Raw genomic sequence first — 112277 nt, 5'->3', positions numbered from 1 at the left:
TGAGACAAAGGCACATCCTGAGATCACACTAAATTTCCAGGGCATGTCTGTACACTAGTTAGATACAAGTGGAGAGGGAAAAAAAATCAGAGTCAGTCTAAAATTGTCCTTAGCTGTACTCATTTCTGCACCATCCAGCAGTCTCAAGGTGTGTAGGAATTTGTAAGCTGTGCCACCACCCACTGGGCTCAAGGAAATCTAGTGTGACCTCAGGATGTGCCTTTGTCTCACTCTCAGCCCATGACTGAGATATGTTTATGTTTATTGGACTTATGTACCACCCTTCTCCCGTAGGTTCACAAGGAATTTAAAATAACAATACACATTACAAAAGTTAAGAACAATTAAAATAATTAAATTTAGTCCTTGAATAAAATAAAACCCCTATATATATATTTAGGAGTCCCTATCTGCACTGCCATTAAATTAGTATTTCATGCCTTATTCTGACATTGTCCAAGGATATCTAAGATGTCTAAAGATGACTGTGTCCTCCACCAAACCGCTGCTATATCCTCGGGGAAAACTCCAAACTTTTGTTAGAAGTCCCCTGGATCCATCAAACACCTGGCACAGGCTGATCCAACAGACCATGTCTCCCGGCATAGGAAGGGTAATCCCCGTGATCCAAGTCAACTAAGAATGATTTTTCCATAGTGGTGGATCAAAGATTATGTCCTCCACTGTCAGTCACATCTCAGCTACCCTGAGACAAAACCCAGATCTAACCTGCAGCCTCTGGTATGCGTCAGGCCATTGATGACATGGGACAGATCCATGGTTGTCAAGGAAAGCTACAAACTCATGAGCTGCTCCAGACTCAACATTACTGTTGGCAAATTGAAATTTCCAAGAACTAGCAGCTACAGGATTCTGTTGCCAGGGAATCCAGTAGCTCAGACAGGGTAGCTACTGGGCAGAAGGGAGAGGGTGATTCAGTAGCAGCAATCCCAATTGTTCCTTTCAACCCAGGTTCAGACAGACCTCTCCTCTCTCCCCTGGGCTCTCAGCTGCACCAACACCTGAAACCCAGTGGGCACATTTCTGAGAGGGGATCCTCACCCTCTGAGCCAAACCAGATTCCTGTAAGATGTGCCAGGTCAGTGCCCTCCTCCAAGGTAAGGTTGTAGACAAAGACAGTTTTGTTACACAGCAACCTGACTCTTAAAAGCAATACCCACAAAAGGAAAGAAGGTGTGGCAAACATCTTCCCTAGTTTCTTGGACTGTAATGGTGAGGGGAGAGAGATGTAATATCAGGCTTGCAAGATTCTATTAACCTCACAATAAAGACAGTCCTAGTACTTCTGGAGGTGGGGCTTTTTGTCTGGAGTATCTTGCAAAACTAACATCAATCTTGCAGTTTCTCTTCCTAAGAAAAGAAGATCCTCTAGAGCACGGGTATCAAACTCACCGCATCACGTGATGTGATGTATTGTAACTTTTTTTGTATTGCCGGAGCTGGGGTGGGTGCAGCCTCCGCATGATGCAACCGGCCCTTGGGCTGGCAGTTTGACACCCTTGCTCTAGTCTAGAGTTTTAGAAATAGCCAAATTTCTGCAGCTTCTTCTCCTCCTCCTCCTCCTGTCTCAAGGACATTCTCACACACCATTACAGAACTGGGCTTTGAAGGATGCTATCTCACTTACCCACCTGCTTTCTCTGTCTAAAACCTACAGCCTAGAGTAGAGTAGAGTAGAGTAGAGTAGAGTAGAGTAGAATAGAGTAGAATAGAATAGAATAGAATAGAATAGAATAGAATAGAATAGAATAGAATAGAATAGAATAGAATATAGAATAGAATAGAATAGAATAGAATAGAATAGAATAGAATAGAATAGAATAGAATAGAATAGAATAGAATAGAATAGAATAGAATAGAATAGAATTTGGAAGGGACCTTGGAGGTCTTCTAGTCCAGCCCCCTGCTCAAGCAGCAGAACCTGCTTGAGACAGAAGACAGTCTAGCGCTAGCCTCTTCTTAAAATCTCCAGTGAGGCAGTGCTCACGATTTCTGGAGGCAAGCTCTTCCACTGGTTGATTGTCCTCACAATCAGGAAGTTTCTCCTTAATTCCAGGTTGCTTCTCTCTTTAATCAGTTTCCAACCATTGTTTTTCATTCTTTCCTCTGGTGTTCTGGTGAACAACATGACCCCCTCTTCCTTGTAGCAACCCCTCAGATACTGGAATACTGCTATCATGTCTCCCCTTTTTCTTCTTTTCTTTAGACTATCCAAACCCACGTCCCGCAGCCATTCTTCGTATGGTTTAGTCTCCAGGCCTTTGATCATCTTAGTTGCTCTTCTCTGAATTTTTTCCAAACTCTCAACATTGTTTTTGTGATATGGTGATCAAAATTGGCTGCAGTATTCCAGATGTGGTTTTACTAGGATTTTATAAAGTGGTACTAATACTTCGTGTGATCTTGATTCTATGACTCTGTTTATACAACCCAGGATTGTATTGTTTTTTTGATTGCTGCTGCACACTGCTGGCTCATAGTCAAGTGATCGTCCACTAGGACTTCAAGGTCCCTCTCACAGTTACTGTTTTTAAGCCAGGTCTCCCCAATCTGTACTCGTATCTTTGATTTTTCCTGCCTAAATGTAAAACTTTGCTTTTCTCCATATTGAAACTCATTTTGTTGTATAGGGCTCATTGTTCAAGTTTGTCTAGATCTTTTTGGATCTTGAGCTTGTCTTCTGGGGGTGTTGGCTACTCTCGTCAGTTTGGTGTCATCTGCAAATTTGATGAGTTCCCCTTCAATTCCATTATCTAAATCATTTATGAAGATATTGAAGAGTACTGGGTCTAAGACAGAACCTTGTGGTACCCCACTGCTTATTTTTCTCCATGTGAATGTAGTGCCATTAAGGACTACTCATTGAGTACAGTTTGCCAGCCAGCTACAGCTTCATCTGGTGGTGATGCTGTCTATTCCACCTTTTTCTACCTTACCAAGGAGTAGGTTGTGGTCTACTTTATCAAATGCCTTACTGAAATCTAAGTATACTACGTCCACAGCATTTCACTGGTCTAGTAGTTTAGTCACTTTATCAAAAAATGAAATAAGATTGGTTTGGCATGATCTGTTTTTAACAAACCCGTGCTGGCTACTGGTTATGACTTTGTTTGCTTCTAGTTGTTTGCAGATCTGTTTGTTTGATTATCTTTTGTAGGATCTTCCCAGGTATTGATGTTAGAAGTATCTCACTTTTCTTCTCCCTACAAAGGGGATGAGCTAGCTTCCCATTTGAGCTTCCTATTTTTACATCCTTGTTACGGCTATATTAGAAAGGTGCATTTTTTTAGGTCAAGCTTAACTCTTGGTGACTACATGGACCTGTTCTTGCAATTTCCTTAGTAGTAATATACAATTAGGTTGCCATGCTTTCTTCCAGAATTCTTAATTAAGTTAATTATCCCAACTTTTCACTTAGCATACACACCTAGGAATTTCTTAGATATTTATCAAGGATGATGTAAATGTACACTTTTCCAATATTAATCAAAATTACTAACTGTTGTAACTATTATCTTTAGCCTTGTTACTTCAGATCCTTTCGGCTTCATCACCTAAAGAAAGAGACTGAGTAAGCCATGATGCAAAGAATGAATAATCAGTCAGACGCATGACGACTGTTCACATCACATACTAACTTATGTTTAATTAAACCGTGGTTTATGGGATTAATCCAGTTGGGTAGACCTGCACAACAGTAATTGAGGCTGAGATTATCTTTATTTTATTTGTATCCCGCCTTTATCATTTTTACAAATAACTCAGGTGGTGAACTTACCCAACATACCTTCCTCCTCCTATTTTCCCCACAACAACCTTCTGAGTTGAATTGGGCTGAAAGACAATGATTGGCTTAGGGTAGCCCAGCTGGTTTCTTTAAGCCATAAACTAGCTAACTACATCTTACACTGGGATATTGTACAAAATCAAAATTCATTGGATTGAATTCCAAAGAGTTAATCAATTACTGCTTCTATCCCACATTTAACATTGATATTTAACGAAGATATGATACTTAAAAGATTTGGAACCGGGTATGTCTAGTTTAATGAAGAGAAGGATAAGGGGTGACATGATAGCAGTGTTCCAATATGTCAGGGGTTGCCACAAAGAAGAGGGAGTCAAGCTATTCTCCAAAACACCTGAAGGCAGGACAAGAACCAATGGATCAAAGAGAGAAGCAACCTAGAACTACTGGTAAGGAGAAATTTCCTGACAATTAGGACAATTAACCAGTGGAACAACCTGTCTCCAGAAGCTGTGAATGCTCCAACACTGGAGGTTTTTAAGAAGAGACTGGACAGCCATTTGTCTGAAATGGTATAGGGTTTCTTGCCTAAGCAGGGGATTGCAAGGTCCCTTCCAATTATTATTATTATTATTATTATTATTATTATTATTATTATTATTATTACATGAATATGTTTATGATTTGAAGAACATGCATGAATGAAAAATGGCTGGGTGTAAACATTGCACAAACAAGGGTTTAGCATAACCAAAGACTAAATAGTAAAATATGAGGATGAAAAAGAAGCTGCAGACTGGGAGTGTGAAATAAGTTCCCAGTTCCTGATATGTGTCCTTTGTGTTTAACAGGTAAACAGGTAAACCTAAAAATAAGAAGGTAAGATATGAATAATTAAGTCAGGGAGCAAACTTAAAAAAGTCCCAAGTTTTTGCTTGTCATGGTCTATGTAAGGGGTGTCAAACTCGCAACGTCATGTGATGTGTCAAGATGTATCGCATTTTTTTCTCCATTGCTGGCAATGAGGTGGGCCCGGTTTCTGCATGACGCATCCGGCCTGCGGGCTGGCAGTTTGACACCCCTGGTCTATTTTCTTTGAGTACAAACTTGTTGAGCCAATACAGGTCAGAATTATCATAGATTACCAGTCAGGCTTGTATTGATGGATATTTTGTCATATACATTTTTTTCTTTTTTTCTGTCTGCATACTACACCAAGAGTTGGCAATGCAACACTAGCAATAAAGATTTTGAAGGTTTATATTCTAGAAAATCTCAATAAATTACAAAATCATGATACATTTCAATCATATCACACAAAGTCTTCCAGATGTTGTTGATTTGATTTTTCGTAAGTAGGAAGGTGGATCTTTAACACTTAAGAGCACAATTTTTGTCCCTTGAGTATGGGTTTACATGGATGAAAACTGGAAACAATTTTCTTTTTTCCCCCTCAGTAAGTGTATAGCAATGAGTACACATTTGCTCTTTTTTTCACTGTCAGTCACAATCCTAAGTATCATCTTTGGTGAGGTTGCAACAGGGCACTCCATAACCAAGTTTCTTATTATTTGACCATGTTACCCCCTGGTTATGGGTTGTTTAATGGAATAAAAATGCTGCATGAGGTTTTCTTTTTCAGTGGGACCTACCATGCTGGATGTATTCCAACGGTGGCTTCAGTCTAAAGCAGGCTTTAGACTCAAAAATTGTTTTCTAATTATAATTTCATTTCTTCCATAAATTAAAATACAGCTACACTAAGCATCAGTATGAATGCTTTCAGCTTGACTTGAAGGACAGATTCTGAAATTACTAGCATGGTTTTAATTTCAGAACTGACATTTACTTGTCCAGTGTTCTGTTACCTCTGAAGTTAATGTATGAGATGGGCTCTGAGATAAATATAGCATTTCAATAGTTCTTGCTTTTGAAGGTTATATAAATCTGATACTGTATCTTACTGAAATTTTAAGCTTGTTTGTAGAAGGAAGGCAACAGATAAGACTATCAATCTTCAGACTGAATAAACACAATAAATAAATGGAATAGCAGTGTATTTCAGTATTAATGTAAAGAAACATTGAATTTTAAAAATTCTCCATTCACTGGACAGAACTACTATTTTTCAGTCTTTTTAATTTGGATCCAACCAACATGCTACAAATAATTTATATAACCAGCCTTTCTCAATCTTTTTCTATGCTCAGATTTGAAAATTTAATCATGGAAGTTATAAAAATACATATTCAATGGTGATGCCAGGATTCTGGAGACTCTATGGTTGGCAATGAAAATATTTTCATTACTGAAACTGACAACATATTCCTTTCAAACACTTTGAGAAAATATTCATTTTTCCCCTATAAATCTTATTTAATCACAAACTTACTCAAAGACTGCAATCCTATACTGTGAGCAGTGCTTTTTTTGTAAAAGAAAAAGGTGCCAGAACTCACACATGTCATACAAACCACCTTGCCTACCCTACAAGGTTCCATCCCAAAAAGGTGCCGGAACTCCGTTCTGGGTGTTCTATGAGAAAAAAAGCCCTGACTGTGAGGCTCTGTTGAATTCAACTGGGCCTTTTCAAGTAGTGACAATAAACATATTTGGATGGAAGCAGAACATTACAATATACCGGGTTCAGTGGAAAGTGAGAACAGAAGAAAAATGTAAAAAAGCCACAAAAACTGTCACAGTCATTACTTAAAACAGAGGTCTTCAGACTTGGCCCTTTTATGACTTGTGGACTTCAACTCCCAGAATTCCTCAGCCAATGTGCCTGGCTGAGGAATTCTGGGAGTTGAAGTCCACAAGTCATAAAAGGGCCAAGTCAGAAGACCCCTGACTTAAAATATAAAGGAGAAGACAATTATGAATGATCAAAGAATAGTATTTACTCTGCATAATCCCTTCATTCCAGAAGATTTCAATTAATCATCTCCCTGTTTAGGATTCTGTTATCTTCCCAGGGCTTTCAAAAATCACTGAGGAAAACTACATATCTGATCTCCAGTAACTATACTCTTAATCAACACTTCAAAACCAATACAGTTTGCTAATTAATTAAGTGCAGGTGAAGCAATTATTCTACATCTTCTGTATGATCATTTTTTCCTATTTTTTTTAAAAAAGCATCCTTTAGATTTTTAGTCAATGGAAGCCAAGATATACCTGAGTAAAAGAGTACAGAATATAAAGTATAACTAGAGTCTTCCACAGGGTGCAATAAAGGATGGGTTTATGATGCTCATAATGAAAATAGGGCTGTTACAACCATGTCCCCAATATTACTTGTGACAATAATAATTGAGTCTCAACACTGAGAAAAGAATAGCCTTTTATGGTTTATTTTATCTGTAATGGTAGACAATTTGTAAAAAGTACCGCTCTTCCAATATCATTCACTTAATGCTCTGGGTAGAAAATCAACTACCGAAATATTTGTGATCAGCATATAAACAGAAAATGTAAATGTTCTCACAACATATTTTTAAAAAATGTTTCTGCATTTCAAGATAACGTTGAATATTATGTAGTGCTGGAAATAAACAATCAGAGCATTATAAACAGATTGAACTTTATTCTTTAGATGTTTGATGTGCTGCTGCTCTTTCATAGTTGGAATCCTGAGACAGTTCATTAATTTCAGTTTCTCTTCTGCATTGTGTAGTTTCTTATCAACATTAATGAATTCATCTATTTGACATCTATGTGCCAGAGAATCTGTTCTCTGGATGCTGTTCCCAATTCCTTACCTTATCCTAAAGGTGATTTAAAAGTGTTAAAATGAATTGGATCTGCAGATTACCTATATATGGTTTCATTAAAGAATCAGAAGGCAAACATAATTTTACAGCTTTATAATTGAACTATAATAAAGCCATTTTGACAACATATGGAGCTCTGTTGGCTTCCATTTAAGTCTACATACTTTATTGTACAAACTCAGGTAATTCCAAAAGACAATAGATTGACATGAATTTTTTTGGTTGGATCAAGGCATCTACAGTTTTGGATGTGGTCATTTGAATGTTTTTAGTGAAATATGACATATAGAAAATGTATGCAGTTAGGGTTTTTAACAAAGTTCTTAACAGAATCCTATTTTTTCTAAGCAGCTGACAAGAGATCCTTCTATTCAAAGAAGTCCTCCCTAAAATTTATGATTTAGAAATATTTGTTTCAAAAAATAAAAAATAAAGCTGCTCCCAAGTTGATTTAGACTGTTGGTGGCTACATCAATGCACTATTTTAGCAGCATAATAATGGACACAAGCAGCAAGAAATTACAGTGGAATAGGTTTCTTGCTACTTGGCAGACTATTTTTCCTTTTCAGTTTGAAAGGATATGGTGGGCTGCTGAGACATTACTGTAGACATGGCATGGGGAAAACCTTTCAAAACGATTCTGAAAGAAGAATGGGAAACCTATCACTCATTGCTGATAATCTCAGGAGCCTAAGTCACCTGCTGCCTTCAACATAAATATTCCAAAAAGCACTTCTTTGAAATCCACAAAGTATGCTAGTTGGAAGATAACATGTTTTTTCCATGAACAAAATAATACCTTAATGCTAGGAAGTCGGAAAGGAAAGAGTTCCTTAAAGGAAAGAAATTTATATCTCTTGCAAAAAAAAAGGATGGGGAGAAAGAGAGAGAGAGAGAGAAAGAGAGAATAGCTACATATTTATTGTGCAATAAAATGACCACCTGGAATACTACCATAACTGACGTGAGATTTATTGAGGCTGCAACAGCACAGGTAACTGAGAAGATAGAGCAATGGAAGGATAGCTTTAATTTATTTTCTTATTCCCTAACATAAGTCTTTACTAAAGACATTTTGAAAGTAGGCACAAGCAAAATAAAACACAAATGTGGATGTTGTGCATTTGCCAGGCATGAGGGTGTTTGTCTGGGCACCTTATAAGTATGACCCTCTTGTTTCTTGTGTGTGCTTTGTTTCCAGAGTTAAGACAAAAATAAAAATAACATCCAAATTGAGTAGGTAAAGGCCTTTAAGTATCTAATTACTGATTTTCAATCCTTTATTCCATGGAAATTTCGGTCTTGAACTTTTCTCTAAACTCAAGGTTGACTCAGCCTTCCATCCTTCCGAGGTAGGTAAAATGAGGACCCAGATTGTTGGGGGCAATTAAGCTGATTTTGTAATAATGCCGCTTGGGGGGTGTATGAAAGCCCTAATAAGCAGGCATATACATAGAATGAAGGCTACTGCTAAGCTTGTAAGCCGCCCTGAGTCTTCGGAGAAGGGCGGGATATAAATGGAATGAAAATAAAATAAATAAATAAATTGAGAGACTTATTTTATACATTTCTTATGTAAATGTGGTACACGTTTTTTTGGGTTGGGTTGAGAATCTACATAGGGCACATATGATTTATTATCAAACTCCTAACTCTTCTGTCTTGCAGAGAAGTAACATATTCTTAGACTGAGAGGTGATTTTGCTGGCATGTGGTATTTGTATTTATCGGTGCTTGTTTTTTAATTTTTATGTAATGTAAGGATACGTAAGGAGTTTCTTGGAGAACTTTGTACATCTATGTTGGTTGTCTAGCCTACTGAAATGGGCAGCATTTAAGCAATATAAATAAATGAATTCTGTCTCCTTGCAAAAGATCACTTTCATATCATCTGACAGTCTACTGATTACATAGAAATACAGCCTAAGCTGAACAAACCAAACAAATTTCTTATAGCTACCAGCCTGATAGTTTACTAGCAAGAGACTGGAAAGCTAGTTCTCATTATTTCTTTATTAGGCTGTTGAAACAGAACCTGTTATTAGTGGTACAGAACTCAATATTTTCACACACAATATATCATCTTTGAACATATTGGAATTACAGGCTAAATTGTGTAGGGGTTCAAATATCTAAACACAGAGAAAAAATATCCTCAGAGAGGATTCTTTAAAATTTTAATATAGAACAAATGTCACTGCCTAGCAGTGTTCAAGATATAAAGGACTTCAGAGTTCAATAACAAATAGAGAGTTGTTATTTGAAACAAAAATGTAACTCCAGAGAACAATCAGTTCAGTCTTCTAGCTGCAGTTACATTACGTGGTCATAACCATTCTCTCTCCCTTACACAGTGGTCTCAAGGTGCACATTTTTAATGCGTTTTAACAGTTTCCAACTAATGTTTTTTATTTCTCTAGCTATTATTTTCTGTTGAAAGAAAATTAGTAAAGGTTGAATCAGGAAAGGGAAAACAAATGGGAAAAGATCAATATTAAGACTCTACAAATATTGACTTAGCAAAGTGACTTGGTTGCTTTTCTCCCACCGGAATGGGTATTGAATGGATGACTTACTTAAAAGAAATTACCTGTAAAACTTATTAGTCTAGATAACAGTCAATATTTTCAAGTAACAGTGTATATTTACCAATTAATGTCTTCTGATCTGAGCAGGCTTGAAGAAATTTGTTTCCAATTACCTTTCCTATAGATGGTTGTGATATATAATCTTTCAGGCTACTTAAGCATTTAAGGTCCTAATAAATTATTCAATGTTGAATTTCTCGGTGCAATTTTATTCAATAATGCTTTGCTTTATGGAAAGACATTTAGATTGTTCTACCGAACTTTCACACCTGCAGGACCTGAATCTGGTGAGGAAAGCAAAAACAACAACACAGCCCTTACTTGTTTCATTTGCCTCAATAAGTTTTGAGGTTTTGTTGTTCCTGGCATCCATACTAATAGAGCAGTACATGTGATCTTCACTGACTTCACTAATAACTGGTAATAAGCCTCCATCCTACATCAGCCAAGCAATACTGTAGTCAAAGTAAACAGTTACCATCTGGTTTGTATTAATAAACATTAGAATCCACATTTTGAAATCAGCATCATTATTATACTAAAGCAGGGGTGTCAAACTCAATTTCATTGAGGGCCACATCAGCATTGTGGTTGCTCTTGGGGGGCCGGGTGGGTATGGCCAGGGTGGGTGCGGCCTACTGGGTGGGCGCAGCTGGAGTGCATATGGCCTACTGGGTGGGCATGGCCAGCTCTACATCATTGGCATCAAGGGTGCCTATGGGGGCCTGGGCAGGAGTGGGACAGATCTGGGAGTCTCTGGCAGAAGGAGGGTCTCTGGGCCAGGGCCAAGGCAGTGGGGACCGTTCCCTCATTGTTTCCAGGATGGCTTCGGGGGCCACATGAAACCACTTCATGGGCCAGATCTGGCCCCCAGGCCTTGTGTTTGACATGTCTGTACTAAAGGGAGCTCTAGTTTAGTGACCATAATTGGGACTGGCAGCTTGGCTGCTAAGTGCTACAATTGCTAAGTGGAAAAATCACATGACTGACGGTCGTATGACCATACTTCCCGTTCAGTTGTTAACCGAAGCGGCATGGTTGAGAAGCAAAAAACCCCACATGACTGCAAATTATGATTTTACTTCTGCCTTCTCAAATAACTCTGCTTGTCACAAGCTGGTTGCAAAGCACGGGAGTGCTGATCATTTAACCGTGGGATGCTACAATGGCCATAAATGTGAGGATTGGTCACAAAGTTGATTTTTTCCCCTCAGGGTTCTAACTTCAAACAGTTGGCAGTAAGCAAAGACAACCTTCTCATTATGTTCATTAGCTTATGTTTTTTTCCAGATTATCAAAATAATGCCTGAATTGAATACAGCCAGAAGTAAAAAAAAAGTTTTTATCAGTTAATCAATGACTGACTTGTTATATGACTGGGTATAATGAAAGTTATTATTTGCCCAATAGCATATTTATTACTTGAATTTAGATGTAAGAACAGAGCACTGCTAGTACATAATCTTATTTGTAAGCTGTATTTGTACTATTTAAGCAAAAAAGAAATACTTATTTATGGAACTTTTATGCTATTTCTTTTGCAATTGAGGGAAGAACACAAATTAAAATACAAATCACAGCCAATGATGATATTTCAGTAGTTTTGAGTCCACCTGCTTTTAGAGGGACAATCAAGTATCTAATTAAGCTTACTGCACTACAGCCAATGGCACAGTTAAATGTTTTTTACTAGCTGCATCGCAACCAATATTTGAAGTAAAATCTACTCAATCTGTCAAATCAATGGAGTGATTCACAGATGGTTGATATACCATATTTTATGTTCAACTGTTTCTTCAATTTTTGAACGTGGTACATGAGTCAACTAATAATATACAAAGAAAAGAACTAGAATGACAGATATTACCAAGTTTTTTTAAAACTCTGTGGGAATATTGACAAATTATAATTTCTGGCATTAATGAAGCTAAAGTTATCAATGAAATAATGGAGCCAAACTGATTTTGTCCACTGTAAAATACAGTATAGTAGTGTCTAATGTTTATTACTGTAACAGACCTTTGAGATGGATTTTGCCCAGCTTGCTGAAGGACTGTACAATAAAGCAAAATATTCAGATTTGTTGAAACTGATACTTTTGGTTTTTTTTCAAAGCAATCCAAATTTGTAGGGATTTAAATTTCACTTTCTTGATTACAGTACTACTTCAATTCTACTGTGAACTATTTAAAATCCATTAGCACAATAAAGTAAAGGAGTCCTATGGATTTTATTCTGTTAGTCATTGCCAACTATAGTGGGTGGTGCTCATCTCTGTTTCATTAGCACAATACCAGAAACCAAATAAAAACTACTATTTTTGCAATCATTCTTGAACTAACAGTTTTTGCTGTAAAACTTAGGCTGACTTATCTTTTTCCAATTGCCACATTGCCCTGAGGGTCACAATTTGTTTTAAAATTACTGCTATAGTTCTGCTTTACTGGTTTCAATCCACACCTTATATGCAGGTATAACATGTGACCCACCTATTCATTGCTGATGAAATCTATTATAAAATAAATTTGTATGGAGGCTTTTGATATCTGATTCCTATCAGTTTGATCAATACATAGCAAAACAGCATATTTTGGGCATATGAAATAAAACCTGTATCAGAAACAATTTACAGCACCTATTTACATTTTAAAATCATATCTAGAAACATAGATCACAATCCATAAATTTCCTTTAGGCACTGTATTAGATTTAGATTTAGATTTTATTAGATTTATATACCGCCCTTTCCCGAAGGACTCAGGGCGGTTTACAGGGCATTTTAAAATCATATCAATATAAAATACAAAGTTAAACAGAATTAAAAGATTAAATTATCCCTGAAAATAAAACCCCAGTTAAAATTCTCAGCCTGGGTCAGAGAGCTCAAAGAGCCAGGTCTTCGGGTCCCGGTGGAATGAGCGTAGGTCAGGGGCAGTCCTGAGCTCCACGGGCAGCTGGTTCCAGATGGTAGGCGCACCCACAGAAAAGGCCCTCTCCCTGGGTGTTATCCGCCGGCAATCTTTTACCGGTGGCACCCTGAGAAGACCCTCCCTCTGCGAGCGCACTGGACGAAGGGAACTTGATGCTGGCAGCAGGTGTTCCCTCAAATATCCTGGACCCAAGCCATTTAGGGCTTTATAGGTCATCACCAGCACTTTGAATCTCACCCGGAGGGCAACCGGAAGCCAATGCAGCTCACGGAGTAGAGGTGTTACATGGGAGTATCGGGAAACCCCCATCACAACTTGCGCGGCCGCATTCTGCACCAGTTGTAGTCTCCGAATGGTTCTCAAGGGCAGCCCCATGTAGAGAGCATTGCAATAGTCTAAACGGGAGGTCACGAGCGCATGAGTGACTGTGCGTAGGGCATCTCGGTCCAGGTAGGGTCGCAACTGGCGGACCAGGCAAACCTGGGCAAAAGCTCCCCTGGTCACGGTTCGTATATGATCTTCAAAATTGAGCCGTGAGTCCAGGAGGACGCCTAAGTTGCGAGCCTTATCAACGGGGGGTAACACCTCACCCCCCATCATTAAAGGTGTAATAGTTTGGTTAGCCTGAGATGCCGGTAGGCAAAGCCATTCAGTCTTGGCAGGATTGAGACGAAGCCTGTTTCTCCCCATCCAGACCTGGACCGCCTCCAGGCAACGGGACATCACGGCGAGGGCATCGCTGGGTTGGTTCGGGGTGGAGAAAAAAAGTTGAGTATCATCAGCGTACTGATGATACCCCACCCCGAAACCACGAATGACCTCGCCCAACGGCTTCATATAGATGTTGAACAGGAGGGGCGAGAGAACTGACCCCTGAGGGACTCCACAAGCGAGAGACCTTGGGGTGGATCTCTGCCCTCCCATCAACACCGACTGTGAGCGGCCCAGGAGATAGGAGAACCACCGTAAAACGGTGCCTCCCACTCCCAGTCCCCTGAGACGTCGCAGTAGGATACCATGGTCGATGGTATCAAAAGCCGCTGAGAGATCTAATAGGACCAGGACAGAGGAACAACCCCTGTCTCGAGCCCGCCAGAGATCATTCACCAGCGCGACCAATGCCGTCTCCGTGCTGTGCCCGGGCCTGAAACCCGATTGGTACGGGTCCAGATAATCAGTTTCCTCCAGGAACAGAGGAAGCTGATGTGCCACCACGCTCTCAACAACCTTCGCCAAAAAGCGAAGGTTGGAGACTGGACGATAGTTATTTAAAACAGCTGGGTCCAGGGCAGGCTTTTTGAGGAGTGGTCTCACCACCGCCTCCTTCAAGGCGGTGGGGAAGACACCCTCCTTCAAAGAAGCAGTTATTACTGCCTGGAACCAGTCTCGAGTCCTCTCCCGAGCCGCATAAACCAGCCAGGAGGGGCACGGATCCAACAAACAAGTGGTGGAGCTCAGCCTCCCCATGATCCTGTCCACATCATCAGGGGAAACAGGATCGAACTCAGTCCAGATAACATGCTCAAGACTGTCCGATTCCTCTACGTCAGACTCCACCCAGTCAGAGTCTAGGCCGGCCCGGATCTGAGCAATTTTGTCCGTCAGATGATGACTAAACTCCTCGGCCCGTCCCTGTAAGGGATCCTCCCTCATCTCCTGGTTAAGAAGGGAGCGAGTCACCCTAAACAAGGCGGCCGGGCAATTATCTGCAGACGCGATGAGGGCGGCGAAGTAGTTAGCCCTCGCCGTCCTCATCACAGCAAGATAAGACCTTATAAAGGTTCTTAACTGCAATCGGTCAGATTCGGAACAGCTGGACCTCCAACTGCTCTCTAGACCCCGTCTCCGACGTTTCATCTTCCGGAGCTCCACAGAAAACCATGGAGCCCAACGGGATCTGCGTCGGGTCAGAGGTCGCAAGGGTACAACACAGTTGAGTGCCTCAGTGGCCGCCCTTTCCCAGGCATCCACCAAGACATCAGCTGGGCTGTGAGTGAGGGCGATAGGTATAGACCCAAGCGCCATCTGGAACCGTTCAGGGTCCATTAGGCGCCTGGGGCGGAACCATCTAGTTAGTTCCGCCGCCCAGCAGCGGGGGGTGGCATAACGGAAGACCAGTCGTAGGAGATGATGGTCGGACCATGACAGGGGAGTAACAACCGGTAAACCCCCTCCCAAATCATCCAACCATTGTCCAGACAGGAACACCAGGTCGAGAGTGTGACCCCCCCATATGAGTCGGGCCTTGAATTACCTGGGTCAGGTCCATGGTCATCATGGAGGCCATGAACTCCCTATTATTACCTAATGGCACTTTTACGGGGGGTTTTTTAACAGCAGCCTCCAATGCTAAATGATTTAACTATACAGGAATCTGAATTCTGCTAAGTTTCCAGCATAGTTTGTGAGAAGGCTGGCAGCATTTATATCTACAGTACTTTCCACTATTCATATTTTGCGATTAACGACTACATGGTGGGTTTTTTTTGCTATACAGCTATTTTAGTTTCCTGAAGAGGTTATTAGCCTTCTTCTTTGACACAATGTTCATTAAAAAAAAACCTGGGGAAACCCCAACTATCTAGAGAGATAGTGTAAAATTCTGTTACCTGCATATTGTACTTCCTGGGAACTATACTTAGCTGTGAAATGCTAACTTGCCTCCAAAGACTTTTAAAACAAGGTCTTTTACATTACTCTTTAAATGTACTTGAAAAGAACAGTTGGATACCGGTAAGTGCCTTGAGACATTTTCACCTAGTTCATAACCTTCTATTTCGGCAAGTAGTTACAATTCATTTATGTACCTCTATTTGAAAGTTTGGTGCAGTGGATAAGGCTAAGCACATTGTGCTTTAGATTGTAAGCCGCCCTGAGTCTTCGGAGAAGGGCGGGATATAAATGGGATTAAAATAAAAATAAAATAAATAAATCAGTCCAGAAACTGGAGACTGAGTTGTAGTCCTGCCTTAAGCACCTAGACCAGGGGTAGGCAACCAGGGCTCTTTTATGACTCATGGACTTCAACTCCCAGAATTCCTGAGTCAGAGCCCAGGTTGCCTACCCCTGACCTAGACAGGTTTTTTTTAATCCCATTTATATCCCGCCCTTCTCCGAAGACTCAGGGCGGCTTACAATCTAAAGCACAAATCAATGTGCTTAGCAATAGCCTTCATTCTATGTATATGCCTGCTTATTAGGGCTTTCGCCCCCCCCCCCAGCGGCATTAGTACAAAGTCAGCTTATTGCCCCCAACAATCTGGGTCCTCATTTTACCTACCTTGAGCTAGTCAGTGCTAGGAAGGAAGTAATGGCAAACCACTTCTGAAAAATCTTGTCCAGAAAACTGTAGAGATTTGTCCTGGTAGTCTCAGAGAATTGGACAAGATTGAATGGGGGAAAAAATTGAAGCATACAGGTTATACATGTTATAAATACTACAAATTATAAAGCAGAATTTATCTTATTTATCAACTATCTTACATTCTATCCCAGTCTAGTAATTTGACTCCTTATCAGTAGTTTGATATAAACTAACAGATTTTTTTCAGACATTTCTAATTATCTAAAAAGCTTGAACTCAGTACTGTCTGTATTGAATAGATCTTCAAATGGGCCTTGGCAAATATTTGTTATGTACTCAAGGGTCATTTGGACAACGATGAAAGAAACATGAGGGAAAAGTTCACATCATCTTTAATATGCAGATTAGCAAAAGCTAATGCTGATATTTGTAAAAGCCACAACTACCTACCAAGTAAGGAGACTACAAAAAAAGTTTAACACCAAAAATGTTGACACTTTTTTTGTATATTGGATAAATATACCAAAAAATTAAAAAGTATGTCCATTGTACTTCTTGTTTTCTCTATATCAGGGGTCTTCAAACTTGGCCCTTTTATGACTTGTGGACTTCAACTCCCAGAATTCTTCAGCCAGGCATGTTGACTGAGGAATTCTGGGAGCTGAAGTCCATAAGTTATAAAAGGGCCAAGTTTGAAAACCCCTGCTCTATATCAATTTCTTGCAAACTCAGCATGTTCCTGTAAATGAGAGGTAGACAACCCATGAAACCTATGACCCCCAAAAACTAGGAATACCATATGCCATTTTAATTAGTGATTTGTAACAATTTATGATTTGCAGCAAATCACTAACTTGGGCAATTGTTTTTTTTTCCCAATTTTTAAATGAAATTATCCACAGGTGTATTAACTCTATAGTGGGGTTAATATTAGTATAGTATTAGTATAGTATTAACCCTATAATGCATCTTTTTTGAGCCAAATTCTATGGTCCTCTGCATGGGGCATATCTAGCACTTGGTTAGATGGGGAAGTGGAAAGCAAACATCATCTGAAAAAGTGTTCTCTTTCTCCTTGGGCCTCATTTGCTTATCATAATTAATCCTCACAGTTGTGCTCCTGATACCTCACATTTAAGATCCACCAACACAGTATAATAACAATAGCGGGCAGATAAGGCAGAGGTAGTCAGCAGGTTGATGATCCAAAATATGCTACCATGGTTTTAAAGTGTGAATCTACGTTTCCCAGATATATTATAAGACAAAATGGTGAATTAAACACATGCTATGCACTACTGCCATTCGAACACATTTCTTAATTAAAAACACTTACCTAAATATAGCTGTTCTTTTGATTCAGTGGTTTCCAAGCTTCTTTTTGAGACAGCTAAATAAGCTTCTCTGCAATCTTTATAAAACATTTCCCCTTTATAATGCTGATTTTTTTAAGAGAATGGCATTTGCTTACAGAATGGCTATGTAGTGCTCTTTTGACTACCAGACATCCTGTGAATAATGCAAACATATTTAGAGCCCATTTCTTTTGTTTGGAAGCTTCACTACACATCACCATCTGTCCATTTCTTCTCTTTATGGGAAATACATTAAAAAATTAGCAGTGTACTGTACTTCCATTTCTGTAAAAAGAAACCTTCACAAACTTCCATGTACATTTACATTTTCATACAAAAGTGTAACGCTAGTATACTGCTATTAAACCACAGTGGTTCTGGAACAGTTCACAATAATAATGTCAAACTCATAAGTCAATTGTTCTGCCAAAACTCAGATTTTAGGTGAAGTTCCAAAATGCATTTCGTTAAAATAAATCACAGTATCATGATAACATGCAAAAAATGAAAATCCATGAATATGGTACAAGATAACGTTCTACAGCAAAGTGTTAGGTCTCCCAAGAGAGAAACCTGAAGATACCAATCTCCTTTTCTCCTGTGCTCCTACCTCTTGCTTTGGAGTAATACACAGGTAATTTCTGCTGCAACCCGTTTTCCAGATGTACAGGTAGTCCTTGATTTATGACCGCAATTGGAACTTCCATCAGTAAAAAGTTAATTGTGCTTGATTATATGAATTTTTTTGCCATGGTCATTAAGCAAATCATTGCAATTGTTAAGTGAATCATGCAGTTGTTAAGTGAATCTGGCTTGCCCTAATCTGGCTTTGCTTGTCAGAAGCCAGTTGAGAAGATTGCAAATGGTGATCGTGTGACCCTGGGATGCTGCAACCTCTGTAAACACATGCCGGTTGCCAATCAACCAATTTTTTATTACATGAGCACCGGGACACTGCAAAGGTTGTAAGTCTGAGGACTAGTCATGACTCAATTTTTTTTTCAGCACCATCATAATTTTGAATGGTTGCTATGATCATATGTCAAGGATTGTCTGTACCTCACTGATATCATTTCCCTAATCTGAGCATATGAGAGGTACGGCTCTCACACACTGCGCTGCCTTTCTGAAGATTAAACAACCAGAAAGCAAAAATTAAATACATTTCAATTTTGCCGACTGCTGGCCATGTAGCACAGATGCCTGGAGATTAGAGGATTCAACTTTTCTTCTCTACCGCAATGTCCCATCTGCAAAATAAACAGAATGCCGTCCAAAGTAGTAATTACTACGGACGAACAACTGCTAGGTTTTATCCTCCCGCTATCTAGATTTACACATTATGCTAAATCATGACTTCTTCTGACCCTGAGTGGAATAAACTCCAGTTTTGGGATCTGTGTAACTTAAGTTGTAAACCATAACTGGAAAGCTACCGTGCTAAGCTTTACATGCTAAGACCAAAACAAAATACATTTCTTTGCAATCTAATTCCATGTAATTAATTAATAATACAAACTCCACCAAGCGGAATGGAGTTTGCCTTTTAGAAAGAATGCTTAAGAGTGCAGTTATTTTTAGACCAGAACTGGCCCAGATTCAAATCGCTAAACTGCTATAAACTCACTGACTTTGGATCACTTACCATACTTATCCTATAAGCGGAAAATTCTCTAGAATTCCTCAGAGGAAAATTGAAACATAAAATAATTGTAACACCTGAACGGGAGCTATTGTGGCACATCTGGTTATCTATGTAGATCAGTGATCCCTAACCTTTACGGCTTAGCGGCCCGGCTGGGGAAAGAAAAGGGAACGGGACTGTGCAAATGGTGGCCCGTCATGGACACATATGTGCTAGCCTGCACTTGTGCAAATTGAGTTGCGTGCATGCCAGCCCCCTACTTGTGGAAGTCAACCTGCGCGCATGCACACCAGACTGCCACTTGCACATTGAGCTGCACCTGTGCGCCAGCCAGCCAGTCACGTGGCCCAGTTGCGAACAGGCCACAGCCCGCTAATGGGCTGTGGCCCAGGGATTGGGGACCCTTGATGTAGATGTTCGAATTGCTAAGCATGCATCAATGAAAATAGGTTTTGTTAAAATTATTGTAAAAGTTCTGCCAATTATTGCCTTTGGTGCAGAGCTGTGGGCTTTATTTTTTCCAGAAAAGAGTCAAGTGAACGTAAATTCATTAGGTCTATGGAAAGCAACACTACATTGTCCACTACAAGTGGCAATCCATACAGCATTTCTTTTTAAGTAATTATGATGGAGCAAGCCTTTTTCTTCTGTATAACTAGTAAATGTCAATTGTCATTTTCTTTTTTTACCAAAAGTGATTTAAGCTTTTAGAAGACCAACACAAAATGCATAAAACTGTAGTATACTGTACTGTTGGTAGAACAGCCTGTAACATCATTTTATCCATGGCTGACTTCTTAAAAATATATTCTGGTATAATAAATTGAATACATCAACTTCAGTAAGACAACAATAGGTTGGGACCCCTTCAGGACTCATTGGAGTCTTAACTTGAGAGGCCTAAATCACTTGCAACCTTTTGAATAATATATGCCTAGATAATAATCACTTATCATGGATAAAGCATCCTATTTATAACACACAGTTTGCCTTGCTTGACAGTTTCATACTATAGTGGCATAAGGAGGACTCCACGGACACAGTCCAGTTATTGCAAACTTGTGTCACTATAATAATTAAGGACCAGTGTTCGCACACACAAGGGACAGTGAGTTCTAGGCAATGAGTGAACAAAAGAATGTTAATTTTACAGTCACCCATTCCATCAAGGATGAACACGGGTTTCTGTTCATGAATTCTGTTATTATTTAGCCATTTCTCATTTGGGCAGTTATACAGTATGCATAAAGGGACGCGGTGGCTCAGTGGGTTAGGACGCTGAGCTTGTCGATCAGAAGGTCGGCAGTTTGGCGGGTCGAATCCCGAGTGCCGCGTAGCAGAGTGAGCGCCTGTTACTCGTCCCAGCTTCTGCCAACCTAGCAGTTCGAAAGCACGTAAAAAATGCAAGTAGAAAAATAGGGACCACTACAGCGGGAAGGTAACAGTGTTCTGTGTGCCTTTGGCGTCTAGTCATGCCAGCCACATGACCACGGAGATGTCCTCGGACAAACGCTGGCTCTTCGGCTTTGAAACGGAGATGAGCACCGGCCCCTAGAGTCGGAAACGACTAGCACACATGTGTGGGGGAACCTTTACCTTTACCTTTACAGTATGCATATTGAATAGCAGCCCTCCCAATATGTTATCAATGTCTCCTTGATGTACTAGGATAGTAGATCTGATTTGTACTAAAGGAAACTGTTAGTTTCTACTTTTGTTTACTCTGCAATTGAGGCTTTGCAGGATTAGGGAATAGTTGTTACTCACTTGACATGTCTTCTCTCAGATACTACCTATAATATGGCCACAACTGAATGAAAATGGCAAACAATGTAAACATAATTCTGTTATGCTTCAGATAATAGCACATGCCTCCATCTAATGAAGATCTATGCTTATAAACATATTGATTGGGAGCTGCCCAGAATTAATGTTTTAAATAAATAAACCTCAATAAAAGAAATCAATTGCATCTGACAATAAAAATATTACTCAAAAGTGATGATAATTGATAGCTGGGGGAGAGGGGGAAACCAAGGTTTATTTATTCCATAGCGTATAAGAGAGATGAACAAATCACAGGATCATTAAAGGAAAAGGGTAGTTAGAGGTATTGTTGAGTTGCTTTAATGAGAACTTGCTTGATATTAATGGAGAACTAGTTTTATGAATTGGGAAACTGCAATGTTGTATTACTGTATAGAAATGTTGATGTGCTCAACAGATAGCCAGAAATAGGTAAGATTTGGGAGGCTCAGATGCAATGACTCATTTAACATTTAATGTATATCTTAAGTTTACAAATAATTGAGAAGCAGTAACATATATGACTATTAGTACAAGCAACTATACTGCTCAAAAAAATAAAGGGAACAGAAAATAAGACATCCTACTATTAAATACAATACATTGTGTTGTTTAAGTGTTCCCTTTATTTTTTTGAGCAGTATATTTTTGTAGATTCCATGGCCATTGGCCACAGTGCCACTCTTCAAAATCTATAACATATTCCATTGGGTGTAAGGAAACGGCTAATTCCTAGGATATCACATACACTGGTTCACTTATGCAATAAAAAAAATCTTCGTTAGAAATCAATTCCAAAACCCTTTTTTACAAAATTAGTTTTATACTTGGAACTGGCAAAGTAAGTCAAAACATTTCAAGGCCTGTATAAAGAGCTTTTTTCTTTCCAGAGCACAAGCATAACTATTCTTAGAACATCTGAGATAACAACAGATAACATTCACTTTGTATTTACTACAGTATTTTCACACACCTGAAAAAAATTATAGCTAATTTTCCTTTCAGTTAGTCACGACGTTATCTATTCTAAACCTTTGTCGGTGCGCCCACATGTGTATAAGAAGAGTATTGCAATAAATTGCTTGACTGAGAACAGAATAGTTACAGAGAGCGCTAGTCTTCTAGGAACTTTTTTTAAAAAATAAAGAATGAAAGGAGAAAGAGTATTAAAATACCAGACAACAGCCTTAATTTCATCTGTGAAACACCAAAGGACCTAAAACACTGGAATTCTTTTCAGCAAAACTTATAGCTTAGCAGAATTCGTCATAACCCCTAAAGAAAAAATACCAACCCAACTCTGATTATTTTCATTGTGACTCTACTTGATCTTTAAGATGAAATTGGGAGTTTTACGACTGCCTCTTTTCTGCTTCTTGCCACTGCTCGGGAAATTTTATCTTGGTGAGAATCTGATGGTGCTTGAAAAGGGCAAGGGGAGAGCAAAACGAAAGAGGAGAAGGAGTAAGCGAGCAGAATAAGAGACTCGACCACTGATGCTAAGCCAAGCCAAGCCGTTTTCAGGCTGAGGGTTGCTGTTCCCGCCCGGCCCCTTTTGACTGGTGCACCGTTCGGACTTAGGGCGGGAGGCTCAGCGTCGCTGCAGAGGAAAGGCTTTGGAAGCGGTCCTGATGCCGCGGTAAGTCCCGAGCTGAAGCGGGAAATGGTGTGTGTGTGTCTCTGTGTGTCAGTGTCATGTCAGCGCAGAGCCGAGGTTGGGTTTGCTCGTCGCAATTCAATTGACTGTGTTCTGAGAATCCTGTTCAGTAGGTCTTGCGAACGCAGCCAAAGACAAACGGGTTCTGATAATGCCACAGTGTCAGTTAAGGGTGCCTGTTAGCCGGAGGACGGACAGAGACCTCTTTCCCTATTGCATTAATACAGGGGTCTTCAAACTTGGCCCTTTTATGACTTGTGGACTTCAACTCCCAGAATTCCTCAGCCAGACATGTTGGCTGAAGAATTCTGGGAGTTGAAGTCCACAAGTCATAAAAGGGCCAAGTTTGAAGACCCCTGCATTAATATCTGTGTTCCTTTACACCAGGGGTAGGCAACCTTGGCTCTTTTATGACTCATGGACTTCAACTCCCAGAATTCCTGAGCCAGCAGCTGGTTCAGGAATTCTGGGAGTTGAAGTCCATGAGTCATAAAAGAGCCGAGGTTGCCTACCCCTGCTTTACACTGACAGAGGAGTGTATTTAGGTGTGGCTTTTGTTGGTAAGGTGCTAATTTTTGTGTGCGTTTGCCAAGTCAGCTTTTTCACTCTTGGCAGTGCTTGGAAAAGTCGCTGCAGTTTTCTTGAGAAGGTTTTCCGGACGTTGGCTTGCCACTGCTGCTTAGGTCAGAGAGTGACTGGCCCAAGGCTGGTCCGTTGGCTTTGTGCCTAAAGGTAGGATTAGAACTCATGGTCTCCTGGTTTTTAGCCCGATACCTTAACCATTACACTAAGCCAGCGTTTCCCAACCTTAGGAACTTGAAGATGTGTGGACTTCAACTCCCAGAATTCCCCAGGGCTGGGGAATTCTGGGAGTTGAAGTCCACGCATCTTCAAGTTCCTAAGGTTGGGAAACGCTGCACTAAGCTGCCTCTCAGAGTGCTATTAATGCAGGAATATATAGAAATGACTTAGGCAGTTGTGCTTTGAAGTGTGTACAGCCCATGAGCTTCCTCTCATAATAAATATTTCTAACACTTAGCTGAACCGCCTCCACTAGTCTGGTGCCCCCAAATGTATTGCGCTAGCAGCCCAATCATTTCCAGCCCAAGTGACATCAGGTTTTTTGTTTGGGAATGAAATGAAAAGGGCACTAGATTGTGAAAAGCTGCTGTGAACTTATGAGGTAGAATATTAATAATGATAACTTTATTGTCACTTTGAATGTACACCAATCGGCATACATCAAAATGAAATTTCGTTGCATACAGTTCTCAAAGGGTCACCACCTTCGATATATACTCCTTGTTTGTGGCCTGCTCAAATTTCACATTGTCCATTTTAGTCTCTAGGGAGTGAACGATGGCAAACAGGACAGATGGAAATGGGGCTCCATGTGGATTAGCCCTCAAATTCGCTTGTATTCTGACAACCTCGCCTTCTTTCCTTTTTCTGATCCTGACTCTTCCACCTTTTCCTTAAAGAGGCCTTGCTTCTTTTCGCCCCTGGAGCACGCTGCTGGTGCCGCCACCAACTCCTCCAAAAGCCTCTCTCTCTTCCTCTGGGCCTGCCGGCAACCTCATCCAGTTCCTTTGCCCCATAAGTTCCAGGTCCTCTCCTCCTCTGCCTCCTCTGGAAACAGCCCTGATTTGCAATACAATCCATCACTGGGCCAGCAGTCAGATCTTGCTGCTGGTAGAACAAATTCAAACAGCGCCAACGACTTTTAACAGTCTCACCAACAGTTCCAAAACAACTAGCAACTCGCCATGCCAGCAAAGATTGTCGGTCGTATGTTACCTTAGTTCTACCATGTTGCTCAAACACATTAAAATCTTCCTGATCATGTGGCCTATAGCCCTTACTATCCCTCCCAAAACTATTCGCCTTCAAGAGCCAATGCAGCCACAGCCATTCCAGGCGCCGCCATCTCAGGTGAAAAGTGATTTCCATCTGCTTGTTAGAGAGCCAAATAGGTTTTAGCTTGATAAATTAGGAAAAAGTCCTGCTGAGATTTAATGTTTAGGTTGAGGATGTCCTTTCTCTTACCTGAAAAGGTAAAACAAAATGCAGTACATATACCTCACTTTGTTTCTTAGTGTGATTTGAAGCATTTTTTTTCCACCTGTCTTCATTTGATAGTACTTTAGCATTGATGAGAATTCCCATTTAAATGCTTGTCCTAAATATTTACTTTTGAGACTTTATACTATTTCAGAAAAGTTTATATATTTAACATAATAAAAGATGAGGTTACTTTGATGTGTGCACACATCACATTAAATCATGGTGGTTTAGCACAATGTTATTAGGATCTTCAGCAACCTATGATTAAATATATGATCCCAACTATTGTGTAAAGTTTTTATTTTTTAACCAAGCATTCCTCTTGACAGCTGCTGCTGCTGGAAACTCCATACAATAATGATGATCCATTTCACTGACCATTAACTATCGGGGTTGGATTCATACCACATGCTATGCTAGACTATGATTTATGGTTTAATTTGGCAGGCAAATGTAGGTAATGCTATCCTAGTAAGATATGCAATTAAAGTAAAAAGTGAGCAACATCAAACTTGGAATTTATACTAAATGCTAAACCATAGTCTGCTTGATAATTTGGTTGACCTTGGCTTTAAATATTATGTGAACCCAGCCATAATCAACATAGGTATTCATTAGCTATTGCTCTAAAAATGTTCAGGCACACGTACATATGTGATCTGACACATATGTGACGGACCTCTATTCTCCAAGTAATCAATTTTGGGTGAGTGGGAGTTCTACTTAACATGATGAAGGAGAGCTGAGGACTTACACAGGTACTTAAACAGGTAAGTAGACAAGATTTTTTTTTTGTAAAAGGTTTTATTGGTTTTTTACAATAACAACCTTAGTGCCTGGTGTACAGTGTGTTGTCTTGATTCATACATTTTTTAGAAAAGAATATACAATTAATAATAGTTAAACAATAATTAATTTTTATATTTCTATAATTAGTATATCAATTGATAATATATTTCCTTGATCTTCTCTTCACCCAGTAATATTCTCCTCCTACAACATTAAACAAATATAATTTCTAATATTTGATATTTTCCATATTTAAAGGATTAAATAAAAACATTTTCTTCTATATTTATACCAACAATAGTAGAATCCATATATAGCATTTTTTATCAGCTTATGTTATTTTCATAAGAATCATCTTTTTGATTCACCATGTATTTTATTTTCATAATCTTGTTTAAACTCATTCTCCATAATATTCAAACAATTCTTGTCAATCATATTTTTCCCAATATTTAACATCTAAATATTCAATTTTTACATTTAAATATATCACAATATTTTCATATTTCATATATTATAGATACTATACTACTTATCTATAACATCTATCCATCTTTCTAGTCAATTTATATTTCTCTTCTATTTGTAAAAATTACTTAAATCACTATATGTCCTTTTTTTTCAGAGTTCTTATTAAGCCTAATTTCCACTCAGTTTCAATTTCCTTAATCCTAAATCTTTTCAAACTTAATTTGTCTTTAAAATCCAAACTTTTCACTTACAACATCCTAATATTTTTACATTTTGTATCTTATCAAAAAATACTATATTGCTTATATCTCTTATCACACTTATTCTAAAGTCCCTTTATTATTTGTTTATTTAGCCATATTCAAACAAGTATTTACTCATATAATATTCCATCTGGTAGGGCGAATCCAGTCTCTTCAGCCTGTCTCTAATTTTCTTCCTTTGCCAAATTGTTTCCCAAATTAATATTTACAACTTGTCCAGTTCTTATATTTTTGTAATTATTGTTAGGAGTAGGGGATACATAGTAGATAGGATGTATGCTTTTTGTCTCCCAAACAATGATTCTCCTAGCAGTGTCCATTTTTGTTAAGGCTTTTTCTCAGGTTTATTTTGACATTCTAATGCATAAGGCATGATGGCAAACCTTTTAGAGATTGAGTGCCCAAATTGCAACCCAAAATCCACTTATGTATCGTCGGGTGCCGGATGGGTGTGACCCATTGGGTGGGTGTGGCCAATTGGGTGGTCATGGCCCATTGGGTGGGTGTGGCTGCAGTGGTAATGGCAGACTGGGTGGGACTAAAAAGTTCACTCAGTCAATTTCAACTTTGAGAGATCTTTCATTTTTCCTGCAAGAAGTTGAAATTGATTGATTGATCGAAACTCTTTTTTTGGCACACGGAAGTGGAGGCCTAAAGCGAAAAGGTTTTATAAAACCCAGCTGAAGTCCTAGGACTGGGGAGACGGCGCGTGTGCCCACAGAGTGGGCTCTGTGTGCCACAGGTTCGCCACCATGGGCATAAGATATCTTTTCCATATTTATTGTTGTATCCAAGTCTTGTAAGTTTTTTCTTCTTAGTATTAAGTTATAATTCTCTTCATTTGTAACTTCACCAGTTAAATAATTTTTTTCTAGTTCACATTCTGTTGTCTGGATTGTTTGTTCATTCTTTACCATTATTCTTTGGATGTTTTTTCATTGTAGATTTAAGTTAGAAATATATTCACGTATAGCAGACATGTCAAACCCACGCTTTCATGTGACATCGCACAACGTATTGGGACAGATTTGCCATTGCTAGCAATGGGGTGGGTGCAGCTTCCACGTGATATGTCCAGCCCATGGGCTGGCAGTTTGACTCCCCTTCCTTATAGTATCAAAGTTATGTTTAATCTCGTGGTTTAAGTCTTATTGTAGTTTATATCTGTCATAGCATTGCATAAATTTCATCTTGGGAAGTATTTGTCTTGTCTTGAAATGTTTCTAAAGGTCTTTAATGTTTCAGGAGTAGATAATAAGTGTGGTTTTCTATCATTTTTTCATGAGTATGTCATATCCATGTTGTCTCCCCCTTTCGAGTTGTCCATCATAAATGCCATAGTCTCTGTAATTAGCCTTGTCAAGCTAACCAAAACTCAAAATCCATACAGTCCAATTTTGTATAGTTCTTGTTTTTATATATAATTTTTTGTAATACACTGTAATTTTCAGTTGTCAGGGTTTCAGTAAAATCAAAGTTTTATAACAATTCTTTCAGGAGTCAATTGTCAATTCAATATATTTAGCGAGCTTAAATCCTTCCTGTAACTTCCCTTCTCAATAATTTATCATAGATCAACATTTTTAAACAGTTCATAAATTTAAACCACAATCAAAGTATTTCTTTTCCTTCAAACACTTTCCAATCTTATAGTTGCCCCAGTATACAATCTCTTCTCTGTTCCTTAGCAACTATCTTCTTAAAAGTTATTAGAGTTCATGGGAACAGATTTTTTTCTTTGTTTCTGGGCATTGTCTTTAATGTGCTATATTCTCATTGTCCACTTGATGTCAGCAAATATTTATTTTCCTGCTCTTTCAGACAAAAATTTCTTATTTTTCTTTTTTTATGTAATTCAGTCAAAATCCTTTAGAATATAATCTTAGCAGTTTGTTTTAGTTTCTAAGTTTTATCAGACTGTAGTATTTTGAATTTAATTTCAATAAGGTTCTTTTCTCCTTAAAGGTTAATTTGCTGCCTCTGTCTATGGGGGAATGGAAATGTAGTCCCCTCCCCTCACTTTCAGAGGTTGTTTGCTTTGGGGATCTTTCCCAGAGACTAGTTGTAAAATAAGAGAGAGAAGATCAAATACTCTCATCAGTTCCAAGCATGCTGTTCACCGGTTCTCTTGGACTTCGGCTGCAGTAGCTTGGGCTACATGCTGGCATGTGGCTAGCCTTTTCCCAGATCAAACGAAGCGATTGCCATCACTTCGTGATCAACAGGGCGCCCCTCCTTTGCGATCAACTCTCCGGGGCAACTTCAGACCCATTTAGGATCCCCCTGGCAGGGCTCTCGTGCAGCAATGCGCTATGAGCGCAAACCGGACGTCTGACAAGATTTTTTTTATTATTATATTATTTGGCCCTGATACTATGAAGAGTTTTTATTTTTAAACTATGCTGGGTCTATTTCAGGATTTGCTGTACATTTTATAGTTCTTTAAAATCAGGGATGCAGAAAATATGGTCCAAAATCTGTGGAAAATCTTGCACCAAAAGGCAAGACAAGAAACAGTGGTTGGAAACTCACCAAGGAGAGAAGCAACCTAGAGCTAAGAAGACATTTCCTAACAGTGAGAGCAATAAACCAATGGAATAGCTTACCTTCAGAAGTTGTGGGTGGTCCATCACTGGAGGCTCAAAAAGAGACTGGATGACAATTTGTCTGAAATGGTATAGGTCTCCTGCTCAAGCAGGGGGTTGAACTAGAAGACCTCCAAGGTCCCTTCCAATTCTACTATGCTATATTCTGTGTTCTGCATGTGACTCATTAATATTTCAGATTTCCCAAAATGACTTGAATCAAATTCTAGATCTTGTATTTCCATTGCTGAGAGATTATGAGGTATAGTATAATGGATATTTGAAGTATTTCAAGAAGCTTAATGTATCCATAGAAATGGTGATAGTAATAATTTATTATGGTTGACTGGGATTCTCAGAGTTGTTCATATAATTTCTACTTTGAATAAAACCAAGAACAACTTAAAGTTATAACTAGGTCACTGAGGCAACCAGGGCATGTTTAATTTATAGACAGTGTAACAAATTTTAACTACGGTACATTCAAAGAAATAAAATGTACAGGTATGATAAAAACAACTGTACCAAAAATAATTCAAAATTGGATACTTTGCGAACTAGGGAATTATGAAGCAAGAACTGGGGTTCTTATAGAGGGAGCTACAGGCCATGAGCAATGGATTCAATGATTCTTTTCCCACAAGGGTACAATCTCCACTTATAAAGAGTTTTTTTGTGTAGTATTTGCACTTGAGATCAGCTTTTGGAAGGATATTGAAATAGGTTAGTGTTCTTTTGAGTTTAAACCTTATTTGGTTTAAATATCTTGCTGGTTGAAAAAAGCAGCTGACTACTCAGAAACACTTTCTTAGGGCAAATTGGCCTGATTAGGCTTCCAATTTTTTAGGACTTTTAAAGTGTATGATTGTCATAGAAATATGAATTCTAGCTGCTTTTCATGTAATGCAGATTCTACATGTTTTTCGGGTAGACTTATTGATGTAACAGTGGTAGATTTCTTGAGGTTAAATGAGCAGAACAGCTACGGTATATGTTGCTGTTTTGGATTGCTGATTCTCAAGATGGCCAAAAAATGAATATACAATGATTCTTAACATAATGGGTTTCAGACTGCTAAGAAAGTTATAGGATTTCCTTCAGAGCAAAAAACTCTATTGCTGGAATAGGCAACTTGATGCCCTAAATTAGAAGTTCACTATGGGAAGCTATTCAAAACATGCCAATTTTCCAATATCATGTCACACCAGCTTTAATGAATGGGTATATGTGTACCTTACCTCATAAGAGCATAAGAATTCCATGCCACAACTGAGCCTATGCTCAAAAGACAAGGTTGTTAGTTCCAGGCTGTTAATCATTTATGATAGATTCTGTTGAAATCATCTGAGCAAGAGTGTTATGACTTTCACATGACTGGATTTCTTTGGAAACTAAATATAATTAAAACAGGCTTATGTATATTTACAGGGCCCTATATTTACAGGTATAGGGACGCAGTGGCTCAGTGGGTTAGGACGCTGAGCTTGTCGATCAGATGGCAGTTTGGCGGGTCGAATCCCGAGTGCCGCGTAACAGAGTGAGCGCCTGTTACTCATCCCAGCTTCTGCCAACCTAGCAGTTCGAAAGCACGTAAAAATGCAAGTAGAAAAATAGGGACCACTACGGTGGGAAGGTAACAGCGTTCCGTTTGCCTTTGACATCTAGTCATGCCGCCCACATGACCACGGAGACGTCCTCGGACAAGCGCTGGCTCTTCGGCTTTGAAACGGAGATGAGCACCGGCCCCTAGAGTCGGAAACGACTAGCACGCATGTGTGGGGGAACCTTTAAAAGGTAAAGGTAAAGGTTCCCCCGCACATGCGTGCTAGTCGTTTCCGACTCTAGGGGCCGGTGCTCATCTCCGTTTCAAAGCCGAAGAGCCAGCGCTTGTCCGAAGACGTCTCCGTGGTCATGTGGCCGGCATGACTAGACGCCAAAGGCGCACGGAACGCTGTTACCTTCCCACCGTAGTGGTCCCTATTTTTCTACTTGCATTTTTACGTGCTTTCGAACTGCTAGATTGGCAGAAGCTGGGACGGGTAACAGGCGCTCACGCTGCTATGCGGCACTCGGGATTCGACCTGCCAAACTGCCGATCTTCTGATCGACAAGCTCAGCGTCCTAACCCACTGAGCCACTGCGTCCCTTATGGGGAACCTTTACCTTTACCTTTATATTTACAGGGCCCTGTATTTTAAAAGGGAACATACTGCTAAGAATCTTGTAAAATTGTTTTAGCTTTATCAATAGAAGAAAATATATGCAGCTTAAGGTTGAATTGTGGAGTCCTTGGTGCTCTCTGAGCTTAGTTGTTTGCTCATAGATGTTTCATTACCTGACTAGGTACCATTGTGGTGTTTGCTGTGGTTTATATACAGTAGCCTGTCTTGTCAGTGTTGGTAAGGGAATGGTGTTCTCCTTGGTACCCTGATCCTGAAAGCCTGTGAAGAATTAAGGAAGCCTAATCAAGGAAGTGTAATGAGAAAACTATGCCCCCACTGACAATGGCAAGGCAAGTTGCTGTTTATAAACAAGGAGCAAACACCACACTCAGTAGCACACAGTGCACTCGGTACACTGTGCCTAGTCAGGTAATGAAATATCTGCAAAGAAAGAACCAGGTTCAGAGAACACTAAAGACTTGACTTGATTGTCCCTTGGCAAGAATACGAATGGCTCTTAACTGTGAAAACATAAATACCATATAACTTAGCTTATTCTTTTTATACACAAAAATGTTTTTTCAGTAATCCCTTTTCAAAATAATTGTAAAATCAAATCTAGCAATATAAAGTCATGCTTCAAAGATGTCCTTAAACATTTCTCAGTATGTTTCATCTCAAAGAATAAAGTGAAAATATTTTGTGGAAGATTGGCTTGAGCTTTGGCCTTCCTTACATATTTTTACATGGAAGCATGTCACATTGCATTCAGTAGGACTTACCTTTTGAGAAGATGAGGATAAGCTACCTCCCACACTGTAATACATTTCGTTCATTCACTGTCCCATTTGGCTTTTTGATCTGAATGATAAACCAGTCCTGCTTAAATAAAAGGTATTTTCTGCTCCTCTAACTGTATGATATAGAAGAGCAATACAAAAGAAATGTAATAAATGCTTCTCACATTATGCTTTCTTTTTCACAATGTAGCCTTGAATGGATGCCCCTTCGCTTTCCCATTTAAGAAATGTCATTCCTTAAATCTGCAAAGGTCTTTGCAACTGTTGAGTTTTACTATTATTGCATAGGGGAAATATGTACCTAAAACAATTGTCTAACAGAAATGTGGCAAAATGACTTTTCTTCTCACGGTAAAGTGGTAATTTCTTGGACTGAGAATGGCTAACGAGTTCAGCTATTTCCAAGTTTTCAGCATCTCCACAGGCAGAGGAAAGAAAATTTGGGTGTGCTGTAACTCTGCTGCCACCCAAAGTCTTTGACAGATTTTAAATAGTATGCTGCTTGACCAGTCTATCGTTTTTCCTAGATTTTTTTTTCAGTTTGCTATACTGTAGTTTAATGGGATTTTCATGCAATTTGCCATTTATTCTAATCATAAAGCTATCTTGGGTCCAGATTCCACTGTACTTTTGCTTCCAGCTTTCTTTGAAGTCCACCATAAAAACTTCCATCATAACATGCCTTAGTGTGGAATGCAAATGCATGCATGTCCCCTACAGCATCTTTGCAGAGTGAATGTATTAATGTACACAGTGTTTCCTTGCTGCCTCTGAGATACAGAAGATGTAATGGAGTCTGCATTCTTTAAGCAAGACAGGGCACTATATTTAAAAAGAACATGCCGTTAAGAATTTTATCCAATTCTTTCAGCTTTGATTGTATCTTGGCAAGAATGCAAGTAGCTTTTAACATGAAAAATGTAAATGCCATATACTATATAGCATTGCTTGTTTGTTTTAAAGACAAAAATGTTTTTCATTTTCATTTTAAGCTAGCAATATATAAAGTCGTACTTCAAAGATGTCCATAAACGTTTCTCATATGTTTCATCACAAAAAATAAAGTAAAAAAATATTTTGTGGGTGATTAGCTTGGTCTTTGGCTCATAAGTGTCATTTATGCCGGTAATTTTTTGTAAGGTTTACTCTTTCTAGCACTGTGGTTGTTTGGAAACAGAAAAATTGGCCTGTTTCCAATGTGATACCTGTAATGTTCTTTTCTAAAATGAAAATCCCCTGCAAATCTTATTTAATCTAAAATTATCTTATGATACATTTATTAAATGATTGTAAAGGTTCTTAGTTGTTTAGTTGCTTTACAGGAAAAAAAGTGATACCTCCTTATAAAGATTTAAGGAAGTACATTGAAAATTGGAGTTATCTCTGGGAACAATAGTCTTAATTTACCTTGACCTTTCTTTCTTTAAAGTATTTAGTCTGCATTCAATAAAATTCTGACGACCACTCTTTAGAAGACAGCTGTACAATCTAAAATATTATAAATATTCAGCTTTTCATTCCTAGTATTGCCACTAACAACTGGGCATCCAGTTCAGGAAAACAGATTTTGCAGAAGAAGCTGGCACGTTCCTGAATCAGTACAGTGAAAAATGCAAGAAAATGTTTTCTTATGGTTTAGGGACCTGTAAAGTCAGAGAGCATCTGTTCCTTAATTCAGTCATAGTCTAGCAGCACTGAATCATGTTGAGCTGAAATAAAAGAATTGCTTTTTTCACCTTGAAAAATAACAAGGTAAGTTACTATGCAATTCTGTATAGCAATGTTCATTATTAGTACTTTATAGTTAATAAATATTTTGGGTAATCTGATATTGATGTCCTGTTTGATCCAGTTGTATGCCACATGTGAGAAAACAGCACAAATGTGATCAGTTTTCAAAGCAGTATTTACCATCTTGTTCATGTATACCTGTATGAGGTTAGCTCTTATTGTAAGAAAATGTTGCTTGCATGTGGTTAGGGTTAGTTAATGGGGATTACTACTAGCTACCAGTGAAGGATGTTCTTAGATTAAAATTTCCCTTTGAGCAGTAATAACACTTGCTTTCCTTCTTTTGTAGTGCTAAAAGAGCTTTGAAGCTGGAAAATCTTATTCCAGAAAAAGTAAGAATATTTTTGTTTTTCTGTCCTGTGTTTAAATTTGTAAATTATTTTGTAGAAAATGTGTGGGTGTATAAATGAGCAACAGTTCAGAGAAATCATAACTCAATAATCAATTATAATATATATCTTAATGTATATGAAGTGATTGCTAGAGACCTTTGAAGGCAGTGCTATTTTATATAATATTCTGACTTTGTATGAAACAATTGACTATAACTAAAGAAATATAGCGCTATTCTTTGTTTTGTTATATTCAAATCTCTCCAGCGCCAAATGTTTTTTATGACATTGTTTATTAGAAATTAGCTTTATAATTGCTGAAACAAATGCACTGCTATCTGAATGTACATATAACAATATGTAATTATGATAATACTATAATCTGCATATTATAAACTGTGAAATTGAAAGCAAAACAATAAAGACATTTTTATGATGAGAATGTAATTAGTTGAGAGAAGTAGATTAACATAAAATAATATACTGTAACCTTGTAATAAATTACCCATACAGTTATCACAATAAAAATGAAATTATATTTTTTCTGGGTTTCTTTCTTGTTCTCCCTCTTTGGTAAAATGTGGCACTGTGTGTTTCTAGACACACTGTGCCATGACATATACCAGTTTATTTTCTTCCAATGCCAGTTGTGGGAGTTTCTGTGAAGCTTAGCCAGGTAGCTTGTGGAAGAGAAGAAATAATAGGAAAATGTATCAAAATGTGAATAAAATGAATCTCCAGTTTTGTCTGCACGTGCCATTTTTTTATTTTGCAGAAGATTTGCTATAGCCTTAGCTAAACTGAAAATCTGACTGTATTAAGATATGTATACTTTCTCTTTGTATTGAAACAAAAGTGACAAAATAGCAATAACAATCATTAGCAATGTAATTTGCAATTTCATTTTCTGTTATTCATTATTTGCAGTACATACAGCTGTGACTGTAATTTTGCATCTGCTTTCTAGGTCCGAAGGGTGTTTTTGGAAACAAGCGATCCAGCTTGAAATTATTTTATTCCACCCTAAAGCTGCTTTTTCTTCTGAAATGGAAATTTAAAAAGGGGGAAATATTTATTTTAAGAATAATTATTTGGCATGTTTGCTCAGTCAGACCTCTTGCTGCAGGTTTATAATTTCATTAATTTTTCAAAAATCAGAGGTAAAATTAATCGTGAAAATTGGGAGAACTACCTTTTTGCTCAAGAGTAAAAACTGTATTGCTAAATGTTGCAGGAAAGGGTTCAAATTACAAGACTGCTATAATATATCTCATACAGAGGTAACTTCTGTGGGCTGTTTTGAGAATATATGTAGGTGATAGAAAGTTTGATTTATAATCCTAAGAATTAAGTTCTGAATGTCCTTTATTTCTTATTTCATTCTACTTTTCCTCCTTCCCCTCTCACTTTCCCCTAAATTTTGAGTAGTAAAACGGGCGTTAGAAATGTCTATTTATATGACATTTATTAAATATTGAATTAATAATCATAATAAAAACTTGCGGCTATCAGGCCCAAGCCCATTAGACAGCAAAATCCAATTGACTCCAATCCTTAATGGCTTACACCTAATAGATAGAATCTTGCCAGATTAAAGCTATAACCTTCTAACCTAATAGATATACCCCTGAGAGCTTATAGCGTGTTGCTTCCTTGAATTTCTTCATCCTCCTCCCATCCAGTTCAGGACTGTTCAGTCTTACTTTGGGCTTCTCTCTGGAGTGTACCATCGCCTTCATGGTAAACCATAGTGCTTTTACCAAAATCCCCCCCCCACACACACACACACTACTTCAGGTGTACATACTATTACAAGAGCAAAGAGATTTTCAATTATAAATGAGCAATAAACATTATCAATGTTTTATACACACATACACACTATAATTTTTAGCAATATGGAGATGTGGAAAGGAACATGGAATTTTATATTAAATAGCCTCATGCTTAGTTATAATGTGATGATGGAAGAAAAAAGCAATAGTTCATTATATTCACATTCTGACTTCCATCTTTGTAATGCATCTGTTGAGGTTGAAGATTCCCTTTCTCCTGAGTCATCTATAAGCAGCATCTGAGTGTTTGGTGATGCCTGCCTCATGATTTCATTTCATGATTAGTAGCATCATCCAATTCTGAGGTGATAGTGGGTATGTAGTAGATTGATTGGGGAAGGCTAGGCTATTGTCAGCCTTTTTTTAAAGTTGAAATAACATCTGGAGTAAAATGTGAAAGGTAAGGTAGCAGCTTCCCTCTAAATAGGGCGGTGACAGGATGATTAAGAGGTTAGTTTGTATAGCACAGTCTAAATCAAAGTCAATATCAGACAAGAGAAAATCTTGCCTTTGAGGACCATGCTGCTTAACTCTTGGGTCCTACTGTAGGCTGAAGCCTATAGAAGTAATCCCATCTTCTTGGAACTGTATTGAACAGGTACATTAGGCAGTTACAATGCCCTCTAAGTCAGTGGTTCTCAACCTGTGGTCATTGGACACCTGGGGCTCCACAATGTTTTCATAGGAGGTCCACAAAAGCTTGAAGAAATGTTATGATTGAAATATTGATTTAAATCTTGGGGGTCTGTGGCCACAAAAGCTATTTAAAGGGGGTCCATGATGAAAAAAAATTAAGAACCACTGCTCTAAGTTGTTGTCAGTTAGGTCCAGCTGAGGGATAAGCTATATCACTGGGGAATTCTTGCTAAATCTGGAGTCTGTTCTTGTTCTTAAATCTGGAGTCTGTTCTAAAGATTTATTAACTGAGCATAAAGTGGATCATTGGTGTGGGGGAGAGAAGGATAGTTACATTCTCTTTGCACTGCAATGACTATTTTAAATAATAAGTGTATAGGCATTGAAAGGGAGAATGTGATGATGCTTTTTACTGCAGGAAAAATGTTCTTTGTTGTTTTTTTATTGGTCCAGGTGCCAGCAACATCATCAGTAAAAGGAAAGAAAAATGGCCCTTTTTCACCAATGACAGGAACATGTCTACTCAGTGCATTTTCAAGCCCCAGGAGTAATCATGTCAAAGAACAGAGAAATGACCTATCAAATGGTTAGTTGAACATTCTGTTCTACTTACTGTAGAACTTTTCTGGTTATTGATCAAGTCAGGTTCTTGATTTAGTAATTTATGTCTATGGTTACATAAATAACTATCATTTCTTTTTAATTCTCTTTATTTCTCTCTCACACACACCCCTCAATGAAATTGGATTATGAGGATAATATTGAAATCTCACTAATTTACTCAAGTCGATTTGCAAATATTAAGTTGTTAAAAATAATAAAACTGGAACAAAAAAAATGCAGTGGCAAAATTGTGGCCAAAAAATATCCTACATGGGTCAAGAGTTGAGCCAATTTTGAGGAAGCCTTTGTTTTGTTAGTCAAGTACAGAAAGAAAATATTCTTTGGAAATGTATGGCTTAATAAGGTGAATCTATGCCCTTTGTACATTGTATTGTAAGTTAGAGCTACTTTGTAAAAAAAACAGTTATACAAGTTGAAGAATTTATCATATTCACTCAGTAATTCCTGTCTTCTTAGCTGAATATTGATAATAGATTTATCTATATTCATAATAGTGTGATCTATAACTTCAAAACTCCAAATATTGGATTTCCTGAATCAATCTTTTATCGACAGTATACAAAGCATTTGCTTTTACCAACTCTATGATTTCTAGTTTGTGTAGCACATGTGTGTGTGACATAGAGACTGATTGAATTTTTCATATGCCTGCACTCTTGAGTGAGGAAAAAAGGAGAAATGCCTGAAGTAAAATTCCCTGAACATTAAGTGTCAAAGGCAAAGGTGAGTGTGTGCTATATTTCCATGCTGTAATTAAGTATGGGCACATGTTCTCAGCTGACATTTAGATGGATAATTATACAGCAAAGCCTCAGTAGCTTTCCTTTTTTTTTCAGATTATTCAAGCTGCAAAAATAATGCTGAGGAATTGGATGGTAAGCTGTTTCTTTATTCTTCTCTTAATGCTAAATTTAATTTCTTACAAATAGTGTGTACATAAATAAGTTATGTGTGTATTAGGATAAAGATGTCATAATGCATAGTTGGAAATTGAAACATTTTAAAAATAGTAAATGATATTTTCTTCAGTGTCTCTATATCATCTCTGTTTTGACATTTTACTTGGCCTTAAGCCTGATTTAAGGCAAGGTTTTAAATAAAAATCCCTTATTGTTCCACATACCTTCTTAATGCATGTTACGCTACAGGTAGGCCTCATATAACAACTGCAGTTGGGACCTATAACTCCGTGGTTAAGTGAAGTGGCTGTTAAGTGAAACTTCACATGACTGCACCAGACTTAGTCCACCACTTCTGCTGTGGTTGTGAAATTAATCGGCTGCGGTTGTTAAGCACAAGATCACATGGCCACAGTTTGTCACTTGTTGCCAGATTCTCCATTGACTGTTGGAAGCTGGCTCTGAAGCTTGCAAATGGTGATTCTGTGATGCAGGATTGTAAATGTGTGCCACCCAAATTGTCACATTTACCACGGGGATGCCATGATACTTGTAAGTTTGAGGACCAGTTATAAAACTACTTTTTCAGTGCCATAATAAATCTGAATGGTTGCTAGACAGGGCAGCCATTAACCAAGGACTGCCTGTATTTTCTGTTTCTGATCCCACACAGACTCTAAAATCAGATTCCCCCTAATGTCCCTGTAGCTCTCATTCCAGAAGGCCTCAAATCAGGGGTGTCAAACTCAATTTTATTGAGGGCCGCATCAGCATTGCGGTTGCCCTCAGGGGGCCGGGTGGGTATGGCCAGGGTGGGCGTGGCCTACTGGGTGGGCGTGGCTGGGGCCTGGGCAGGAGTGGGACAGATCTGAGGGTCTCTGGCAGAAGGAGGGTCTCTGGGCCAGGGCCAAGGCAGTGGGGGCCGTTCCCTCACTGTGTGCAGGATGGCTTCGCGGGCCACATGAAACCACTTTGCGGGCTGGATCTAGCCCCCGGGCCTTGTGTTTGACATGTCTGCCTTAAATAATTGGCTGTTCTCCCAGGCTTCGTGCTAGGATGGTCAGGATTTGTTTGAGAGGGTCAAAGGTTTTGTCGTTGGTTCTTAGTATTTATCACTTTCTTATTTGTTTTTGTAACTATTACATTGTGTTTACTATTATATTTTGTTTTATTATGCCTCTCCCAAAGTGATTTTGGAGTTGGATGGTGCCTAAATTGAATAAATTAAAACAAAATAAAATAAACTAATATATGATCCCATAGCTAGTATTCTGCCCATATTAGCATGACATAATAACAGGCTATTTTGCTAATTTAATTAGATTTCTAAGCAATTAATGTTTTAAAAATGGATTTGAATCCCAACAAATCCCTTTAATGGCTATACATAAATGCAGAAATCTGTGAGTGCCAAATTCAGTGACCAAATAGAAAGGTAATTAATATACTTTAACGAGAGAGAGCTTTATTTCTGTATCAAATATGGGAAAGGACCAGGTTTCTCAGACTAATAATAGTTATTCAGGAACCAGGAGGACACATTTTGCAATTGTTCAAGACTATTTTTCCAGGATGTTCAGGGCATTCAGCTTAGGTCCAGTATAAAAGGCACTGTTATTCATGAATCAAACATAAGGTCCATCTGATCGTGTTTCGAACACAATTTAAATTTGGGAACGTTGTAATCTGCAGAAAGGTTGCGTGTAGAGATCCTGCAGCCTTTCTCTACTTCAGTTCTGCAGTTAAGATATATCCCTGAAGGAATAAAATGGCAATGTTCTAGATTTTAAAATTTTAAGCCATGACTTTGACGCGCATACAATCAGTAGATCCAGCGTAGTGCAGGAAAACACTTCTAATGATATTCACATGGTACTTTGTACCTCATCCACCTCTTTTGCTTTCAGATAGCCTTTAACTCTCCCTTAGCTGGAATCATTTGGTATCCCAAGACTTGGGAGCAAGCCGTGCTCAGCGGTTCGCCACCTCCTACTCGTGCTCTGTGTGCTAAGCACTAATTTTGTTGCCTCTTCTTTTAAGCCCAGTCCATCCTGCTTCCCAGAGGGAGGCGACATAGACCACACAGTGGATTATCACTTTGCCTTATTCCTTAAGGGCAGGAGAGGAAAAATAATTGAGCCAGCCGGCTTCAGAATGGAGACTCACATGAGCCCAGTCATGTTGCCTGTATTGTCCCTTCCTGTTAATTTGAACACGATGCAGATGACGACATTTTAGTTTTCTGAATATAACTGTTGCGATTCTTTTGAGTGAATGGTCGTTGAGCTGAATTCACGTGCGAATGGACGTTTGTTGCTTGTTTTTGGCTTGATCTCCCCATCCTGTGTTAGGCTATGGGCATATACTTCTTATTCAATTTGCCACCAAGACAGACTGCAAGGATAATATTTGGCCAGAATCTCAACAGCAGCTATTTAGTTGCTCGGATTTTTATCCCAATCCTCTCCGTGACATTCTCTCTTGGCAGCTTCTGTAACTAAAAAGATAAAAGCCGTAATCCTAAAGCCCTAACCATTATTAAAATAGTGCAAATAAAATAAAGGTAATTGATAATCCATGGCAACAGCAATCCTGTTACATAAGCAAAATCCAGACCCCACCCCCACCCCTCCAAAAAATATTTTGATTTTCCTCCTGAATTTAATAGGAGGGGTCCATTCTTACATTGGTTGAAGACTTCTTGATACTCTGAGCCAGCCACAAAAGACAAATGTCCTGTCTATTTAGCATGCTTATTACTCCAAAGTGTAAGTTTCCATTCGAAACAGAGAGGCCTGAAGGTAACTAGAACTCAAACGATGAAATACTTGATAGGTGATAACCAGAATGTGCCTGGAAACATGTACATGACCAGTTCAGGACCAAAGACAGTGTTAGCTGACTTAGCTTTTGTCTGTCTGCACCCTGATTGCCACATTTGACAAGGTGAATTGAAACCTCCAAATACTCCTTAAAAGGCAACCATGTGCAGAGTGCATTACATTAACTCAAGCACAGGGTAATGAGGGCATGAGTGACTATTGCCATAGCATCGGCTCCAGAAGCAGACTGGTCGCCGAGTCAAAGCTGAACATAAGCATTCAGAAGCCTTTCACACTGCACATGTTTGTTTCCAAGCCCCCTTAAGGATTAGTTTTAAATTATGCAACCAGAGAGTAGAAAACAGTAAAGAGAGGGAAGAATCTATGGCTTGGAACCCCTCCATGCTCTTTGTAACTTTCTTGGTTAAAGGATGGATTTGGGGTTTTGAGGAAAGAAAATAATAATAATAATTATAATAATAATAATAATAAGAAGAAGAAGAAGAAGAAGAAGAAGAAGAAGAAGAAGAAGAAGAAGAAGAAGAAGAAGAAGAAGAAGAAGAAGAAGAAGTAGTTGGAAGGGACCTTGGAGGTCATCTAGTCCAACCCCCTGCTCAGGCAGGAAACCCTATACCATTTCAGACAAATGGCTGTCCAGTCTCTTCTTAAAAACCTCCAGTGTTGGAGCATTCACCACTTCTGGAGGCAGGTTGTTCCACTGGTTAATTGCTCTAACTGTCAGGAAGTTTCTCCTTAGTTCTAGGTTGCTTCTCTCCTTGACTAGTTTCCATCCGTGCTTCTTGTCCTGCTTTCTCCCCTATCTCCATGATACAAAAAGTTCTAGTTCTCTAGTTGAATTCCTTTTTCCAGATCCTTTGAGCTTTCTCTGGCTAGAGAGGAAAATACACCCCTAACGTAAAAGCCACTGTTTGGGAATTAAACCTCTGTTCTGTAGAAAAATGTTTGCCTATCTTACCCAGCTATTGCAATGAGAGTGACTGCTAAAAAGTGTCATGGTTGCTAAGGGACTGACTTTCCATAGGGTTTTCCTCACTTTGGGGTGATACTGCACATATTACATGGCACGGTGACATTGAATTAAAATCAAAGTCTGTGTGCTGTTTCCTTTCAGTGGTTTCAAAATTATTGGGATAATCTTTGCATATTCTCCGTTGAATATTTTTTCAAACCATTTCAAATTGAGTGTCTTGTTATTTCTACTTCTTTAATTCTCTTTCTAGAAATCAGAGTGTCTTCCGAAGTTCTGCCAATCCAATCCAACAGAAAGGAGCAGCATCAAATGAAAGACGATGACAAGTAAGGTTTTCTGTGGGAGTGATTATCACGATGTTCCAACTGCAGGTGATTTGGGAGTCTTCAAAGCATTAGCGCTTCTAGATGACATATGTACAAATACTTTTTTTTTGCACTAGTATTTCCTGTGCATTTCCATGTTTTAATGTTCCAAATGACACATTCATCCAAAGGATTGGCAAGGGAGAATAAGACCCTCACTTTTACCATGCGTGTCGTATTTTTCCCTTTGTATTTTATGTTATGTCATTGAAAGTTGTGAACTGGGTTAAATCATTTATTAGCTAAGGATGGTGATTGTAACCCGAATTCCCATCACAAAGTAATGTCGTGAAGCACAAAGTCCATCCCATTATTTAGTGGCAGAAATTTCAGCAGTCCCCATTGGTATGGTTAATTGAATTCCCCTGGTGGGGACCCACTCCAATCCAAGCCATTCCTGACTTGGTTCCTCCCAGCCCTGAGCCTCAGTAAAATAAGGGATTTTCTCCTCTTGGAGTCCCCCCATTTGCCTAGCTCCTCCCCCTGCTCTTTTGGACACCCTGCATAGTGACACACTTCAGCAGCAGTGGCAGCTCTGGGACTGACGTAAAAGTTCAATGCTTTCAGCAGAGTCAGCTGGCCTTGGGCCTCTACTTCAGCCCCAGCACTGCCAACACCATGGCGGAGTGCTGCCTCAAGCTCCATGCTGCAGCTAGCCACCCAGCACCACTGCACAAAGCCACAGCTGCCCCGCCACCAAGTGTCTACTCTATCTTGTGTTTCACCAGCCCTACTGCACCTAGGTGACCTTTGCTGTTTTCTCTCTCCTGCTGCTGCTGAAGCACCTCTGGCCTGGCCCTATGCAAGGCGGCCACCGGCCGCCCCAGCCTTCTTTTTTCCCCAATAAGTGTAAGTAAGGTAAAAAGGTAAAGGTTCCCCCACACATGCATGCTAGTCATTTTCGACTCTAGGGGCCGGTGCTCATCTCCATTTCAAAGCTTGTCCGAGGATGTCTCTGTGGTCATGTGGCCGACATGACTAGACGCCAAAGGCGCACGGAACGCTGTTACCTTCCCACCGTAGTGGTCCCTATTTTTCTACTTGCATTTTTACGTGCTTTCGAACTGCTAGGTTGGCAGAAGCTGAGACGAATAACAGGCGCTCACTCTGTTACGCAGCACTCGGGATTCGACCCGCCAAACTGCTGACCTTCTGATCGACAAGCTCAGCGTTCTAACCCACTGAGCCACCGCGTCCCTATTATATATATGTACTGTTCTCCAAATTGCATGTGCCCTTCTCACGATTCTTTGAAAGGCCTCAACTTCAGCCCTTGTGCAGCTGGCACTACGAGCACCACTGAAGCAGCACTCGGGCAGAGGTGGGGACACTGGAAGCGCCCCTGAAGTCATGAGTTGTTTGTGTGAGTGAACCACCATGCCTGAATTTTGAGCATGTGACCTCGACGATACTGCAACAGCCATAACTTTGGGGACCAAGCATCAATACTATTCAAATGGTCTTTGAATAGTTTCAACAGTTATACAGGATTACCTGGATTGCCTAATCCTGCAAGAAATTGTTATTCCTTCCAGTGTTGTGGAACTGGATTTGGCAGTTCAATGCCATGCGATATGGTTGATGATGAGAGAGGTTAAGAGTTGTAGCTTAGCAACATCTGTGGAATCCTCAACTTTATCCTATAATATCAGTTTGATTGTTTCAGCTGTTCGGAGCAAGCAATTGCTACTTGAGCTTTTACTTAATATATTGGTACAGTGTAGTCCTTCTGTCAAGTATCGACCTTCTAACGGCCTTCAGAATAGAGCTGTGGTTTCCATTGTTCTTTTTCTCTGTTCTTATATCCACTGTTTACTTTCTCCTTGATCTTGAGCAACCATGAATTTGGAATGGGGCTTGGTTGGAATTCTTATGTACAGCACTAACACTGGGATATCTGGGTAAGATATACAGTAGATGCTAAATTAGTATACCGAAGCATGTTTGCAATTTTAATGCAGCCAGGAAGAAACCTGATGAACTAGAAATAGTTTTTTTCAGATGCATACCATAATGTAAATAGTTGCAACTTTATATGGCTGTTATTTTAACCTTAATTGGGGTAGGGAGGGGCTGTTTGCTTAAAAACACAATCTTACATGGAAGGTCTAGTTTTTCTTGTTTGTATTTTGCTTATTCTTGTTTCATACCGTTAATATTGTATCTGTCTTTTTTTTTTTTTTGCTTAGATTCTTGGTATTGCAGTCTGAAGTTGAACATTCCCTGGAAAGATTCCTGCAAATCCGAAAAAAACTAACCAATCTGAAGGTCTACCGTTATTCTTTTCCGCTTTATCAAATGAATTCAGTTCTCTTGATCTTTTTTTCTTTATTACAGTTGAGTCTTTATGTTCTTCCTTTTCACACTGTGAGTTGAGTTCAGTAGAAATACTAAACACTCCATAGATGCATAGGTGTGCTTGTGCCATCCCTTCAAGGTAGACCAGAGTAGGGAACCAAAGTCATGCATGCTAATGCTCAATTCCTTATAAGGTTTTAGTACCAGAATTTTATAAGTCTGAGTGTGTTCCCCACTCTCTCCCTTTGTCTTTGTGAGAACGGCTGCTGGAATTGGGTATCTCTAGTTTAACGAAGAGAAGGACGAGGGAGGACATGATAGCAGTGTTCCAATATCTCAGGGGCTTCCACAAACAAGAGGGAGTCAAGCTATTCCCCAAAGCACCTGAAAGCAGGACAAGAAGCAACGGATGGAAACTAGTCAAGGAGAGAAGCAACCTAGAACTAAGGAGAAACTTCCTGACAGTTAGAACAATTAACCAGTGGAACAACCTGCCTCCAGAAGCTGTGAATGCTCCAACACTGGAAGTTTTTAAGGAGAGACTGGACAGCCATTTGTCTAAAATGGTATAGGGTTTCCTGCCTGAGCAGGGGGTTGGACTAGATGACCTCCAAGGTCCCTTCCAACTACTTCTTCTTCTTCTTCTTCTTCTTCTTCTTCTTCTTCTTCTTCTTCTTCTTCTTCTTCTTCTTCTTATTATTATTATTATTATTATTATTATTATTATTATTATTATTATTATTATTATTATTATCTGAGATGTTTGCTCAGGCTACAGTTTTGCTCTGGATTTAGATTTCTTTTCTGACTATAATCTCGGTTATGGATCTTCCTCCTCTTACTTAAGGTTTTTCTTTTTGCCCATTAGTCTTTCTAGGGGGGTCTCTACATTCTCACAAATTCTTTGCTAGCAAGTTGCCCCTTTCTGCATTCACCTGCTACTTCCACAATCTGAGAGGTGCATGTGTGTAAGAGGATTCGGGGGTGGCTTTGCTCATACTTTTAATTTTGTTTAAAGTTAGTAATCATCAAAAAAAATGTGGGGGGTCACTGTAAGTGAATGTGCTAAAATGTAACTGAAATAATTCAATTAATTATAAGTAATAATAGTAAAAACATCTTTAAAATGTGTAAGTAACCCTGTTCTTTTGCAGTGCAACCTCTGATATCCTTTTTAAAAGTCTGATGCTTCCCTTAGCACCCCTCCCAAAAAAATGTTTGAATTTTGATATAGTATCTGAATATGAATTTGGATTGGGAGACATCTGAATTGAAATCACTGTTCAACCATTTCTGCATTTTCATTGGGCTATGTTGGTGCATGATATTAAGACAGAGTTATGGGGAACCCTTCATTTGATCTGATTTGCTCTAGGAGAGATGTTAAAATAATCCAAAGATTACCCCAACAGGCAAAAACTTCAATTCATATCCAAAATGGAATTCCTGATTTTCCAGTTTTCTAACTTATCAAATATAGTCAGGAAATTAACTTTCAGCTTCATTTGGCTGATCATATTGGACCTATTTCTAATACCACATACTAGTAACATGGTATACTTGTATAGTCATTATTAATTGAAAAGAGTGGAAGATTTAAGGAATGTTGTTTTTAGGTTAAAAACCTTAGCACTGATATTAACTTTTTCCAAAAAAACCCTGTTTTTCAGGCTTTAGAGGGCACCAGAGAGCTGGAAAATATTCTGGGCACTTCAAACAAGTCTGGTAACCTAAAAATTGAAGTGAGAAAATCCAGGAAACTGAGTAAGAAGAACTGTATCTCATTCCAGGTTTTTTTGACAGAATTTAAAGTTTACGTTTTGTAGGAGGGCTTGTAGTTGTTATGGAGCTATAATTGTAATATGTACCATTTTCCCTTCATTGGTTTATTTTTTTATAACTTCTGAAGGCTCTAAAGAAACTTTACATGGAACAAAACAATGACAAAAGATAAGTGACAACAATAGTTATTTAAGGCAACCCAGCTCAATCCTGTATTTATCTAGTTAAATATAGTATTAAATTTAGCGAGACTCACTCTCATGCAAATAGGACTATACCCTTAAATAAGTGTTCTGTTGCGGAAGTTAAAAATTAGCCTACTGTTTAATTCTTCACAGATGAAACGACCCGGGTTTGGCATCCTAACTGTATTTCTCAACTTGCTAACCCATTCATATATAAGACCCAGGGTCAAGGTTCATTATCTGAGCTTGTGGGTTGGTTTCTGAACGTTTTGTTACCTGGCTAGGTAACGTCTTCAGTGGAGCTTAGGGGATGTCAGTGTCTGTGTTCTTCTGTTTATAAGGGCTTCAGGTGTGAGTGTGTCAAGTGAGGGTCACTTGATTGAAGCACTTAAAAAACAGAAGAACACTGACATCCCCTAAACTCCACTGAAGGTGTCCATATGTTAAATTAAGGTACGTTATTGGCATTTATGTAAAATGTACTAAGATTCTATTTGCTGCTCTTCTTTATGGGGATAATATAGAAGTGATATAAGGTCTAAGGGTGATTTCCCTTCTCTTTTCCTTAAGTAAGATGAGAAAACTGGAAAAAAAACCCTACAAACTGTGATAAAATATAATTTGGACAAAAGTTGCAATAGTGAAAAATAACAAAACATACAGACTGGATTATTAGGGTCTATTAAGCATAAAATCTCTGAGACCTTGGTTAGTATTTAAAATTTGATTTTTATGCCTATAGCTGGTCATGTAAATAAAATGGCTTGGTTTCCTGTCTACCTAGAACCCTCTGTTATCATTCTATGAGAAATGTCATTCCATGAAGAAATCTGCATCTAATTCAACGTTTTTTATGTAATGATTCCATTGGATGTTACATAACCACCGTTTTGTACATCAGAATCACACAAGTAGTGTTCTCGTGACATCTAAATATTGTTTCTTCTTCAGTTGAGCAAGTCAGAAAGAGAAATCTGCGAAAACTGGGTGCTGTTGGATTTTCTACTCAAGGTGATGTTTTTCCCCCCTTAATATTGTATAACATTTGCTTTGCTGGCTAACTTAATAGGGAATACCATTTCTCGACACGCTGTTTCACAAGGCACCATCCCACCCACCCCTTTGCAGTATAATATAACTTTCTTCTCTTCCCCAAGCACTTAAGCAGATATATAAAAACACATTGTCACATTTTAGGGTCTAACCCAGACATGTCAAACTCGTGATGTCACGTGACATTGCGCAACGTATCAGGAGAGTTTTGCCATTGCCGGCAATAGGGTGGGCGCAGCTTCCAGATGACACATCCAGCTCATGGGCTGGAAGTTTGACACCCCTGGTCTAACCCAAGGGCAACTTTAAGAACTGTGGAATTCAACTCCCAGAATTTCCCCAGGCAGCCATGTCTATAGATCTTAATGTTGCCAAGGTTGGAGACTCCTAGTGTAACCAAAGTGATATGGTCTAAGGAGCTGTGTTTGGTATTAGTTATTTTGCAGTTTATCAAATGCTAAGAAACTACATATCTTGGACAGATGTTTCATTTTTTAAACTTCAAATGTGATGTTGAATATGCTTATTTATATACCTTCCCCCTCTGGCTGATGAGGTGAAGGAAAATCTACAGCTCCTTGTGATATTGATGTCCTTTCTTAGGGATTGAGAACCACAGAAGCAGAAGTAGCAAACCCAGTTTTCTCCAAGCAGGTGCCTGGGCACCCCAGGAGAAAGACACATACTGCTGGTGAACTGCAAAAACCTCCTTCCCATTTTTTTCACTTTATTAACAAGCTTCCCCAATTGGCACTCTCCCTCAACTCCCAGCAATAAGTGGTATGGAGTGGTGAAGGTAAAGTCCAACACAGTTGAAGAGATCACATGAAGGAAATTGTATTTGTAACAGGGATGATTGGCTGGTGCAAAAGCAACTACTGTAGGGTATCACAAACTGAACCAATTGGTGGAATATTTATTTCATATCCGCAAATTCATTGGAAGCCCTGAGTAGGAACTCTTTAGAACACGGTTGTCCAATCTTTTGGTTTGCCTGCGCCACATAGAGTGAAGAAGAGGAATGGTCTTGGGCGCACATAAAATATAGTTAATGTACTGTATATACTTGAGTATAAGCCGACTCGAGTATAAGCCGAGACCCCCTAATTTTACCCCAAAAAACTGGAAAAAGTTATTGACTCGAGTATAAGCCGAGTATAAGTATAAGCTTGGCCCCTTCTTAGCCACATATCTATATTCTGTGCCACGACGAGCCGCTCGTTGACTCTGGCAGCATCCCGGAGCTGGCTCCGCCGCGGTTCGCAGGGTCCGCTCATCAGGCTGCCAGGCTTCCTGGCAGCACATCCCGCAGGGAAGGTCTGATAGGGAGGCGGCAGTCAAGCGTTGTTTCCCTCCTCGTGCGTGTGTGTGTGAGAGAGAGAGAGAGACCTGCGGGAACGGCTGGTAGAGGTGGCGGCAGTCCGGCGTTTCCACCCCTTATGCATGCGTGCGTGTGTCAGACCCGCGGGAATGGCTGGTAAGGAAGCGGTGGCGTCCCCCCCTCCTGTGTGTCGGGCCCACGGGGCTTGACACACAGAGAAACGCAAATGCCGGACTGCCGCCACCTTTACTAGCCATTCCTGCGGGTCTCACACACACACACACACACACACACACACTCACACGCACGAGGGGGAGAAACAACGCTGGACTGCCGCCACCTCTACCAGCTCTGCAAGCCTCTGCCGCCCCTTCTCTCCGCTGCCTGTTCCGAACGAAGGGGCGTCCCTTCGTTTGGGCCAGGCTGCTGAGAGAAGGGAGCGGCAGAGCCTTGCAGAGCTGCTCCCTTCGGCTCCTCTTTGTTCAGGCCAGGCAGCGGAGAGAAGGGGCAGCAAAGGCTTGCAGAGCTGGTAGAGGTGGCGGCAGTCCAGCGTTGTTTCTCCCCCTCGTGCATGTGTGTGTGTGTCAGACCCATGGGAATGGCTGGTAGGGAAGCGGCATTCCGGCATTCCCTCCCTTCCTGTGTGTCGGGCCCACGGGGCTTGACACACAGAGAAACGCAAATGCCGGACTGCCGCCACCTTTACTAGCCATTCCTGCGGGTCTGACACACACACACACACATGCACGAGGGGGAGAAACAACGCTGGACTGCCGCCACCTCTACCAGCCCTGCAAGCCTCTGCCGCCCCTTCGCTGCCTATTCCGAATGAAGGGGCGTCCCTTCGTTCGGGCCAGGCTGCTGAGAGAAGGGAGCGGCAGAGCCTTGCAGAGCTGCTCCCTTCGGCTCCTCTTTGTTCAGGCCAGGCAGCGGAGAGAAGGGGCAGCAAAGGTAGTGGTCCCTATTTTTCTACTTGCATTTTTACGTGCTTTCGAACTGCTAGGTTGGCAGAAGCTGGGACGAGTAACAGGCGCTCACTCTGCTATGCGGCACTCGGGATTCGACCCGCCAAACTGCCGACCTTCTGATTGACAAGCTCAGCGTCCTAACCCACTGAGCCACCACGTCCCTCCAGGTGCTTATAGCCCACCACCAGGGCTTTTTTTGTCATAGAACGCTTAGAACGGAGTTCCGGCACCTTTTTTGGATGGAACCTTGTAGGGTAGGCAAGGCGGGTTGTATGACATGTGTGAGTTCTGGCACCTTTTTCTTTTACAAAAAAAGCACTGCCCACCACTATTTTGAAACTGTTTTGCACTCCCTGGTGGCCCTTATGCAAATGTGCAGCTTACTTAGAAATCTGTCTTATGAAATTTATTTTCCTACCACAAACTTTTTCTTTGTAATGTTGAATACATGTAGAAGAACCAAACAGTATGTACGCCTTTGGGGAGTTGCTTGCTTTTTTTTTAAATGCTATCTTTATTTTATTTATTTTTTATTTTATTTTAATTCCATTTATATCCCGTCCTTCTCCGAAGACTCAGGGCGGCTTACAAGCTTAGCAGTAGCCTTCATTCTATGTATATGCCTGCTTATTAGGGCTTTCACACACACCCCAAGCGGCATTATTACAAAGTCAGCTTAATTGGCCCCAACAATCTGGGTCCTCATTTTACCTACCTCGGAAGGATGGAAGGCTGAGTCAACCTGGAAGGACTTATACAACCATGTTGTATAACTTATACAACTTATACAACCATGTTTGTGTTTCCCATTTTGAAAGAGTGGGACAAAATGCAAGATAATGTGATTCTGTGATCGTGACCAGGAAGATGTGAGAGCAGGAGTGTCCAGCATGGCCGGTTGGGGAATTCTGGGAATTCTGGTCCACAAGTCTTAAAGTTGCCACGGTTGGACTCCCCTGCTTTAGGGGCTCCATGTGATCTTAGAGCACTTTAGTTGCTATCCTTTATGGTAAGGCAGTGGTGCAGTTTTCTGCAGCAGCAGTGATATGGCCATTTTTTCATGAGGAGCACTTTGCACAAACCCCATTCTCTCTATTAGTTCATAGCTGGTGGAATCCTTGGTCTTTAATACAGATTAAGCCCCACTTAGTACTTAACTCCCTTTAAGGAAACACATGCTGCTATTTTGCCCCCCCCCTCCCCCAGGCATCTTTAATTCACTGATCTTAATAAAAGCTACCTTTTTTCCCCCAGTGCTCTTTGGGAAGCTTACAACAAATAGGAGCCAGAACATAACAATGTTTTTAGTGTTCTTGACGCCATGCAAGCAGCATATTTAAGGAGATTACAGTCTGTGGATGCCTGGATTTACACACACACATACACACTTCTGTATCTTTTCTGTCGTACCCACATCACCATTTCTTACCTTCAAATCTTTCCATGTACAGTACAACCTTGGTGCCACCCAAGGCTTTAATAATGATAATATTTCTCTAATGTCTATTACTGGGGGGGGGACTTGAGAGCACTCAACATTTATGAATACAGCCTTGCCACATTGCAGAGACAAATGAACTCTATTTTACAAAGTCCAATCTGAGCAAGGCACTTAAAAAGATGAGATGCTTAGCTGACCCACCTGAAGGTTTAAGCATATCTTATTTAAAAATAAGCACCTTATAGTTCTGTTTCATGTTATGCACTTCAGTGGCTTAAAATCAGGAGGTTATGAGCTGGTGAGATAAAATGATCTGTTTCTATGGTCTTAAGGAGTATTTCTGATCAGATTTTCACAGAGATTCTTCTTAAAGTTATCCAAGTTTGAGAGATGGAGGAAAAAGGAAATCCACCTTGAAAACGTAAATATATCATGTGTTACACTGATTCATGGAAAGATTATTTAGACCAAATCCAATTCCTTGTTAGTGCAGACTCAAAATTAAAGCACCCGTCAGATGACTGTAAGGTTTTGCTCTTAAGAAGATTTTTTTGAACATTCAATTAGGATATGACTTCTTTCATATTAAAACCACAATTCCATATCCTATACATCGAAACACTCTTTGTCTTTTGCTCTATGTCATCTTTTTATATATGGAAAATGTATTTATTTGATTTATCCTGCCTTCATTTTTTTTGGGTCAGTTCAAGACAATGCTCGTACTTAGTTCTCCCACTTCCAATTTTCCCCACAAATACAACCCTGTCACGTTGGTTGGGCTGAAACAGGGACTGGCCGGCTTTCATATCTAGGCGAGATCGAGAAGTAGCATCTTAGCCACCACAACAAACTGGCTCTCTGTCATGAAATGCAGTACCCAAGGACACTATACTCTCATCCTGATCCCTCCTGTGGTCATCTAGGAATGTGGCCAATGCCATCTCAGTTCCATAGTGAAACTCAACTGGAAGGGGATTGCATGATCCGCTTTGTCCAGGGTCCTGTGGAACTTTCCTTAAAAAGACAAGGCAAGACTTATGCCAGGACCCGAATGTGTGTTTTCTTTCACAAAGTTTGGTTAAAGGCTAGGAAGATAAGTAGTTTGTCTATCCTCACAGGCAAAGAGTGAACTGAGAAGAGAGCTAGTTCCCAATCTTGTGTCTTAAAACTCAAGGCAATACTTCTTTTTTCCTGAGCTTGAAGTCATTTCGCATTTCTATTGATATCTGAAATCTCCGTAGCTCAGCAGTGTGTTCTTGGTGCCAGACAGGCATCCACACATCTTGATCAAATAGATTAGTTTTCCCTTGTGGTTATGATTTAGTTTTTAAAAGAAACAGAATAAAGGACATTTCAGCAATGAAGACTTAGCTTGCTGGGTGTCAGATGTGTTGAGTGGAGTTTTCTCATTCTTTATTGTTAACATGTACTGAACGTATAGCATTCTAGCCTTGTTTCTCCCCCCCAAATCTTACTACGTTCTTTTATACATGCTTTGTGTCTGTATATAGAAATCTTTAGGATGGACTTTTCAGTTCTTAATCAAACATTATATTTAGTAAATGGTGTTGCTGTTTAAAATTTACTTTAATGATAGGACTACCACAGTAGCAATGAAATGTAGTTTATTAGAGAGTCCAGCTATGTAAAGCGGGAATGAGCATGGCCCAAAGATTGAACACAGCCTCCGGTTGATATATGTGGCTTGCTGAAAATCTCATAACTCTTTGTGGTTCCAGGCAAGCCACTAATGCATGGCTGGTTGGGGAATTCTGGGAGTTCTTCTTCATGCTGCCAAGGCTGAAAAATACTGCACTAATCAATTGATTGCAAAACCTGGAGCCCCATTGGTAAAAGCCAATAATGGTTTAGCTTGGATTTTCTTTCTCTGCTTTTGCTACTTGTCTTCTTTTTTTAAAAAAAATCTGCTTTTTGCTATATCTCTGCCACTAGTTGATTTGCTGGGAGCAATGGGAAGCCACGAGGACTCCCATTTATTCATAGCAGACAAGACTAAGAATCCTTTCCCTTTGCTAGCTTTTGTGTAAGGGGGTTCGTCTTCTGCAGTGTGCAAAAGCAGTTCCTAAGGTGTGACCAAGAAGATGCTGGGGACTTCAGGGCCCAAAGGTTGCTCATCTGTAGAGGATGACCAAGCTGAGCCAGAGGGCAGAGTCAAACACGTCACAAGTTTGAGTTTTGCTATGCTCCCACAAGAGACTAGGTCCAGCCCCCCCTCCTCCCCGTGAATTCCGTTGACACTTATCTACCGCCAATTTCCCCTGTATATCAGATTCTTGTGCATAGATAGCATGAAATAAACTAGTACTGCTTTTAACTCCATCCCAGCTCCTGACGTCTTCAGCCTGACATCATTCCTCATATAAATTTTACATCTACACCCAAGGTGAGAACTGTTCCCACCCTTTTCACTTTCTGGAAGGGTATTAAAACTTGGCTTTGCTGGTTGGCCTGGGCCTTGAATGGGGCACTCACCTCTGGAGGTGGTTGATGGGATAAGAAGATCTCATCCCCGTGTCATGTATTTCCTTGGTTCCAGTTTTGATATCGTTTTTAAAATTTTAATTGTTTTTAAAATCCATCTTTTTATTTTTTTTTGTAAGCCACCCAGGGCTGCCTTATCAGGGAGCTAGACAGCCTATAAATTTAATAAATAATAAATATATATGTAGTGAGACGTGTTACTATCTTTGTTTGATATGGAATAGAATGACGCAAGGGCAATTAGTTAAATCTGACTTAAGAGTTACTGTCGAAACTTCTCTTGGCCGTGGTCATTTTAGCCACCTGTACCTGTTGGATCACAGGCCTAGCTACTACTGTGTCAGTTTAACCTGGATCACTTTATTTTGTAACGTTTACTTTCATTATTATTGGTGTTCTCTTAATTTTCCTTTTTCTGATTGTGCTTCTGTTTTTTCAGTATTTCCTTAATATTTATCGTAAGTTTGAAGCTTTACTCAGAAATATGTCCCTTTTCACTAAACAAAGAACGTAATACAAAAGCTTTCCTTATTTTATAATTATAGCTAGACTTCAAACCACAGCTGGAAAACTAGGTCAAACTGTGGTTTCAACCTATGAATTCCTTAGGTCAGGAGTGTTAGAAAGAGAAACTATACAAGCTTGGAGGATAGTGCTATGTCCTTTTTCTTCTCTTTTCTCTCTTGTTCGGGTGGGGAAATCAAGCAAACATTTACTAATGTATAGCATAGCTATGAGGAAAGTAAATCTATTGTATCATCTATGGCTAACACTGAAATTTTTATGTTTTCAGAGAAATCTGAAGATCCAGTGACGACACAAGCAGATCAAAGTTGCTAGTTGAGATCAAGAATGTTAACATGATGGAAACCTTCTGGTCTTGAAATCAGACGTTATTTTAAAAAACTGGCCATTAGCTAATGAAAAGAACTAAAAAATTAAGCAGGATTGGATTCTTGGCCCATCTAGTCCAGCAGGCTGTTCTCACAGTGGCCAGCCAACTGCACCAAGAAACCCACTAGTCTTCCATGGCCTTTATGACACACTTCATTTAGGACAGGGGTTTCAAACTGGCAGCCTGCGGGCCAGATGTGTCATGTGCAGGCTCCGCAAAGGCAAAAAAACCACATCACGATACATCACATGATGTGATCGAGTTTAACACGCATGATCTAGGCCAGGGGTAGGCAACCTTGGCTCTTTTATGACTCGTGGACTTCAACTCCCAGAATTCTGGCAGTTGAAGTCCATGAGTCATAAAAGAGCCAAGGTTGCCTACCCCTGATCTAGGCCAATAGCCATTGGTCCAACCTTTTTGTGAAGCCAGTCAGGCTGTTATCCAGCACAACATCTCATGATAGTAAATTCCAAGCTTATTTATCAATATCATAGTCTCCTGAGAACCTCCTTTCAATGTAGTAGTCAATTAACACAAACACAGAACAAAGCATTGATTGTTTAAGTGTTCAAGAACAGCGATTGAAGAGATGTTGAACTGAGAAGATTTCTTCCATTTTGAATGCTAAAGGCATATTTAACACTCCTTCCCGCCCCTCAAAAGCACATAGAATTTAGCATGGTGTATGAAATTGGTTGTGGAACACAATTTTTTTTTTTAGATTTGAACAACATTGGTTTTATCTGCTGCAATGGTATATATTTTGTTGTCCTGATAAGAATGGCTGTGTCAAAAATAACAGCAAGGAGGGAAGGGCAACTGAAGAAGGAACATAGTGTTTTATTTTGCTTTTTTTACTTTTGGATGTTGTTTTCTATAATTATTTTTTAATTAGTTACGCTAAGGACATAAAACTTATGACTGTTCTTTGGCTTGGTACTGATAGAATGTCACGTTATCATCACATGGTGAGGCATGAAATTTATTTACTTTACATAAACAACCTCTACTTAAAACAACTTAATTCAGAGCATTCCTTCATCAATGGACAGCATTATGTAGATCTTAGTATATCATTTTCGCAGCATAAAAAAGCACCATTGTTTGCCCATGACTAGCATTTACAGTAAACAAAATGTTTTTTGAAGACAGTGTAAGCAAACTTGAGAGCAGCTGCCAGGAGATGAAATCGAGTTGCGTTGCTGCTGTCTAAAGCATGCCATGTCTATGTGTAGGATGGGTGCCGCATGTTTCCAAAGGGAATTTGTGTTTCGGCATTTGGAGGAGCAAATCCAAACACAATTAACCTTTATCCTGCTGAGTCCCGGATAGTACTTGATCACTTGGGAGAGGCTTGTGTCTTGTGCCAGATAGAAAAAGTGGTGCTTATCCACTGGGCAAATTCCCAATTGATTAGAAAACAGAAGGATCTGTTACAAATGGGTTTGCCATCTCCAAGACAAAGCAATGGAGTTTTGCAGTCTTTTTCTTTTTCTTTTTTTTTTGTAAAGCTGCCTTCCGAGTTTTCCAGTATTATTGTATTGCATTTAGTCTGCTTTGGATAATCCATCGAATCTAGCTTTCTGTTGTGAAAAAAATCAAGCAATGTAAAGCTAGCAGGCTTTGCTTGCTCCCCCAGTCAGTTTGCCATTTGCCACAATTGTATATTGCCTCGGTTGCAGCTGTTGATCCCAAAAAGGTAGAATGGAATCTTTGGACAGGTAAAAGGCAAATGGTGTCTAGACCTGATATTTAGAGCAAGATAAACCACAAAGACAATTGTTTGTCAACCTTGGAAGCTTTAAGGTAGGTGGACGTCAACTCCTAGAATTCCCCAGTCAGTGTTCTTGTCTTAAAAGTTGCTAATAGTGAAAAGCATTGCTTTAGACATGACATTTTCACATGAGAAGATAAAAAGTGTCATATACCAAGGTAGACCATTAATCCCTTTTGTTCAGAGTTACCTACATCAGTTGGTCATGTTCTCCCACTCAAATGCTCATGTGGCCTAAATCTGCTTGACTTCCCAATCTAACCAAGGTTGGCCAAGTCCTACATCATCTGAAAGTGTAGACCACAGACTTGCTGGTCATAGCAGTTTCCTTATACATTATTATCTTCTCCATTAAAAAAGGTATATTCTGAAATTGCTCTGTAAGGGATTCAAAGTATCATTGGCTGGAGATAATGGGCATTATAGTCCCACACACCTGAATCATGGAAAACTGGATCATAGTAAATCGTTTTGTAACTTAGTAGTGCATTTTATAAATTTAGTCAGTATAATAGGCTTTTTAAAATGTTATTTAATAACCTTTCTGCATTTCTTTCTATTAAAGTTTTTTTCAACTTGCAAATCAAACCTGCTTACCTATAAGATAGGATTTGTTGTGGTATTTGTTACAATATTTTTCTTAATTTTTTTTACAATTTTAATACATTCCTAGAGTCAATCCCATACAAGTAGTGTTGTTAGTTGCGAAGTCGTGTCCGACCCATCGTGACCCTATGGACAACGTTCCTCCAGGCCTTCCTGTCCTCTACCATCTTCTGGAGTCCATTTAAGCTCACGCCTACTGCTTCAGTGACTCCATCCAGCCACCTCATTCTCTGTCGTCCCCTTCTTCACTTGCCCCTCAACCTTTCCCAGCATTAGGCTCTTCTCCAGTGAGTCCTTCCTTCTCATTAAGTGGCCAAAGTATTTGAGTTTCAACTTGGCATGCTTTAGAAGGATCTGGCCTTCTAAGGAGCAGTCTGGATTGATCTCCTCTAGAGATCAATCCGGTTTGATCTTGCAGTCCAAGGGACTCGCAGGAGTCTTCTTCAACAGGTTCCTATGGAGAAAAAATCTTTACAGCATCAGACTCTCCTTTCACCACCAGATACATCCACAGCTGAGCGTCCTTTTGGCTTTGGCCCAGTCGCTTCATGCTTTCATACCAGTGTAGTCAAAAGTAATCCCCAGTGTGTTCAATATGGCTGATGTTGTTATTTATTTCTGAGAAATAAATTCCAATAGCATGATGTAAGACTGAAACTGCATTGCAAACCCATGCATGCCTACTCAGAGGTAAACTCAAGAGTTCAATAGGAGAACAATACTGTGGTTTCACTTTCCTTTGAAGTCTGAACCACTCCTGAAATTATTTTGTAAGAACTAAGTTTGGGCTGTATTGATTTTGTGTGGCATTTTTTGCTTTAGGTGAGATTTTAATCTGTCTAGCAGAGAAATGCTACTTAGTGGGAAGAAAAATGGTTAGTCCTCCATTATTCTTTTGACTTCTGAATATTGTAGGATATAACACTTTTTTCACTGTATAAAATGTGGTCATTTTAATCTTTGGCCTAGCAGTAGTTAAGATTTCAGTTTTAAAATACCACATTTGAAGTATGTAGCATCATAGTTTACAGTAATGTTAGATATTTTGAAAGCAAATTGAATGTTTCCAGTGTGGATTAATGTTCTATACTTTTAAGATTAAATGTTACTTATCATGTTGGCCATGATACACATTTACAGAAAATATTTACCTGAATATCTTCAGTTATATTCAAAATCAACTATGCAAATGCACCCAGACATACACTAGTTTACCAAATTGCATTTTTTATAGGCAAACCTTTCAAGATTGCCTCATGAACTTGGATCCAATTGTTGTATGCTCTTATTTCTTATAGGGTTTTTTTTCAGCGAACCTTACAATAATATAGGAATATGAATATCAAGTGAAATGAAAACTTAAATTATAAAATGTTATCAGTACTGCATTCCTTCATGACTACAAACGCTCAAAAAGAATACCTGTTTCTTTTCTTTCAGACATGTAATGGTTATTTAAAATAAAACAGGGTGTGGGAAGGCACAACGGAGGCGATTAATAGCAATTACTTTTAAAGAGGTGTAAATAACTTGCTATCCAGACATTACAAATATCCAGGTGCTCTTTATGTGCTGATGACAACAAAATTGAAAAGAAAGATGGTAATAATTCTGACTGGTTTTCTCTGCAGAAGATATTGATTATTTGTGTGTGGTGAGAGATTTGGAAAATTCAATTAAAGGAGTTGTGCAAAGGTTTCATAAATTTTCCTTGTACAGCGTGTACACAGACAATGTTGCGTATTAAATCAATGCAGCACTTCACAATATATTTTCTTTGAAACATAAAAATAAATAACATTTAAACAGTTCTGCTTACTACAGAAACAAGTTTTATTTTCTGTGAAGCATTTAGTCATGTGCTATCACTGACTCATACACATTTGCCAGCTGTAACAAATTTTATAGACATTTTCTCCAGAGACGTAGTTCATGTACTATGAATTTTTAAATGAGCAAATGGTGAAGAGGAGATGTCAGCAATATAAAAATTGATCAGTTAAAAGATAAAAGCATAAGTAAAGAGATTTGTATGGTAGTCTTAATAGGTTTTATTAAATAAAAATACTATAAAAAGAACCATAATGAATAGTCTAAAGATTTTAACTGTGGTTGAGGGTTATGGAGAAAAATTATTCTGGCACATTTAAGAAAAGAGAGGTTTTATAACTGCAGTCAAGTGACTTTTTCCCCCCCTGTCTCTGCTTTCTTTATCCATTTTGGAGTTGCACATGGCTGAAAATGCTCAAACTTTGCATGCACTTGCAAAAATCAAAGCAAACATCCAGAATAAAGTTTTAGAGAGCTTGTGAACTCTTGTGATATGGATGAGATTACTGACTACCCAATAGTTACAAATCCCACTTGAAGTAGAAGGTCCCACGTTACCTCTATCTTCCTACTTGTGAGGGGGGGAAAGGGGGGGGAGGGAAAGTGCAAAAAAAAAGTTTTAACAAAAGAGGTCCTTTTCTCTGAAATAAAAAGCAGGACAAAATGACTAATGCAATGGGAATGGAATGGGAATAATATTGGATTTTGGGTTTTGGTTATTTTTGTTCAGTTTCATAATTATAAGATACCAATAATCCTATAAAAGTAAATATCCATTCTGGCCACTGCTGTTCAGCTGAAAAATCCTCAATCTTCACATTTATTTGAATTTAGTCATAGGTTGTACTCTGTTATAGCCCATTAATAAGTGAGAAGAACTGAAACATGAGTGTGTTAAAACACCACGTTAAGAGTGAGTTGTTCTTGTTTTGCAGAGAATCTCCAACCTGACGATAGCTTTGCATTCCTGAAATCTCTCATTGGCTAAGGTGAGGAGACATTAATGCTTCTAAAGTATAATATAGAAAATCATGTAACGGGAATTTTTGCAAGAATTATAGACCTCTGATAGCATTACATTTGTAATGTAATATTTAGGAAAAAATGTTTCAAAAGTGTTCACTTGGTTTAATTAGTCAATGGAAAAATAACTCAAATGTGATCATAATTATTTTCTCTGCAAATGGGTGATTCCCAAATGGCACCAATTTGTACTGTTGCATATATGATATATTCAAAAAAGCATTCTTTATCCCAATTGTATATTCACAGGTTGTAATTCCATCCTTGCATTATTCAGAGGGAATGTACAGTTTGGTGTTTGTTTTTAGAAATGCATTTCATTCATCCTTGATCAGACGGTCATATTTCAGAACATATTCCAGAATATATTTTAGTTTGCTTTTGTAATTTTGTAAAATCATGTTGTGCTAGACCAGTGCTAGTTAGAACAAATTTTCATGAAGTAATGTTCATCAAGTTAAATGTTGTTTATTCCTTATTAAGTCAAGATAAGGTTGTACTCATTTAAGTATATAGTATTTTCAAGACCATGGTCATCTTATCGTCAAACAAAATTTACATATAATACAGAATCAGTATTGTATCATCCCAGGCTGATTTATATTGGAATTTAAGATGGCAGCCCTGTGCTTCAGCATCACTGAAAAGTGGATGATTCTGAGTTGCCTAGTGGCCTACTCACCCTCTTATTCTATGAAATAAATGTTACTCCCTTGTTTGCTACTGTTGTATCATCAGAGCAAGTGGACTGCAGTTTGCACTGCAGCCCTGATGCTTGTAACACTTATATTAATAAATATAACTTTATTGAAGAGTACAGCAGTAAGAAAAACAACAAATAGTGCTGTCTTAGGTTGTTCAGCTAGGAAGAAAAATGCACTCTGAACGGCTTAAGGGATGAAAGAAGCATACATGTTTGGAGCTGAATCAGCAGAAGTTGAGCAACAAAACTTAGTGCAGTACAGAACAAAAAACAGGTTATTTGCTGCCAGTGAGAAAGCAATATAGTTTCTTCATCCTTGGCATTTTGAAACACAATCTGAAAACTCAACAGTACAGCACAAGAGCATGCACAAAGTGCATCCTAAACACTCAATAAGCTGAGAGAGATTTGGCAATCTTAATAATACCCGGAAGCCCAGCTTTAGTAGAATGCTAGATGCTACACAGAATAGGGGTGCACCCCAAAGCTCAACAAACAAACCAAGATAGCATTAGTAACTGTGCAAAGCATAGTAATGCATGTATGAACACACAAGCACACTTTTTGCATTATTTGCCTGCAAAATGCCGCAGAGCGCATAAGCAAGAATGTATGCTTATGAACAATGTAACTTGTTCATCCATATGTACTTTTGATGCAGAAAAGATTTTTTTTAAAAGACCAAAGTGTTTTCCCAAGATGTCCAGCACGCCTGCAGCAGTCTCATTCCATTTGGCCATGTACTTATCTGTTGCTTTCCTTCCAACTCTCTCCTCCTCTTATTCCATTCAGCATAAACCAGTAGTAGCAGGAATGACTGCTATACTAGCTACATGGGGAAAAGTTTGGAAAAAGAAACTTGCACATAAATGATAGTATAACAACCCACAACATGGCATTTAAAATGGCCAGAAAGTTTAAACATGAAAAAGCCAGCGTTGTTGTTGTTTTTTTAAATTTCACTCACCACAAATGTATTTTATTGAAAGTACTATTTGATGTCAGAGCATTTTACGTATTCCTAACATGAAGCGGAGGTATGACTTTCTCAGGTGAGTCAATGACCTGCTATGAATATAACCCAGATGAGTTAATGTCTAGGAGACAGCATTCCTCTGGGCTTTGAGAGGCAAGTGGCTGCTAGGGATCTACCAATGAAAAAGCAGCCAGCCCTCAGTCCCACCACAGATCCATAGAGGCAATATTGTCTCAGGAAGCATGGATTAACTCTGCTACTAAGTCATGGAGTGTCACTACGTAACCTGTTACAGAGAATAGTCTTGCTTAGGATGCTGGTACAGAGAAACAGTTGCTGGGATCTAGTTAGATATGAGCACTGATTGCCAAAAAGTGAGTATCTTCTCATCTTGCTCAGGTAGTGCAGAGTAGAGTGTTCAGTGTTACTATTTAAGCCAACAGATGAAATCTCTCTTCTCGTTAATGCTCAGCTTTCCTCGTGCACCGAGCATGAGAATAGTAGATGTGAGTTCACCAATAAGAATCCTAGATAAAGCAGGGTCCTGGTGGAGTCAAGTGAAGCATCTGCTTAATGGCTTATGCATTCTCTTTTCCATCGGGGACGTCCCTGCAAACAGGAATGAACTCCCCAGAGGAAGATTGATTAACAGTTTGTTAATACGATTATATTTCCCGTTATTATCAGAAAATTCAAAAGGGTTCATAAACTTTTAAGTACCACTACCTAATAACAAAGGGACGCGGTGGCTCAGTGGGTTAGGACGCTGAGCTTGTCGATCAGAAGGTCGGCAGTTTGGCGGGTTGAATCCCGAGTGCCGCGTAGCAGAGTGAGCGCCTGTTACTCATCCCAGCTTCTGCCAACCTAGCAGTTCGAAAGCACATAAAAATGCAAGTAGAAAAATAGGGACCACTACGGTGGGAAGGTAACAGCGTTCCGTGCGCCTTTGGCATCCAGTCATGCCGGCCACATGACCACAGAGATGTCCTCGGACAAGCGCTGGCTCTTCGGCTTTGAAACGGAGATGAGCAGGGGCCCCTAGAGTCAGAAATGACTAGCACGCATGTGCGGGGGAACCTTTACCTTTTTTACCTAATAACAATAAAGGAGAATTCCAGTAGATTATGAGTTATTGACAGGCTGACAGTTGACTCTGGCCCCCAACAGCAGCAGCTGCAGTAGTAGTAGTAGTAGGAATGCATGTTCTCACTGTATCTCATAATCCTTGAGTTTTTATTAGCAGAGTGCATAATTAGAAAATAAAAAATAACCTCCATTTATTGTAAAAAGGGGAATTTCCTGAAGAGACATAAACTCATTTGTATTATTATAGTAATTTCCTAATACATGTTTCCGAATCCAAACCTTTGAACACTTAAGTGTTATTATTGGTTCTTGGTAGCTATAAGTTGTCTGTTACTACAGCAATTAAGAGTATTTATTTATTTGTGCAACATAGATCAAATAAACAGTATGAAAATAACAGTTTTACGTTAAACATCATCCTTTTTATTTTCTTGAAATATGAAGACATTTGGCTACGGTCCCATTTTAAATAAACTAAAACAGTAGTGAGCATTTCTATTGTAACAAATGTTTCCTTGCACATTAAGGAAAACAGGATATTTTATTTTCCAATGGTTTTTGTGTGTGCTTGTATGTTGTACCTTTTAATGGTAATTGGCAATGGTAAACTGTAACATTGGTGCTATTTCCTGTTATTTTAATCTTTTTTTTTAACCACAGGTTTTATCTTAAGAATATATCAAGCTTGGCTGCAAGATTCTACAACTGTCTGATCCTACTTAAAAGGTTAAAAAAAACCTTCCTGTAAATCTATCTCTCCAACAAATACCAGCTAAGGATTGCTCAGTGTACCAGGCAGGTGCACATCTAGATACAGTTTCTTGCATCTAATTTAAACCTTACAATCTGTACAACCAGTTAATCTCAATGTAAATAATACACTTGCCATAGCTTTTTATGCAAATATGTAATGGCACAAATTGTATTCCTTCTGTATAGTTTAAAAGCTAAGAAAACTTGCCCAGCGTTGGTAAAAATTCTTTAATGAGCTTTTCACTAAATTTTGAAAGAAGGCCTATTCTTAGAGATGGATGCTATTTCCCAGGCCTTCAAACAAACTGCAAATTTCACAGTAATTATATGCTCCATGCTGCCTCTGATGCCCTGCCAATTCTACCACAAACAATGGAGATGCCTTGCCAATTTACAGCACATTGTTTATCTTATCAGCACACACAAATTCAAGCAAATGTGCCATTTATCTTTGGATATAACCATTCATTTATTAATAAAGACAGATCCAAACACTGTATATGCAGTTACTGTTTTAGCAACATTGGTTTCCCAGTGAAGTTCAGTATTTTTTATTGCTAGTGAAACCATCTAATATCTCTTGTGTTATTGGAACTTAAACTACTTAATACATTAAAACTCAATCCTTAAAAGGTTAAGTATTTTTGTGAAATAGTATTTGCAAGCATAAAAATTAAACTAGTTCTAATATAAGGTAATCCTTGCTTAATGTCCACTTGTTCATTGACTATTTGAAATTACAGCACTGAACGAGGGGTACTTACCCATGGATCCTTGTAGTTGTGACCCTCACAGCATCCTCACGGTAGCTTTATGACCAGTCCTCAAATTTACAACCATTCCAGCATCTCTGTGATCATGTGATCAAGATCCAGGCACTGTGCAACTGGCTCACAATTATGATGCAGCATCCCACAATCATGTAATCACCAGCTGTGACCTTTGCTACCAGCATCTAACAATTAAAGTCAGCGGGGAAGCCAGAAGGTAGTTACAAATGGTGATCACATGACTGTGGGACATGACTACCTGGGATTCATCTAAACGATGACAACACTGGGACTACTGGAATTAATGCTGTCAGTCAGTGAAGTCATGACACCACCACCCATCTTATGACTGAATAACAAAATAACAGAGATGGAAGGGACCTTGGAGGTCTTCTAATCCAACCCCTTCTCGAGCAGGAGACCATGTGCCATTTCAGAGAAGTGGCTGTCCAGTCTTTTCTTAAAAACCTCCAGTGATGGAGCACCCACAACTTCTGAAGTCAAGCCGTTCCACGGATTAATTGTTATACTAATAATTATACTAATTACTGTTATACTAATTACTGTTGGTGAGGACTACCTATATATGCATGGGGACCCATAAATGATTTCACATTTCAGTTTGCATATTAGAGGCACATTTTTAAGACAGACTATTTTGAATGGAAGCAATGAAAGGTTTTGTTTGCTTTATGAAAATGTATACTTTTCCAAATTACTGATAGCTTGGTAGTTTACGAATAGCAAAGACTAGAAACTTGAAATTTACTTTCTAATTGCCTTTAGCCAGCACAGCTTTTATTATTTATTATTTCTTTCTCTTAAAAATGGAGATAGAAAATAGATGGCTTCGGAAAACTCATTACCAAGAAATTATCATAAAACAAAAGAGCAACACATCTAAGTCAAATACTTTGTGTACTTGTATAACTCAATAAAGGTATTTGGCAACCTAGAATGTGAATTAAGAATTCTCATCTTTTTTAAAAAACAACAACATAACATTTATCTGTATGACACTTAAATCTAGAAATAATTGGGGAGGAAAAAACACATCTCAGGATACCATACACAGTATGGAACACCTTATATCTGTCTCCCTAGAGCCATTGGGGCAAAGTCTCCAAGAGTAAGGAGGTTAATGAAATCAGAAGACTATTACAACAACCTTTAGGAAAGGGCCATCTATACTTACTGTTAAACTGTGTAAATAACAGAGGGCTTGCAGCAGTCTAACACTGGGTGCTAAAATTCAGGAGCATGAATGAATGCTTTACCATTGCATGGGCCTCCATAAGGATTAAGTAGCCTATATATTCAGTAGAAAGAGCAAGACTACATCATTTTTCCATACAGGTTTCATACCAACACTATTGGTAGCTATCAATCACAAAGAGAACAGGTCTGGAGATTACTGGAGCTTTAAATTTGCATTTGCTCTTTGTACATAAACCATTATATCTTATATAGTCCTTTTTTCTTGTTTTTCTTCATGTTTAGCTGTTCATGCATTTTGAAAAACCGCTCATGAGAAGGCACTATAGAAACAGCATTAAAAAAAGTAGAAAGTGCTTCTGTTTGTATAGAACTATTCTGTACCATATTGGCTTGGTTGGGAAAAGTCACCATGTGGTTTCAAAATGTATGAATTAGACTAGCTTAGTGTAGTGGGTCTGGTGCTGGACCAGGAGTGGAGAGGCCGAGCTGAAGGCCACTGAATGACCTTGGGCCAATCACACTCTCAGCTCAGCCCCTTTCACAAGATGGCTATTGGGGAAAAATGGGAGGGATGCCCTGTATGGGAAATTGTCTTCATGTGGGAAAGCAAGAGATAAATCTGATAAATTATAATAATGTTTGATTTTAATACAGTAAAACTTTTATTTGATAATTTTCCATTTATCAGTTCTTTTCATTTTGACATTTCAGTGTTAAAAAGTAGTTTTTTCCTAAAATGTATGTATGTTATATGAAAACAGACACCCACTGAAGGATAGGGTTGATCACAGTTTTAAAAGCAGGAAAAGGGAATTATTCATAAAAGGTAATTGCTAATCAAGCATATCAACATGTTTCCAAAGAGCTTAATGTATTACAGCAAGTTGTAAGTACAACTTGAGTACACAACACAGCTGGTTCTAAATTTCTTAATTACAAGTGGTCTTGCCAATTTTAATGGAATTTACTTCTCTACATGTTTCCAAAGGATTTCATCTATTAAAGCATCACAGTTACCAGTTTTAGACACTTTCCCCTTTTCAACAATAGCTGTGTAAGTGAACAATCATTTCATATTTCTATGTAAGGAATATCAGATATTTCTCCCTTACTGAAAGCCATCAGAAGGAGAAAGGAAACAATTCATATATTACTAAGATTTTTCTATGTTAATGAGCACTTACTCTTGACCTCTAATTACTGCATGGGAAAAAGGATAGCGTAGGGTAATAAAAACATCAGCCCAGTACAGGTTGCCCTTAACTTATGAGTGCCAGTTAGCAACTGTTCAAAGTTGTGATAGATCCTCCCAAATTACACCTAATATCAGATTCAATAGTACTATTTACCGTAATTGGTATGGTTTTTCCATATGTGTATTTCTAGCAGGTAGCTGAATCTAGAGAAAAAAATTATCAAAAATAGACCTATTGTGTCTGTATTTTAAAAGACTTTATCCAATATAAAAGTTTAAATATAAATCTGATAATATTTGGAATAGTCTTGAAATGCCAGTACTGGCTGAGGATGGTTATGGTACATCAATAAAAATCAGCATTGCATAAAAAGACTTGCCCACATACACAACAATCTCTCTTTCCTACCACTTCTGAATGAAACTAACCCTTTAGGAAGGAAAAGAACCACTGCAAATATACATTTACCATGACTGTACCTCAAACCAGCCCCAAATCAGTTATGTGATCACTTTTACTTGCCATTAATGCTAGGGATTCAGACTACATATGGTAGATGTCAAAGAGAACCCCATCCATTTCTTCAGAACTTGGAAGTTTACATTCATCCCAGAATCATCACTGAATGCCCTAGGGCAGGGGTAGGCAACCTCGGCTCTTTTATGACTCATGGACTTCAACTCCCAGAATTCCTGAGCCAGCGGAGTTGAAGTCCATGAGTCATAAAAGAGCCGAGGTTGCCTACCCCTGCCCTAGGGCAAGCTAACAAACAAGCTGACAAGCTAGGTAGCAAGCATGCATACATGCATACATACATACATACATACATACATACATACATACTCTAAATCTTGAGGAAAAAGGAAAGAGAAATAGAGAATAATATCCAAAGTCAATTGAACAGGGATCTTTGGCTAAGAAAGATTTACTGTACTTAGTTGCATCTCTATTGAGGATATTTATATATAACAGAAAAGCAAAACTCTTTTAAATCTTCTGTTACTCAGAATGGAAATCTGACTAATTAAAGAAATAATTTTTTTTGGTTAGGACCTTGTACTATAAAACTACCTTCAATTGTCAGCTTATGAAAAGGCAAGTCTCTTACAAGACAACATGCAAAACAACCTGATTATTTTGCAACGTGATTTGAGCTTTTCTCAGTGATCTGTTAATTAAGCATTTTAGTTTTAGTGCTGAAGTGAGGTTCTCTTTCTCTTGGCCTACTGAAGAATGAGGGCCTCTTAGTCCAGCACGTTGGTATATGGATGTTTTTCAACTTTCCAGTCAGAGGAGAAAGTGTGGCTGGCCCAAAATTGCACAACCAGCTTCCATGCCTATGAAAAGACTAAAACCCAGGTCTCCCTACTCCTAAATCAATTATCTGAATCCTAATGACCACAGTGACTCATATGCGTGTAGATCTCCAATACTATTAAGACTTACATGTTGATACGCTCTCTACATGGGGCTGCCCTTGAGGACCACTTGGAGGCTTCAGCTGGTGCAGAATGCGGCGGCGCGAGTTGTGATGGGGGTTTCCTGATACTCCCATGTAACACCTCTACTCCGCAACCTGCATTGGCTCCCGGTTGCCCTCAGGGTGAGATTCAAGGTGCTGGTGATGACCTATAAAGCCCTAAATGGCTTGGGTCCGGGTTATCTGAGGGAACACCTGCTGCCGGCATCAAGTTCCCTTCGTCCAGTGCGCTCCCACAGGGAGGGTCTTCTCAGGGTGCCACCGGTAAGAGGTTGCCGGCGGACGACACCCAGGGATAGGGCCTTCTCAGTGGGGGCGCCTGCCCTTTGGAACCAGCTGCCAGTGGAGCTGAGGAATGCCCCCGACCTCCGTTCATTCCGCCGGGACCTGAAGACCTGGCTCTTCGAGCTCTCTGGCCCAGGCTGATAATTAATCTTAATTTTAACTGGGGTTTTATTTATGCAGGGACAAATATAATTTTTTTTAAATTTGTTTTTAACTTTTGTATCTTGGTTTTTTAATCACCCTGTAAACCGCCCTGAGTCCTTCGGGAAAGGGCGGTATATAAATGTAATAAAATAAAATAAATAAATAAATAAAATATACATGGAAAGTATTAACCACAGCTACAGTATACATTGTGATTCCTGTTATGGCCTTCAGATATTATTGAGGTTAATACTGAAATTAAGACTGTCAGGAAAGCACGAACGATGACACTGAATCATGACACTGGATCTTGATGATTTTAAGCTTATAGGATACTGAAATTTAGTATAAGGCAATTTATTATATGTAATCAAATACACTGTAAGAGATAGCACTTAGCAGCAATAGACATGAGTAATTGCTGTAACATACAATCAGTAACGTCAACATGTTTTATTTTGGGAAGTGCACTAAACCAATCATAACATTATTAAATTATTGGGGTATTATATCTGTTTAAAATAAACTTGCACAGATTTTTGAGATGCTTCTTATTTTCTGGATTTATTTTGAACTTACTATCAAACTTACTGTACAGAAAAGAGCAGGTAAGCACAAGCCTCTTATGAGCAGCACATATTGACGTGTAAATATTTTAATTTGGCTTTTCTTAGAAAATATATCAAATGACAAAAAGAATTTCATTCCATTATAGAACACTTCAAGACAAAGATCTATGGAAACATTAATGGCATGTCCCAAGTAAGAGCCATTAATTTTCCAAGTTGGCACTTAAAATTAATTAATTTTTTTCTGGTTTCGACCATCTTTTGATTCCCACATTGCAATGATGTTAAAATATAGTAAGAAAAAGAGAAAGTGTAAGCAGGATACAACAGAGACAGCTACTGGAAATAAATCTGGTAGATGCTTTGGAGGTTCCATCGTAGCGCTCAGTAGAGCCAGGATGCTCATCAGAGTTACTGAGATGAAGAACTGAATGTTGGGGTAGGAGAAGAGAAAAGAGGTGATGGTTACTACAGCTTTACAATACCCAGTAAGTGTTTTCATTAGGTGGTGGCATATACATTTAATAAATATTTCAATGAATTTACTGTCTCTGCAGCACATCATATTGACCAGTTGCCAGTTGATGCTAATCAAATAACATTAAATATACATTAAATAGTAGAAAAATAATCCTACTATTGCTAATGTATATAAAGTGCTCACAGCATTACCAACATGGTAACACACTGGAATGAAGGAGTTCATTTTATTAGTCAACTTGAAGGATTATGGTTATAAGATGCTAGATGCTGCTCAGAAGTAATGCAGAACGGATACGTGTTCTAGCAGTCGTTTGATAACAGTCTTACTGAATAAATGTAATTCAATAATTCAGCTGGGGAGTTTGGCAACTTAATATAGTGGTTTGTGCTTTGGTAAGAAAAATGCAAATCATGAATGTGGTCTTGGTAAAATTAGTACACATAATATGTATATGAAACAGTTACTTACTAAACTCTTCATGACTTTTGAAAATGTCTTAAACCAAGTAATGTATTTCCTTAGATAATTGGAAAGCTTTTTTAGCTGCAGATCTTCTTCAGATGTTTTTTCAAATATTGAAAAAGACGTTGTACACACCAGGAGGAAAGCCAACATTGTGACAGTGTAAGACAAAAAAAGGCCATCCTTTAATAGAAGGGGAAGCATGCTGTAAAGGGAAACATGAATTACTGTGAATTCTAGCAAGGTTATACAAGCCAAATAATTACTATGTAAAATAAATCTTAAAATGTCTTCTTAAAATAAGAAGAATTGTTTAGAAATAACATTCAAACTCACCTGAAAGTTGAAACTAGAAGAAACCATGTAGAGATAAAAGGAATGTCATGTATAACTAAGCAGACTGGTCTAAGGAGAAAACCGAAATATAAGCTCAAAAGCATTGTTTAAGAAACATAATAACTTTTCAGCTGCTGCTTCTCTGATAATCGTAAAGTGCAGTAAAATAAACGAATTAACACTAAATACTGGATCTTTCTATAGGAGTAAGCAATACTTCATGTCTTTGATACCTTCTGCAGTAAAACAATCTGGTTGCGTGGTCATTGCTTATCAGCTACACCAGGGGTGTCAAACTCGCAACGTCATGTGACCTGTTGCGACATATCACAACTTTTTTTCCACTGCCGGCAATGGGGTGGGTGCGGTTTCAGCATGACGCATCTAGCCTGCCGGCCGGCAGTTTGACACCCCTGAGCTACACCTTCAATGCATACTCAGTATTCTGGGACCTAAGAAAAATCCATGATTTCACCTTCCTGATTCTATTGGAAAGGGAGAGCATAAATTCGTAGACACAAGTCACATGTTATGCAAATGTAGTGGTCCTGTATAGGAGCTTGAATCTTATTCTAGAACCTTTTTGCCAGCACTACAGTTTTTCTCACACATATTTCCAGGGTATCAGTTTGAAGTGTTTTAATATAATAATTAAAGTATTTTTAATATAAAATACTACTTACACCGAAACAAGAAGAATAGATTTTTCATGCACTTGGAATGAGAAGAGAAAGAAAGACAACGAACAGCAAACCTTTGAAAAAGAAAGTTAACAATGTTAAATGCTAGACAAGATCTGCTACTGAGGATTTTTGTGCTATTAATCATGGCCATCAATTCCACACTTTTATTACCAAAAGCTTTTATTTGTTTCATAAACTATGGCTACTTGGCCAAGGCTCACAATAGGATACCTCAAATTAGCTGATTAGTTGATGAGAGATGCTAGCATGAACCATCAACCAGGTAAGGGCCTCTAAACAAATGAACATAACTGACAAATCACTGATGTAAAAACTAAGTGATCTAAACAAATTGAGAAGGATTTAAAATAGGCTTCTGGTATGGTGGAGCTCTACCCGTCTCTGATCTGAAATACTAAATTTGGCTGTGAAGTTTTATGATCAGTTTTTAATCACACCTTTAAGTTTTTCAGTGTTCTGACAAATATGAGAGGTAGCAGTCCAATGTCAAGGACCACTAACAGTGCAAGAGCCTATCATTTAAGCAAGTTATTCATTAACCATGTTTACTGTTCAGTGAGATATCATGGATTATTTTATTGCCAAATAACTCCAGGGACCTTATAAATAGACTATTGTCTATGGAGTAGAATATCTCCTAACATATTGTGCATGCAGATGATGACAGATTAGAGACCATAGTTGAAGATCCTTAAAAGAATTGATAGGAAAATAGCTATCTACAACACAAGGCAATATATGTGGTTCACAGGGTTGAACTTGGAGTTCTTAATACTCTCTGATCTTGGTTTGCTTCAGGATATTTCATTAGGTAACAAGGTAACATCAAAGGTTAGGGTTAGGGTTATCATTATGTGCCATAATCATGATGTTACCCAGGTGGGTAATGAAATGTTTGCAAGCAAAAAACTAAGCTCAGAGAGCATCAAGGTCTCCACAAATCAAGCTCCCATTAGCTGCATTCTAGGATACTAAAAGAACTTGATAAAAACAAATCTTTAAATGGACAAATCATAATAATATGGTAGACAAAGCATTATAAAAGATAGATTTGGCGTATTTTCCCAACTCGGGATTTTTTAACCAAAATAACCGGTAAGATCCTTTTCATTTTATGGTGATTCCCAATGCTACGGTGTAATTTGTATCTTTGCTAAATAAATATTGCATTCCAAAATTGTTTTTATCAATTTTACTATGTTATTTTCCTTCAGTAATAGAAAATTAAAGGAATTTTTGGCAAAAGAAAAAAAAGGAACAAAATATGAAGTTTTAAGTTGCCTCTGATGGCCTCCTTTGGAAAGAAATGTTTTGTTTTGTTTATTAGATTTCTACCTCACTTTATTATTTTTTAAGTAACCCAAACAGCGAGCATACATATTAAACATAGATAATACTCCTTATTCTCTTATTTTCCCCACTACACATCCTGTGAACTGGTTTGGGCTGAGAGAGAGTGACTGGCCCAAGGTCACACAGCTGGCTTTCAGGTCTAAGGCAGGACTAGAACTCATGGTTCTTAGTTTCTAGGCCACAACCTTAACCACTACACACACACACACAAATAAATAAATAAGAGGAAGCATGCAGAAGATAATTTCTTCAATTCTTTCCAACTCCATACTAGATCACATGTTCAAATGAAGCAGGAAAGGGGAAATTAAGAATGGGGAAGTCAGCAACATTTTGCCCAACTGATTGTTTTATAGGGAATCACTGATTGGAATTGGGATTTTTTTTCACTTCTCCACATCCCTATCAGCCATAACAGAGATGAAGAAAAGAGATTATTACATATTACAAAACTATGAATTAAACTATATTTAAATATGTGTTATTAAACACTTACCAAGCCATATTTAAATCCTCTGAGTGAAGGTTGCAGAGTCAGTTTTATGCAACTGGGAAGTACAGTCAGGAATGTTAAAGCAAAACTAAAAAAATAAAGTAATAATATATTAAAACCATTGATTTCAATAACCAGATTAATTCTGAATCAAGAATCAGATGAGAATTGTTTAGGAACACTTTGGTATTGCTCAGTTTTTATAGTTACGAAGAGAAATAAGATTCCTTTCATGATGATGATGATGTCATCGATTCAGCTGAGTCACAAATTAATAAACCAACAAGCAGAGAACAGCTCCACAAAATGTTGAAATAATCTTTTTTTATCAAAGCCGTTTAACTATATAATTCTATATAGTTTTATATAACATAAATAATTCTAAATCTAAATAATTCTAAATTATGTTCTTTGAAATTCATCTTTTGCTAAAACCATAATATGAAACTGCTTGGGACTTTGATATTTACATACCTTAATTTAAGTTGTATCTCTGTTGGCAGAATTGTCTTTATTTTGAAAAGAATGCTTACAGCGCACCAAATATTGGCTACTTTATCCTGAAAATATATTTAATGTATGCATTATTTTGAAGGTAAAGCATAATTTTATATACATGGAATGGCACAAATCATCTACATGAAATTAAACGTATCTGTGTACTCTTTTTGAAGAGACCACAGACTGTCAATGCTACAAAATCACCTGTAACTATCTATTACCCAGATTTTAAAAAGCAACATGAAACATTTTTTTTCCAAATGTGAAGCCATACTACATTCTGCCACATTCTCTTACTAGTACATATTTAGCACCGCTTGCTAGCTGCCAGCAATGACAGAGTTAACCCCTAATAAATCACGAAGTCTAAAGACATTAGCAGTTGTGCTAGGATCACTTTCCAAATTAAATTTGTAACCACACAGCTAGCATACTCATGAAACTCATCCCTAAACAGCTGCTTGAATCACAGCTGTGTAGACATAACAGCAAAAAAGCTACTACAAACAACTGAACAATCTCCTTGTTCTCTTACAAGAATACAGAACGCGCACTGCAAATTTGCTGAAGGTGACAAGTGCTTGGCAGCACTACCAACATATAAGGTGCCAAACTAATAGCCAGTGAAGTTTTACAATTATCAGCACTGAAGACATGTCTGTAAATGGGAATCAATTCAAAGAACCTGTCATAGGCACCCCAGTATAAACTTACTGTGCATTGCTTAGGTAGACAGTTTCTTAGTTTACCCAGATTAATATCCCAATCAGCCATTCCTGTGCCAGCTCTAAAAATCTTTCAGTTAACACTGAATACACTGTGTGAAGTTTTTAAATCATACAGACCCATTTTATTAAAATCTACAACACATTTTTTAAAGAAGCATAAAGCGAGATTAACAGTCAGAAAAACAAACTGCTTGTCAGTCCTCTGGTTTTTGAATTTCTATTCTTCATGTCACATTTCTATTTCTATTTCATCGTGTAACATTTCAGTCAGTATATGACTGGGGAATAAGATCCTAAGTGTTTCTTACAATGTGCCATCACCAGTGCTGTGCTTCTTAATGATTTTCAGAGGCGAGTCTGCTGCAAACTGTATAACTGTTTCTCTGTCTGGTGCAAACAAATTAATAAATGTAATACCAGTGATAAAAACCACCCAGTTTATGGTCAACATCTTTAGGCTTTACCTCACCCAAGCAAAATTGTAAATTTTCCACCAGGACAAATTTAAATCATGCAAATTTGAGCATCAACCCAATATCTATTTCGGAAGATTGTTTTTTTTTAAAAAAGAAACATTGAATTCGTTTTTTTCATATGGAATTATTTTTTTAAAACCTCTAGATTGTGCAAGGACATTGTTTATTATTGTGGAATGTATTTGAAAAATGTATGCCTGAACTATAGATCTGACGATGGGATTAATTCTATTTGTATAATATCCTAGAAGATGCCAGCTGAGCTAGGGGTTAAATGCTGGATTAAATAACTGGCAAGAAATGACAGTCAGAGAAGCCAGATCATATTACTAGCCTTCTGGTGTATCTTCCACATGAAATCCCTAAGGGTCAAAGTGAAGGTTTCTCAAGGGAGCTAAAAATATAAAACATTTACAAGAAGCTTGGGAGGGGGAACATGAGGCATACCTCAAACAAACCTCGATCTACTGGAAAGAGCCTTCTGAGCACTTGCAAAATTTGTTCAGTGTCCGTACAAAATGGGAGCCAGCAGATTGCAAAAGAAAGAATGACAATAAAAGACAGTTTCATCAACAGCCACAACCTGTAAGAAAAAAGAAGGAAAAAAATATATATCAAGCCCTGAAGAAGTGGATTTTTATGTATAGTGCTTTCAAACTGAAAAGTTTACTTTCCCAAGTAGGATATCTATTAGAAAAGTTAAGAAAACTGTTAAATATGCTCTCCCTGCCACCCCCAAGAAGAAGAAGAAAACATTCTAAACTCTTATCTTCTAAATATGGGTGTACATTTGTGACCTGTGCTTAACTAATGACAGGTGTTGAAGAGAAAAGATAGTTGTGTGTATTTTGATACACTATAGACACTCTTAAAACTATTTAGTATGTTATTTAATGACTTAGGAGAAACATGCTTCTCTGGGGGGAAGGGGGATGATAATGACATGAATCCCTACTGCAAAGGCTAATCAAGAAATGAATGACATGCACAAATTCCCAAGGCAAAACAGCCTAAGTGCATTCCAGGACCATTTTCTGGATGTCAGCTTGTAAAGATACTCACCCCTTGCCCATCAGGCCTTTTTTGAAGCACTTTCCCAGCAGGTAGCAGAAGAAGGGCAAAGCGTGGTAGAGTTCCATTTGTTTGTAGTTTATAGCAAAACAAAATGCTATCGAGCCCAAAAGGTCAAAGTCATAAGAGAGAAACAGCACTCCCCACAAAGTGAGACCAAGACTCACGGAATTATATATGTTTGTTCTGTTAAGGGTAACAATCTGTAAAGAGCTTGCTGTTGAAGAATATGCAAATATAACGAGGATTCTATTGGTTGTCCGCTGCCACCAAAACCTACTTCATGCCACAGAGGTAACACAGCATCATTCTGAGATGGCAGGAAAGCAATTCTTATGTCTTAAAATAATAAAACGGGGCAGGAAAAAATGTAGCTTGCACTCTAGTGCACTTTAACCCTTCCCTTTTCTTACCCACACAGCAACAGACCTATTCCACAATATCCACGCATTACAAAAAATTCACAGAACAACAAAAAAAAAAGATACTGAAAATGTCCATAGTCAATCAGAATGAGACCTGGATAAAGCAATGTGCAGAGAGCACTAGAAATCTGAGAACAAACAAACAAACAAAAATCAACGAAACAGGTAAAATGGGAACATTCATTTTTCTTTAGAAAGATTATACTGGAACTGTCAGCCCATTGAACTTCCATCTAAAAAGATGCAAACAAAACAGTGCTAAATCTATTGTGATGCAATCTATTTTGTTTTTGATTGTTTTTTTTCAAAAGTATAACTCAATTACATGTTTAATGTTTGTTTCTTAACTTGATATTCCAACCTTTGTTCACAAACTCAAGACAGTGTAACACTCTTGCCTTCCATTTCCCCCCACAACTACCCTGTAAGGCAGGTTGGAGCCAGTGTGTGTTGGGCCCAAAGTGAGCTTCCATGGCTGAGGGTACCTTTGTGACTCAGAAACATAAAATAAAATGATCGTGACACACAGACATTTTACTATAACAAGATCTGAGATTTACTTGGCCCAAGGAATTACAAGTTACAGTGGGCTTATTTGATAGAAACACCCACTAGACAAGAATGACATGTCTCTGATGATTTTATGTATGAAATCATTCAGAGGTGCTCTGAATTAGATGCTATGTGGATAGGTATCTCATGGGATGGCAAAGGTAGTGCCTTGTGGTGTCATGGGGGAGGTTTTTCAGCCAGTGATTTACAAAGAAGTGGACAAGGTTCTCTGTAGGCTTACAACTTCCATTTTTGGACTTGACCCCTGACCCTGTTAGCTAGTCAAAACAGGATATCTTTGAGACTAGCCCATATAAAATTTCTAGTGCCAGAAATATTATATTAATTATGTTTATTATAATCATCATCATCATCATCTTACACTGGATGGTTGCTATTGCATATCATTGTTATTAAACTGGCAGTGGCTATTACTTCTGTATGCTTTTTCTAGTCATAAACAAATAAAAAGTAAATAATCTGCCCTAACTATGGGCTATATTTTCTTTATTTTTAAAAAAAGGTTCTGTCTATAAAGATTATAAGAGGTGTATATGATCTTGCTAATGGAGATGGGACCAAAACTAGTCCTTTTTTTCTCTGAGGAAAAAGGTTTGGGGAAAAGTTATAGGAATGAAACAGATACGGAACTAAATAAGTATTACAGAAGCTTAAGATATTTCTTCACTTTCTGGGAGCATAGTGAGGATTATTTGTGCAATCTGAAAATCTGGAAAAGATTTATGAGAACTGATATCTATTTCCTATATACTACATACTGCTTCATCTTTTATCAGAATAAGACTATGAATTTGGAATTCAGAAATAATATATATTTTGAGAGTAGAACAGTGCCTCTCAGGTCTAAGGATATTACAGTTCATGAAAAAGTTACATTTGATTCAGCTATCTATCCTATGTCTTGAATAAGAATCTAGAGCAGTCCTGCACAATTTTAATTCATTCAAATTTGGTTTAATATCTAGTTCTGAATCTAGGCAACCTCTAGTTTTCAGGACTCCTCGGCAGTTTTCGATACAACCAACAGTAATATTCTTCTATGTGATTTGGCTGGGCTGAACCGAGAGGTGATGTTGATCCATTCTGACAGATTAGTTTGAGATAGGATTTTGAAACATTTGCTCTTCCCAGCAGCCATTGACTTGAGGAGTAATACAAAGTTCTATTTTATCCTCGTGCTCTTGATTTTTTCACTTCTATACAATGAGGGAGGGGAAAAAGTTTGACTTGCATTGTCATTAGAAAGAAATTAAAACTAATTAATTAATTTTATTTATTTCCTGTGTTTTATTATTTTTATAAGCAACTCAAGATAGCGAACATATCCAACATAGCATCCTTCCTCTATTTTCCACACAACAACCACCCTGTGAGGTGGGTTGGGCTGAGTCATCCCATCAGGTGTCATGGCTAAGGTGGGACTAGAACTCACTGTCTCCCACTTCCTAGCCTGGTACTTTAACCACTAGAACAAACTGGCTCTATGTTAATCATATTTTATGCTACCTGTTTTAATTGTAATCCTTGTTTATTTTACATAAATAGATCAACATGTATTTTTTCTTGTGAAATACCATAATAAACACTGTTAAATTAATGTTTTTATTATAATTGGACTAATATTGTTTATCTAATTATTCACTACATTCCTTACTTTTTTCACATAGAAACATTATTTTTGTTGCAAAGAAAAATATACCAACCTTCTTTTTTACTGATGTCTCTTTTAAATAACAGCAGTATAAGATTACTGCAGGAATATAAACTAGCATATCAGCAACAAGAACTGCAAGACAGAAAATGATATACAATCATCAAACCAATATTTCTCATAATTCCCTTTTGTTTTTCCTTAATTCTTGTTTTCATTATGAACCATTGATAGAGTTTCCTTCATACTTTTCCCTGCATGTTATGGTTCAGGAATGCAACCTGATCAAATGGGCACTATCCACAGCTGTGTGGTCGCCACTTTGCCTCTTTTTTATTGAAAAAAACAACAACTAATTAAACATTCCATTGAAATTAGCTAATCAAGGTTAAACCACTATGGCCAAAATGGGGAAGGCTTATCCACATCTACATTTTCTGTCCATATTTCATACATACCTAGATGACTATAATATGTGCAAACATGGCTGTTTCTGTGTGTGTCTGCTTGTATGTTTGCTTGTGTGTGTGCAGTAATCCTAGAGAAGGAGTTCCTAGTTACAGGCACTGCTGATGCTTAAAAAGCTAGGAAAAACAACCAAAACATCCTCATGTGTCAGGTGGGCCTTTGGAACATGGAGACCACTGGAGTGCTTGATGGGACTGTTCCTGCAAGGGCTCCTCCCAATTGATGATCCTGGGTGGCTGCTTGGTTTAATGAAGAATTAAGGGAAATGAAATGACTAAAGGGACATCCACAAACAGCGGTCACAGAAAAACCAGAAATACATCAGATCATGTACTGATAAGGGTTCGTTTTTAAGCTGCACAGAGCAGCAAGAGAAGCCTAGCATGAATTCTCTGCACTTACTGCATTCACAGATTTTCTCCTAGCAGACTCAATCAAAGCCATCGGAGGTTGTTTTTTTTTTAAGAAAATATGGGTGGGTTAAAATACCGACAGGCTCAGTAAATGATTTTGTGGTTTTCTTGGCACATAACATTGCTCACGTGGGCTGGATGCCAGTGGGACAGAACCCAATAATAATAATAATAATTTAATTTCTATACTGCCCTTCTCCCAAAGGACTCAGGGCGGTGTACAGGGCAATACAATAAAAAATACAATGTACAAAATTTAAGAAGGAATTAAATAGTGTAGCCCAAAATTACAATAAAAATTAATAAAATTAATATTAAAATACCCCACTCCCATCAGACCAGGCCGGCTTGTTCAAATAAGTAAGTTTTTAGGTCACGGCGGAAGGAGCGAAGGTCAGGAGCCATCCGGAGCTCAACCGGTAAACGGTTCCAATGGTCTGGCGCGCCCACAGAGAATGCCCTCCCCCTGGGGGCCGCCAGTCGACACTCTTTGACCGACAGCACCCTGAGGAGGCCCTCTCTGTGGGAACGCACTGGACGAAGGGAAGTTGATGCCGGCAGCAGGTGCTCCCGTAGGTAGTCCGGACCCATGCTATTTAGGGCTTTATAGGTCATTACCAGCACCTTGAATCTCACCCGGAGGGCAACCGGAAGCCAATGCAGCTCGCGGAGTAGAGGTGTTACATGGGAGTATCAGGAAGCCCCCACCACCACTCGTGCAGCCGCATTCTGCACCAGCTGAAGCCTAGTGAGCAAATACAGTGAGCAAATCTGGATCCTGTACTGTTATCTGAGATATTTTTGAGATTACATTCAATGAAGTGAGCATGCTTTATTAGTAACTCAAAGAGGGAAGTGTATTGTTCTTGGTCCTTTAAACTCTCTATTGGTGTTTGTTACCATCCATCCTTGTATGAAGGCAATTCAGAAATAAACCTCCATTTGGTTAACAATGACAGACACTCGCAGATACAGAACTTTTATTATACACATGAGACAACTACAACATTACATTACGTTTTGACATAATCGCCATTCAAATTGAGGCACTTGTCATAACGTCTTACAAGGTTTGAAATTCCTTAGTAGTAGTCACTCGGTGCCAAATCTGGGTTATAGGAAGGATGATCAAAAACATCCCAACGGAACTGCTTTAAAAGTTCTTGGGGGCGTCTAGCTTGGCGAGTGTTGTCGTGAACCAACACCACATCGGAGGTGGTGCCATAGAAAATCCCACCAAATGTGAAGATGCCAAAGGAGTACTGCTAGTGAAGTTCATGGAACGTGGTTCGACCATCAGTTCAGAAGTCTACTGTGAAGCGTTACAAAAACTCAGGCGAGCCATCCATAACAAGTGTCGGGGCATGCTGACTTCTGGTGTGGTGTTGGTTCACGATAATGCTCGCCCGCACACTGGTAGATGCACCCAAGAAGTTTTTAAATAGTTCCGTTGGGATGTTTTTGATCACCCCCGCCCTATAACCCAGATTTGGCGCCAAGCTACTAAGGAATTTCAAACCTTGTACGATGTTATGACAAGTGCCTCAATTTGAAGGCGATTATGTCAAAAAGTAATGTAATGTTGTAGTTTTCTCATGTGTATAATAAAAGTTCTGTATCTGCGAGTGTCTGTCATTGATAACCAAACGGAGGTTTATTTCTGAATTGTCCTCATATTCTGTTGGGCTGCCTGCAACAGCTGGGAAGTTGGAGGCTATCAAAGTATTTGGAGACCATCAAAATCTGGACTCTATTTTATTGCCAAAAGCATCCATTTTGAAGGTGTTTACAATTTATTTATTGTTCTATATTTATGCTGTTGAAATCTACCTAGAATTCTCTGATTGAGGGAGACTATAAAAATAGAAAATAGAATTGCAGCAATTCATAGCAAAAGATACCAAAATAAAATATCAGCTGAAGCTCATATTAACCCAATGAAACTGTTGACAATTTTCTAACTCAAAAAAAGGGAGCAGTACAAGAAGTATGTGGGACAGAGGTTCATTTTCATAATACTACGTTTGATTATTGCCACTATACCACCCACTTGAATGTGTGCACTTCATGGTATAGGAAGCAGACTCATTTGTTATATAATAATTATAAAATTATTATATACATAAAGTTAGGTTTTTTTAAAAAAAAATAGAATTATACTGCCAAATTACGACACGAGTGATTTTTCAAAACATTAGGGTTTTTTTCCCAGTATATACACTCCCTAGAGGGAGAATTTTCTAAAATGGGAAAAAAATAATGGTTAACATTTAACAATATTGGATTCTGTAACCTTGATAACATTCATTTAATGGCTATTGTTAAAAAATGTCTATCCATTTGTTTGGTTTGTACATCAATGATTTATCAGGCGTGTTGACTTGAGTGTTATTAAAGACTATTTCAAGGGTAATTTGGTTCTAGTGATTTTTAAAGTGCAATCAATTACTAAAGACCAGATGGAAAGGTTTGTGGCCAACATAAGAGGTGATAAAGGGGAGTGTCTAATTCTGCCCAAGTTTATCAGCAATAAGAAGAAACTAACATAAGTTGTTTTTTGGGGTTTTTTTCTTTGCACAATTCTATTCACTGCTGGAGAACGAATAACACAAACCAATTAATTGTTTAAGCTGATTAATAAAGAAGTCATATGATATGCTGGCTTTGTTTTTCTATCATTATTAACCACCATATTAATATCAATTAATGTGTTTATGAAAACAATAATCATTTTGATTTAATTGTAAAAGTAACCACTACTTAATGTTATGATTCTGTATAGAATACTAGCAGTTTTTAAATGGCTGGGAAAAGTTATTACATAATAAGAAAAATATTGTTATACAGTAAGAAGCATTTAATTTTGTATGTGCATATTAGCATCCATTTCAGTAGCACCCTAAAAATGTTGGCTGGACCCAAATTAACAGTTCCAGCTCTACTGCAAGAAGAGCACTGGACAAGCAATACAACTGTCTCTTTTTTTCTCTTTGCTGTTCCAGTCCTCTATGGAAAATCACCAAATCCCTGACAATAACTTTTCAGGAAGCGTGGAGGGTAACATCTACTCCAGGGGTATCCAACCGTAGCAACTTTAAGACCTGCGGCTTCAAATCCAGCCTGGGAGTTGAAGTCCACAAGTCTTAAAGTTGTCAAGGCCAAACTTTCCTGATCTACTCTGTCAAAGTTTAGTCTAGTATTTCCATAAAAACTGAAAACACTTGAAGGAAGAAGACCTGTTTTATATATATATATATATATATATATATATATATATATATATCTCAGAAGGGTATGGCTGACTGATGAAAACTAATGAGTTAGAAATGCATTTCAGTCTCCCTTAATTCTTTGTTAGCAATTTACACAAAATATATGAACTGTCCGGTGTGACTACAGCCTGTTCGATGGCCTTCAAGATAGGCTGAAAACAGGAAATAAAGATTTGCCCCATGTTTGGGGCCTAGCAAGGTAATCTAAATAGTTAACATTTGACACACACACACACACACACACACACACACACACACACACACACACACACACACATATATATATATATATATATATATATATATATATATATATATATATATATATATGGATCCTTGGTTTTTCGGGTTTTTCCCCGCATAGAACTAAAGGTGTAGGCGCAACGTTTCGACGGAATCCCATCCGTCATCATCAGGCTTTAGCTTCCTTCTTCTGGGAGAAGCATGTGGCTGTTTGTTCCTCTTTTTTAAACTGCCAGAGGGGGTGTGTTCTGTGGAGGTGTGCTCTGATTGGGTAGGGGACCAAGTGTGTTCTGATTGGGTGGGAGTGTGTTTTGAATGGTGGGTGTGTTCTGATTGGGTGGGGGGGTGTTCTGAGTGGATGGGCTGGTCTCAGCTGCCAGCTCCAGACCTGAGCTGGTGAGTTGTGCTGCTTTTGTTCGGCTTCGTGTTTGTGGTGGTGCCATGTTTTTATAGTGGGTGTCAGTTTGCTTATTGTGTGGTTTGGAGGGGTTTAAAGTGGCTGATGTTGCAGCTGTAGTTAGGTTTCTGTTTTGTGGTTGTGTGTCTTTATCATTGTGGGTTCGGATTTGCTTTTTGAATGGTTGTGTGGTGGTGATGTCATGTGATGTTATCATGAGTTTGGGTCTGGTATCATTCTTGGTGGTTGGGCCTCGTCTGTCAATCAAGGCGGGTTTCCAAATGGCTGGTAGACGAGAGGTATCATCTCGTTTATTCATGCTGTGGGGGCGTTTTTCTATCTCAATGGCTTCTCTGATTATTCTGTTGTTAAAATGTTCAATTTTGGCGATAGTTTTGGTTTTTTTAAAATCAATTTCATGTCCCGTGGCTTCAAAGTGTTGGACCAGGGATGAAGTTTGTTCTCCCTTTCTGAGTGAGTTTTTGTGCTCTTCAATGCGTGCACTTATTCTTCTGTTGGTCTGTCCAGGAGGAATCTTTTTGTGTGGAGTTCGTTTGTGATTATGGCCACGAAAAACTCGAAGTACGAAGAGCTTCCATTCTGTGTGACCTCACATTCCTACGCAACTGCCGAGATCAAAATTTAATCCCCACATCCTTCCAATTGAAATTCCACTCCAACTCTGCAGCCATCAAACGCATCCTGATAAGAACAGAACTGGCCCTAATCAGAAACAAACTCCACACAAAAAGATTCCTCCTGGACCGAATCAACAGAGACCTCCTCAGACTTCACCTCAAACTCAGCAACAAGATCCACCCCACACTTTGGGACAAATTCAAACAAATCGCCGTCTGGAGAGCTGAAACAGAGACTGCCTACAAAACAGACACACACACCAATAAACTCCGAAGACTAAAGGAACGCCAGAAACAAACCCCTCCTCTCCCACAGCAACACATGAAACAAACTGTGCACAACATCTCAGATAGGATTCTCACCAAAGCCGAAACCAACGTCCTGTCTAAAGGATTTAATTTTGCAGTCGCTCCCAAACACATTCCCATGGAAACCATTATATGCGGAGTCGAATCCAGCCTGACCAAAATTAACCCTGATGACGCCAACAAAATCAGACTCGAAGTTACCAACATCCTCTGCACCAGCAAACCACCCAAAAGCAACTTACCCAAAGAGGAACAGACAGCACTACTTAATCTAAAAAAATGACACCAGCATAATCATTCTGCCAGCAGACAAAGGCAACGCCACGGTGGTAATGAACTCATCTGACTACCATACCAAATTATCCAACCTACTCCGAGACTCCACATACAAACTCCTCAAGACAGATCCCACCACCTACCTGGAAAAAACCACAAAATCAAAAATAAAAGCCACCCCCATCAGTGAAGAGATCCAGAAAACAATCATTCCCAGAGAAAAATCATCCAGATGTCCTAAGCTCTATGGTCTGCCCAAGATACACAAAGAAGGAACCCCACTCAGACCCATAGTCAGCTCCATAGGCTCACCTCTACAAAATCTAGCCAAATTTCTTGCCAAACAACTACAGCCTTATGCAAATTCCATCACCTCACACGTACAAAACTCATTCCAATTCATAGAGATCATAAGTAAACTAAACTTACAGCCCTGTGACCTACTTGTGAGCTTCGATGTTGTATCCCTCTTCACCCAAGTGCCAATCAAAGAAGCCTTGACAGCTATCCTAAATAAATACAACCCCCCAAAACACATCCTAGATCTGACCAACCACTGCCTATCTAACACATACTTCATCTACAATGGACAAAGATACAAACAAATGGAGGAGCACCCATGGGATCACCCCTCTCACCTGTCATCGCAAACCTCTACATGGAACACTTTGAAACCCTCGCTCTAGAAAAATCCAACCACAAACCCAAACTCTGGCTCAGATACGTAGATGACACCTTCGTAATCTGGCCACACGGCAAAGAAAAACTGGATGACTTCCTCATACACCTCAATAGCCTACACCCCAAAATACAATTCACCATGGAAACAGAAGCTAACAATCAACTTCCCTTCCTTGATGTCTTAGTCTACAAGAAATCCAACGGCTCCCTAGGAAACACTATCTACCATAAAAAAACACACACAAACCGCTATCTGAACGCACTCTCACACCACCACCCAGCACAGATCAACTCCGTAGCCAAGACACTCATCTCCAGAACAAAACACCTAGCTGACGAACAACACCTAAAAACCGAACTACACACTCTCACTAATGTACTAACAGCCAATGGATTCAAAAGAAACACGATTACCAACTTAATCCGAAGAGAGACACCCACAAAAACCCAAGACAGAGAACAAGAAAATGGCAAAGCCCTCCTCCCATACTTAAAAGGGACCACAGACAGAATCAGCAAGGTCCTCCAAAAACACAACATCAAAACAGCATTCTACACAGACAGAAAAATATCCACCATCCTAAGAAACCCCAAGGACATAATTGGGTTAGAAAACCAAGGAGTATACGAAATCCCATGCACCACCTGCACCACCACATACATCGGACAGACCAACAGAAGAATAAGTGCACGCATTGAAGAGCACAAAAACTCACTCAGAAAGGGAGAACAAACTTCATCCCTGGTCCAACACTTTGAAGCCACGGGACATGAAATTGATTTTAAAAAAACCAAAACTATCGCCAAAATTGAACATTTTAACAACAGAATAATCAAAGAAGCCATTGAGATAGAAAAACGCCCCCACAGCATGAATAAACGAGATGATACCTCTCGTCTACCAGCCATTTGGAAACCCGCCTTGATTGACAGACGAGGCCCAACCACCAAGAATGATACCAGACCCAAACTCATGATAACATCACATGACATCACCACCACACAACCATTCAAAAAGCAAATCCGAACCCACAATGATAAAGACACACAACCACAAAACAGAAACCTAACTACAGCTGCAACATCAGCCACTTTAAACCCCTCCAAACCACACAATAAGCAAACTGACACCCACTATAAAAACATGGCACCACCACAAACACGAAGCCGAACAAAAGCAGCACAACTCACCAGCTCAGGTCTGGAGCTGGCAGCTGAGACCAGCCCATCCACTCAGAACACCCCCCCACCCAATCAGAACACACCCACCATTCAAAACACACTCCCACCCAATCAGAACACACTTGGTCCCCTACCCAATCAGAGCACACCTCCACAGAACACACCCCCTCTGGCAGTTTAAAAAAGAGGAACAAACAGCCACATGCTTCTCCCAGAAGAAGGAAGCTAAAGCCTGATGATGACGGATGGGATTCCGTCGAAACGTTGCGCCTACACCTTTAGTTCTACGCGGGGAAAAACCCGAAAAACCAAGGATCCACATACAGGCACCCGCGAAAACCTCAGAAAATATATATATATATATATATATATATATATATATATATATATATATATATATATATATATATATATATATATATATATATATATATATATATATATATATATATATATACATACATACATACATACATACATACATACATACATACCATATAATATATGGAATTAGAATTAGTGAAAGCTTCTATTTCATTTAGTGTTGTCATCTTGTACACCTTTATATATTATTGACTCGAGCTTCAGTGTTATCAAAAATTTAGTTTTATATAATGTGGGATGGAGGACAAGCTGTCACTTTACTGCCATTATTTATTGAGCATTTTGTATTCAAATATTACCTGCATATTAGACAAAGCAGATTTAATTACCTAATGTAAAATAAAACAATGTAACTGCTACAATATATATAATCATTTGTATTTGGCTAGTTTTTTTAATCCCATTTATATAGTTATTCAGAATTCTGTAATGTAGTTCCTTGAACAATCCCTTTCATAATAGTATTTTGTAAGTATAAAGCTGTATTATTAATAGTACACTGGTGCCATTAGAGATTATAATTACTTCTATCAAACTCTGCAAACTCTTTTTATATGGAGCATCTCCAAATGAACAATATAGGATCCGATGAAATGCCTTGTATAGTTTCGTTAAAAAACAACATTTCCTACCTGATGCACGCATAAATAACTTGTGTGACTGACTCTCATACCCACGAGATTTGTGTAGAGCAATCCAGCTGGGATTTATTAACTTTGCCCTAAAAAAGTTACAAATAAGAAAAACAAAGAATTCTCCTAGGTGAATACTTATAAGGTATGATAGGATAAATTAATCTAAATCTGTAATAACTGTTCATTTAATGGTACTTAATCATCAAATGTAAAAAAAACCCCTTATAGTAGTTTTTCTTTTGAATATTGTAAACATATTCCTCAGATTTTTAACAGTAAAACAAGGTAGCAGAGACAACTCTGAATAATATTCTTCACCTTAAATGAATTTACAAAAATTCTTTGGCTTTTAGTCCAGTTTCTGAAAACTAAAAACAATAGTAAAACACTGCTGATAATTTCAACATATTTCAGTGTTTTTTTTAAAACAAAAAATAGCTATGTTGATCACAGGAAAAAAGTAAAACTCATATTGTAACAATAGTATTATAAAGCCAGTTCAAGGTAATAAAATAGCATACAATTTTCTAGATCTATGCAGAGTTTTTATCAGCTAGTTATATTTCTTTTATAAAAGTAAAAAAAGGAAATTATAGCCATTAATTTGTTAATTACAATTTTGTTAAGAACAGAATAGGCAACCTGCTGTTCACTTGATACTTTTAATTTCAGTCCTGTCAGCACAAGGCAGGATAACCACCTACACAGAACTGCAGTTTTAAATATCTAGAGATTGCCCATTTCTGAGACAGAATATAAGAAATAAAGTCTAAAGTCTTTTGTGTCCTTCAGCACAAGATTTGTCATTTTTAAACTTTAAAGTGATTATCTCTTCAAAGCTGCTTCTCAATTGGCCTCTGCAAACTAGAAACATAGGTTACATATTGATCACTGTGAACAAATGTTTTTTTTATCTTGCTACAGATTAAAACAGAGAAGTCCCACTTAAAGCCTATCCTTCTTATACTGATACTGATATCGATAATGATCATTTATCAAATTTGTGTGCCACCCCAACTCTCAACAACTTTGGGTAGCTTGTGATAGTGAACTGTATGATCAAAACTGTAAAATATTTCAACATCTTAATGAAAAATGCCTTGGACATATACAATAATATAAAATAAAATAAAATAGTCTTTTTAAACATAATATATACGTAGTTATATACCAGACAAAAAGAATTAGATGCTTAAGCTGAATACATAAATCCTGGGCTATATATAAGATCCATTTGCAGTGTATAATCTCCTCTGTGTCTCATCTGTAACAATTTTGGTATTTGGGTACTACTTTCATATACAGTTTGTTAGCAAAAGGTGAAATAATATGAATGCTTTAACTAATATAAGATAAACTGTACAGGAGTGGGCAACTTGCAACCTACAATTGTCTCCTGCACCCAAAGCATGGTCACTAGAATTCTTCAAAGTAGCTGGAATGTTGCTTTGGGCAAAATTTGGAGAATGTATATTGAAGAGCTTTCCCCAATTTAGAGGAGGTAGAATTTAAGGAACAAATATGGAAATAATTTCTTGATATGACCCCAATTCAGGAATTCAAACTTTGTATATATAACATCCATATCCAATCATTTTCTTTATTCTCCATAAAAAAAATCTTGTTAGGGATATTAATCTCTGAATGTACCACAGAACACTTAGGGATATAAAGAACTTCTGAATCAGCATTCTTTTTTTTCTTTTTAAAAAACTATTTTAAACAATTGGCTATATAATAATTAACTTACACATAAGCACACAGAAGACTGTGATAAGCAGTAAGAGGTGGGTAGTCAAGGCCCCAATATTGTAAATTATTGTCACTCGTGTTAAAGTACCTGAAAAATAAAGTAAAATTCTAAATAAATATACACTTCTAAAATTCTAAATAATTATAGCATATTTTAGGAACAATATCTCTTTTATTTTCTTATATAAATCCGAGGCTATTTTGTGACAGCTTCTGAGAAAGCAAGCTTTTTTCTTCCCCAAAATCATCTTTGGACAGTTTTCTGAATAAGTTTTTCTTAAATAATAGTCTGCAGAATAATAATGGAAATAAAATGTGTTTTTTATATTAACTATATGTAATTGTATAAGATGGCACAGTGGCTTTAAAATCTCTAATATAGGTATAAGATTTCACAGAGGTTTTGTAGTCTTTAATGTAGCTTTTTCTATATTTAGGGGAAACCAAGATCTAATTCTATTACTTTCACTGTAAAAACACACAAACGCCAGAGATAAAAAGGAATGATTGACTGTTTTTGTCAGTACGCAAATGCTGCAGTTAGAAGAAAACACTGTTCTATGTCAAGTGTGTTCAGAGGGTACTGTAGTTTTACAGAAGGATGAGCTTTTGGAAACTAATTGCAGCTTAACCAAATGTAACAAAACTGTTGATACTACAGAATTTCAACACAAGGGACAAGCATCATGAACCAGCTCAAGACTTTTATCAATAGTAACAAATTCAACTGGTCCTCTAAATCCTCTAGAGAATAATACAAAAGTGCAAAGACAAAAAATGTCTTTCTGTATGAGAGTCTTCTGTACTGCACATTTGAGTGGAGAGTAATCAGAATTTAGACACATCTTCAAGTTGAAAGACTTCAGAAGATTTTATTCAATGAAAATAAAAATTACAAAAATAAGATATCAGAACCTTTAAATCTGTGTGAAACAGAGTGACTACTATTTTATAATTGCCAGGGGCAAGTCCTTAGTTTTTCCAGTCTATCCAGTCAAATGCAGCTAGTTTCTGACATTTATTGCAATAAATGATTTTTCTTGAATACCTTATAAGCAGCCTGAAGTATCTTATGAACAATTCATGATAAATCATATTTCTTACAGCTGCATCTCTACCCTTTTATCCCACTATTTAAATTTTCTCACACCAGGATAGTTTTAACTTCTTTATTACAGTATTAATATTCTGCATTTTACTTGTTAATATCTCATTTATTCATCCAGCATTGCCCTCTAATTCAGTCTTAGACTCCATTAGAAAAGATTTGTGCATACTGATGAAGAGAAGGCAAAGAAATTCCATATTTCTAACTAGCAATAAGGAAGAAAAGATGCTGTCAAGATTGTCTTTGATAAATATATGCATGGACTCCAAAGCAAGATAGGGAAGGCAGAAAGATTTAAATTCATGCCTCTGGCTCAGGAAAACCACATATAGGAAAACTACATACAAATCACATTTCTAGTTTATTGCCCACCTTTTTAATATACTTTGCTTCTGAACAAAGGAGGCAAACGTGAAGTACATGCAATATCACTTGAGTATATATGCATAGTGTTATCACTGTAGCCTCTTCAAAGGCAAAAACTTTGGGGAACCAACTTTCTAGAAATGCCAAGTTGCATGCAGTATAATCTATCATAAAATATTTCATGCTGTTGCAAAACAAAGCTAATATAAAATTGCCTCCAAATATACTTTCTATACTGCTATACCCTGTTATTCAGCAATACCTGAAGGAAAATTCTAATTACCCAATAGTAAACTAGTAGAATGGATTCAGTAGCTGTAATTATATGCTTTGATGGCAGATAAGTGCACTTATTCTCTTACTTGTAAATTCTTACATTTATTAATCTTTCAGAGCGGAACAATTTTTTTTTCTTTCCCATCACTTCATCAAACCCAATTTGCTTATAATTTAAACGTATTTATTATTAAGTATAATAAATGGCTTAGGCCCGGGATACTTGCAGGACCCTCTGCTGCCGGGAACGACTTCCCATCGCCCAGTGCGCTCACACAGAGAGGGCCTCCTCAGGGTGCCGTCGGCTAGACAATGTCAGCTGGCGACCCCCAGGGGGAGGGCCTTCTCTGTGGGAGCGCCTGCCCTGTGGAACCAACTTCCCCTTGAGCTCTGGATGGCCCCGGATCTCCGGTCCTTTCGCCGCGGCCTTAAAACACTTCTTTTCCATCAGGCTGACCTGGACTGATGACAGGGATTTTAAAATGTTTTTCAGTTTTTAACTACAATTTTAATTTATTCTATCGGGGCTGTTAATTTAATTCTTTTTAACTTTTGTATCGTTGTATTTTATTGTTGTTAGCCGCCCTGAGTCCTTCAGGAGATAGGGCGGCATATAAGTCCCAATAATAAATAAATAAAAAGTATAAATACAATTTACACAAAAAACATTTCCCATTATTATATATTGAAGACTTATACTGAGTCTATACATTAGCTCATTAGCTTCTGGACTCTGTGCTCTGGTAAGCAACAAATCCCAAATTTATTAGTCTTAGCACTATCTTTTGTTTTAACTGTGGAAGGGAAATATTGAGTCTGAATCTTTAGAAATTAAAATAATACATTTAATAAACATCAGGGCAGTGCACATTTTCAAAACTTGATGTGAGTGCAGCATCTTTTTGCTATTCATTAAAACAGTCCAGCTTCCTTTAGAATTTTGTGTGAGCCTGAAAAAGGTGCATTCGCTTTAAAAGAGCTGACTTGTTAGAGTTAAGGTGACTCTTAAGCAGTCACACCTTCAACTTTGATATAGAAGCATGAAAAAAGAGGGGCTGCATTCTTGCAATACATGCCTGCATTCCTGCAATGTCCAAAACGCAGCACCTTTCAACTCATTTGCAAAACAGGCATAGCTTAATAAACAAAAAGGAAAAGTGGGTGAAGGAGAGAACTTCTGTAATATCAACTGTTTCTTTTTATCTTTTTGGATACTTTATTACATCTGGAAGATGAGAAAAATTTGGCAATGGGCTTTCTCCTTCAGGCAGACTCTTCCATTAGCGTACCCTCCCAATCATTATCTGTCCTGAATCATAATCTTCCCTTGCCCATGATATTGTTGAGAGAAAAGGTAAATACTAGATACCAGTTTTTCCTAACTAAAGCTTCAATGCTCTCTCTCCTGTGCTTTGCTCATCTAATGGGTAAACAGGAATATAATACAGCTATCATTTTCTCCTCTTTTCAGATTCCAATCAAACTAGGTCTCTTAAAGAGAAGCAACAGCACAGAAGAGACGTGCTTCCATTCAAAGGCAGAGCATAATATAGAGACAACAGATATAAAGCCATATATGAGAAACCAATTCTTTCTGCTTCAATTCCGTATTTTAGAAATGGTGTTTCTAAACTATGTTTCTATAACACTTGCAAACCTGTTTAATATTTTAATTAATCTGCCTAACCATTGTAGATATCAATACTAAATGTGTCTTTTGAGATAAATCTGAACAGATATAATATATGGGTTATGAAAAATAATTGCATTCCTATAATACTATTTGGGATATCCCACTGAAGAAAAGTCGTCTTATTTCTACATCATTATGTACAAAGCTATACAGCCCACCTAAGATTTTTTCCCCCAAGCATATATATATGGTCTCTCCTTATATAAATGGAAATAAAGTCATACCACTGTTTGACTGGCAGATTATAAGTAATTTCTTGCCAGTGTCTTTGAGCTTCATAGTCTCCATACATAGGTGGTTTTCCTGCACCTAAAACACAAACAGAAGAAAAGATGAGAGATATGTTTGTGTGCCTGTTTGTTAAATTACACGCTATCCATTGTTATGATTACATTGGTGCTTTTTTATTAAATTCTTGAGAAATAAATGTTTTCTATTCTAAATGTGTGTCCATGTTAAAGAGAAAAATATTTCAAATTCTTTCAAATTCAAAAATGAAAACAGTATTGGTATTCTGCAATCTGAAACATACAATCATACATGATATCATACAGTATATGCAGATTCCATCTTCCATGTTTCTTAATGCAGTATCCCATCTCCCAGATTCCTCTGATCCATTAGCATGCAATATATAGCTTGATCTTCTGAACTTCAAGAAAAAGAATTGGGGTGCCACAGGAATGCAAAAGTACAGCCGTATAACCAAAGGCCTTCTCTAATCATAATTTTTGGACCTAACACCTAATATCTGGTTTCCTCAAAAATATGGTCTCTACTGCAGTTATATACCTCCATTCATTTACTAATGCACAATGAAGGAGATACATCTTTTTCTTTTTAAGCTTTACACAAAAAAGAGTATTTCTTGCTATTGTAACATTTTATGCTTGAGTCAAATTTCTGTCAAATTCAGCTTGAAGTTGTACCAGTTTTATATTTAACAATATAAATTTCCATTTTGCTCATTTCTACTTGCTATTCTCAGCCAGTATTTTTTATGAATGGGCTTCTTTTTAAACAAGATATATGAAACAGTGTAACTGTTTAATATTTAATATATACAATTATTTATTTCCTGTCTCCTGATTAGCTAATGAAAGCATACTCATGTTATAACTCTTTGGGTGGGGGAGAAAAAGCTGCCAATCATAACATTTCAAAGTTATTATTAAATATTTGCAAATCTTCAAAGTAGCACGCCACTATTACTTTATTGTAATGATTAGAGCCTATGCCCTCTGAATAATCACTTAATGACCATTTCACTTAACAACTTCTTTAGCGTGTCATGGTTCTGATAAATGAGACAGTTCAAATAAAATGCAAACATTGTTTATCTAAAAGTCTTAATAATGAAACGAAACATCGGCACTCATGGAGGGATGCCAGAATCTGAAATCTCCTCCCCCCAAACCCATCATAACACACACACAATCCCCGCCCTTATCTACATGTCATAAATCACATTATCCAATTAGTTTTACATATGAGGTTTCACTTCCCATTCTGTATGCGGGCTTTTCTCATCTTCTCACAACATCCGGGTAGATTTCCTCCTCCCCAAATGAAGCAATTAAAGTAACAGGCTGTCTTTTATATTGTCAGTGCAAAAACATGTCAGTGTTTGCAGCATTGACATAGCGATTGCTAAACAAGGACAAGGAAGAGACAACTTCAACAATAAGTCTTTTTATTTATTTTACTTCTACTCGAAGTATAAAAAATATTGTTACTGAAGTATTTTAAAACCACATTTTCAGTTTTTATTCTGGAAATGTCTACTGTTGCAAGTCTTCAAAACAACAGCATATAGACAATGGCAGAAATAGATTTATTGAATAAAGTCAGCAACTATGAGCTTACTTTCTTCACATGATTTCAATCATATTAAAGATGAAACAAATAGAACGGGTGTGGGGGGGAGAGAAGCAGAAGGCCATACGTTACTTGACCTCTCAATTAGGTGCCTGAGAGGCACAATTTAAAGTGTGGGTGAGATAAGGTCAGGAAAAAAGTAAATCTGCTTTCATTTAAACTTAAACTTATATGCATCAAATATTTTGTTGTTGCATTTTTAAATAAAACAGCTCAGGTAAGTACTCCCTAAACCTATATAACTACTAACACAATGATGAAATACTAACACAGTGATGAAATACTAGATTACTCTGTTCATATGTGGACCATTCTTGGATCAGTTAAGAATGATCTAAGTTTTATAAGACGTTCAAATAGTACAGAGATGCTCAGGATATATCTGAATAATACTGAAGAATGAGCAAACATCAAATAAATGTTTTTTATTTAATTATGCCGATATTTGTGGCTCTATAAAAATACAAAATAGTTGCTTGTATTTCCTACATTTTGTATAATCCCATATATTTTTAAGAGTTCCCAATATCATAATCTGAACTTTTAAAGAAACTTATCTCCATGCACTAGCTCAAATTATGAATGTGTATTACCTGAATAAGGACCAAGTGACACAGTCCATCGGACAATAAGTCCAAGTAACACAGTAATTGTAATTAAGATCCATTTTTCCATTGCTGGTCTTCAATCAAGGTCTGGAAATAAGAACAATTATATTACACATTGTTTTATACTAGTTTAGTCCTAGTCTATGACCATAATAAAACCATTTCTCTATGATATACACAATTCTGTTCCAAAAGGCAGCAACCCAATGTGGGCATTTTATAATACTATTATGGGGAAGTGAAAACAATGAGTGAATTCAGCACAGTATTAGAGGGCTATTCTGCAACAACCAGAAATGCTATTGAAAGAATCATAGCAATAGCACTTAGACTTACATACCAGTCCACAGTGCAGTAAGATGATTGTTTTTTATAAAGGAAAAAGTAGCTGACTTAAATATTTGAACTGTTGGTAATAAGAGTAATTGGGCAAGCTAAAAAGACAAATAAATGGAATGTGTGCCCCTCTACTATTTTTTAATAGTATAATTAAAGTAATCATCTCAATTCTAGGAACAAAATTCTATAATTCTACAAGCATCTTCTATAAAATTTATAGCAAGCAGAGATTATGTTTCCATAGCATATTGAACAAGTTGGATTATACATGAAATCTTGGTCTTGCTCAAAATATATACATAACTACTGTATATATATAGTCTGTTTAGAAATAAATTCTATTGATAACTTACTCCCAAACAGGTACCAGGGGTCTTCAACTTATGACCACAGCTGAGAAGAGAATTTTAGTCATAAGTCATTGCAGTCATACTGTAAGTTGAGACATCATATCACCAGAGTCAATTTTACATGTTTTTTATTATGATTGTTAAGTGAGTCACTGTGGTTATTAAGTGAATTACACGGTCGTTAAGCGAACTACATGATTGTAAGTGCAAATCAATTTTTTCCAATGAGTTTTACTGGAAAACATAACAAACATTACAAAACACAATTAAGTAGCTGCAGGATACTGCAACCATTCATAAACAGGAGTCAGATGCCAAGCAGCTGAAATGTAATCACATGACCACTGGAGTGGTGCGGCAATCATTACTTTGAGACTGGATTGTAATAACTTTTTTTTTACATCCATTGTAACTTTGAATGATTGTTAAACAACTGTTGCAAGTTATGGACTATTTGTATAAACATGGGAAAGGAACTAAAGTGTTATATTTAATTTCTCTAATATAATAAAATATGTTTTATTATAAAGTAATATTATGTAACATCTCAAATGATGTTATGTGTTATTAAGCATTAAATTGATATAGCAGCCCATGCTGTTGCCATGACACTGGATGGTTTACAAGTTAAAAAAGTCCCCCTTTCAAATACAAAATAAAAATACAAGAAAATACAAAAACAACCAAAAAATAGCTACAAAAATAATCTAAAATGTTTAAAACCATCTAAACAAAATCTGAGATAGAGTATTCATTTCCGTAGACATATAGCTAGTGAGCTTTCCACCAATGTCACTGGATCCCCAGGCCAGATTGCAAATTATTCAGTTAACTTAATTTCCGGTGTTTATATACAGACTGGACTATAAACTAATGAATTGACTGGGTTTGCAGAACATTAGACCAAAATGTGCATTGTGCAAAACCAGTCTTTGTTTCTATTTGAGAAACATGTATGTGATAGCACACCTGATCCTATCTTCTTAATTTAAGAACTTTAACCTAATTGTACCTTAATTTTTGTCCAAAGAATCATGGGCTGGTTTCCATCCTGCTTGAATTTAATTACAGTATGAATTATACCTTTGGGATTATACCTTGAATTATACCCCAAGGCATTAACTTCATCTCCTTCCCAAGCAACACATGACAAAAACTTAAAATACTTTGTTGTTCTATTTTTAAAGCCATGTTTTCCCCACGTAAGATGACAACAACCCATAACAAGTGAATGCATGCCGATGTTTTCTTAGAACAAATGTGAATACTGCAGTCAGGAAACCTCGAAGAAGTGGAATTCCTTTCCTTTCCCCTCTCCTTCCTCTCCCTTTCCCCTCTCCTTTCCCCTTTCCTTTTCTCTCCTGATGCCAAGCTACCTAGTAAGAAAGGAGAAACATTCCTGATTTATCAGGCAACCAACTGGGTCTCTCTGAGTTAATTGCAAAGACACTTGACAGCCAGTCTATGGCATATGGGAGCTGCTTGCTAAAACTGCAAGGTTGTTCTTAGTCCATCGCAACTGCCTTCTGTAAGATTGAAATGGGCAGTAGGGTTAGCAAATTTTGTGCTGATTTTAGTTATCTGCTGGCTCAAGCACAGATGAATATCATTTTAACCGAGTCATAGAGAAAGGGCCAAACACAAACTACCCAAAGCAATGCATTTTAGAAATCCTGCCAATATAGTTTATCGTTCTGAATCAAACTGAGTAGTTGTCACCTGAAAACCATGGCAGGACTGCAGCTTGCATGAATCCGGCCTCTAACTTTTGTTAAAGCAACCTTCTCCAGCCAGGAATGATGCACCCTGATAGTCCCATCAGTTGCAGTAACCATACCAATGACTGTTCATGCAATGCAGAGTACCACACAGTACTCAATCACATTGTAACTATGTAATTATCTTAGGATTCAGTTTGTATAAATGCAAAAAACAGAATGACAATGAAAAATGCATGAAAATAAATGAAATTCTTAGCAAATGATTCAATATTAAACAAGGAGTAAGATAAGGACGTGTAATGTTCCTGGAATTACTTAATATATTTATAGATAAATGTCTAGGGAATGTTTGTAGAATCATTAATTTGGTTGTTCTCGCTGTATGTGGTTTTATCTTATAAATTTTATCTTATCTGAAATACACCAAAAGTTTGATTAGACTGCAGTGATGTAGAAATCTACTAATTACAATGTTAGACAGAATGCACAATATGACAAGGAGTAAGGTTCTGAAAATTAAAGAATCAAAAATCAGAGTAGTTATGTTTGACAGGAGATGTGGAGTGAATAATTGGAGACTGTAGATGATGAAAAACTATAAAAAGTAGATGAAACTGAGGACTTGGTAGCATGGAAAAATGGTTAGAAAAATGTTGGTATAAAAATAGGTGATACATTGATACATGCTTCTATCAGGAAAAAACATTTATCAAAAGAAGCAGAAAAAATAGCTATGCTTGTGCTCACCCTCTTATTGGGAAATATAAATTTGGTATGTCAGGAAAAACAAAGAAGATGAAGGCAGTGGAAATGTAGTATTTAAGATGTACAGTGAGGGGAAAAATTATTTGATCCCCTACTGATTTTGTGTGTTTGCCCACTGACAAAGAAATGATCAGTCTATAATTTTAATGGTAGGTTTATTTGAACAGTGAGAGACAGAATAACAACCAAAAAAAAATATCCAGAAAAACGCATTTTAAAAAAAGTTATAAATTGATTTGCATTTTAATGAGTGAAATAAGAATTTGACTCCTTTGCAAAACATTACTTAGTACTTGGTGGCAAAATCCTTGTTGGCAATCACCGAGGTCAGACGTTTCTTGTAGTTCGTCACCAGATTTGCACACATCTCAGGAGGGATTTTGTCCCACTCCTCTGCAGATCCTCTCCAAGTCATTAAGGTTTCAAGGCTGACATTTGGCAGCTTGAACCTTCAGCTCCCTCCACATATTTTCTATGGGATTAAGGTCTGGAGACTAGCTAGGCCACTCCAGGACCTTAATGTGCTTCTTCTTGAGCCACTCCTTTGTTGCCTTGGCCAGGTCATTGTCATGCTGGAATACGCATCCACGACCCATTTTCAATGCTCTGGCTGAGGGAAGGAGGTTCTCATCCAAGATTTGATGGTACATGGCCCCATCCATCATCCCCCAAAGCATGTTTCCAATCCATGTTTGATGGTGGGGATGGTGTTCTTGGGATCATAGGCAGCATTCCTCTTCCTCCAAACACGGCGAGTTGAATTGATGCCAAGGAGCTCAATTTTGGACTCATCTGACCATAACACTTTCACTTAGTTCTTCTCTGAATCATTCAGATGTTCATTGGCAAACTTCAGACGGGCCTGTACATGCGCTTTCTTGAGCAGGGGGAACTTGCGGGTGCTGCAGGATTTCAGTCCTTCACGGCATAGCGTGTTGCCAATTGTTTTCTTGGTGACTATGGTCCCAGCTGCCTTGAGATCATTGACAAGATCCTCCTGTGTAGTTCTGGGCTGATTCCTCACCATTCTTATGATCATTGAAACTCCAGGAGGTGAGATCTTGCATGGAGTCCCAGACTGAGGGAGACCGACAGTTGTGCTTCTTCCATTTGCGAATAATCACACCAACTGTTGTCACCTTCTCACCAACCTGCTTGGCAATAGTCTTGAAGCCCATTCTAGCCTTGTGTTGGTTTACAGTCTTGTCCCTGACATCCTTGGACAGCCCTTTGGTCTTGGCCATGGTGGAGAGTTTGGAATCAGATTGCTTCTGTGCACAGGTGTCTTTTATACAGGTAACAAGCTGAGATTAGGAGCACTCCCTTTAAGAGAGTGCTCCTAATCTCAGCTCTTTACCTGTATAGAAGACACTTGGGACCCAGAAATCTGGCTGACTGATAAGGATCAAATACTTATTTCACTCATTAAAATGCAAATCAATTTATAACTTTTTTGAAATGTGTTTTTCTGGATTTTTTGTTGTTATTCTGTCTCTGTTAAAATAAATCTACCATTAAAATTATAGACTGATCATTTCTTTGTCAGTGGGCAAATGTACAAAATCAGTAGGGGATCAAATATTTTTTTCCTCACTATATGTGTGAGAGCTGGGTGTTAAAATAAGAAGAGATAAAAAATTTTAAAAAGTGGGGAGGGGGTACCAAGTTAACACGAGTCAAATAAAGAAGTTAATTGCTGGCATGAAAGTAGTATATTAAAGTGATTTGATCATAGAGGGATGAAAGTAAAAATTGGACTGCAAAAATATGAAGAGTTGGCCGAGAGGAAAGGGAAAACTGAGAAAGTTAGGATTGGATCCTCAAAAGTGGAAATGTGAGAAATTTAAGGAAAGCAATATACAGTATATAGACATGGCAGAAGCAAGACTGGTTCACAATTAGAGAATGACAAGTAATATCCTGAATGGTATTGATGCAAACTAGTTTTAACTGTAAATGCACACTATTTCCTTTTATTTCATGTTTTAAATTTCTTGCTATTTCCCTGTACGTGGCAAAACATTACATACCAGAAAGGGAGTAGCATAATGGGGATGTACACGGCATATAAAGACCGTGTAAACATGCCACAGAATGCATCAAGAGTTATCTCGGAAGCATCCTCGGTATTTATGAAAGGAAACCAGATTAGGGCTCCTGTGAATATTTAAACCATATGCAATCTGCGCATACAGCTAGCGCGTCCTCAACGCCCATTACTTTTAGTACCGAAAGCCTTCATGTGTTACATTCCACACGCTGTGGGTGGGTGGGAGCACAGTCTTCTAGAGCAGGGGGTCTTCAAACTTGGCCCTTTTATGACTTGTGGACTTCAACTCCCAGAATTCCTCAGCCAGCATACGCTGGCTGAGGAATTCTGGGAGTTGAAGTCCACAAGTCATAAAAGGGCCAAGTTTGAAGACCCCTACTCTAGAGGTAAAAAATGCTCTTGAAGAAGAGGAGGCTGCTAACGAATCTCTGTCTTGCCACAGTCCTCCCTTCCTCAACGGAAGAAAAAAGTCGCCCCGCCTCTACATCGCTTTTCCCTGCCTGCAGCCCTCCAAATCGGCGCACTGAGGTAGCTGCCGGCCGTTGGGCTTTTCTTCCCGGGTCTAAAAGGCACGAAGCTGAGCCACCCATCAGGGGAAGAATTGCAGCTCCTGACCCCCGAAGGGACACGGGCGCTGCTCTTGAGAGGAAGAGCCGAGCCCTCATCCAGCTGTTAAGCGCGTGCTCCGTTTCCCCTCAGGAGCGCTTATAAAGTATAAATCCCGCCTTTGCCTCGCGCCATGTCTTCCACCGCGACCGACCTCCCCACCCGCCATTGGACACTCTCCCAACTCACCGAAACTGACAGGCGCGAGAGGGGGGTTCCAATGGGCGTGCGCACGTCTGAGCCGCTCATTGGTCCCGCCTTACTGGCCCGGCCGCATGCGCAATTCATTTCCTGAGTGGGTGACGTCGCTTGTTCTCTGCTCGCTCAGGCTCCGGGCTGAGTTTTTCAGCAGACTCGTCCAAAATCAGGCAGCGTGGCTGCTGATTTTAGGTGAGGCTTAATCTGGCGGACACCGAGATAAGTCTCTGTGCGTTTACAGTCACAACGTTAAGCTGCTTAGTTTGTAAGCAATAAAAAATGTAGCCCGCTGTTTTCTTTAGACTGGAATCGCACGTTATACTGTACTAAGCTATGGATTTATTAATCATGATGTCTTTCTTGAGTAAGCCACATTATAGAAGTTCAGTATCCTTGTGTGCATCAAAATAGGGATAATAATACCCACGGGGAAAAAATTAAAAAAAATGCATTAGAGGCGGTTTGGCACACACAACCTCACTCTAGCAAAAATTATCATGCACCTTCAGGCCATATTTTATAATTACAGAACACTACAAGCAGAAACAGATCACAGTCTGATCAACTATATAAGTTATTTGTATTTACATTGGCAAGGGTCTAAAGTCTGTGGAGAAAGTGAAGCAAATTAATAAAATAAGCAAAAAAACAAAGTAGATAACATTCATTCGTCATATTTACACAGTGCCCATCTCACCCTCAGTGATTCTGGCAGGTGTACAACTAAAGCATAAAAACCATATAAAAATACAATACATCAATAAAAGGAGCCGAGTAAACACAAGGATAAGCTAAATTTAAAAGACCGTGTTGGGGGGCTTCAAAGTACTAACCACGCTCAGGATTGTGTACCACTCAGCAAGCCCCTTGTGAATTTGCAGAGTCAGGTTTTCAAATCTCTTGAAATGTCAGGAGGGTGAAGGCCTGCTTCATCTCTAGAGGGAAGACATTCCAATGGATGGGAAAAACAACAGAGAAGGCTTTCTTCCTGGACCCCACCAGGCAAAATTCTTTAACTGTAACTTACTTTTCCTGCCTGAATGGGTGGGATAAGCTGACGTGATGGGGGTAGGATGGTTCCTCTTGGTTTTAAAAGTAATAACCAACACCTTGAATTGGCGCCAGAAGCAAACTGACATTTAATCCATTTCACGCATCAGAAGTGTTACATGCACCATCCTTGAGCAAAAAATTTACTTGTGCAGCCACCAGCCGAAGCTTCTGGATACTTCAGGGCTATCTTCATGTAGAGCACATTGTAGTAGACCATAAAGGACATGACCAGGGCATGTGTGATTGAAAAAAGGGCCTCCTGATTCAGATAGGGTTGTAACTGCTGCATAACATAAAATTCAGCAAAAGCCCTCCTAACCACTGTTGCCAGCTATCCTTTGAGCAGGAGTCGTGACTCCAGGAGGACCCCCAGATTACATACCAGGTCGGTCTGGGGCAGTGCAACCCCAGATAGCATGTTCTGCTATGACTGATCCAGTTATAATTCATCTCCTTCTGCCTAGTGATTTTACTTACTTAGTATTAAATTACTTTTGGTTAGGGCCTTTGTAATTCTGCTCAGTTTTATGGTCCTATATGAGATTCATTTATGGTAACTCAAGTGTTGATTTATGTTCGTATTGGCTCTGTTCCTCTAGCACTGTGTGGTTCCTAATCCTGTTTGGTGAACCTCAAGATTAAAATAAAAAATAATTGCTTGACAACTTTACTTCAGAAGGATCTAAGAGAGTGGATTTCTTTAACCATAGTTCTTTTTCTTAAGGTTAACACTGATAAGCTTTAATAGAATGTATAAAAAACATTAAGACGTTCCAACTGTTCACCTTTAAATTGGTAATACGTGTTTTAATGCACTTCCAGCAGAACAACATAGCATTGGCCAGTTGCAGTCAAGTTTTCTTCCTCAGTAACCAACTTGGCTAAATAATATAAGAATGTAGAGATGGAGGTCAAGGATATGAAGGGACCGTGCGCAGAAAACTGCCTGCCTCAGTATCCTGTTATCCACATGTCTATGAGCTCATTCCAATTAGCCTTGCCAAGGACTGCAAAGAACCAGCTAGATAAGGAAGACTGCCCTGGCTTGGGATGTTCGGATGTTCTCTAAGATTGACTAGGGAGTACACCAATAAACAATGCTTTTGCTGTGCGTAATTTCCTGCTTGTTAAAACTGTATAAATATAATAAACTCTGTGTAGGCAGAGAGACATTTTTGGGACACCCTGAGATGACTGGTCTCTGAATCCCACATAAGAAGAAGAGAGGAAAAAAGGATGATAATGGGAAATATTTATATTTCACTTCATATGTAAGACATTTCAAATACGGTAATCAGAATGCTAGTTCCTGCTCACTAAAACAGTTTGGCCATTATATTTACTTATATGAGATCAGTGTCAATGATTCTTGTTTGTTTTTAAGCCATAAATGGGGACATCTAAATTACATTAAAACATCCATTTGAGAGAGGTAATTGGGCAATCACTTAGAATATGGTTCAATATACAATTCAGCATTTGAAATGATCAGATGGAACAATATTCATGCTGAATACAGCTATTTAGTTAGTTAGAATATAAGCCCAAGAAGTAATTCATTTATTTTGACTTTAGTGAAAAATCATAATGGAGGAAAAATAATTGATATAGCAGGCAGTAAAAAGAAGGGAAAGCTCATATAATCATTCAGCCTCCAATCTTCTCATTATCTTAGCCTATATTCTGAAACCTCCAGACACATGTGATTTTTCTATAAGACTAGGATTACTGTAATCTTTAAATTGCTTACTGATAATATGAAGGCTCAGTTTACTTGGAATTATGTTATCTTACTCTCATCTGTGCATGTGGTCAATCAGTAAGCATAGACACTTTCCTCATGAAAACTTTAAAGAATTGCAAAAATATGGATTGTATTTTCAGTTTTCTGACAAAAACTATTCCATGAACTCTGGCCATCTCTTATCTTCTCTCTGATCTTCCATTTTCATGCTTCCATCTAATTTTATCCATCCAGCACTTTTCTGCAATCATTTAATTCACTCTTTATTTATTTATTTTATTTATTTATTTGTTTTATATACCGCCCTTCTCCCGGAGGACTCAGGGCGGTGTACAGAGCAATAAAGTAAGAATACAATAAAGCAATAAGTGAGAAAATTTTAAAACCCAAATCCATCAGGCCAGGCCGGCTTGTTGGAATAGATACGTTTTTAGATCACGCCGGAAGGAGTGAAGGTCGGGGGCCATCCGGATTTCATCTGGTAAGCGGTTCCAAAGGATTGGCGCACCCACCGAGAATGCTCTCCCCCTGGGGGTCACCAGCCAACATTCTCTGACCGGTGGCACCCTGAGGAGGCCCTCTCTGTGGGAGCGCACAGGACGGAGGGATGTTGACGCTGGCAGTAGGTGCTCCCGTAGGTAATCCGGACCCACGCCATGTAGGGCTTTGTATGTCATCATTAGCACCTTGAATTTCACCCGGAAGGCAACTGGAAGCCAATGCAGCTCACGGAGCAGAGGTGTAATATGGGAGTAATCTGATTGTGTGAAACCCTTGTCACTTATTAAATGTTTTCAAATAAGAAAATGTTTAGTTGCTCTGAACTCGAGACATGCTGCTCTAATTTGGAACACATGCCATCTCAAATAAGTTTGGAGATATAATTAGAAAGACATGTTTTCTGCATGCTCAGATGTGCTTATTTATTACTTGTATTTATTAATCATCCTTCCAAAAGATATTTAGACTAACTTAGAAGACAGTTGGAAAATATTCTAAAATTGAATAGCAATAACAACGGTTCTGCTTAACTTTCAGTCATTTAAGAGCTGTTAGTTCTACTGTGTGGTGTGAATCAGGGCTGAAATGCAGAAAATAAAATCCCCTCATAAAATGTACTTAACAGTCTAGGTAACACTGGTGAAATCCTTGAAAATAAATCCAGTTTTAATCCAGCCTCTTTTTTAAAATGAGAAATTAAAAAAAATAAAAGGTCAATAAGATAAAGATTGCCTTCAACACTAAATGATAGTATTGGAGAAGGCTACTTGTTTATAGTAGTTTTTGACCAATATCTGTTTCAGGCGAACAATTCATCATCTGAGGGTATGTTTAAACCTAGCTTGGGCACATTTTTTAAAGACTATAAGATTGGTCTGCTTGGGCAAAATGAATTTGTCTGAACAATTAAGAATTATTTTCAGGAGTATACTCTGGCCTTACAATCATAGATAAACTTCATTAATTTGATTTATTTTACGAATACTGTACTGCTTGACATCACATCTTTAGAAAATAAGCCATTGTATTACTGGTATGTTTTCCCCCCCAGAAAATCAACTATACAGTCCAATATAGGACTTCTCACAACAAGTCCCATCTGTATCAAGACAATTTGTACTTCCCAAGAAGTCAATATTTTAGAATTAGGATATACTACTTTCAATCGACCAGACTCTGCTAATGTCTGAACCCCCAGAGTCTGCTTGCTAATATATTTATTTTGTCCTCTGCTCTCACTACTCACGAGTGCTCTAAATCCAAGAGGAATTGAACAGTGATCTTTGCTACAAACCTCCCCACCTTTCTGTGATTTACAAAAGTTATTATAATGCTTTTTTGCTGGCCTCCTAAATGAGATGCATTTTAATTGAATTTCATTTTGGAAGATTGACATCTTCCACCCCTCCATCACTTTAGCTGAACTATGCTTCCAGGGTGCATGAGTGGACTGAGGTGGTTTTTTTTTTTGGGGGGGGGAGAGGAGGACAGGTCCAGAAAGCCACCCATTGTGTAGAAAATTAGCATGCAGTAGCTGTCTTTCCGATTCTTTTTTCCACTTATCCCCTCATCTTCCTTGAGCTTTGCTCTGAAGTGTCCTCCTTAATTTCTTTCCCAGATCGCCACAATTGTCATTGCTAGGCAAATAGTCCAAGAAAGATTTTTGGCAGTCCTAGCAGACCCTTGCTTAAATATAAGCCAGCAGTGTGCAGCAGCTGCCCCAAAAGGCAACACAGTCATAGGCTGTATCAACAGCGGGACAGCATCAAGATCATGAGAACCGGTAGTACCACACTTTATACTTATACTAGTGAGGCTGCACTTGGAATACTGCATCCAGTTTAGGTCCCCACAATACAAACAAGATGCTGAAGCCCTAGAAAGAGTGCAGAAGAGAGCAACAAAGATGAGAAGGGATCTGGAAACTAACTTGTACAGTGAATGGCTAAGAGAACTAGGTATGTTTACCCTAACAAAGAGATGGCTTGAATGTGACATGATAGCTGTCTTCCAACACTTGAAGAGCTGTCACAGGGAAGAGGGGGTCGATTTATTCTTCAAAGCTTCTGAGGTCAGGAGAAGAAGCACTGGGTGGAATTTTGTCAGAGGACGATCCAACCTGGAACTAAGGAGAAATTTCCTGACAGTGAGAACAACTAATCAATACGAACAGCTTGCCTCCCAGAGTGATGGGTGCTCTATTGCCAAAGGTTTTCAATAAAATATTGGGCAACCATTTGTTTAGACCTGAAAAACAAAGACAAAAACCACAGGAACATTTAGGATCTTGTCCCATTGTACTGTCGTCCCTTCCATTCTTGAGTGAGCAGGAACCAGATCAGATGAATTTTGTTGCCTCTATTACCATCCCTACCTGCCTCTTCCCTTGACTGACAAAACCTAATAGATTGAAAACTTGTAGGTTTGCCCTTGGTGGATGTCAGAATAAGGAAGGCGGGAATAACCACTTCAGCACCCATTATTGCTAAGGATAACTTAAGCCTCCCTTATAAAGCCTTAGTACAGCCGCACCTGGAATACCTGCATCCAGTTTTGGTCACCCCATTACAAAAAAGATGTTGAGTCTTTGGAAAAAGTGCAAAGAAGAGCAACTAAGATGATTAAAGGCCTGGAGACTAAAACATATGAAGAACGGTTGCAGGATTTGGGTATGGCCAGTCTAGAGAAAAGAAGGGCTAGGGGGGACATGACAGCAGTATTCCAGTATTTTTGAGAGGTTGCCACAAAGAGGAGGGAGTCAATTTATTTTCCAAACTACCAGAAGGCAAGACAAGAAACAATGGATGGCAACTAATCAAGGAGAGAAGCAACCTGGAATCAAGAAGAAACTTCCTAACAGTGAGGACAATTAACCAGTGGAACAGCTTGCCTTTAGATGTTGTGGGTGCTTCATCCCTTGAAATTTTTAACAGACTGGACAGCCATTTTTCTGAAATGGTATTGGGTCTCCTCCTTGAGCAGGGGGCTGCACTAGAAGACCTTGAAGGTCCCTTCCAGCTCTATTTTGATTGATTGATTGACTTATGGATCAAGAAGATAAGGCAGCATCCCAGGGCCAGGGCAGAGATGTTGCCAGCGTTGTGTTAATAGCAAGTGGGGAAAAAACTCAATGCTTGTCCTCCCTACTGTTATCACAGCTCAGTGGTGGCTGGATGATCCTATAAGACACAATAAATCACAAGTGAGGAAAGGGCCCACGTTATTTAATCTTGCAGAACAGGTGGTTGTCTTGGTGATTTGCAATAGATTGACGAGGATTCCTGACTCAGGTGTTTAGCAATGCCACAACAAAATAACACCCATGATGTTACTGAAGTGGGGAAAGGTTGGGCTATTGTAACCTGCTATTTGGAAGGCACTCCACATGATTGGGCTCAGAATTCTTTTAATATTGCATCAGGTTTTCAGTGGATGGATCACAGTGCTTCAGTAATCAAGCAGGGAAGCAAACAAACAAAGCCAAAGTGAGTGATCTCAGAAATGTGACGCTTACCCTGGCTGTTGTAGGACAGGTTACAGAGGCAGGCTGAACGATTACACAGTTCACATTCACAGATATTTTAATAAACTAGGTCAACTTCCTGCTGCAGTCCTCTGCGTACCTAGGGGGACAAAGTCCTATTAAACAAAATGGGGCTGGTTTCTAATTAGACACAAATCAGTTTGTAGCCTGGCAGGCTGAAAGGATAGCGTGATGTGCACAATGTATATACATGAACACATTAAGCAAAAACAAATTTATTTGGGACGGGCGGGCGGGGCAGAGAGCTATTCAGTTACCATAATCTGACATTCCATTAGGACCATTTTAAGACTTCAGGAGGCCTTGAGGTCAAAGCAGTCATTTGAGCACTCTTCCCTTACCCCGCTTTCTTCTTCCTATAACCTTATGTATTTTGCTCCCTTGCTGTTCATCCATTAGAGTCAGGGGTTCAAAAATTGGCAAACTGGAAACATTGAAATACCACTTAGCATTATATTAGCTGATTGGCTTTAATGTATTAAAGGAAAAACAAAGATCCATCTGAGCATTTCAGACAATGAATTCTACTTAATGTGAACTTCTGTGTGGGAGATCTGGGGTTATTATTTCATTTCTCCCTTTGAAAAGACCCTGTATACTATCATAATGGAAGGCAGAATTGTATCGTCTATTTGTAAATAACTTTTAAAAAAATTGCCAAGGGAATTAACACGGATAAAAAAGTAATAGATCCTACATTTAACTCAAAAAGATGTTCTGTTGGGTTTAATGAGGTTATTCCCAATCCTAATTAAAGAAATAACTGAGTTCCTATGCTTCTAAAGGTTAATCGTAATTTATACTCCTAGCAGAATAAGCTTTGTGGGAAATCTCAATGTATTTGGAGGCCAAACTTGTTCCTTGGGTTTAATTCTAATATCAGCTAGACATTGTCTTATTTTAGGAATTGGGGACTAAGTTATTACAATTTTCCCTTTTGCAGGATGGGAACTCGGACGCCTTTGTCACAATCCTCCAATGTAGATCTATCGTGAATGATGTCTCAGTTCAGTACAGTGAATTCCTAGTTTGTGTGGTTGAGAATAGCTACTCTCAGGTATGTCCATTTGATATTGATGGAATGAAACAGCACTTATGCATCGTTAGCTGATTTGGGGGGGACTATCCCAAAATCCCAGGAATGTAGGCAAAGCTGGGAAGATGAAAAGCATCTTGGAAGAAGGCAAAACAAACCATTCTATACTGACATCTACTATGTCGGGGTAGGCAACCTTGGCTCTTTTATGACTTGTGGACTTCAACTCCCAGAATTCCTGAGCTAGCATGGCTGGCTCAGGAATTTTGGGAGTTGAAGTCCACAAGTCATAAAAGAGCCAAGGTTACCTACCCCTGTACTATGTCAATAGAACTACATGGACATGTGCATGTAAGCTGCCAGGAGTCAAACTAGATTTGTACTTATGAATAAACATGCTTAGAATTACACTTTAAGGGGAAAAGGTATCACTGGGTCATCTCTGTTGAGCCAGAGAATAACACAATAGAGACTTCAACCAGGCTGGAATAAAATTTATAAGCAATTTCCTTTCATGGGAGATACAGCCTTCCATCCAAGATACAAATCTCTTCCATCTCCTCAAGCTCCTCCATTTTATTCTCTGTAAGCCATATTAGTCTCTGATTTCTGAGAATAACCACACAATGCAAAGTGGAAGAGACAGTCAACTGATTGTATAATCCGATGAATGTAGATTTTGCATTCATGACACAGATAGAGGAAACAGAGAATTGATTTGATTTGATGCAAGTTTACACATGTCTTTTGGGACCAGGGTATATATTTCATTTAATTAATCTTGTTTTCCATCCAATCCTTTTGGAAAGAAGTGCCCTGTAAATTTCATATAGCTAGTATGAGAAGTAGCCATTAACAAAATAGGATATGCCACAAAATCTTGCGGCATATATTCCTCCTATCCATCTAAAGAGATTCAGATAAGGTTCAGGCTCAATAGCTATTCCTACCTTTATGCTACTATGAAAAATTCTTTCTTTATTTAGTTCTATTATCTTTACTCAATGACCTACAGTATTTCCTGGCTTTTGAAAAAAAAAACTTTTGCATACAGTCTGCCTCCTTCTTGTCTCTGTGTATTTTAATTCTTATAAATAATCCATGATTGCATTTTCTTTCAATTACATTAGTGAATTCATTATGTGAATGGAATTAATAGATTCACCCTTCATGAATTTCCTGAGTTTCCTTTAAACTCCATCAGAGGTAATGGTCATCACTCTCACATATGGAAGTAAATCCTGTATGTGAATTATGTGTCATGTAAAGAAGCACATTGATTTGCCTGTCCTGAGCCTATAACTATTAAGTTTGTTTCTTCTATGCATAATTTTATGAATGTTTGTTTGGTTTTCTAATCATATTTGTTCTAAACTAAAAAGCACTGCCTGCATTTCTTCACAGGAACTTTCTCCATCCATCCTGATCATTTTGGATTCCTCTTTTTGCACCTTGTCAAAGATTAGACTGGGGGAAAAAAACCATCCAAAAAACTTCTGTGTTATGATTAAGCAACTTAAGCAGTCTATACCAGAATTTAATTCAACCTTATCTTTAACAAAATACAGTTTATGCTCTGTATTAATACACAAGTGCTTTAAATAGCATTATCAACAATAGAATAGAATTTGCTCTCATGTATGATGGTCACAACTTGTCATAAAGCCTACCTTTAGAGCTCTTTGTAACTATTATTCGCAGTTTACCAGCACAAACCAGGGTTGAATAGTGTTATGATTAATTGTTCTTCCACCATGCCATTCCTTGAAGAAATTCGGAAATGTTGGTTTCATAGCAGTCTTTTGATAACCAGACTGAAAGATAGTGACACCTATGGACACCCACTGAAATTCTTCCTAGATTCTTTGCAGTCATCAGTTATAGTTTAGAAGTGCTGTAAACCTTTCATAAGTGACTGAGAGCTTTTATGTGCAAGTATTTGCAACTCCTATTTTTTATGTTTTCCCTTTAAAATACATTAAAAAGGAAGGGAAGATGATCATCCATGTATTTTAAATTTGAATAAGTAACACACGGGTCCTTTCTGCTTATGATGTATCTGTGTAATTTGGACTGGAATAGGCTTCTGCTAGTTCAAGAAATAATTTGAGAAAAGGCCCCCAGAACTGCTTTGTCATTTCCATTGTTCCTCTTTGTCATAAAGAACATGTAAACTCTTATAAGTATATAAATGTCTGTGGCACAAGTTCACTGTACTTGTGCCACAGGACATGCAGGCAACCAACTTTCAACCAGTCTGAATACTTGCTGTATTAAAAAGGTTAGCAAGGAAAGTATCCACATATATGTAATTCTTTTGCCCCAAGTGGTTCTTACAAACAATCTGTATATTTTCATATTGCCAAATCCTCCTTTCCATCCATTGCATTTCATTGTCATACTTGTAAACAATGCTTGTGCATTCAAATCAAAGCAGAGTGGGATTCTGACTTAATCTAAGGCCTACATTTCCTATCAGATGATACCCATAGAGCCGCCCCCTTGTTAGCTGAAATCAGGTCATAGGAACTTAACATGGCTTTTAAAAAGCAAACCCAAAGGCTTCTCTTGAGCTTTAAGTGGCATTTCCAGGGATCACTGTCCCAAAGAATAATGGATGGGACCACATCAAAAATTAAATATGTTTCAAAATATTTTACATATAAATGTAATTAAAATGAATCAACTTTGATTTTTAAAAAGGATTTCTGGTCATGCTTTTGATCATTTTCCCTTTTTATCATTTTAGAAGTCACAAATTAATATCAACTTTTGGATACCTCCAGGGATTGCACCCAAGGCTTTCAAGGGCTACCTAGGGATCTTAGGTTTCAGACTGTGAACAATGAGATTATCTGACCTCTGGTTGATCAAAGGAACCATAACCACACCAGCCTGTAGGTGTGGACTGCCTTCTTTTTGTTGGTTGCCATTATCTCTGAGCTCAAGGATCTACATAGTATTCCCTCTCTCAAATTCCTCTTCCACTCTGCTCTCTAAGTATTAAAATATTTCCTCAATTAAATATATTTCCTATGTATTCCAAATCGTTATCCCTTGTAATGCAATAAACCAAGATCACCTTTGGCTCACTATAATGAGAATCTTCGGTTTCACTAGGCCTTTTTCTCTCTGAGCTTCCCCTCCCCTCCATGATTTAGGCCACCACTCCACCACTGCATGTAGCATACTGGCTGGGAGTTGAAACCTCTCCAATCTGGAAGGCCCCACCCCCACATTGGGAGAAATTCCTTAACACTTCTCATGGAAGAAGGCCAAATGAAGGGATAAGATGCCCTCTTCCAGCTCTCCTCTCTCTCTCTCTCTCTCTCCCTCCCTCCCCCCATTGCACTCAGAAAAAAGCTGGTTGTAAGTAGGTTGTTTCTGCTTCTCTAAACCAACTGGTCAACTAA

The 112277-nt window shown here is 38.4% G+C and overlaps 2 protein-coding genes across 4 annotated transcripts; one reads left to right on the top strand and one right to left on the bottom strand.

Moving 5' to 3' along the window:
- Positions 1 to 22749: 22749 nt before the first annotated feature.
- On the top strand, positions 22750 to 63956 carry ITGB3BP (integrin subunit beta 3 binding protein). Of its 3 annotated transcripts, XM_083359914.1 has the most exons (10): positions 22750 to 22810; positions 34043 to 34085; positions 37010 to 37142; positions 38017 to 38055; positions 42143 to 42218; positions 44447 to 44525; positions 46226 to 46319; positions 47474 to 47533; positions 59854 to 59907; positions 63367 to 63956. In XM_083359914.1, the coding sequence occupies exons 1-9, from the start codon at positions 22803 to 22805 to the stop codon at positions 59904 to 59906; spliced, it is 585 nt and encodes a 194-aa protein (XP_083216040.1). In that variant the 5' UTR covers positions 22750 to 22802; the 3' UTR covers position 59907; positions 63367 to 63956. The 3 variants fall into 3 exon arrangements, with proteins under 3 accessions (XP_083216040.1, XP_083216039.1, XP_083216041.1); XM_083359913.1 differs by lacking the exons at positions 22750 to 22810; positions 34043 to 34085 and having other exon boundaries at positions 36899 to 37142; XM_083359915.1 differs by lacking the exons at positions 22750 to 22810; positions 34043 to 34085; positions 46226 to 46319 and having other exon boundaries at positions 36899 to 37142.
- A 5235-nt stretch (positions 63957 to 69191) lies between these two features.
- On the bottom strand, positions 69192 to 101002 carry ALG6 (ALG6 alpha-1,3-glucosyltransferase). The gene is made up of 15 exons (XM_083359917.1): positions 100978 to 101002; positions 94943 to 95044; positions 92696 to 92780; positions 89027 to 89116; positions 87274 to 87362; positions 78431 to 78513; positions 76218 to 76282; positions 75721 to 75915; positions 75106 to 75241; positions 73428 to 73513; positions 72957 to 73041; positions 71087 to 71157; positions 70404 to 70472; positions 70074 to 70272; positions 69192 to 69548 (listed from the first exon to the last, which is right to left on the bottom strand). Exons 2-15 carry the CDS (start codon positions 95022 to 95024, stop codon positions 69351 to 69353), a joined length of 1533 nt encoding a protein of 510 aa, XP_083216043.1. The 5' UTR covers positions 95025 to 95044; positions 100978 to 101002; the 3' UTR covers positions 69192 to 69350.
- Between the last annotated feature and the right edge of the window lie 11275 nt (positions 101003 to 112277).

The sequence above is a fragment of the Vipera ursinii genome (genome assembly GCF_947247035.1).
Source record: "Vipera ursinii genome assembly, chromosome: 3".
In the NCBI taxonomy this organism is placed as follows: domain Eukaryota; kingdom Metazoa; phylum Chordata; class Lepidosauria; order Squamata; family Viperidae; genus Vipera; species Vipera ursinii.
Note: the sequence above shows the minus strand (reverse complement) of the source record. Positions and strands in the feature narration are given on the sequence as shown.

What these genes read in the sequence shown, in the direction of transcription:
- ITGB3BP (XM_083359913.1), top strand. Translation starts at nt 36,908, where the DNA reads ATGACTATTTTAAATAATAAGTGTATAGGCATTGAAAGGGAGAATGTG. An exon ending in CAAATGAAAGACGATGACAA is followed by an intron (nt 42,219 to 44,446) that starts GTAAGGTTTTCT and finishes TTTTTTGCTTAG; the next exon opens with ATTCTTGGTATTGCAGTCTG. An exon ending in TGTTGGATTTTCTACTCAAG is followed by an intron (nt 47,534 to 59,853) that starts GTGATGTTTTTC and finishes CTTGTTTTGCAG; the next exon opens with AGAATCTCCAACCTGACGAT.
- ALG6 (XM_083359917.1), bottom strand. Translation starts at nt 95,024, where the DNA reads ATGGAAAAATGGATCTTAATTACAATTACTGTGTTACTTGGACTTATT. An exon ending in TAGATCGAGGTTTGTTTGAG is followed by an intron (nt 73,514 to 75,105) that starts GTATGCCTCATG and finishes ATATATTTTCAG; the next exon opens with GATAAAGTAGCCAATATTTG. An exon ending in TCTATTCTTCTTGTTTCGGT is followed by an intron (nt 70,473 to 71,086) that starts GTAAGTAGTATT and finishes TTTTCTCCTTAG; the next exon opens with ACCAGTCTGCTTAGTTATAC.